This window comes from Pyrus communis, chromosome 10 (assembly GCF_963583255.1).
Source record: "Pyrus communis chromosome 10, drPyrComm1.1, whole genome shotgun sequence".
NCBI lineage: Eukaryota > Viridiplantae > Streptophyta > Magnoliopsida > Rosales > Rosaceae > Pyrus > Pyrus communis.
Window position 1 is genome coordinate 7010064 of NC_084812.1, and position 132230 is coordinate 7142293.

The 132230-nt window shown below is 36.7% G+C and overlaps 17 protein-coding genes and 2 pseudogenes across 20 annotated transcripts; 10 read left to right on the top strand and 9 right to left on the bottom strand.

Moving 5' to 3' along the window:
- The first annotated feature begins 1845 nt into the window (after window positions 1–1845).
- LOC137747771 (putative F-box protein At1g65770) lies at window positions 1846–3016 on the top strand (annotated as a pseudogene).
- Window positions 3017–5024: 2008 nt separating this feature from the next.
- Window positions 5025–7235, top strand: LOC137747380 (putative F-box protein At1g65770). Its single transcript, XM_068487481.1, has 2 exons — window positions 5025–6403; window positions 6961–7235. Exons 1-2 carry the CDS (start codon window positions 5085–5087, stop codon window positions 6980–6982), a joined length of 1341 nt encoding a protein of 446 aa, XP_068343582.1. The 5' UTR covers window positions 5025–5084; the 3' UTR covers window positions 6983–7235.
- Window positions 7236–12207: 4972 nt separating this feature from the next.
- Window positions 12208–13765, top strand: LOC137747645 (F-box protein At2g26160-like). Its single transcript, XM_068487789.1, has one exon. The coding sequence runs from the start codon at window positions 12388–12390 to the stop codon at window positions 13573–13575; it is 1188 nt and encodes a 395-aa protein (XP_068343890.1). The 5' UTR covers window positions 12208–12387; the 3' UTR covers window positions 13576–13765.
- A 5022-nt stretch (window positions 13766–18787) lies between these two features.
- LOC137747615 (uncharacterized) lies at window positions 18788–20083 on the bottom strand. Its single transcript, XM_068487756.1, has 3 exons — window positions 19842–20083; window positions 19285–19549; window positions 18788–19187 (listed from the first exon to the last, which is right to left on the bottom strand). The coding sequence occupies exons 1-3, from the start codon at window positions 19963–19965 to the stop codon at window positions 18968–18970; spliced, it is 609 nt and encodes a 202-aa protein (XP_068343857.1). The 5' UTR covers window positions 19966–20083; the 3' UTR covers window positions 18788–18967.
- Window positions 20084–21446: 1363 nt separating this feature from the next.
- LOC137747649 (thiol-disulfide oxidoreductase LTO1-like) lies at window positions 21447–24422 on the bottom strand. The gene is made up of 6 exons (XM_068487792.1): window positions 23959–24422; window positions 23529–23788; window positions 23328–23440; window positions 22651–22798; window positions 21915–22052; window positions 21447–21752 (listed from the first exon to the last, which is right to left on the bottom strand). Exons 1-6 carry the CDS (start codon window positions 24350–24352, stop codon window positions 21672–21674), a joined length of 1134 nt encoding a protein of 377 aa, XP_068343893.1. The 5' UTR covers window positions 24353–24422; the 3' UTR covers window positions 21447–21671.
- Window positions 24423–25529: 1107 nt separating this feature from the next.
- LOC137746820 (thiosulfate sulfurtransferase 16, chloroplastic-like) lies at window positions 25530–28058 on the top strand. The gene is made up of 6 exons (XM_068486833.1): window positions 25530–25905; window positions 26191–26301; window positions 26374–26447; window positions 26560–26630; window positions 26739–26792; window positions 27630–28058. The coding sequence occupies exons 1-6, from the start codon at window positions 25745–25747 to the stop codon at window positions 27702–27704; spliced, it is 546 nt and encodes a 181-aa protein (XP_068342934.1). The 5' UTR covers window positions 25530–25744; the 3' UTR covers window positions 27705–28058.
- A 126-nt stretch (window positions 28059–28184) lies between these two features.
- On the top strand, window positions 28185–29388 carry LOC137746821 (protein IQ-DOMAIN 20-like). 2 transcript variants are annotated; one of them, XM_068486835.1, is made up of 2 exons: window positions 28185–28955; window positions 29073–29388. In XM_068486835.1, exons 1-2 carry the CDS (start codon window positions 28668–28670, stop codon window positions 29256–29258), a joined length of 474 nt encoding a protein of 157 aa, XP_068342936.1. In that variant the 5' UTR covers window positions 28185–28667; the 3' UTR covers window positions 29259–29388. The 2 variants fall into 2 exon arrangements, with proteins under 2 accessions (XP_068342936.1, XP_068342935.1); XM_068486834.1 differs by having other exon boundaries at window positions 29045–29384.
- A 129-nt stretch (window positions 29389–29517) lies between these two features.
- Window positions 29518–34892, bottom strand: LOC137746819 (serine/threonine-protein kinase STY17-like). 3 transcript variants are annotated; one of them, XM_068486832.1, is made up of 16 exons: window positions 34542–34892; window positions 34119–34233; window positions 33700–33800; window positions 33452–33571; window positions 32882–32936; window positions 32316–32426; window positions 32180–32230; window positions 31751–31926; window positions 31568–31675; window positions 31403–31476; window positions 30969–31144; window positions 30704–30799; window positions 30329–30409; window positions 30138–30191; window positions 29924–30058; window positions 29518–29846 (listed from the first exon to the last, which is right to left on the bottom strand). In XM_068486832.1, exons 1-16 carry the CDS (start codon window positions 34736–34738, stop codon window positions 29775–29777), a joined length of 1722 nt encoding a protein of 573 aa, XP_068342933.1. In that variant the 5' UTR covers window positions 34739–34892; the 3' UTR covers window positions 29518–29774. The 3 variants fall into 3 exon arrangements, 2 of the variants coding, with proteins under 2 accessions (XP_068342933.1, XP_068342932.1); XM_068486831.1 differs by having other exon boundaries at window positions 31568–31669; window positions 34542–34874; XR_011069910.1 differs by lacking the exons at window positions 29518–29846; window positions 29924–30058 and having other exon boundaries at window positions 30161–30191; window positions 30329–30435; window positions 34542–34874.
- A 9394-nt stretch (window positions 34893–44286) lies between these two features.
- LOC137747772 (ammonium transporter 2 member 3-like) lies at window positions 44287–47198 on the top strand. The gene is made up of 3 exons (XM_068487921.1): window positions 44287–44895; window positions 46096–46381; window positions 46654–47198. The coding sequence occupies exons 1-3, from the start codon at window positions 44287–44289 to the stop codon at window positions 47196–47198; spliced, it is 1440 nt and encodes a 479-aa protein (XP_068344022.1).
- A 394-nt stretch (window positions 47199–47592) lies between these two features.
- Window positions 47593–50394, bottom strand: LOC137748605 (bifunctional nuclease 2-like). The gene is made up of 9 exons (XM_068488773.1): window positions 49933–50394; window positions 49457–49669; window positions 49307–49359; window positions 49161–49217; window positions 48756–48821; window positions 48595–48666; window positions 48336–48445; window positions 48155–48246; window positions 47593–47991 (listed from the first exon to the last, which is right to left on the bottom strand). The coding sequence occupies exons 1-9, from the start codon at window positions 50192–50194 to the stop codon at window positions 47939–47941; spliced, it is 978 nt and encodes a 325-aa protein (XP_068344874.1). The 5' UTR covers window positions 50195–50394; the 3' UTR covers window positions 47593–47938.
- A 7151-nt stretch (window positions 50395–57545) lies between these two features.
- LOC137747773 (ankyrin repeat domain-containing protein, chloroplastic-like) lies at window positions 57546–59105 on the bottom strand (annotated as a pseudogene).
- Window positions 59106–68513: 9408 nt separating this feature from the next.
- LOC137747233 (serine/arginine-rich splicing factor SR45a-like) lies at window positions 68514–71821 on the bottom strand. Its single transcript, XM_068487303.1, has 8 exons — window positions 71696–71821; window positions 71584–71603; window positions 70470–70607; window positions 70327–70350; window positions 70066–70165; window positions 69794–69943; window positions 69167–69236; window positions 68514–69072 (listed from the first exon to the last, which is right to left on the bottom strand). Exons 1-8 carry the CDS (start codon window positions 71696–71698, stop codon window positions 68837–68839), a joined length of 741 nt encoding a protein of 246 aa, XP_068343404.1. The 5' UTR covers window positions 71699–71821; the 3' UTR covers window positions 68514–68836.
- Window positions 71822–72506: 685 nt separating this feature from the next.
- Window positions 72507–78172, bottom strand: LOC137746898 (phospholipase D delta-like). Its single transcript, XM_068486915.1, has 10 exons — window positions 76973–78172; window positions 76538–76654; window positions 76049–76243; window positions 75483–75785; window positions 75260–75328; window positions 75014–75161; window positions 74447–74595; window positions 73922–74074; window positions 73436–73636; window positions 72507–73085 (listed from the first exon to the last, which is right to left on the bottom strand). The coding sequence occupies exons 1-10, from the start codon at window positions 77906–77908 to the stop codon at window positions 72789–72791; spliced, it is 2568 nt and encodes an 855-aa protein (XP_068343016.1). The 5' UTR covers window positions 77909–78172; the 3' UTR covers window positions 72507–72788.
- Window positions 78173–91942: 13770 nt separating this feature from the next.
- LOC137746552 (DNA-directed RNA polymerase II subunit RPB1) lies at window positions 91943–100329 on the bottom strand. The gene is made up of 15 exons (XM_068486568.1): window positions 100039–100329; window positions 99544–99807; window positions 98966–99265; window positions 98725–98883; window positions 98418–98579; window positions 98055–98275; window positions 97810–97951; window positions 97389–97724; window positions 96994–97280; window positions 96575–96833; window positions 93432–96493; window positions 93157–93228; window positions 92962–93015; window positions 92774–92845; window positions 91943–92334 (listed from the first exon to the last, which is right to left on the bottom strand). The coding sequence occupies exons 1-14, from the start codon at window positions 100120–100122 to the stop codon at window positions 92785–92787; spliced, it is 5463 nt and encodes a 1820-aa protein (XP_068342669.1). The 5' UTR covers window positions 100123–100329; the 3' UTR covers window positions 91943–92334; window positions 92774–92784.
- Window positions 100330–101691: 1362 nt separating this feature from the next.
- Window positions 101692–102414, top strand: LOC137748892 (uncharacterized). The gene has a single exon (XM_068489085.1). The coding sequence runs from the start codon at window positions 101739–101741 to the stop codon at window positions 102129–102131; it is 393 nt and encodes a 130-aa protein (XP_068345186.1). The 5' UTR covers window positions 101692–101738; the 3' UTR covers window positions 102132–102414.
- Window positions 102415–103717: 1303 nt separating this feature from the next.
- LOC137746647 (uncharacterized) lies at window positions 103718–104622 on the top strand. The gene is made up of 3 exons (XM_068486652.1): window positions 103718–103999; window positions 104199–104329; window positions 104412–104622. Exons 1-3 carry the CDS (start codon window positions 103790–103792, stop codon window positions 104515–104517), a joined length of 447 nt encoding a protein of 148 aa, XP_068342753.1. The 5' UTR covers window positions 103718–103789; the 3' UTR covers window positions 104518–104622.
- A 1837-nt stretch (window positions 104623–106459) lies between these two features.
- On the top strand, window positions 106460–109285 carry LOC137748930 (probable prolyl 4-hydroxylase 10). The gene is made up of 8 exons (XM_068489121.1): window positions 106460–106927; window positions 107014–107095; window positions 107423–107520; window positions 107655–107752; window positions 107940–108069; window positions 108174–108361; window positions 108586–108676; window positions 108884–109285. The coding sequence occupies exons 1-7, from the start codon at window positions 106719–106721 to the stop codon at window positions 108657–108659; spliced, it is 879 nt and encodes a 292-aa protein (XP_068345222.1). The 5' UTR covers window positions 106460–106718; the 3' UTR covers window positions 108660–108676; window positions 108884–109285.
- Window positions 109286–110713: 1428 nt separating this feature from the next.
- LOC137748929 (aconitate hydratase 1-like) lies at window positions 110714–116474 on the bottom strand. Its single transcript, XM_068489120.1, has 20 exons — window positions 116272–116474; window positions 116048–116152; window positions 115668–115828; window positions 115481–115573; window positions 115142–115327; window positions 114885–115046; window positions 114557–114701; window positions 114292–114434; window positions 114160–114216; window positions 113983–114062; window positions 113817–113892; window positions 113478–113663; window positions 113014–113081; window positions 112816–112934; window positions 112604–112725; window positions 112350–112448; window positions 111745–112224; window positions 111489–111587; window positions 111151–111393; window positions 110714–111055 (listed from the first exon to the last, which is right to left on the bottom strand). Exons 1-20 carry the CDS (start codon window positions 116273–116275, stop codon window positions 110987–110989), a joined length of 2697 nt encoding a protein of 898 aa, XP_068345221.1. The 5' UTR covers window positions 116276–116474; the 3' UTR covers window positions 110714–110986.
- Window positions 116475–125644: 9170 nt separating this feature from the next.
- Window positions 125645–127592, top strand: LOC137748586 (NEP1-interacting protein 1-like). Its single transcript, XM_068488753.1, has 5 exons — window positions 125645–125945; window positions 126516–126694; window positions 126871–126954; window positions 127069–127236; window positions 127341–127592. Exons 1-5 carry the CDS (start codon window positions 125792–125794, stop codon window positions 127461–127463), a joined length of 708 nt encoding a protein of 235 aa, XP_068344854.1. The 5' UTR covers window positions 125645–125791; the 3' UTR covers window positions 127464–127592.
- Window positions 127593–132230: the final 4638 nt, after the last annotated feature.

Below are 132230 nucleotides of genomic sequence, written 5' to 3' on the forward strand. Positions count from 1 at the left end.
TAAATACACACGTATGAGTATTATTTTTAGGCAAATCCGCCGTAAAAATCAAATTCTTGGTTAATATAGAGGCTGGGACGACAATGATAACATAACATCCACCTGGTTGTTCATTTTTCAGTCCTTTCCGAATTATAAGGAATCGAGAGTTACATAAAGGGAAGTTACCCAATTTGGAACTTCGGCCGGCAAACATATATATCATGGCAAAGCTTTGTGTTTCATTATTTGCTTATTTGTTTCAATTTTCTTTGGGCACATAGCCCCAGACTCAATTGGGTGAGTTAAAATTAAGTAAAAGTCCGCATTAACCTAACTACACCTCTACTGAGTTGATGTCTTTCCTGCCCATGTCAACCCAAACTCAATTCGTTTTCTGCACGTATTTGCTTGTGCATATATTACCAATCCCACTCAATACTATATAAGATATGCGTAAATTTTGGGATAACAGTGCTTGAGTTTGTTGTTAGTTTTCTTTTGTATAATGATTGACAATATTATTTTTATAATTCTTTTAAATAGGACTTTGATATTGTTTTGTAAAGTAGTTTCAACTTTAAACGGTTGAAAATGAAATGGTCCCATGCTATTTAGTTTAAGTTTTGAGTGAATGCTAATTTGTGGAATTAAATTTTAACTAGTATTGCCGTTATTTAGTTCAACTTTTGAAAAATCTTGCAAATAAGTTGTTACAAGATTGAACTTGATCAATTTGGGCAACCCAAGCCTAACCGGAACAAACCATAAGCTAATTAAAACTCGAGCTCGAATAAATAAAGTATGCACCTGAACCTAACTTAAACCCGAATTGTGAAGATTAGGTTGACCTTCCAATCTACCCAAATTACACCTTTAGTAGTAACCGATACATTGGTGGTATTTTAGGAATAATAGATAGTTGGAAATAAGAGAACAATCAGAATAGCCACACAGCCTACACTAAACATAAAAAAGGCTGGTAATTCAAATAGTTAAGGGTATTTACATCTAAAGTCTATGAGCATTTCTACCTTCCCACTATCTCTTTTTTCTTTTGGTCAAACAACTAAATTTCATTAAAGATAAAACACACTAATACAAAGTGAGGTTAGCCTGAAGACAGTCCACAACACAGTAAAAGTGCAACCTATTACAAAAGTAAAGGAAACAAACCCCAAAAGTGAGCCCAAGATAAAGCCTAAACCGAAAACCCTAGATCTGGAAACGAAAAACAGTCGCTTCCACCAAAATTGTTGCACCACCATCGCCAAGCTGCCGCCACTAGTAAGAAGAACCAATGAATTGAAGGAATGAATAGAAAATAGGGGTGGGCAAGTCACCCGCACAAAAAGCGCTCCCATAGTCCTACCAAATAATGTGAAATGCAGTTTAGTAGCCATACCTTCCCACTATCTCTTGAATTGGGGAAAAAAATGACTTGTAGTGTCATTCACTCCATATGCATGCTCCTAGTCCACTTAATTGTAATTAACGAGTTTTGATTACATACATATTATAATTAGGATGGTTTATTTTATCAATCAACAATCATCTCTTCTAAAATCCAGTGAAATATGTCAATCAGTACACACAATCTGGTAGTATTCATCTTTACTTGTAAGCGACATGTCTTAGTTTCGAATCTCGTAGATGGCGAATTTGATCCCAAATTAGGTTGCTCATTGTGTGGATTAGCTGAACTCTCCCCTTCTATTAGTGTAAAATATATTATTGTACTAAAAAAAATCCAATCAAACATGAAATTGTTTAGTCATTTATGTGTATCAAATAAAATAACGGTTCATGATAAAAATCTTAATTGTTATCAAAATTGTCGAATTATACAATACATGTGAAAAGGGAATGGAGAAGAACACAAAGGAATGGTCCCGTCTTCCAAAGGAGCTATGGCCAATGATGGGAAAATGCCTTGACAACCGCATCGACATTCTCCGATTTAACTGCTGCTGCAAGTTATGGCGTTCCTCCATCTCACCTTTTCAGCAAACCATTTTTCCTCCTCTTCTCTAAATATTCTTTTCCCGTTATGCCAAGGCTGCCGGAGCTGAACTCCTTCAAGCTACAGTATACCGCATGGAGTCAATCATCGACGATGAACCCAATTCGTCAAAACCATGGCTGGTGAAGTTTGACGATTCTAATTCGGGTCATATGCGATTACTGCGTCCCATAACTAATATATATGCCACTGAGGTTCTCCTCTGTCCCTAAGAGAACTTCAATTTATTGGATTTTAGAATTGTTGAATTGCACAAATCATTTAGTCTTAGTATTAGAAAAAATAGTCTATTTTTGCTCCTGTGAACAAAGTGGTAGTCATGGATCAAACGCATTTGGATGATTGTGGTTCTTTTCATGACACATAGTGAAGGAAGGTTGGGTTTTGTGAGATTTGGGGATGAGAAAGGGACCCATGTGGATGAACAAAACTGTTACTACGATGATATCATTGTTTATAAGGGTCAATCCTATGTTGTTGATAGATGGGGAACAATTTCAAGGTTAAATTCTGAGTTGAAGGTGATTCAACTTTCGCCTCCATTATGTGGGTTTGGTGGGCTGAAGCATTTGGTTGAGTCTTGTGGTGACCTTTACGTGGTTGATCGGTACCTCGAGAAGGAAAGGTTGGATATGGGTAGGATTCTAGGTTACCATGCTCTGAATAACATTTTTAATGCGTCATTATTTTCCAGCTCCTCCTAATCCTTTCTGTGTTCCTTGTGGTGCTGAGGCAATGGATTTTAAAGTTTTTAAGTTGGATCAAGAATCGGGTATATTGATCGATGTGAAAAACTTGGGAGATCAAGTGTTTACCTTGAGCAACGAATGGTGTTTCTCCATCGCCGCAGGAGGCCTTGCTGGAGTGGAGGGGAATTGCATTTTATTCAACGACCGTAGGCCTGCTCATAGTCGTGTGTTCAACTTAGAGGATGACGGCATTAAGAACCTAGAAGCTTTCCCTGGCTGTTCTCGGATTCTCTCACCGCCCTCAACTTGGCTCAGCTCCGAGTGATCAATGTCCATCTGCATGCTGATTTCTGTAACTGTGAGAATATCCTTACTTGTCAATGACTCTCAGTTTATAGATTGCTTACTGCTGGTTACATGCGTACACATTTTCTTTTACGATGAGATAAATGCTGCGAGAGGTTAGCTATTGTGCATTTTTTTTAACAAACGATATTATCCATATTAAGGGTGAAGAAGTGAACTAGCCTAACAATGAGCTAACAATAATATGGTTTAAATTTGTTTTTGGCGAGAATAACGTAAGACCTCTCACTCACAAGTGAAGAGGAGTCCTATCAGAACGTAGTACTAAGTGGCAGATATCATGCATTTAACGACACAATAAACAACAAGGAAAATTAAGGGTCCTTCAAAATCTGAAAAAAAAAAATCTGATTCTCATCCTGAACCCTGAAAGAAATATTCAGCTTTTAATTGATCCCCATCACCTTGTTTATATAGAAAGGTTTCTTGGATTATTGCCCTAGTAATCATTGTCAGTACACCGAAAACTTTAGAAGGTAAGCTGACTTTGCTGTGTGCTAAATAGATTTTCTAATTCCCTGAATATTTTTTTTACTAATTGTGTTATTTCACTTAGAAAAACTAGGGTTGCTTTGGGTACTAGTTATTTCTCGACACTTGACAGGGAAGTTGCTTTCTGCTAATGAAGACCCTTTCTGCATTTCTCGAAGATGGGATATCAATTTTCTGAAGGTGAAATACTATGAGGTTCTGCTAAAGAAAACCTAACTTCTTCTTTCATATGGAACCCTTTTCTGTTGAAATGGTTTTTTTTTTTTCATCTTATTCCTTTGCGCCTAATTGTTAATCATATATCATTTCTTGAACTTGCTCGGCTTCAAGGTCTTCCAAATATAATTTGTTATCTTAACAATTGCATCACTTTTGTCCAAATAAATAAATAAATAAATAAACAGTTGCATCACCAAAAAATTTGAAAAAAAATAAAACAATTGCATCACCAATAAAATCTTGGGGGTTTAGGAAAACGAATTGTTATGATTTTATTTACATTTATAAATAATAATTAAGAAAATGAATAGCTCCGATTAAGATATTAGTATAATTATATTTTTTTAATATAAAAGGTATCTCACGACATATACTCTCCTCTCCTTACAATGTGGTTACAAACTTACCTAATAGGTGATAACGTACTTTTGGTCCTATATCAAATGTTAGGCTAAAGTAGAGTTGGTGATCCAAACAAATGTGTTAATCACAATTAGGTTTTTTATTAAAGTGGGTCTACAAATTGAGTTTGGTTTCAGTTCTTGAGTTCAAATACATTAACACAAGAGTTTGATTTTCTATATTAATAATCAACTTTTTGAGAGAGTAAAAATAAAATACCGGTCGTAGAGTAGAAATTTGATAAACCTTAGAGTTAATAAAACATAATTCATCTCTATTTATCCAAATTCACATTACTGTGTTATATAAAATAAATTCAATTTGACTATATATACTAATCAAATTTACTTTGTATTTGATCAAATATCTTAGTAGATAAGTGCTAAGTTTTTACCATGTGTTTTGAGTTTAAAACTCCCAACAATATCAACAACAAAATCATCTCTCTTTAAATAAAATCGACTGTATAAATTTTAAAATATCACTGCACTTAATTTTATACCATCTTCTATTAGCATCAAGTGCCCTCCGTAAAATGCATCGAGGAGGAGGACAAAATGGAAATGGAATTATTTATTATTCCACCTTTTTCTTTTATTATTTTTTATCCATATTACCCCACCTGTTATATCAAACAATAATCCAATCAAATAAGAAAATTTTCAAGACAGGTACATAAGATGGTACATTATGTGTCATTATATAAATTGTGAGATATATATGCTAAAATGTTAATAAGTTAAAAAATAAAATTTTACACTACTCCTATTAAAATATATGATGTACCACTTGTATTCCCGTCACAATTAAAAATTTCTACTATCAAAGAGGCGCGATTGAGTGGACAGGGACCCCACCAAGATAAATAACAGCCCATTTTTCCGTTGATTCTCCACTCTGCTAAGTCGATCGAGATGGAGACGAAGAGGGTGGAGTGGTCCGATCTTCCCAAGGAGCTATGGCCGGCGATCGGAAGCCGCGTCGACAACCGCATCGACGTTCTCCGGTTCCGCAGCGTCTGCAAGACATGGCGCTCCGCCGTCCCCAATTTTCAGCAACCCATTACTCCTCCCCTGCCCCTCAGCTTCTCTTCTCCTTCCGCCGCCGCGGATGGCGGAGCTTTGCAGACTCAATCTAAAGCTCTACTCTTTCAAATCACAGTCTACCGCATGGAATTTCTAAAACCCAATTCGTCAAAACCGTGGCTGGTGAAGTTTGAGGAGTCGAATTCTGGTGATCTGCGATTGCTGCATCCAATCACTAATAAGCCACTGAGGTACTACCCTGCATCTAATACTCCAAAGGATTTCAATTTGTTGGACTTTAAGATTGTTGAATTGCGAAAATCGTATAGTCTGCAATTTAGGAATAGTATCAATGTTGTTATGGCTTGTGTGAACAAAGTGGTAGTCATGGATGCAAAAAACTTGAATGATTGTGGTGTTTTTATGATTTACAATGGCGGAAAGTTGGGTTTCGTGAGGTCTGGAGACGAGAAATGGACCCATGTGGATGAACAAAACTCTCACTATGATGATATCATTGTGTATAAGGGTCAATGCTATGTTGTTGATAGATGCGGAACAATTTCATGGGTCAATTCTGATTTGAATGTGATCCAATTTTCGCCTCCGTTATTTGGGCTTGGTGGGAGGAAGCATTTGGTTGAGTCGTGTGGCGATCTTTTCGTGGTTGATCGGTACCTTGACAAGTGTGACATGGAAAGGTTGCCCGAGCACAATGTCGAGGTTAATATTTTTGGTGCTAATTTTCAAGCGCTTCCTCATCCATTTGATGCTCCTCATCATCCTTTCGCCGCTCCTCCTAATCCATTCGTAGCTCCTCCTCATCCGCTCGCCGCTCCTTTTGATGGTGAAGCTGTGGATTTTAAAGTTTATAAGTTGGATCAAGAATGGGGTAAGTGGGTTGATGTGAAAAACTTGGGAGATCAAGTGTTTATTTTGAGCAATGATGGGTCTTTCGCTGTCTCGACTGGAGACTTTGGTAAAGTGAAGGGAAATTGCATTTTATTCACCGATCAAAAGCTTCCTCATTTACAAGGAATTGGAGGATCCAAAACAAGGTGTATTAGTCGTGTGTTCATGATGGAGAATGGCATCATTCGGAACCTAGCTGCTTCGCCCACCTATTACGAGATGCTCCAGCCACCATCCAGTTGGCTCAGCCCTGCTCTTGATGATGTCTCTCGCCATCGGCTTGCTGATCGGTTAATGTAAGTGTGATATGCTTTATTCTTCTCAAAATGTGAAATGTTTACTGATTACATGCTTACAAATTTTCTGTTTTTGCCATTCGGTAAAACTAAAGTGCTTTGTATTTAAAACTGAATTTCGTCTTCAGAATTTAATAGCTGATAAGCAATTGGAAGGAAATGGAATTTCGAGGTTGGGGTCTTGAGCGTGCAGTGTATAATGCAGGATCTTAAAACACTTAATTGATAAACAAGCTTAGCTGTTTTGAGTAGAATATATTCGTCTAGTTACAATTTGAGAGTATAGTTATTCAGATCAGACTTCTTCAAATCTTAATTAAAAGATTCTGTGTAAAGCGCATATAAGCCTCATCTTAGTTATGGAGAAGTTTATGGGGTATTGTTGTAGGAATCGTTGACACCTTCACAAGGTTATATCCGTGGTTACGAACTTAGTATGTGCCGTGTGCTTTGTGTTCAACAGTTTTCCTAGTTCCCTGAGTATTGTGTACTAATTGTGTTTCACTTGGAGAAACAAGGATTTCTTTGGTATTAATTATTTCTCAACACTTCGACAGGGAAATTGATGACAGCGAATGAAGACCCATTTCTGCATCTCTCGGAGAAGGCGGAATATCCAATCTCTCACGAAGAGTGATTTGTATATTAAACTAGTGTAAAATTATCGAATCTAGTTTTTTTCGAACTGTAGGCGTGTGGTCTATCGATGTTATTATGGCTGTGTATATACAGCGTATGCAAGCTGTTTCTCTGTAGAACTTGGATCTTTTGATGTTCTAATTGGTAATGTAATGGGTTTCTTAGATTTCAAATGGAATTCTCACTTGTTTCATATCTTTGTCAACTGCAACCCATAACGGAGACACTTACTTGAACTTGTTCTTGTCCTTAACACACGTTAGAAACCATAAAAATTGGTGGAACAGTTGGATTGAGTCTTATTGTTGGTTAAATTTCGTGTACGATTTCTTTTATTTTGCGACTTCCTATTGAGATCTTAGCACATAGGTTGTAAACTAGACATTCACGAACAAAACTCATTTGATTTTATAAAATTCGATTGATGATTTTGGATGATCGATTTGGTGTGTGAAACTCCTTGCACTACTCTTTTCTTCTTCTTCTTGTTGGCTGTTTGCCTCAGGGTAGGCTTTCCTGTAAAACTTTGGCATCTTTACCTGGATAATGCGTTGTATCCCGTTTACCAAAAAAAAAAGTAAACTTATCGAATTTGGAAATGTAGGGGTTGTTTGGTATTCTTTCCATGCGATTATTGGGCATTAACTTATGGGGGTTTTAACGAAAACCCCGTAGTACTATTCACTTTAACGAAAAACCACATTTTTACACTAAAAAGTCAATCATGGTACTATTCAGTTTATCCTTTATTTTGTTCTTATCGTTAAAACTCAAAGTTATCAAGTCATTTTCATTAGTTTTTCTTGAACTTTGGAGTTTTAACGAAAAACTCGCGGTACTGTTCACTTTAACGAAAAACCATATTTTTACACTAAAAAGTCAATCATGGTACTATAGATTCCAAATCAAGTTAAATAGTTTTCTGTGAGGTATGCTTTTGTTAAATAGTTTTCTTTTAGCCAGCCAAGTGTTGTTGCGGTATATAAATTCCAAATCTTCCTGTTTATTTCTTTTGGCCGCTCCCAACTTATTTATCATTTGGTTTATGTAATTATTTACTAACTTTTCCACACTCCGTCAGTGCTTGAGTCAATTTTAGTTGTTACAATAAACTTTCATATGCTTGTGTCACTAGGAAAAGGAAAATTTGATTATCATGGTATTGATATGACTGAATTAATTACGCCGTCTGATATAACGGTTTCGCAGTCTCACTAGAAAGTCCCTTCTTTAAGTAGCAAACAAATTGGCAAGTTTCATGAAAAAAATGTCTTGCGTAAGGCCCAACCATTTCATGGAAAAAGGTGCAGGATATAAAATTTGATACACGCAGATTTTGTAATGTGAGGTATCTCACTTGGACTTTCATCCTTGTGTTTTAATTATATTGGTTTGATAGTAATTTTAGGTTGAATTTTCATAAAGATTTTGGTCAAATTAGTATTTTAGTCAACTGTAACTAAAGTGACAAAAGAAGTTAATATTAAGATTTAGTGCACGAAATTGTAATTTAAGTGGTTAAGAATAATACCAGTTGAGATAATAGGTTTAGTTTTTGCCAAGATTCTAAAAATCGCTAGGCGCTAGTCGGGCAGCGGGCGGGCGCCTAGCGGCTAGGCGGAATCTAGGCGGGTGCCTAGGCGGCCTACGCGGATTTAGGTAAATTTCTTGTATCTCTTGATAGTAAGTGCATATTGACACTTACAAAAAATTATACTCGTACGAAATTCATGAATACAATAATAAATAAATAAATGATAAAATGCAAAACTAGTATCCAAAGTTCAAAATTTAAAAACACACATATATGCCATAGTAGACTATTAGTTAAGATTTTTTGATGATTATATCTAATTTTCATAAAAATAAAAATAAAAATCCCACGTGTGTGGTGTGAAGAGGTGCATGCATCCTCCCCAATTTTGAAAAAGCACCACGTGTGTGGTGTGACCCTTACCCTCCACCCCTAGTGCTAGTCCCCATCCCTCACATTAGTCAAGAGACTCTTTTTTTACGCCTTAAAACCCGAAAACTTTTATTCATTTTTATTCTTTTCTTTTTCTCATCGTCTTTGTCTTATTTCCTTTCCACTTCTTATTTCTTTTTCTTTCCGTTTTCCTTCTGTACATTCCTTTTTTTTTTTTTTCCTGTTTCCTCTTCTTCTATTTTGCGTTGTAAGTTCCTCTTCTTCGATGAATTTCAAAGAGAGTGAGTCGCAACGGCTAAGAAAGTCGTGGTGCATAGAGAGAGAGAGAGTCGAAGCGGTGGAATTTCTTCCCAGGAAACCTCCACTCCGCCTAGACCGCCACCTAGACAGCCGCCTAGACCGCCCAGGCCGCCTAAGAGAGCCTAGGCAAGCGCCTAACAGCTCCCCAATTTTTCTTAACGATTCGGACCTAATCGCATCAACACCACCACGCCTAGGCCGTTTTTCAGAACATTGGTTTTTACTACTCCAATATAAATTGAATAAAGCAAAACCAAATAAAAGCATAAAAAAGTGATGATTATTGGAGGAAAATTTAAGGGTATAATTTCCGGACAAGGATTGTCTGCCCTCTCACTTCCAGTGCCCTCTTGTTTTGTGTGGTCACGGTTAAGCTACGTCAACATTTTATATTGTTTTTTTTTTATAGAGATAATAGGACAAAATGAATAGTAATATAAAATATTGACGTGGTTTAACCGTGACTACACAAACAGGAAGGCAAGGACGGCACCGAAAATTGAAGGACAGACAATCCTTGTCTATAATTTCCACTACCCAAATCTTTTGCAGTCATGTGGTCCTTTTGTCTCTTGCTTAAATTTTTGACATCTGGTCCACCTATTACCAAATCTTTTGCTCTCAAAATTTTAAATAAAAGAAGGAAACAAAAAAAAGTGATAAAAAAAAATCGAAGACTACAAAAAGCAGCTCACCATAGCCTCCCCACCGCCGCCTCCCTCGGACCACAACCGCTCTCGAAAGGTTTTGGGTGTGAGAAATTATATCACACATTTTAAATTATTTTTTTCACTTTTTTATTTTTTTTACTTCTTTTTTGCTTGCAAAGACATGAGGTTGGTTTAGTATTTTTCTATCAAATGTTAGTAGTGTGTAGAAAATATTAAAATATTAAAAAATTTAAAAAAATACGGGAGAAGTAATTTAGGGTATGTGAATATAATCTCTCTATGGGTAAGAATATAGAAATAATCTTAATCTTGTGGATGTGTGTTTTATTTCAAATATGGATCTTGTAATTTTGAAGCTTTAAATTCTTGATTTTCTCCTAACCTTTTGAATTTTTTTTTTGGTATATCGATATTTTTACACTAAAAGAAGAGAGAGTTCGGCTAAGCCACACAATGGGTAGCCTAATTTGGTGTCGAATTCACTATCTATGAGATTCGAACCTACGACATCTCTACTTCCAAGTGAAGAAGAATACCACCAGATTGTAGTACCTTAGAATTAAAATGGAGAGAAAACGACACGAGAGAAGGGAGAGAAGGTTGGTACTGAAAGACGGTGGTTTTTTGTTTGGGGGTTATGCGTTCTTTTTTCTTTTTTTCTTTTTTTCTTTTTTTTTTCCCAGTGTTTTTCAAACGAGTTAGCAGTGTTTAACTCAAGTTAGTGGTAGATAGGTGTCACCATTTGAGATAGGTCACATATAGGTCACAGAGATTTTTGAGTGTAGAAGATTTAGACTTGGTTTACACAAGGTGATCGCTGCCCCCAATTTTGAAGACCATTGGTTTTGCAAAAATTGAAGACAAGGATCTGACGATCGTGGACGATCAGATTTCCAATTGGGGTGATGCGGTTGTTTGGGATGACATGACTGTTTGGAAGGGTTAGTGTTGCATCGTCATGCAATGGAGATGGTTTTTTGGATCGCATCGGGTTCGAAAGTGGTTCAATTTTCGCCATTGTTGATAGGTTTTGGTCACCGAAAACATTTGGTGGAGTGTGGTGGGGAGATTTATATGGTGGATAGGTACGTTGATCCGCTGCCTCGCGACAAAAGACTCTACATGCCTTGTCAGGGCAAGGAGGTAGAGTTTAAGGTTTATAAGTTGGATGAAGAGTGGGGAGGTGGATTGAAGTGAAGACTTTAAGGGTTGGTTTGGTATTGCTGTGCTTTGAAAAAAGCTGTTTCTGATGTGCTGTAAAAATAAGCAGCTGTGAAATAAAGCAGCAGAGTGTTTGGTAAACTTTTTTGTAAAATTGCTTTTGAAAAAAAAAGTATTATAGTGTTTGGTAAACTTTTATGTAAAACAGATGTGAAAAAAGCTGGTTTTTCAAAGCTGGGTTTTGCAGCTTCTTGTTTTTGGCTTTTTTTCATCCAAAACTGTGAAAAAAAACTGAAGCTGAATGTTTACCAAACACAAAAACAACTCCCAGCTTTTTTTGATACCAGCTTGTTTCAGAATCACTTCAGTACCAAACCAGGCTTAAATACCTTGTTAAATAAGTTCCTTTTTCCATGCACATTTTTCATGGAGTGTTAAAATTTTGACATACATTGTTGGCACATCATTGACAACACGTACTATATGGACCAATAATTTTCCTAGCTAACAACCATTAGGCCTAACCAAATTTTTAACAAACGAATATAAGTTAGGTCAGTTAGTTAAAGTGAGATTTGTGTTCCATCTTCTTCCTCATTTTTTAGACAAATACCTTATTAGGGAAAACGGAAAAAACAAAACAACTCATGGCACATCAACCCAAGAGATAAATAGTAATTTTCTCGCTCTTATTTTCCCATTATGCACTCATTGTTTGTTATGTTCCTTAATTTTCTTTAAAATGATTTAAATTTTGATCCTAAAACAAGAAAAAAAAGTACAGAGTGCACAAAGTGAAGTAGGAGATAACTTTCCAAACAACTACTAGAAATGCATTGAAACTATTATTGACACTTTAAAATTTTTATTATGCACTTAAAAGATAAAATTTAATATAAAAACATATAACGTTTGTCATTTAGTATTACGGTTTAGCAGTAATTCTTTTTACTTGTAAGTAAGAGATCTTAATTTCGATCCTTACCAAATGCGACTTTGAACTGTATTATTACTAGTCTATTGTGAGACTAAAGCTACTTCATCTCCTTTAATGTAAATAATATCATTCGTTAAAAAAAAAAAACGTATAACAACTGACGAGGACAAACGGTAGAAGGCCCAATCTGACAAAATCGTACAACGACAAACACACGACAAAGAGAAAAACACAACCCTAATCTCCAATTCTCCACGAGGAGAAGAAACTGGCGGCTGCCAAAGTCTTTTTAGAGGAAGAGAAGTCGTCCTCAAATTATTTCAGTCCAACCAAAAAGCACAAGGCCGCCATGGACGGCAGCCGAGTCGACTGGACAAACCTCCCACCCCAGCTCCCCCCACTCATCGCCTACTGCCTCCAAACCCACCTCGAACACCTCCGAATCCGCAGCGTCTGCAGCTCCTGGCGCTCCTCCATTCCACCCTTGCAAAATTCCAATGCCCCTAGATTCCCTACACCGCTCTCCCAAGGGCCCAGTGCCGTTCTCTGCCCAACCACCGTCTACCTCCTCCGCCCCGACCCCAATTCAAATCCAAATCCTTCCGCGTCATCATCTTCAACCTCTTCATCCAAGGGTTGGCTGCTGAAGCTGGAAGAGTCTTCCGGCAAACTTCGTCTCCTGAACCCCATCACCAGCTGGCGGATCGGGTCCTTAAGCGAAGGTGTTCCGGTAAACGCCATGGATTTGAATTTGCTGGACTTCAACATGGTGGAGTTGGCCAGATCATATGTGCTCAGATACATAAATGGGTCCGGATCCGTTTTTGGCATAAACAAGGTGATTAAATCCCCCATTTTCAAAGATTACTGCTCAATTTTCATTATTTACAACGGAGGAAAATTGGGTTTTGCAAAAACTGGAGATCAAAAGCTCACACTCATCAACGATCAAGTTTCTGACTACGATGACATGATCGTGTACAAGGGTCACCCTTTTGTTGTGGACAAATGGGGTCAAATTTTTTGCATCAGTTCGTCGTTAGAATTGACCCCGGTTTCACCTCCGATCGGGTTTGGTCACCGTAAGAATTTAATCGAGTGTTGTGGAGAGCTTTATGTGGTGGATAGGTACTCTCAAGAAGGAGGTGTTGGTTCTGTTTATAACAATCACTTTCTCCGCCATCCTCTCCGCAGGCGGAGGTTCTACGAGGCGGGTCAGCCGAAGGTGGTGGACTTTAGGGTTTATAAGTTGCTGGAGGATGGTGCTGAGGAGTTGGGGAGGAGATGGGTTGAAGTGAAGAGCTTGGGGGAGCAAGCTTTTTTCTTGAGCATCGATTGTTGCTTCTCTGTTTTGGCTACAGAGTTGGAGGGGTGTAAAGGTAACTGCATATACTTCACAGATTCTAATGACATTGGTCTTGCATTGAGAGAGTTGATTCGGCCAGATGGGTCTGTTTTTAGCATGGAGGATCGTACCATTGAGAGGCTTGGATCTTCCCGTCTTTATTCCAAGATGTTTTGGCCACTCCCAATTTGATTATAATTGGGATTTATGTAATTTTATACTAGTTTCTCGTCAGCACTTATGAATTAAGCATTTTTTTAATAAGCTTATGTGATTGGAATCACTAAATTCAGATGAACTGCTGAAAACAGTCGTGCGACTGTGGACTTAGATTGATGAGTTATCATTTGAATGGATGCAAGTATATACTAGCTTCTCTACACGTATCAGCATTTTTAATTAGTTCTTTTTTAGTGGTGCATGTAATTGCAATCAGTAAATTTAGATGAACGGCTCAAAATAGTCCGGGCGACATAAAATATAAAGAAAACTAATGAAAAAAGTTTAAAGACTTTGATTTTTAACGATAAGGATAAAATAAAGGGTAAAGTGAATGGTATCAGAATTGACTTTTTAGTGTAAAAATGTGATTTTTCGTTAAGGTAAACAGTACCAGAAGTTTTTTGTTAAAACTTCCTAAAATATATGGTAATAATGCATTATAGGTTATCGTGGTGAGCAAAAATGCTCCAACCTTTGGAACTTTACTTAGCATATGGATTTCAATAAAGGAAAACTAATGAAAATGACTTGAAAACTTTGAGTTTTAACGATAAAAACAAAATAAATGATAAAATGAATAGTACCATGTTAGACTTTTTAGTGTAAAAATGTGGTTTTTCATTAAAGTGAATAGTTATGCAGGTTTTTCGTTAAAATTTCATTTCAGTAAAGAGAAATCAAACCAAAAATTAAAAGCAAAATGCAATTAAATAAGAGAAATTAGAGAAAACACAACGAGCAAATACCTGTAGTCGTTTACAGAGTGTCATATAATTTTAGTACGAGAATTTGAATCCGAGGAATACCCCTTTGTAAATCAAAATCCAACTGATATGAACCGCCTTGCAATTTCAAAGAAACAGAGGTAGCAATAGCTCTTGTCAAAATCAAAATGCTCAATAACGACAACTTCTGCCTTCAGAGATGGAGGAAGAAGAAGAAGCCGAGAATCCGTCGGCGCGGCAAAAGAACAAGCTCGAAGCCGAGAAGTCGTCGCTCTCCACGAAAACAAAGTCGAGAAGAAGAAGAAGAAGCATAAAAACAAGGACGAAGAAAAGTCACCTGTCTTAGTGCAATGTTACTTTGCACTAATAACAACAACAATAAAGCGTTATTTCTCTAAGTAGGTCGGCTGTATGAATCCTAAAACGTCATTGCTTTTGATTTTGTGCCAAATCTTCTGTTAACTCCAAATACTTCATGTCTTTTCTTATTCTCTTTCCAAGTCTTCCTAGATATTCTTCTACCCATTTTTCCCTGAGTCTCTATTTCATATACGTATCTTCTAACCAGAGCATATGTAGGTCTTCAGTTCATGTGTCTAAACCACCTAACTAATTTTTTCACATCTTATCTTCAATTGCGGTTATTCCTATTTTACCTAAGATATCCTCGTTCTTAATCTTGTCCTTTCTCGTGTGCTCACACATCTAACGAAACATTATCCACTTCGCTACACTCATTTGCACGTGTTGATACTTGACCTCCTTCTAACACTATGTGCCATAAAGCTTTGTTGGCCTTATTGCCGTCCTGAAAAAATTCCCTTCTTTAGTGGGACACGATGGCTGCAAAAAACACACGATGCACTCTTCAACTTCATCCATCTAGCTTGTATTCTATGGTTCTTGTATTCTATGGTTGAGATCTCCATCTAATTCTCTGTTCTTTTGCAAGATAGATCCAAAATATCGAAAGCGTTCGCTCTTTGGTACTTCATGTCATAATCTCCAATCCTCACCTTGATCTCATTTGAACCTATGTTCCCACATAACTTGTACTCTATATACTCTGTATTTAACCTACTTAGGCAAAGACTTTAGATTTCAACACTTCTTGCCCAAGGTTAAGCTTTGCGTTTACGCACTCCTGAGTTTCATATACCAACATTATATCGTTTGCGAAAAGCATGCACCAAAAGACATCATCTTGAAATTTCCATTAACTCATCCATTACCAATGCAAAAAGATAAGATCTTAAAGTTAAACCTTGCAATCATATGATTATGCAATAACTTACGGTGCACTGATATTATAAAATGTGTCTATTTGTAAATATCAATCATGTCCTCCAATATATTACAACACTTGAATTAGTAGCATCACCTAAAAATATACCATTTAGTATGTGATTTTATGGTTCTCATCTTTTGTTATTCCGAATGACGTAGTAGGGAACAAAAATTAAGGATGTGTGACGTTGAGGAAAGAAAATTAGGCAATGATTTCTCTGAAGAAATAGAAAGACCTTATAAGAAAGAGGAAATAACATTCGATATTTTGCCGACATATATCTCAACATTGGAGGCCACTTCTAACTCCTAACAAATTTCAAATTTGGCTTCATTCATTTTTATTTCTTTAAAATCCTTAATAAAACATAAACGAATATAATATAAAGGAATTATTATTAGCATTTCAAAAACCTCATTTGACATTTCAAATTTTCTATAATTAGAAAGAAAAATACACATGTGAGGAGCGTAAAATGAGATTTTTGAAATGCTAATAACAATTTCTTAATATATATATATATATATATATATAAGTTAGGATTGGAGGACACTCATTATTGGACACGCATTTTGACATAATGTCATGAACTAAGTGTGAACGAATTGTAATCTATTTCTTAATTATCTATTATATGAAAATCAATAAATTAAATAAGAAACGAAAGTTAAGAAACAAAAAGTATGACGATAGTAGAAGATCCAGATGATGAATAGGCAATTAATTCTGGCGGTGGAGTTCATGGTGGAGGCGGCAATGGGGTTTTCTGTGCCGGCCGTGAAAAAATAGGTGATTTTGGCTGTGGAGGTGGCGCTCGTTTCGTTGAAGGGAAGGTGGTGGTGGCTTTTGGTTGAGAGAGATCCGAGCTACATGAAAGGACGCCGTTTCAATCTGGGTAAGTTCAAGGTTTACAAATTGAATGCAGATGAGAAGATAAATCAACGGTCAAGATTAACAGAGGGCACAAACAAAAAATGGAGTTGAAATCACTGGCCTTGTGTTAAGGAACAGACTTTTCAAGGAACCAGATCCTTCAAACTGAACTCACTAATTAATAAATCCGGACCATTGAAATTTGATCAAACGGCTACAATTATTATAAATTTTAGAGGAATCTCATGTTTGTCACCGTTTGATCAAATTTCAATGGTCTGGATTTATTGATTAGTGGGCTTAGTTTAAAAGGATCCGGAAGGAATCCGGTTTCATTTTTCAATATGCTTGGAACACAAACAGATACACCGTAACAAATGCTATAATATAAGTAAATGAGCATTAAAAAAAATTAGTTAAAGATTGGAGTGACTGCTTAAAAATGAAGAATTGTCCTCGCATATCCAATACAAAGAATAAGTAAGAGGAAACGTATAATGTGGTTCACTCCATCTAGTATCTACACATAATTTTTTTTTTTTTAAGAACTAGACTTCATGCACGCGCTTATGCGCATGCAGAAGATATTTTTTGAATCACGACGTGTTACACGTGATTTACATGCTTTAAATGTATTTATTAATGTAGATAGAAATGAATAATAAATACAGTTAATAAAAGCGGTATTTCAATTTTCATCTACATTTTATTGAATTTACATTAAGATTATAAAAAAATAATATTTAATAAACAACTGATTGCTAGCGTATTGTGAGGTTAATCTCACTCCCTCCCCTTAGTGTACAATTAATTTAATCACATTATTATCCGCGTGTGAAATACTTTTTTTAATAAAGAAAATAATATTTAATAAATAACTAATTGAATCACATTATTGCTAACCTATTGTAAGGTACTAATTAAAAAAAATAATATAAAAAACTTTGCTAATTTATCACTGACACTACGCGCCTCTTAAGATATGTTTTGAACACAATATTCATGATTTTTCTTCTTTTTTTTATTATATTTTTCTTTTCCCGTGCCCATCAACTTTCACTCGTCGTTTCATTTTTTTATTTTTTTTCTATCTTTCCACTTATATTTATATTATATTTTATGATGATCAAATTACCAAATTACATTTGCATTATTTGATATATTATATTGGATTGCTTTTGGATTTTTTTGGTTGAGGGGCAATTTTATCCTAATATGTTCCCTTTTTTTATTATTTTATCTATTCATACTTATATTTATATTATATTTTATGATGACCAAATTACCAAATTACCTCTCCATTATTTGATATATTATATTGAGTTGCTTTTGAATTTTTTTTGTTAAAAGGCAATTTTGTCCTAATATTTTTGTCAAGTGCTTTGTCAAATCGTGACTCCAAAGTTTTTGCCACATACGTGACCCAAAATTGAGGCTTTCACTTTCTATTATATAGATTATAGTCAAAGTTCATGGTTTTAAGTTACCTTATTATATAATTAATTATTTTATTTTCTAATAATTATAGTCAAAGTTCATTGTTTTAGCTTATCTTCATATTTCGTATTAAACAAGGTACATGCATCATGTATCTCCTAGTTCACGTATTACTGTAGCATCATGTACAATATCATCTATATATATATATATATATTTTTTTTTTAACCCCACCCCACCCCCACCAAGTTTCGAACCTGGGACCGAATTCTACCCCACTCCTCGCCCACACCCTCACCACTAGGCTATTCCTAGTGGCCTTATCGTCTAGCTATAATTAGAAAGAAAAAAAAAACAATAAATTTTTTTTAAATGGAAAATAAATGATAAACACGATATTTTTAACCAACACACTCATATTTAATTCTAGCCCTTTTTTTGTTTAATTTATTTAATTCGATTGTTAATGTTAATTAATGAGGACGAATTAGTGTTTGAAAATTCTTGGATCAGAAAAACCAGAGAAAGATATAGAAGGGGTGATGTCACCATATTTCGAAGAAACTCCTAAATTTCGGTTAAAATTAATATAGTTCGTCAATATTTCCGACATATCAGTAAAATGTCGATAAATTGTCATATGACATTCTTCAAATTTTCATTTTAAATTTTCACGTTTTTTAGCAAATTCTAACATTTCCATCAAAGGCAACATATAGCGATATCAATATATCCATCTATATTTTCACTAATTTACACATCGATATTTTCACGATATCAATATTTTAAACATTGAGCGGACCTATGTGGAGGTTGAAATTGTAAGTGTATAGACAAATACTCTACCGCCAAAGTAATATATACCAAACATTGAAATTTTAAATTTATACTACGTACAACCACATTTATCCTAATCAACTACTAAATTGTAACAAAGAGAGAAGGGAAAAAAAACCACTTCTCAATTACCGTCTACTTAAATGGAAGCCCATTCGAAAATATCGCAAGTAATTTTAACCCTAAACGGACAAGCTAGGGCCTAGGAGATGCATCTCATGGAGTACGTCGACACAGGCGAATCAACCGCGGGTGCATCGTACACCCTCGGATGATCGCTCTCCAATCCATAGTCCATCATCGGACGGTGCTCCAAGTCCTCATCATGATCGTACACGAAATCGGGCACCTCAATCTCGTTCCTCCTCACGTGCTCCCACAGATAATCCAACCTGCTCACGTACCTCAGCTTCCCATACACCCTGCGCCGCACCACAAGTGCACGTTAGTACCATCCACAAGAAAATGCTAACATGCGCTTTTTCCGTTAAGAATAAATTAATTGATTAAATTAATTACCCGCCGGTGAAAAAGAAGCGGCCGAAGGTGGCGAGGAAGAGCCGGGCCTGGAGGCCGGGATGGAGGATATACACGGCTTCGAGATTCTGGCGGACGCCGATCGGTACGGCGTCGTAGATTGATCGGACAGCTGAGATCCCGGGAAAGTTCTCGCACCTTTGAGCTCCGGTGTGCACGTACAGCACCGCGAACGGCTTTTTCTCGATCTCTGGAAATATCCTCTCCTCCAAATACTTCCGCAGAGCATCCACGCTCACAATTCGAGCTAAATAATTCAAAAATACAAAAAGAAATCAGAAAATTAAATTAAATAAAGGATACGAAGAATAATTAACGATCTGTATGGGAATAATCTTTTGAATTGCTAAAAGCGCTTTAAAATTGGCAGAAAAACTTTACACGTCATAAAAGCGCTTTTTAGAAAGGACTTCCAGGATGCCTTGAAGTTTTGATTAAAAAGAAAAGTCAAAGTACCCTTAACAAAAGCAATTCTAGCACAAGTACTTTGAAACAGAAATGCTTTTCACTAAAGCAACGTTAACCGAGGCCTAAAATACCTGGGAAGAATTTGCCGATGATGCGAAGGACGGTGCGGCCACGTTTATCTCGTCCTTTGATCTTGAAGATGTCGAGCTTTTCGATGAGTTCCTGCTGCTCGGAATCGGAGATTTGAGTATGCATTTTTTCTTTCTTTCTTTTTCAATTATTTTCTTGTTGCCCGTTTGGCTGCCGAGAAAGTGTGGGGAGTTGTGAAAGAATTTTGAAATGGGAAGGGAGAGGGGGGTCGATGGCGTTTGATGAGAGAGATTATGTAGGCGACGACAAGGGTAATTAATTATTTGGTAAGTGGCTCAGGAAATCAGGGGGCGATTAGAATATTCGGAAGCATCTTCGATTATTGGAGGGACCAGGTGGGGCCCGGGGTGTCCGAGTCGGATAACGATTTGGGTGGCTGATTGCTGACTTGGCATTTTGTTGATTGATTTATAACATTGAGGATCCTCTCTGGATCCTTCAATCACGTCTGTTAATCATACATCTTGCAATCAGTTTTGGTCAAATTCTATTTATATTTAATTTTAAATATAAAAAATTATAATAATTTTTAACTGCATGATATATGATGAACTGACGTGATTGGAGGATCCTCGGAATCTTCACAAAGAGGATCCTCTTTTGAATTAGAGAGTGGACAAAGATAGAAAGAAGCGAGAGGGGAGGAGATGAAGTCTCATGAAGGGTTGAACTAGTAAGAAGTGTTTTAGGCCATAGGCATGTGGTCAAGGCTTAATCTACTTGCTAATTAAAGAATAATGCTAATTTGGGTTGTAATTTGTCATGTGTCGAGGTTGGTATTTCCCGTTGATGCATGTGAAGCTCATAAACAATTGACTTGGGGCTAAACTTATAGGGTGTGTGCGTAGATTTGTTCTGATCGTTGATACACGTGAAACCTACTATGCATTAATAGTCATGAAGCTTATTTGGCAATTTGGGTAGTGAGTGCTAGGGTCAATAAGACAAGCGTTAGGCTAATCATGGCCATTGATGTATGTGGGCTTAATGTGTATGAATAGTCAAGATCAGCTCACGCGTATGCATAACTGATCGTGACATTCTATAAGTAATTTTTTTAAGTGCATAGCGTTGATAACACGATGCTATTGAGTATAAGTAATTTAGTTTTTTTTTTAAGCGGATAGCGTTGATAACACGAAGTTAGGAAGTATGAGTTAGGTAACTTCCAAAGCAAGCCGAGCATGATCTCATCCCTTTCGCTCGTTGATTGATAGAAGTTAAAGTTAGCTCAAAATATTGGGAAAGTCCATACCTAATCTCTTTGTCCGATTAGGTTTAGCTTTTAACCGGTAGTGATGTTTGGTTGTGATTTCATTGTTCCATCTTAAAATGGGCTTTAATTTCATGGCTCGTTTTCATTACCAAAGCCCACAACCATAACTTGACCCAAAAGAAAAGCCCATGGTAAAATTAGACGGCCTAATGATGTCATGCCTCATCTACTCCTAACCTTTTACTGTGATTCCGCCCTGTCACCTGGTGTATACACTCGGTGAAACACCAGATTTTCATGTTCTTCCGGCCAAGGGCGTTTTGGTAGCAAATAGAACGGAGGGAGACAGAAGATTTTGTGGACAAATATATTAGAAAAGAGTCTTGAATCTCGCAAGTTAGGAAAAAGTTTCCGACGTACAACTCTAACTAGCTTCTTTGGTCCACTGAATCATAATCAATACAGGCAACAACGTACAAGATATAACACCTCGAGGTGCCTAGTTTTCGTGATATATGATCGGGGTATGTAAATAGTACAAGTTTTCTATGATCTTTACGAGTGATGACATACCAAACAAACGCCGTGGCTTAATCTAGGGAGTCTGATTAAATTCCTTTAAATCAAACCCAGATTCCTGTGCAAGCTCCATCAACTCTTTTTCTCCACTCAATACCTGTAAGAAGCACCGAGCTTTCTCAGAACCAAGTTAATCGTAATAGATGGGATGAACTTACAGCTAGAGTTTCGTATTGATATTAAAACACGGTGTGCATGACAATATACAAACGAGGTGACCAAATGAAGATAGTGAATCATCCATGAGGAGATTTATCACCTGCCCGTTAATCACCCATGTAGGAAAACCTTCAATTCCGACACCAAAGCATTCCTTTTGCATTATAGTTCCCTTCCTAAATCCACCAGGGAAGCACTCAACATAGTTCAACAGTTTTGCTGCCTCACTTCCAAACATCTACATGATGCCCAAAACAAACAGGATACATCAAAAGTCTGAACATACAACAGATGAACGCTTTGTTCTTTCAAAATGTTTTTCATGAAGTCTGAAATGATTGGCTGGGAGGAAGGTTTTTAATATCGATCTTGACGGAAATATCGACGGATATTTCGAAAAGATATTTAATACATAAGACAAGATATTTTGTATTAAATTTAGGATGTATGTATATCATTATATAGCATATTTTGCAATTAAGCCTATCATACGTAAATATGAAACATTAGCTTGTATTCTTAGGCATGTGTTACTTTTTACGTTTCTAGTTTCTTCCAACAAAATAAAAGTTTCCAGTTTCCATAGAATTTTATGTAATGTTAACTTAGTCGCTAGGCATCATTTTTAGGTGAACTTGGGGCCAATTTCTATTGATAGACCATAGTTTTCTATTACTCGGGTGGGACAGCTAAAATATTGAAAACACTAGTTGGGAGTACAACTTAATGGATAACATTATTTGTTAGAAGAACAGAAAGGAAAACTTAGGAAAGATGATAGAGAGAAAAGCATCATGAGTGAATCAAATTTAATCAGGAATTGAAGATCTAAGTACCTGCTTTTGTTCGACACAATGTGAACACCAGAAAGCCCCATACATTTTAGCACCAATAGCACTCAGATGCTTTGCAAGAGCTATTGCAAACGGGCTTGATGGTGTTGTTATCTCAGTTGAAAAATATGGAAGATCAATTTCAGACGGGCTGTTAACAAAAGAAATGTAACAAGGCAAAAAATTATCAGGGCAATAAGCAACCAAAACTGACAAAAAATTAACCAACTAGCATAAGTACCACACGATCAAAGAATGATCAATTCATATCAAAGGCCACTAAACTCCAGTCACAGATAATTGCTTGAGAATAAAAGTTATAAAAGTGATGTAAAGCCACAGCTACCTTCGTAATATATGGTCGTGAATGCTTAGAGCATCAAACTCAAATCTAAACAATGTTTATGAACATTGGATTTCCCTACATCTCCTTTACATAAAAAATTGAAAATAACTAAAACACTTATGTTTATCAGTCTCCAATATTTCCCACGAATCAAACTGCAATTCTTAAAATATTTACATTTCGATTTCCTCTATCAAATTAGTTGGAAGGGCATGCTCATAATCCTAGAAGATTGAGCTTCAGAGCAAAATATAGGTCCATATCATTAAATAGCTTGCCAAACTAACATATCCATAAAACCGAAAAATATAAAGCCACGAGCGAGGTTTATCACCTTGAGGGCACAGGTGGAAGAGCACTATATGACCTGTTGAGAGTCACAACCACTAAGCTAGCTATACAAAACAGCAAACCCACTTCCTTCTGTACTTTTTCCAACCCAAAATCCTACAATTCAGAAAGACCAAATACTAAATCGCTGCCATTAACAACATCAAATCAAAGAAAATAAAAAGAACAATATCCAAAAGCTCACCTTTAAGGCGATGAAAAACAAGGTGAAAGAGAGCAGAGCAGATAACAAGCAATACGAGCAAGAAGCTCCCGAAAATTTGGTGCTAAGAATGTACAAAAAGCAAGCGCTAGCAGCTGCCATGGAAGTTGTAGTCCCGAGCAAAACTAAGCGAGCATTAGATTCATCAATTCCAAAAGGCAACTTCTTTGCAGTCAGTAGCTGCACACCCAGAGTAGCAACTAACCCATAAGCAACCATTCCAAACAGCGGAAGAGGAACACCTGGGAAATCCAAAAGGGAACTTTTGTCAAACACCTTGCGTGCAATGCAATGCAATACAATTCATTTCCAAATTCCAATCCACAAAAACCCAAATCCAAATTTTCACTTTTTCTTTTTTCGGGGTGATCAAACATTTGAATTGAGTCTGGTACGGAGTTAAAGAGAGTACCAAAAACGACAGCGTAATCGCTACTGAGGATGTCGCCGCAGCTTCCTCCGCCGCCCCCGCCGCCGGCGGTGGGGCAGAATGCATTGGAATTTGTGAGCTTGAGGTAAGTCAAGTAAGTCGTCTCGAGAAACCCAACACCTCCGAGCCCTGCGTAGAGTTTGTAGGTCAAGTCACTCGAAGACGACGGGGCCAACGACGCCGTTTTGGGTTCGGAGTCGTCGGCGTTTTGATTTGGTTCGGTAGACGAGCATGTTATGGGAAGAAGCAGAGATCTCTGACCCCATTTCGGAGTTTTATGGAGGAAGGGGATTTGGAATCTTCCGTGGGTCGACGGAGACCGGCGCGACGACGAGAACGGCGGAGATGTTACGCTCGCGAACGCCAAGGTCGCCATTTCTGCTCTCACATTCCACCTGAAAAATCAACGGAGATTCGCGGGGATTAATCTGGGCTTGCTGGGCCCAAGTGACTGCTACTACTTCCTCAATTTTGGGCCTTGTGTTTCTGAAATGATTACATAGTCCAACCCAAATTTCCTAACGGTCTTTTTTGGCGGGTGATCAATACGGTTGTGTTCGGATTTAACGTTTATAATTGTGTTGTGTTGTTTCAGTTTAGGGGATGATCTTGTTCAAAAAAAAAAAAAAAAAAAAATGGGGTTGATCAATATATAAAACGATATAGTAGTTTAACCATAACTCATATTATTTATCAGAAATATGTGAAAACTTATATAATGTTATATGAGCTGTGTTTATCACGTGCATATTGGGTTTGGGTGTTATATTCGTACAAATCTCGAATTTGTAACGTGTCTTGTTTAAAATGTAGTGTTGCCATCATATAAAAAGATTTCTCGAGATAATAAGAAATTGCTAACGTCGTTTATCCTATCCTACTGCACAGGGATTTACCATACAACTATATAAGTGGTGGTACATTTGTCTGTCTTTACGTTACTTATATATATATTTATTATATTGAACAAATTAAATGAAAACAACAAAGATAATTAAAAAAGTGTTACGGTATTTGAAATGTGTACGCAAAGAATTACGGAATCATGACACGTATATTGCTGCACTGTGAACGGGTTCATTATCTTAGCATCCAAGAATGCATTTGTAAACACATTGTTCGTCTATCAACCTGCTCTTAATCACATACTTATATTCATCTTAGATGTTTATATAAAAATTTAAATATTTCAACAAATTTAAAATTTTTATAATGCATTAATGTATGAGATGTACCGTTGTAGTGAACGACATAATTTACATTCTTGAATTTTGACTTGAATTTTGACAATTACAATCTAATCATTCAAGCATGAGTGCATATAATACAGCGGTGTATTGTAGGGTTTTTCTAATAATAGAGATTGTAATTGGTTGGATAATATCAAAGTCTCCAAAACACTGAAAAAATCTTGTCAGCAGTCGCATCCACCACGGTGTACGTACATGCAGTAGACTCACATGCATCATACGTTGGCTTTCTTTTTTTTTTTTAATAAATTTTAACTCATTAGGATTAAGACAAACGTTGAAACAGTTGAAACTTATCCATGCAAAGGTATGTGTGCCACATTTTTTGGGTTTATCCGAAAAAAACCAGAACACCAAGACTCGGCGTGGCATCATCTCTCTGCCTTCTTCTGCTGACGCACACCCATCAAATTTTTATTCACATCCTCCCTCGGACCATCTTCTACTAAAACACTGCATTTGCAATCTGAAAATCTCAGATACCAAAACACCGATCGAAAACGTAAGGAGTTAGAAATATGGTGGCGATTTCGTTTGTGTATTCTTCTTGCTTTACTGGCTCCGCTGCAATTCAACCCCCTTCGCTTTTTTCTGCCCAAAATCTCAACCACAAATCTTCGCTTTCTCTAAACGGGAAGAGACTCGGCACTGGACTCCATAACAAGAACTTCAACTTCTGGTAAGTTAAAAAAAAAGTGAAAATTCCGTTTATCCAACTATCCAAGTATAATAATATTGTTAGGCATAGTGATTTCCAGGCTCTCGTTTTCTCCGTCTGCGTTGTCCTTTATGTCTTTTGATTTTCTTTTTGATTTATTTCATCCAAAGCTAAGAAAAAAGGATGAACTAACAACTAAGTGAAAGAGGAGAAAACGGGAGTGCGAAAATCTCAAGATTACTTTCAGATCGTTATTTATTATGTTTTTCACCAACTTGGGATCTTGTTGTTTGGCAACTGGGAAAGTGTGAAAGCTGCTCAGGAGAGAAATTTGGAGGCTGTGGGAGTCCCAACTTCGGTGCCGGTTCGTGTGGCACATGAGCTTCTTCAAGCTGGACACAAATATTTGGATGTCAGGTAATCTAATTATTTTTTATTAAGTTAAGCACTTTGTTTACTTTTTGTTCAGCTGTTCTTGTTTTTGTGTAGGACTCCTGAGGAGTTCAGTGCAGGACATGCCCCTGGGGCTGTCAACATTCCCTACTTGTACAAAGTTGGATCAGGTTCATTTTTTGTTCTTCCGATCCACATCTTTTTCTTGACTATTTTTTTTTTTAATTTGGATTATTTTAGTTAATTACCATTTTTATGTAATCCTGTTGTTCTTGTATGCAGGGATGTCAAAGAACCAAGAATTTCTAGAACAAGTGTCATCACATTTCAGAAAACATGATGAGATTATAGTTGTGAGTTCAAATTACTAAGTACATTTTTTGCTGCCTTTTTCTTTTCCAATTATTTTCAGTAAATTTCTACCCCAGTTAAGTGGTTAATTTGATCTTTTGGCCCTTTAGGGATGCCAGCTTGGGAAAAGATCGATGATGGCTGCAACTGATCTTGTAGCTGCTGTAAGCACATTACCCCTTCACAGCCTTTTACTTTGTCATTAAGCAATTACTTATGGTTGAAGAAGCTGAAAAATATGGATCACATTTGGGTTGAACGTCTTTATCAAATAGTTTTCAGAACTTGTATTGCATATACAATTCCGAAAAGAATTTAGCCGAAGCCAGAATGTGTCGTTTAATCGTGTATTTAATGACAAAAATCACTTAAATTATTGGCTAGAAAAGGATGCAATGCTTTGTTTTTTGGAATACTTAATTAGCGTAGCATTCTCACAACTGTTAATGTTAGTGAGGAACACTCGAGACGAGAATCAAATTATAAATAAATAAAAATTAAAGTAAACCCTTGCCTATCAGTTGTTAATGTCGGTCAAATAATAGGCTGGTGCAATAGTAGCTCAAGAATAAAATTAGAAGATATATGCCCTTACCTATCAGTAATAATAGTGTGGCGTAATTGCAGCTCGATCTAACTGTTATTGTTACTGAGAAATAGCTCAAGAATAAAATTAGAAGAAGAAAAAAAGCCTTCAACAATCAATTATTAATGTCGGATAAACTAATAGTCGGGTGGAAGAATAGTTCGGTCTAGGTTTTTTTTTTTTTTTTTTTTTTTTTCCTCCAAGTCAGTGCTTTATCAAGTGTTTTTTTTTTTTACTATGAAATGGAGTTACGAGAGACTTAGTTGTGAAGAGCCCTTTTGGAGTTTGCTCTTTTTTTTTTTTTTTTTTTTTTGGGGTCCAAACTTGGTTGAATATCTCAATGGCTTTCCATCCTTGCAATCAAAGAATTGATAAAAGCTGACTGGAGCTTTGTTCTTTAATCTTAATTTTGCAGGGTTTCACTGGCATTACAGATATAGCTGGCGGGTATGCTGCTTGGACACAGACTGGACTTCCAACAGAGATATGAAATGGGATTCTGGGGGGAGAGAGAGAGAGAGAGAGAGACAGAGAGGTTTGGAATCAAGGTTATGGGAAGGGAAGAAATCACAAGAAAAGTGGCAGTAGAGCCCTGCAGAAACATGGAAACTTGGTTCCAAAGAATTTATGGTGAAAATGCGGCAACATAAAATGTCACAAGTAAAAGAAAATTACTAAATAAATTAGCTAGCTAGCTTTGTAAAGAAGTTATGGAAAGGAAATGCTCCACTTTTACAATTTTGTATGCTCTATGCTTGGAGTTTACAACCACAAACTTGGCATCCCATGTTAATACTCCCTCACTATTGATACTCTGCTGAATTGAAATTATTTTGATTCTTGATTTTTGTAAGTGTTAACAAATATTTAAGTAGTAAAATTTTTCCAATTCTTAGGTGTACATGTATATATAATAAAAAATATATATATATATACTGGTGTCTCGTTAAAATTTGTAATCTAATAATAAATCATGAATGATATGTTGGAGTTTATGTCTTCTTAGAAATCAAGGATACAGAGGTACGATCCTATTGTTGATCCCATTTTCATCCTCTTTTTACCTCATTAATTCATAATTTCTCTTTAATCAACTAAATAAACATGTCATAGAACTCGAACCAGTTCTCAAAAACTCGAAAAGTGGTATCGTTTTGTTAGTGAAAAGTGCTAAAACTCGAAAAAAGACATCGTTTCCAAACGAAAAGTGCACGTTGTTCTATCTTTTTAGTTTTGAGCCTTTTATTTTATGTATTTGAGACTTTGGGTTCGTTTAGTTGGTTGAGACTTCACCGTAGAATGCTTCAAACAAACCCACACGGATCTGTTGGAAGATAAATATTCATCCCTCCACGTTCTCAGTATCAGACAAGCAGAAAACAACCCTCACCCTCTGAGAAAACATGGTGGCCACATCTCTTCCCTTTACGTCACGTTTTGAATCTGCTTTTAAATGGAGAAATGCCCCAACAAAACTCGTATTCTTCTTACAACCAAACTGTACAAGATCATGGGAACTGCTCGCAAGTGGTTCAGAACAATCAGAAGAAAGTTAGTCAGATCATCCAACAGAGATATCATCGTCGTCTACACCAACACCACCCCAAGCACGCACGAAGAATCAGCCAGGTACGAAGAGCTCGAAGACATCACTTCATCATCTTCGTCGTTCGAAAAGAGAATTTTCACCAAGGAAGACATTGCAGCCATCAGGCTCCAAGCCTTGTTCAGGGGGCACCTTGTACATTACCCAAACTTGGTTCTTTTTTCAATGTCAAGTTTTGCCTTCATAATAATTGTTGAATTTGCACAAAAACTGAAAAACCTTAGGTCTGTGATGATTTGAACAATTTGACAGGCCAGGCAAGCGTTTCGAGCACTGAGGAGCCTGGTGAAGCTGCAGGCGTTGGTTCGTGGGGTGTGCGCGCGGAAACAGGCACGTATAGCTCTGCATTGCATGGAATCAATGGTCCGGTTGCAGGTCAAGGTTCGCGCACGGCAGCTACTCAGCGTGTCTAGCGATGGCAGATCCATCGCAGGTTAACCGTTGTTTGCTGAATAAGTCTAGTAATGTATGATTTTAAGAATTTGTAACAACGATTTTGGAAGTCAAGGAATTCCCTAGTAATGACTAATTTAAGTTTAAACTCAGGAAAAATTCTTCTCCTGTATACGTCGTTCACCAACTTTTCCGGCTAACCGGGAAGATAAGTGGCCTGGAAAGTTCTTGCAGTTCAATGTCGAATATAAATATTCACACTAAGAATGCATTCACTGGGAATCAATGACAATACAGTAAGGTGTGGTTCAAACAAAGATTTTATACATAACTATAGGGTAGTGAACATTACCAGTCCATGACGGGCTCATTAGTAATTACCGCTAACCAGCCGGCCTAAATTAGACAATGAAAAACTGAGTCTCTGAAGAGAAGACCACCAGGAAAACACAAACAAACTACAATAAAAACAACTGTGAGTGCTTGGAAAATCTATACAATGCAAAAAGTATGTGCAATGGAAATGGTCCACATGCAAGATCAGATTTCTCTCAACCGTGCTCAGTGATTGCCCCATCTAAGTGCCGAGAAAAAACCACCAGGTCTGCGTCGATCTTCTCCCTCATTTCCAACCTGTGTTAAGATTATAGGATTTAATCATTTAAATATGTTTAAAGGGCAAGAAGCTTTACAGCTGGGCAAGAAAGTACCTCTTTGGCCAAATTCTGCAGGATTTCTATAATATCGGAAAAGGGGGGTCTTTGAGTCGGGTCCTGTTGCCAGCATCTCTCAAGCAGTTCAGCGAATCTTGGGTGAGTGGTCTTGGGAATTGTAGGTCGTAGGCTCTGACGGTCATTCCAAATAAATGTTAATCCATAAGAATATCGTGTGGTAGAGTTATGCCAAATTGTGTAGAGTAAGTACCTTTTGCACCACACCTACTGCTGCTTGTAACGGGGTCAAGGATGAGTAGGGGATCTGGTAAATAAACCATAAAGACGACCGTGAGTTTTGAAATTAATGCCATTATCAACTGACGCACTGAATAGCAAATGCAGAAGCAAGCATAGTGCACACAATCTCATTTGTTCTTGCAAATAAAAGTAGGCACTTACTTGTCCAGTTAGAAGCTCCCACAGTACTATTCCAAAACTGAAAACGTCTGCCTTGTGATCATATGGTTTGTGTTCGATGACCTTCACAAGACCATGGTAAAAAGAAGCTGAGAGATAGGTTACGTTAAATGAAGTCAGCACAAACTACCAACCAACATAGTTATTGTTGAACCCGATGATAGCAGGCCCAAAAAGCCCCACAATAGCTCTAACTCCCCTTCGGGACAAATGTTTAGTGCGATTGAGTTGAACCGTGTGAATAATTAAAATATGAATTCTATCACTTTAAACAAATTCTGATTTAAATCACTTGGAAGTTGTTCCTCTTTCTGATATTATCACAAAATAAAAGTAGATGTCCGAGGAGATTACTACCTCAGGAGCCATCCAGCGGTATGTACCAGTTTCAGCTGTCATCACTCCAGATTGAGTCTGCACTCTGGCAACCCCAAAATCAGCAACCTTAACGACCTGTACAGGAAGGATATATGATTCTAAGCATTAAAAATCCACAAACGTGCTTAGAATAGTTAATTGACGCACAGGATTTTGGGTGAATTTTTTTCTATATAAATGCAAAGGGAAAACAGATGTGGCAGACAAATGAATCGTTGATTGAATAGTCATGAATTATACTTACTTCATGTTCATCCATAAGAAGATTGGCAGTCTTAAGATCCCTGTGGATTATATTATTTTGGTGCAAATAGTTCATTCCCTTGGAGACATCAATTGCTACTTTGAGTAGAGATGGAAGCTTAAACACACCCTTGTGCTTATGCAGAAAATCGTATACACTTCCTTTGGACATAAATTCTGATAAACAGGAACATGAGCATCAAAAGGTGGTCATCAGTGAATTCAAATCGCATTAAATTAAAATTCGTTAAGTGTTGACAATCAATATATCACTATTCTCTTCAGTTGTAACCAATTAGATGTGGTATAACAAAGATGAAAGTACGGCACCCATCCATAGCAATCATGACTACTCAATAAATAAGATACTTGTGCACATAAGAATCAATAATATATATATATATATATATATATATATATTCTCTAAAGATAAACCTGTCACAATGCATAGGTTTGGAGGTCGTGTACATGCTCCTATAAATTGCACAACATTCTTGTGCCGAATCTTCCTGCCAAATGTCATGATATCAAGAAGTTTACAAAGCTGCACGGAAAATGACAAACTGCCATCAACAAGTACACGCAGGTACATGGATGCACCTCAATATATAAACTTCCTGTGAAAAATCCCTGAGCATCTCTGCATTGACACGCTCAGGTTTGAGAAGTTTTATGGCAACTTCCTGAGTACAATAAGTGCCTCTGTACCTAAAAGAAGTTGAAAGCAGCATGTCAAACGAGAACCAGCATAAAATTCAACACAGGATTCAAAATGTAACTTACAGATCACCGAATGACCCAGATCCAACTTTGTTCTCAAATTTCAGCTGCCTTGCATCAATCTCCCAGACATCTGTTCCATCAGTTGGTATTTCTATGCAACTGGGGAAGGACTCATCCCTTGTTTGATTGTCCTCACCAATAGCAGCGATTGGATGTAGTTTTGACCAAGGTTGCTCCTAACATACGAAATCACAAGTAAATCATGTGATCAGATGGGAACAATGATCCCCAAATATTCAGCATGATGGTAGGTGGTATCCAGTTTTAATGAGATAAACAAAGATTCACCAGATTAACAGATTTTAAGAAACCATCCCGAGTATTCCCATACCACACTATTCTGATTCTATTCAAAGAACGAGACATTTTAAATTTTGTTCTACAAGATACAGCTTTATAATTAAGCAAATCAAGGAGTAAAAAACTTACCTTAAATTTTGAAATTTCCTTTTCTAGAACACTTTTGAGCTCCTCCGTTTCCTATTGTTACATGCAAGAACATTTTGTTCAATGAACGAGAAGCATGTGAACCAAATATCCAAGAAGAAACATACAAAACTCATACCTCGTATTTCCACCCATCAACCACGAAAACATCAAGAGAAAATCCATCAACAGTGGAGAAAGCATGAGCTTCTTGAATATTCAGTCCAATCTCAGCAAGTAATGAAGTTAACTGGAAAATTAATCACTAATAGATATCATTAAGTAAGTGAGTAGGCCAGGACTCCAGTGGAAAAATGACAGAAAGACAACAGAAAATTTTCCATAGAATTGTTTAATCATAAGACATTCTTGAAAACTCACAATTTAATGTTAACAACCTCGGAACTGTTCCACCAAGCATATCTCATGGAAAAAGATAAGTAACTCTTGAGTTATAGAGTTCCAAACATTTACTAGCTACAGGGTTGAAAATACAGGCTCTCCTAATATAATATTCTAGGAAAATAAAAAACCTTTTTCTATAAAAGTAAACAAATATCTATATCAATTGTCTATAGAATGAATTCCAGTTAAAGGACAAAAGCTATGAGCTCATGAACAGAATCAGATGTGTACCGCATTGAATAAAAATTGGTAGAAATTAACGATCAACAGCATACATGTGAATATACAGATGAGGACTACCTGACTAAGAAGTTTGGGCTTGTCAACTGTTGAAAACGTGATCTCATGCATAGGCCTACACAATTAACAACAATAATTAACATCAAGATTTACAAACAACCAATGCAAATAAATTACTACCAACATTGTGTCCGTATCCATGGTAAACAATAACAAACACTTTATTTTGTAGTATAGAAGCGTCTTGAGCATAAGCCTAAAGTATGTAGCCCCCAACTTCGCAAGTAAGTACAAAACACTATAAACTATGAAAAGCCGACAAGAAGATGGAGAGAGAGAAAAGCTGGAACAATCTAAACTGTAAAAGAAATTTATGGAATAGAATATTTGTAACATGATTATGTTAACTAAAAGTCCCATTGAACATATTCCACTGCGCATGGGAAACTTCTCAGATTTATCATTTAGTTAAATGGATAATCCATCGGCATCTCTCTTTCTATTTCTATGTAAAGAACAACAAAGTAGCAGATAAGTTATCAAACTAAACACCTCTATAAAATGAAGGGGGGAAGCCATTTCTCCGTGGATGAGTAACTACTTAAGATTGGGTCAAATGTCATTTCTTACCCCGAAGAGACTGGTGTTGCACTCATAGCACTACCTCCATCTTCAACATGGTATCTATTGGCTTGAAGTGCCAGTGCGTCAAGAGTAGGAGATGAACCAAAGGTGGGAGGTGCATGAATCCTGGTGACAGAACAATTCAATGATTAGCACATATAAGATTAAAATACAAAATGCAGAGTGAGGTTATTGAATGCAAAAGAAGGATGGAGAATACAAGTAACTGATATACACTATATAAAGTGACATACCCTCGTCCGTTAGAGTAACTGTAAGAACTTTGTGCATCTTCTTTCATCGAAGAATCTGAATGGACCGAGTCAACAGAATTTCCATCGAAGACAGGATAAACCTGCATCAGAAAAACGATTTTCATGATTAGCCAGTAGTCATGCATCATTGCCCAAATAAATTACATTGATTTTAATAGATAAGTCCAAGTCTTCAACTAAACACTAGAAAACTCTACTCACTATTCAGGCAACACAAGTTGGACGAACGGTTCCCACTAGAAAAGAATGCGAACCACAGTCAAACCATTATACATATGCGCATGATGCAGGGATAAGTGCAGGCATGCACCCACACACAAAGATGGATAGCATTAAGCACCAACAGAGTTACATCGAGCTAATATCCGAACTATTCCAACAAATGCATAGGTGTTCACCTGCACAGAGCGAACTTGAAAGGCAGGTTGATTAGCAGGGTCTTCTGCAAATTGCAGCAATCTCTTATGTGCTAGAACATCTTCTGCCCTCTCCACATTCACATCCAACGCGTAACTACATAGCAGCAACAACAACAATGACACAATTATACAAACATTAATAAACTGCGCCAATTTGGCATCTTTTTCTCCTACTGTCACTATTTCCAGCAATACGAATTCGAAAACTGAAAAAGTTATAAATATAAAACAAGTAATCATCTGAATTGCGAAAAAAGTTATCAGTAAAGATTCCAACTTTTTCTTTTCTTCAAGTTTCCCAAACTTTCCCGGCAACCAAACAAGCAATGCCAAAAGCCAAAAAGCTAATTACCGAACATACAAATCGAAATTACATTATTCTAGGGTTAAAAGAAGAGGTACCGAGCAGGCAACCGATTGAAATGAAGCCATAGCTGATCATCAAATCCAGGAAGATTGGCCTCCTCAAAATTGGACTCTTGGATTCGTCGGAGCACCTCGTTGTAGACCTCCAGCTTCTGCCGGTGGTGGCGAGGCTGCGCCTGAGACGACAGCACCGCTCGGCTGCCGCAGCTCTCCACGTCCTCATCGAAAGCCATTGGAAGAACTCGGGAAAAGCTTGCTGCTTCAGAGAAGTGAAATAAATCAGGTGCGGATTTATAGATTAGAGCAGAGGAATATGCTCGGAAAGAGTGAGATGCAGATTTTAGAGAGAGAAAGAGGGAGGAGAGAGAGAGCTTGAACTGGAAAAAAGAGAAGTGAGAAGGAGGAGAGAGAATCGCTTCCGTCATGGCATTTTTGGCCTTTAGCGACGGTGGCCCACCACCTGCTGAGTCATCGGAGGCTTATCCATCATGGCACTAGTTATTAAGGAATAATGACTCTTTCTTCGGATTCTCTTTGTGAAGATTTTAAGAATCATTAAATCGTGTTCGTTCATCATATATAGTACAGTTTTAAATTATTTTAAATTAAATATAAATAGTATCTGACGAAAATTGACTGCATGATATAGGATGAACGAACACGATTTGAGAATCCTCAGGATCCTCATAAAGAGGATCCAGAGAGGATCCCCCTAGGTTATTTAGTACCAAAATAAAAATTCATGGCTATCCAAATAAAAATGTTGAATTTGTTTTTGTTTTTAAATTAGTTGTCTAGACGCTAATCCAAGTCAATTCTCTAATGAATAAACGATTTACAGTCATTCACACACGTAAATGATTAATGGTAGCAAAATTTGTAGTTTTTTTTTTTTAAATAAAATAATTTCTGAGATTGGCATAACTTCTCACTTTGTCTCTAACAATGAAAATAGATAGGAGTGGTACTCGACTTCATCCATTGTAAATCATTTTGGTTATTCTGTGAAAATTGTCAATATTCTCGTTAAATGGAAGAGTTTTTTGACAAAATTATCCTTAAAAAGGTGGTCACGTGGTTCTTCACGTGATCATACAGCAAGGATATTGACAAATTTTTCACAAAATGACCAAAATAATTTACTGTGAACAAACTCAATAATCACTTTTATCAACTTTTATTGGCAGAAACTAAAATTAGAAGTTATGGCAAGATCAGAGACCTTTTTAACTAAAAAAACTAACATATAAACTCGTAATTAATAAATATCATATGTGTGAACCCTTAATGCGAAAAAGAGTTTCACAATGCATAAACGACTCACTGTCATTTGCATCGCATGAATGATAACAAAAACTGATGATAACCAAAAACTCAGGCATTGCCGTATTGGTAAGTTGTACTTGTCATGAGTGGCACAAGAAAATGAGGCTCTCATGGGGGCCAGCCTCGGGGACAAGCACTGCTAACCCATTCTGCTATATAAAGTACATATTCCATTTTATCTCTATCTGCTTGCTTAGCTCACATTCCTATATTACCTGAAGCTGGACACCTTAAAATTTCGGCCGTCGGATATAAATGGTGATGTTATTTACATTTTTTTTTTTTAACTTTTTCGACACTTCTCTTAATTTTTTGTTGCTGAATTGAATGAATTAAAGAGTACTAAAAAACATAAATTAATAAAAAAAAGTGTGTGAAGGGTAAACAGAGAGTGTGGATAACATCGTCCTATATAAATATCTATTCTTAAAGTATCTTCAAAGGAGTCATCAAAATTTTTTTCTTTAAAATTGTCATTTGCTAAATCGTTTGGCGCTTTCTTAGTCCCATCTTATATGAAAACATGCATCTGCGTAGTTATTATTGTCAATGTGTACAAAAAATATACAAGAAATAAAATACTTGGCACCCAAGGCATCCTATCTAGGAAAGGTTACATTCATTAAGGATAAATAAGTCTATAAATTATATTTTTAACTACATCTATATTAAGTAATAACTTTCATTACAGTTATAAAATTGGTTTGGTCCCAACTGTATAACATTAGAGAGGTTTTATTGTACCATCTAATTGTTTTTTAAAACTATTTGAAAAAAAAAAAAATCATTTAAAAATGTTGTTTAGCGGCACTCTTCTCACTTGTAAGTCGGAGGTTATAGATTCAATTTTCATAAATTGCAAGTTTTTTCTCACTTATAAATGAAAGTCTTAGGTTAAGTGCAATTCTCATGGGTGTCGAGTTACCAAACTATTTTAGTTAGCTTATTATGTGGCTTACTCCATTTCCTTCACTCTTAATATAAATAAATGGAGAATGTTGGCAACCTTTGCTTTGAATCTTTTGGAGGCAGATTGTCTGCCCTCCTATTTGGATGGTCTTCTCATCCCCTCCTATTTGTGCGGTCACGGTTAAACCACATTAACATTTTATATTCCTATTACTTTTTATCTTACTATCTCTATAAAAAAAATCAATATAAAATATTGACGTGACTTAACCGTGATCGCATAAAATAAGAAGGGATGGAAAGGGTATCCAAACAGAAAGACAAACAATTTGCCTCCGAATCTTTTTTCTTCTTCAAATGACACGTACCATTTTTTAACATATAAAATAAGATTTTCAATGCTTTTGGCTAATGACACATATAATGATATAACGTTTTTGTTCCTTTTAACCTACAACAAACAATGCTATTGACAATAGCCTATTGTTAATTTTCTTGTAGGATCAGCGCAAGTGGGTTAGAATACGACAGTATGGATACACTTGGAATTATTTCCAATACAATAATCATTACTAAAAAAATAAAGATATTTTCTATGTTGAGACGTTGAAATGAAACCGTCGACAAGATGACTAAAAGTGATGGTCATGACCAAATATTAGACCGTGACACGAAAGTTTTATTTTTTCCTCCGATTATTCGTCACCGTTAGCTATTGCTGGGCCTTAAAATCAATTTGGTCGAGTCCAAGCCAATAGCTCGTTTGCGAAGAAATATTTTCATATGACAATCTCATGTGCTCATTCTTCCACATATGTCAATGTCAATGGCGGTTTCTTGGATAAATCATATCTTATTTGATGTGCATCTTTTAGATCGTACAAGAATTTTGAGTACATTGATATTTTTACACTAAGAGAAGGGAAATGTCAGTTAAATCATACAATGGGCAATCTAATTTGGTATCGAATTCGCCATCCACGAGATTTGAATCTAAAACCTCTCATTTTTAAGTGAAAAAAAATACCATCAAACCGTAGTACTGAATGACAAATCATACAAGATTTAAACTATGCATGGTGATAGAAAGAAATTTAACACACTTTATCAAACTCTCACAAGGATTTTACTATATTTTGCAAGCCTAGTAGCTCCTTATCCCGCCAAACAGGTGATGTCTAGAATTTAATTAGCCCGCTTGCTAGTTGCTATGACAAAGGAGTCTTGTTTGTTGTATTCATACCGTAATCGTGTTGTATTTGTTATCTTAACAGATGATGTCATATCAAACTCATTATTTTAACAAATTTTTAACAGGTGACCTAATAAGGATCTAATTTGTTAATGGGTCGTTTCGTTTCGGGTTAACAGGTCATGCAAGAATATGTCATGTTTAATATCTAGATATGACAAACGATATCTTATTGGGTTCTAAAACAGTGACCGGATAACGACTCGAAACGTTAATGAGTAACCTGAAATCTATTATTTTCATATCATTTCGTATCAGGGTAGCAGATCGTGCAAGAACATGCCAGACATACTTGCTAGTGACAATGTTTTAGTAGTTTGAAGCAATAAACTTGAAAAATGACCATGCATGGTTGTGGATAGTTTTACGTCCATTCCCTTTCATCGCGATGACCGCTAGGTGATGTGTGATGATCTCATGTTTGTTACTACTTTCACACTTGGTTTTGTGAAGCCTTGACAATGCCACAATGCATAGCTTTGAAGCTATTTGCTAATTGACATTTTTAATTCCTTGTCGGGGATTATTGAAATGTCTTTGACAATTGAATGTGAATACAATATGTTGCTTGAAACAAAAGTTTTTTATCTAGATTCTGTACTCGAGTTTTGTTAAAATTGTTATTATAAATTTCATTATATTTAACCAAAAAAATATTATGAAATCCCAAATATGATTGTTAATAGCACTGTATTTTATTGATTGAACCACCATATATGAACGAATTAAGCTCTTATGCGATGGTTCATGGTGGGATAGAGATTAAATATTTTATATTCATTTTGTGTGTGGCTTCTTTGTGGTATGTATCATCTATTGATATGTGTTAAATTTATAACAAAGTTAAAGACGGTTAACTTTATTAACTCGTATTAATTAATAATATAAGCCACACACAAAATGTATTAGATTTGAACTCGGTGAGATGACCCTAGTCACCCTACCATATTGTCATCTGATTCTCTCTTATATCATTATTTCTTCAAAAATTTATCTAGAAATGCAAGAAAAACTCAAATATTCATCTAATTAATCCCAATGATTTTATGTACATTGTTTACTCTCTTCGGAATATAAGCAAATCGAAGATTACGAGTGCGGTTTCGTATGAATTTCAAATCTTAACTGATGTAACAATATTTTGTTTTTTCAAGTAGGGTGTAATGTCACTTACCACACATCTTGACAATATAAATTTAGTAAGTTTTGATAAATATGGTATTGTTGTTTAAGATGTGCCACTGTCTCGCCTGGAAGTGTGATATTGTTTACACTTTCGTTTATCTTACAAGCAAAAGACTGTTCCACCCAATAATTTTTTAGCAAAAAACAAATTGCAGCCATAATTTTGTTGTCTTTGTTTTTAAAAAATTAACTCTGTCAAGGTTGTCCACCCTTCCAATGGCCGGAAGACGTACAAAAGCCAACTCATTAATATGGTCAAAGTATTATAGATTAAACCAAATTAACCAATTAATTGGTGCAACTCATAATTATTAATTATCCTCGAATTCAAAAAATTAAAAATCATCCAGGAATTGTTAATTTCCAACTGAAAATAATAATAAAATAAAAAAAGAATATTATTATTCGAGAAGCATATAACATTCTTTTGCTTAAAACATCGATGGAGTGTACATGTCAACCACTCAAAACACGAAACGTGGACGACAAAACCGCTACGAATGGTCTCGATTGAATCTCCACCGTCGGATGATAAATTAACGTAACAACTGAAATATCATAAACCAATTAAAAACCTTTTGCTTCGTCAAATTATCAAAATATTCACGAAATAAATACAGAGAAGACAAATTGCAGAGTCAGAGAGGAAGAGACAAGTGTTTGACATGAAGAAAACCAGGGAGGCGTTTCTTGCTGGGTTTACATAAGTATGGCTGCTGTGGGCAAACTGGAACTTTACTCTGCTGGGTGTATAGATTTTTACAAATATATGGGAAATCTTTGCTGGGTCTACTCTGTTTTTATTTGGGGTTAAATTATATAAATTCTTCTGTACCATATATTTATAAAGCTTTTGGCTTAGCGTATGGAAAATCTTTGCTGGGTTTGCTCTGTTTTGGTTTGGGGTTAATTAGATTAAGGGGATTCTTCTGTATCATATTTCAATCTTTTTTTTTTTTTGTGTGTGGAGAATTTGGAGACAGATTATGGGCCAATGCATATCTAGGCAAGTGAAGAGAAGGGGTCTGGGTGGTGGTTCTTCAAGTTGTTCTTCTTCTGGAGGCAGCAGTGGCGGCGGAGGTGGCGGTGCTGGGTGTGCAGTGGGGAAAGGATGTTGGAGCATGATAAGAGAGAAAAGGTCCAGGTTCTATATTGCTAGGAGATGTGTGGTGATGCTACTTTGTTGGCATAAATATGGCAAGTATAAATGAAACTTCAATTCTATTTTTCTTCTTCTTTTTGTTTGATATTGTTTTAGTTTTTTTTATTTTCATGTTTAAATCAATGGAAGTTTTGCATTTGCATCAAATAGTAGATTTCATTAAGCTAGATGTCTTCCCTTTTCATGATCATGAAATTCATGGTTGGCAAGGTTTTTTCCTTCTTTTGATTATTCTTAATTTTATCTCAAAATTTGGCATATTTTTTGTTGAGAGAAATTAATTTTTTTTTTCTATAATTTAAGTTACAAGAAGGAATAGTAATTCTCATTGTTCTCATCAATATTGCTACACTAGATTTACAAATAAAAACATAATAAGTTATACGTACAAATAAATGACTGGTTAATACCGATTACCAATTAATGAAATATCTTGACTAATGAACGCCCTAACTACGAGGTAGTTAAGCCATAGGCCGATTAATGCAAAGGGTGGTGGGCTAGGGTGGGATGTTTTTGTGCGTTGCGTGGGGAACGACTTACCTATACCTTAGGGAATTTAAGACCCATGATAGGTTGTATGTTTTAATTGTCCGACATGACATTGTATTGATGGTAAGGACATCGCCACTTGACATCCTCTTTTCATGTAAGGAGGCAAATTCTTTGCCTTCTCATTTTTCGTGCCCTTTTGTTTTATATAGTTACGATTAAGTCACGTTAACATTATATATATATATATATATATTTTATAGAAATAATAAGACAAAAAGAAATAATAATATAAAATGTTAACGTGGTTTAACCATGACCATACAAACCAGAGGGCACGGAAAGTGGGAGGGCAGAGAATCTGCCTCCTTCATGTAAATCCTTAGGCAGATGTTCGACTTGACACCTAAGAATTTCTCTCTTACTTGATGTTGATAATGAATCTAACATTAACAAGTAGGAGGGACATTTAACTTATACGTAAATTGCGTTACTCCTCAAATTTACAATTGCTTTTATGGTGAAACCTCAATTTTTTTCATAGTATCAAAGCAAGTTGTCTCTCGTGTGATGCCTAACAACCACACTTATTTTACGCCATCCCCATGTTGTCCACGTGTTAACTTGAAAACTCGTCACACATGAGCACAAGGACGGAGCCAATGAAGGCTCACTAGGGGCATATTGCCCCCACTCAAGTGATTCGTTTGTTAAGTCGCAGACTACAATTATCTAATACACACGTTATTTTTGAAGAAAATATATGTACCTAGTATCTAGCATACTTTCATATTGTGTATACTCCATATCAAATATTATATAAGCAAAAGTGCTTTTGTTTTATCATTCAATCTCACTCTTGCGTAATTATGTACTAATATTTTTCTTATCACTTTGCCACTTTCCACTACTACACTGAATTTTTTGTAACATTGGAATTGTAATACATTATCATTTGAAATCATCCATATTTTCATATTAGTTATAAGCTACACTATAATAAGGTTTTCTTAATTGATTTTCAGGGTTGCCCCCACTAAAAGAAATTTCTAACTCTGTCCCTGCATGAGCAGTCGTGTTGATAATGAATCTCATATTGATGAAAAACTTATAAGTAAGTTGAAGTACTCCTCAATTATCAATTAGTTTTAAAATGAAATTAACCCCAACCTTGTTCACTTGACCTATCTTTAACTCCTAACCTATCTAATTAGCATCACTTGGTTTTCAATACACAAACAATGAACCTTGTTGTGTGGCCGTAAGAATCTTTTGTCAAGGTAAGTCCAAGAAGAATATACCATGGGCCATGGCTTTCTACGCTCCAGCTAATGAATCAACCAGAACGAGATAAAAGATGAAACAAAAATGAATATTCAAATGCAGAGACAAAATATTCACTTTAATTAATCATATAAATTTGCACCCAAAACACAAAATAATCGCATTAATTAATCATATAAAGGATGTCTTTTTAATTGTTCATTATTCTACTTCTTGGAGTTATTTGATGGAACTCTAGCTAATGTGGACTGTGGAAACAAGATAGTATCAAAAAATTTGGAGGTTTATGTACAAATGAGAAAACAAAACACGATTTTGATCACACGAATCGATTTTATAATTTTTATAACAGTTAAACCAAGACAAATGTCTTGAGGGCCGACCCATATAGAGTTGATTAGGAATCGAACTTGGATGAGTGTCGATTCCACAGCCTTGAAAACCCTCAAAATTTGTGTACATTAAAGAGGAAAGAGGCAAAACCATGATCGCTTGAACTGGCTTTACAACTTATTCACCGATACATCAAAACAAATGCCTTGAGAGCTTGCCCTTTTAGAGTTGATTGGGTACCAAAATTAGGTGGCCACCTACTCGGCACCCTCAAGTAGCCTCAAAAATTGAGCACACTAAAGAAGAAAGAGTCAAAACCTTGGTCGCACAAACCAGTTTTGTAACTTGTCCAACTGTTAATCCAAGACAAACGCCTTAAGAACTGGCTTTTTTTTAGAATTGATTGGATATCGAACTTAAGTAACTGACTACTCCACATTCTTAAGGAACTTCAAAGTTCATGTATAGTAAAGCAGAGGGAAGTAAATCTCGATTGGACGAACATACTTTACAACTTGGTCAACCATTAAATCCAAATAAGTATCTTGAGAGCCAACCCTTTTAATATGGAATACATCCTCTCTGTATCCCTTTCCATCTGGAACCTACGGACCTCCCTACCGTCATTCACCTTCTCCTCCCCCTTCCACCTCAATTTCCAATGCATATTTCTCCGACCTTTAACCCCTCCCATTTTCTTCTTCTTTTCTTTCTCAACGGTTTTGCTTCGTCGATCCCCATCGAAGAAGGTAAATATGTTGAGAAGGAGAGAGTGAGAAAGTTGAAAATGAAAAGTGATCTCAACAGCATGATTTTACATAAACGGTTGAAATTATTTGATCCACACGGTCCAAATACAAAAGATTCGGGGAAAAAAAAAAAAAAAAAAAAAAACTAATGAAAATGGCTTGAAAACTTTAAGTTCTAATGAAAATGACAAAATAAAGGGTAAATTGAATAGTATCAGGATTGACTTTTTAGTTTAAATGTAGTCTTTCGTTAAAGTGAACAGTATTGAAAGTTTTTCATTAAAGTTTCAAAAAAAAAAAAAAAAAAACTAATGAAAAGGGCTTGAAAACTTTAAGTTCTAACGAAAATGAAAAAATAAAGGGTAAATTGAATAGTATCAGGATTGACTTTTTAGTTTAAATGTAGTCTTTCGTTAAAGTGAACAGTACTGAAAGTTTTTCATTAAAGTTTCAAAAAATAAAAATAATAAAATTCATGTTCTACTTTGAGAACGAAAATCGAGTGATTATTATTGCAACACTTTTACCAACCCAACAAAAATCCTTTTCTCTTAATTCATCAAATCAGGGGATCTGTAGTATTGAAATTTGATCCAACGGCTGCAAACAAGAGTTCACTTTAAAAATTATAATAACTTCAATCGTTAGATCAAATTTCAACGGTATGAACCCCCTAATTTAATGGATTAGAAGGAAGAGATACGAAGAAAATCTTTTTCCTTCGCAGAACTCAAAAAGGCGCTTGCAGCTATCCAATCAATGTCTCATTTTTTTCAATTTCGTCCACAAGTTAAATCGCAAAGAACAAACATGAACTATCACCCAATTGGGTTAATTGAATCTAATTGCACCCAAATTATGGTACCACCTCCTTACTGCTCTAAGAATTTCAAATTGAATCTGTAACATCAGCCAGTAATGAATGTTGTGTATATTCTTTGTACACAAAAATCCAAACTTGTAGATTGTTACAAAGTACAACAACATTAAGCAAAACTCCAAAGCTCAAAACTTTATTATATATTTCCCTTCCTGGTAAGTTATTCCAAAATTTCAACAAACTCTCTATCCTCTCTTCTTCTCTTTTCGATGAACAACACCGACGGTTATGCGCTTCTTAACGGCCCAGTTAATCTCTATCCGGACCAAGCGTCGCCGGAATGGATGAACAAAGGAGACAATGGGTGGCAGCTAATAGCAACCACCATGGTAGGCATGCAAAGTGTGCCTGGCCTTGTGATACTCTACGGGAGCATGGTGAAGAAGAAATGGGCCGTGAACTCAGCGTTCATGGCCCTATACGCTTTTGCCGCGGTCCTAGTATGTTGGGTCATGTGGGCCCACAACATGTCATTTGGTACAAAATTTTGCTCAATTTTGGGAAAGCCCGGTTTTGCCCTGAGCCGAAGGTTTATCTTGCAGGAATACGCCAGGCGTTATATTCCGATGGCTGACTATGTGTACTACCAATTTGTTTTCGCCGCCATTACTGTGATTTTGCTTGGTGGTTCCCTCCTTGGGAGGATGAACTTCTATGCCTGGATGCTGTTTGTGCCAATGTGGCTCACCTTGTCTTACACCGTGGGTGCCTTTAGCATTTGGGGGGGAGGGTTTCTTGAAAAGCACATCATTGATTATGCTGGTGGCTTTGTGATCCATCTTTCTTCTGGTGTGGCTGGTTTCACTGCTGCTTATTGGGTAATTGATCTTGACACCCAACTCCATGCTTAATATGCCATATGTTATCATTAGTTATGCTTATTATGCACAAACGAAGTAGCTTGCAAATTTTATCGAGTAGACCAAGAAACACGAAATAGACAGTAAGCCGTAAATAATAAACCATAGTTTGGTGCATCTATATTGTTTGTTTGATGTGCCTTCAGTTCTCTTTTTTATTAAATGGTTATAATCAGTTAGATTCTTTAAGGGAAGAGATTCTCTTTTTTTTTTTTAAATGAAAATTAGTTGTGGGACCCATTTTACATCAAAATTCAGCGATCTAAATGTCTATTTTCTAAGTCTCGATTCATAGAAAATCTTTGCAAAAAATCAATTCAATCCGAAACAATTTGCCTATTTATTTCTCACGATGAAATTTCAATATTTCTTAGAATATAACATTTGTTAATTTCTTTGGACTTAATTAGATGCCTCAAATATTTCTGATTTGGTTAATATTTTGCTAAGATGATCTATGAGGTGCAGGGCTGGCCCTGAATATTTAGGGGCCCTGGGCAAAACTTAGATGGAGGCTCTTCATTTTTTTTAATGTTATATTTTTTTTATTATTATTTTTTCAAATTTTTCATCTATAAAACTAAAATATTACAAGTTACTGCAACAAAAATAAGTTGTTTGATTGGCCAGGTGTTTTTCCTTACCTTCGATATACATTGGATGCGTTTTTGTTATCACCTTTTTAAGTTTACAAATTTGCAAAAACTTAAAATAGCAAAACAATATCACAAGGATTCGAACCCAGCACATGGGCTATAAGTAAAAAAGAGTAAACTGCTAGCGCTAGAACCACATATAAGATTGTTTGTTGCATCTAGTCTATTTTATATGCATCTGCATACATGTAATGAAAATGTGGAGGCCCTTCTGAATCGGGGCCCTGTGCGGCGGCACCTGTTGCACACCCTCAGGGCTGGCTCTGGGTGCAACTTGAAAACTACATGATTTTGATAGATGAACTTCGATGTAAGTGAGCCCCACCACTAATCTTTGTTTTTTTTTTTTTTTTTTTTTTTTTTTTTTTTTTAAATAGGGATCCCTTCTCTCAAAGAGCATGTATAACCAATTGTATTTGTGCATATTTCACTTCTTTCTTTCGTATGTTCTTCGTGTTAGATTTTCCTGGCATGATGGAGTGATATGGAGATGATCATGTAGGTAGGACCAAGGCAAGCGCATGACAGGCAACATTTTCCACCAAACAACATAATTCACATGTTGGGAGGTGCAGGGTTTTTGTGGCTTGGATGGACAGGATTCAACGGAGGATCTCCATTTGCAGCAAACGTGATTGCATCTTTGGCCATTTTGAACACTCATATCTGCACTGCCACCAGCCTTCTGGTGTGGGTTTCCCTTGACATGCTGGTCTACCGGAAAAGCTCTGTGATCGGTGCGGTCCAGGGGATGATCACCGGCCTCGTCTGCATCACCCCTGGTGCAGGTAATCTACTCCTTGCTCAATTGACCAAACCAATGAAAACGTCCTCTCGTTGATCAAGTGGATTCTTGTTTTAAAGTCGAGCGTCAAACAATCTTACAACATAAGACGTCATATATCTAACAAAAAACATAACTTAAACAACTAAACATTGGTGTCATAAAAACAAGAACATGATGGTTAGGAATGTTTATGAACTGGGTTTTGATTTATTTAAGAAAGTAAAACAAGCAATTTTGCAGCATTCCACCAATAATATGTATATGATCGAGCAGGGATTGTGGAGCCATGGGCAGCATTAATAATGGGAGTAATGTCTGGCTCAATACCTTGGTACACCATGATGATATTGCACAGAAGGTCAGCCTTCTTCCAAAGCGTCGACGACACTTTGGGGGCCTTCCATACGCACGCAGTAGCCGGCCTCTTGGGGGGACTCCTCTCGGGCTTCTTTGCCCGACCCAACCTTCTCCGAATGATGTACCCGGACAATACATACGGTCCTGGTTTAATGTACTGCATCCATGATGGGAAAACCAAAGTTGGCCTCAAACAAATGGGCTACCAGATCGGTGGAGCACTTTTCATCATCGTATGGAACGCCGTTGTCACGAGTTTGATATGTATTTTGATCAGCCGCATTGTTGATCTTCGAATGAAGGAAGAGGACCTCGATGTTGGTGACGATGCTGCGCATGGAGAAGAAGCCTACGCTCTGTGGGGAGACGGGGAGAAGATGTCTACACAGATTCGATGGCAGAATCCTCGGATTCCTTCCATTTGCAGACGGCAGGAGCGAAGTCTTGTAGCGGAAATGTAATAAGTTCAGCAGTACCTTCCCCGTTTTTTATCGTTCAAAGAATGCATGCCGCAACTCTCGTTGCTGGCTTCCATTGCAGTTCATCTTTTGGTTCTCGTCTGCAAAGTGCACATGTTCATACTGGTGAAGAATGTAGCTACTGGAGTACATGTGACATGTAATTTACATTCACGTCACACGTCTTTCTGTAATTTGGCGAAAAATAATGAGATAAACAAATATAGTATGAATCCAAATTCAAGCGTTATGATTCAAATTACGAGCAACTTTCAGTTGGAACACAAAAGAACAGCTATCGTTGTCAAGCTTTAGAGTCGCAAGAACGTAAATTTCAGTAGAAACATCCAATATCTTTTGAAAGAAGATTCTTTCGATTCAATTCAAAAAAATTTGGGCAAACACTATTGATCCTTCTTTTCATACAACAGTTTGGTAAGATTTACAGACAGTAGAGTTATGGATATGCATCTCCAAAAGTTATTGACAGTAGATTTACAGACACTTTGGTAAGATTTACTGACCGTCTTTAGGGAACTCGATACACGATTAATATTTACATATTTTGGGAAATTTTCTAAGGCGGCTGTACATTAAATATTATAGAAGTTCCCTCGTCATCCAATAACTCGTAAAGGTCTTCCTTGCACCATAATCTTCACAATGAAAAGCTATGCCAGAGGCCTAGAAGGCATATTTGTCGAAGAAACGACTCATTAGAGCGGAATAACCTTATATAGAGATCAAGGCCCTTGAATTGACTTGCGAAGCTTGAATAGTTCGTCTCTCCATATGGCTGCAGGAACAAGCCGTTAATTTACAAATTATCTAATAACCATATAAACATGAATCAAGCAATCCAAAGCAAGTTGTTGAAATAAAAAACAATGGGAAATCGTAACGTGACTTAGTAATTGTATATGTTAGAAAAGCAGTGAGTTGAAGTCCCGATAAAATACCTGCATCTTTATATCTTTCCTCTTTGATAGCTAGATTGATATTCTTGACCAAACCAAGTTCTTGAATTAAAGAATCTGGGCCCTCTATAGCACTGAAAAGAATGTAACATATGATCAGACATACACAAAAGAATGACGAAGCAAAATAGAGGCCCCCAAAATACAATTCAGTTGGAAGTACCTGTCAAGAGATACATCATAACAAGACTTTGTCACGCGCCCTCCGCCCATCCCATAACTGATCCTCACTGCATCTGTTAAGACAATCTGTTTGTTTACATATATGGGTGCCTGCACATGGCAAGTGTCACTCGAACTTAACATCAATTTCAACGACACGATCATGCTTAAACAGAAGGTTTCTTCTTGCACATGAAGAAGCAGGAATATTTACTGACAAAGTATGAGCATTTGTGTTGAGGAAGACAAGAGATAGATACCTTGCATCTATGTGCGAAATTTATGGCGTCTGATGGGCGTGCATCAACACTAAGAAAACCATTTTCCCCTGGCTGCATAACAGGAACCTCAATGTTATAAGCTTGCTTCACTTTCTTTAAAAGATTAGGACATAACTCATCAGGGTTTTAACTTTTACCACCTTGCTAAAGTACAATCTAGCAAAGTAATTATTCCGCACTCTTTCCGTAATTCTCACCATATTCACCTGGAATTGAAGAATTGACATAAATAAGACAATGATCTGAATGGTTTTACATGCCACCTTGAACTTGGAAATTTAGTTTAGTACAATTAAAATGCAACACTACCCATTAGGGATCTGAAGACTATGGATGTCCTTTTAAGTCAGACAAATTACATACTTGCAGCCCTTTCTCAACACTCACTTCTAAAATCTATTGGTATCATCAGATTTCTTATGAACAAGCAGTAAACATAAGTGAGACTATTGAGTACTAAAGCAAGAAAAGGACAAACGACAAAAGCATTATCTTTGGCCCTTCAAAAAATAAGCTTAATGCATGGAAAAAAATTAGCTCCATACTTGATAGCCGAGTTTGTCAACGAGATTTCTCATAAAGTGAAATTGATCCGGGGAGTCCTGCAGCAAGACCGATTTTGGGATCAATACACACTTTACACAAGAAGGCATCAATGCAACCAAATGAATTACAAAGTTCATGCAGTTACCCCATTCTCATCTCCCCATTGGCCGTCTATGAGATTTTCGATCGCGAATTTGCCTGAAAACAAAAACCAGATAACGAAATTTAATGACCGAGGATGTGTAGTCCAAATTACATTCACATTCATTCATATGACACGCATAGCTTCATATACCTACAACAATTGGAAGCAAAAAGTCTCCATCACAAGAAATCTTGAGAAAAATCGTCGGACTTTGGAAACGCTGGACAAAGTTTCGGCCTAATGTATCGAAAAAATTATGTTGTCGGCTGGCTCGGACGGAAAAGGGACGCATTTTACCAGATGACTGCCATTTCGTCTCTTCTTGAAAACCTCGCCTTTGCATACGGTAGTGAGATATAGTTTCTGCAGTAATTAAACACGAATAAACAATTTCAAAAACCTAATCACACTCAATTAGCATCAAATTACTCCACTTTAGGACAAAATTGCAGAATTTAGGTAACAAAGACTTCATCTTTCGGACGAAGTAGTAAGAATTTCAACAAAATCAAATCAAAATCAATTCGATAATCACGAATGCATAGAAATGTCCGTATCCGTATATTCATATAAATATGTATATGCATGCGATGAGAGAGAGAGAGAGAGAGAGAGAGAGATGGGACCTGAGAGGAGGAGGGAAGCTTGGATGTAGTCGAAATCGTGATGATCGTCGGCTTTGCTGGATCTGGAGGGAGAGGAAGAGTTGCAGCAGGCAATGCGGAGCGATTTGAGCGAATTGCACCGTTTTGGTGATCTGATAAACCCTAACCGAACCGTGCAGACCAAGTGGCGCGAAGAGGAGGAGGAAGAAGAAGAAGTGTTTGGAATCGGACGGATGGCAGCTAAGCGATCCGGGCCGCGGCATTGAGCTCCGGCTCCGAGCATTGTACTACCAAACAAAAATATCAAGATAGAGAAAGGTAGGAGAGAGAGAGGAGAGAGAAAGTTGAGCTTAGCTTCGGTTTCAACTAGGCGCTTTCCTCTTTCATTCGCGGCTGCCTTTTTAAATCTTTTTCTAATCAATGTGATCAACGAGTTTAATTAATGATTAATTATTTTATAATTTTGTTCTAATCCTCCCTCTTAGAGACATGTCTCCCCGAATAAATTAACTCAACTCGATCGTTTTCCGTGGGCCGGTGGTGGCTTCGTCGGTTTTGACTCAGTGCTTGAACAAATATATGTGTCTGACAATGTTACCTCTCGACATGTCGACATAACATGACATTTGTTAATGCATGAAGGGTCCTTTTTTTTGACCCCCACAATAGTACAGGCCGAAAAAATGCCCGACAAATGTCCAAGAAAGGTCAAGGTCGAATAAAGGTGAAGAAGTCCAAGGCCCAATGAAATTAGAAAGGAGCATTTCTGAGCGCTATGGCCGATCACTCACCAATCTGAATGGACTAAGTAGTATAAAGTATTTTTTGACAGACACAGGCATGTGAGTAAATTGACAGTTTTATGGTACAAGGCTTTAAGAACAGGCCTACTCAGATAGCATATATGTCGGTCATCAACGAAGACAGAAGCCTTGGATGAGACGTAAAGGTTGCCAAACCATTGCTAGGAAGGAACATCGGTGACTAGTCAAGGCTGAGCTTGTGTTCGGTACACATTTTGGGCAGAAACACATGTAATCCCAACTAAGTTACCATCACCTCACCGCAACATGTCAACTAATATACGAAAGAATAGCTAGCACGCAACCTACATAGGTAGCTTATTTAATGCCAAAATAAAATGAACCCAAAACCTTTTGGACTCGCTAAGGGCCTATTTAAGGGGGGAAGTGCTTCTTATATGGGACCAAACGATTGTGAGGGAAAAGAATCTAGATTATGACTAAGCGCTTCTTGTAATCATTAAATTAATATATCCCGAGCACCATAGTGAATGTAGCCCCGTTTTGAACGATGAACAACTTAATCTTGAGTCCATTATTTCACAGCTTTAAACTTGAACCCATCAAGAGTTAATTGTTCTAATTGGTAACCTACAAATTTTGAGCCTTAACAAAGTTTAATAAATATTCAGCACAGCAATGACAGGTCAATATAACGTGACATGATTGATTAGCTCGTAATTGTAAGATGTGAGTGTCAAGGAGAATGACTTCTAGTTCTCATCAATCTTGTACCTTAGTTTAAGTTATCAAGTTGAGGAGATTTCAGACTTAATTGGCTGGGATTGAGAGTCCTAACAAACATGCAAGTTAATCAGATAACCTTATCATGTTTTGACAAGAGTTCATAATGGAATAGGACTATAACCCTAATCGATGTAGCAATCCGGGTATTAGTTGATAGGCCTAATACTTAGGATCGGTTGGCTATATATTGGGATGTCCCTGCACTCACAGCGCCATCCTTTTTTCTAAGCAAATCCTATTTTAGCTGGATATAGCTGCTGAGTGTAGAAGACTTCCGATATCCCTTGTACTGATGTCGAGCACTTCTCCAGGTAAGTCATTCATTGTATTTACGTATGCATGTCATCGTGTATATGTGATTCTATGCATGCAGTGTTTAAAACTCCAACATGTGGTATCAGAGCACACACTGTCGTGTTTAGAATCCTTTCAAGCACGAGCAAACAATGATTAATTGCACGATCCTGACATAAGACTTCCGCACATAAAGCCAATACAGTTATCAACTATTATATAACAGACATCACGTTTAGAATTATATATATATATATATATATATATGTGTACATGTTTTGCAAATTCTTCTCCAGGAGCACAAGCTGTGCCCTCAGATTTCGAAGAATCAAACTACTGTCAATACATGATATGACAGTCGAATTTTGGATCATGACCAATTTCAACTCAAAAGTGTTTGTATCATGATTCAAATTATCAGTTCAAAATTGAACAGAACGATTAAACTGATGATGAATATGTTTTAAGATAATTCCAAAGAATTCTAATATTCAATCATGTTTAATTGGTGTATAAGTGAGATACAAAATTAAAATTGATGCAATTTTATCTGCTCAAAAGTGTTAAAATTGTATCACTAAAGAGAATTTTGTATTTTGGTTATGCAAAATCTAATATAATCAGTCTTGCGATCCAAAGATGCGACTGGTATTATATGTTTTGATGCCATTAATTGTTCATATCGTGAACTTTTAATGAAGAACTTATGAGAACAAATACTAAAGCCTATGTTACTTCTCCAGCTATGACTTCTCTTAACTTCTCCAATATTGAAACGCTAACTGGATCCAACTACAAAAGATGGAAGGATGACATGGAGATAACTCTTGGTATGATGGATTTCGATTTGGCATTAAGGGAAGACAAACCTGCAGCAATAACAGCTACAAGTACAGTAGATGAAAAACTAAAGTTTGCTCAATGGGAGAAGGCAAACAGAATGGCTCTTATGATTATGAGGAGGGCCATGACAAGCAGTGTGAAAGGTGGCATACCAAAGAGTGATAGTGCAAAACAATTTTTTGATGCAGTGGGAAACAAATTTAAGGAGTCCGAGAAAGCTGAAACGGGGAATTTTCTCACAAAACTGACATCCATGAAGTTTGATGGTGTTGGTAACGTGAGAGAACACATACTAAAGATGTCAGACATTGCACAAAAGCTGAAGGAACTTGAGCATCCAATTACATATCAGTTTCTAGTGCATATGGCGTTGAATTCACTACCTGTGCAATATGGTCAGCTGAAAGTGTCATATAATACTCAAAAAGCAACCTGGGACATTGACGATCTGATTTCCATGTGTGCTCAAGATGAGTTGAGATTATCAACTGACAAGGTGGAGACTGTGAATCTTGTTCACACTACTGCAAAGGGAAAACGTGTTGCAGTTGATCAGTTATCTATGCCTGCTGGTAAGCAGAAGAAAATGTTACATTTTTCTTCTTTTAAAAATGCTAACCCCCTTAATCGATCTCAAAAGTTTAAAGCTAATTCTGAAGAACCAAAGCATTGTTATTTCTGCAAATAAGTTCTGCAAATAAGTTGGTCATCTAAGGAAAAATTGCACTGGTTTTAAAAATTGGCTTGTTAAGAAAGGTAATGAAATCAATGTTTATGTTTGTTTCGAGTCAAATTTGATTTATGTTCCTCCTTTTAGCTGGTGGTTTGATACTGGTTGCTCAATTCATATTACAAATACTTTGCAGGGATTCACAAACCTAAAGGAGAGAAAAAAATGAAGTTTACAATGTTTTTGTTGGGAATGGGAGCAAGGTTGCAGTCGAGTCTGTTGGCAGTGTCTCTTTAAAGCTTTCTTCTGGTTTTGTTTTGTTTCTAAGTCCAGTACTCTATGTACCTTCTATGAGAAGGAATTTGATTTCAGCTTCTAAGTTAGTTAAATCAGGTTATACTTTTATTGGAGACAATGAGAGTGTAAAACTTTTTCATTCGAATAAATTAGACACCTTGCTTGGTTATGCTTTACTTCGCAGTGATATGTGGCAACTGCAGTGTGAATATTTACATGAATGTTTCACAGTTTGTCACATTGGTTCCAAAAGATTCTCTTCAACTGAAAACTCTCCTATACTTTGGCACAAAAGGCTCGGACATATATCCAAAGAGAGACTTATAGTTTTAACTAAACAAAATCTCATTCCAAATCTCTATTTTCTAAGTCTGCCAAACTGCATTGATTGTTTTAAAGGTAAAATGACCAACACCATGAAACTAGGATCCACAAGAAGCAACCAGCTCTTAGAAATAATTCATACAGATGTGTGTGGCCCTTTTCCAAATAAAACAATCTGTGGGAACTCCTATTTTGTTACATTCATTAACGACTTCTCTAGATATTGTTATGTCTATCTAATATCTGAAAAATCTTCTGTTCTTGATTGTTTTAAAACATATAAAACTGAGGTAGAAAACCAACTAGAGAAAAATATAAAAATAGTGAGATCGGATAGGGGTGGTGAGTATTTTGGCAGGTTCACAGAAACTGGACAACACAAGGGAGCTTTTGCATATTATCTTGAAAGCTCGAGGATCATTGCTCAGTACACCACTCCAGGGACTCCACATCAAAATGGAGTGGCAGAAAGGAAGAACAGAACCCTCAAGGACATGATTCGATCCATGTTTTCAAGGTCTACACTTCCCATTTTCCTGTGGGGAGAAGCACTTAGAACAGCCAATTACACACTCAATAGGGTTCCAAGTAAGTCTGTCAAAGCTATACCTTTTGACGCTTGGACAGGAAGGAAGCCAAGCTTTAATCATTTCCATGTATGGGGTTGTAGAGCTGAAGCACGTTTTTATAACCCTCACGAAAGAAAGTTGGACCCAAGAACTGTTACTTGCAGGTTTATTGGGTATGCAGACAAGTCCAAGGGTTTTAAGTTCTACTGTCCTGATTCTCACACTAGAATCCAGGAGACAAACAATGCCAAGTTTATTGAAGACTTGGAAGAAGAGACAGTACATCACAGCACTTCTGAATTCGTAGAAATTGAAAATGAGGATGGTCAACTCTCTACACCATCTGATGCATCGTTACTTGGCACTCAAGCAAACTTGATCACTCTCCCAATTGTTTTACCAACTTCTTCATCCGTGAATACTATGTCCTTTTCAGAAACTGTGCATGCTTATGGTCCTGAACCTCAAGTCCCCGAAAGCCAAATTTCTGAGGCAGTAGCTTCACCATTGCAACAAGTGCAATTGCCTCTTAGGCATTCAAACAGGCAAAGAAAACCGGTGATTCGACCTGATTTCGTGTATTTACAAGAGACAGAATATGACATAGGAGATGATGATGACCCTTTAACTTTTAACCAAGCCATCAATAGCTCACAAGCAGACCTATGGCATGCAGCTATGGTTGAAGAACTTGCAGCTATGGAGAAAAACCAGGTTTGGACTTTGGTGCCGTTTTCAGGCAATGCTAAGCCCATTGGTTGTAAATGGGTGTTCAAAACCAAAAGAAATGCAAGGGGAAAGGTTGAAAGACATAAAGCTAGACTCGTAGCTAAGGGTTTCACACAAAGGGAAGGAATCGATTATAATGAAACCTTCTCACCAGTATCATCCAAAGATTCCTTGAGGGTGATCATGGCATTAACAGCCCATTTCAACTTGGAATTACATCAAATGGATGTAAAGTCGGCTTTTCTCAATGGTGTTTTAGATGAAGAAATCCTGATGGCTCAACCACCAGGTTTTGAGGAGAAAGGGAGAGAGACTATGGTTTGCAAACTCAACAAATCAATCTATGGTTTAAAGCAATCATCTAGACAGTGGTACATCAAATTCGATCAAGTGGTTTCTGCTTTTGGTTTTGAAGAAAACAAGATTGATGATTGCATATATCTCAAGGTCAGTGGCACGAAATTCATATTTTTGGTCTTGTATGTTGATGATATTCTCTTAGCAAGCTCAGATTTGAGTCTTTTGCACACAACTAAGACCATGTTAACCAAGAGCTTTGAAATGAAAGATCTTGGTGAGGCGCATTTCGTCCTTGGCATTGAAATTGAGAGAGACAGATCTAAAAGGATGCTGAGGCTGTCTCAAAAATCTTATATTGACAGAATCATGAAGAGGTTTAACATGGAAAAGTGCGCAGGTGGCGAGCTTCCCATAGCAAAGGGTGATAAGCTTAGTCTGGATCAATGCCCTAAGAATGATCTCGAGAAGAATGGAATGAACGACAAACCTTACGCATCACTTGTTGGTAGCATCATGTATGCTCAAGTATGCACAAGGCCCGATCTAGGGTTTGCAGTCAGTGTTCTAGGTCGTTTCCAGTCTAACCCTGGTACTTCTCACTGGACTGCAGCAAAGAAAGTACTAAGGTACTTAAAAAGAACAAGGAACCTTGCACTGGTGTACCAGGAGGTTGAGAAGTTGGAAATGGTGGCTTATTCAGACTCTGACCTGGCGGGCTGCATTGATGATAGAAAGTCTACGAGTGGATATGTTTTTCTCCTTGCTGATGGTGCAATTTTGTGGAAAAGCTCCAAGCAAAAGGTGATTGCCTCTTCAACCATGGAGGCTGAGTTTATTGGTTGCTACAATGCCACCAAACAAGCAATCTGGTTGAAAAATCTCATTATGGGACTGAAGGTGGTAGATTCAGTTGAAAAATCGATAACTATTCACTGTGATAACAAGGCTGCAGTTTTCTTCTCTAAAAACAACAAGAGGTCCATTGCATGCAGGTTAATGGATATCAAGTACTTGCGCGTAAGGGATGAAGTCAGAAAAGGGCTGATCAACATAGTACATATTGGAACGGATCTTATGGTAGCTGATCCAATGACTAAAGGCTTACCAGTGGGAGTGTTCAAGAAACATGTTCACAACATGGGAATGCGAGAGGATTTTGATTCTGTTAATGAGTGGGAGTAGTAAACCCACTGTGTTATGTGTATGTTTCCTTTCCGTTTAAACTGGATGCTTCCATAATGTTTTGATTCTCATGTTACGTTATAATAATGATATGAGCCATACTTTTTGTATGAGGCTCAGTTCAGGAGTTGAATTCTGATTATCAACCTGAAAACTTCGAATTTTGTCAAACAACACAGTGCTTATGGTATAGGTATTGGTAATCATAACGCGCACATGTAGAAGAAATTACATACTGCGTTTATGTTTCTATACTCGAAGCCATAAGTGACAGGTTGTTAAAGGTGTAATTGCAGCTTTTGGGGACTTGTGATCACCTCAATCTTAGCCATGTAATATCATTCTTCTTGGACACTCAAGTGGGAGAATGTAAGATGTGAGTGTCAAGGAGAATGACTTCTAGTTCTCATCAATCTTGTACCTTAGTTTAAGTTATCAAGTTGAGGAGATTTCGGACTTAATTGGCTGGGATTGAGAGTCCTAACAAACATGCAAGTTAATCAGATAACCTTATCATGTTTTGACAAGAGTTCATAATGGAATAGGACTATAACCCTAATCGATGTAGCAATCCGGGTATTAGTTGATAGGCCTAATACTTAGGATCGGTTGGCTATATATTGGGATGTCCCTGCACTCACAGCGCCATCCTTTTTTCTAAGCAAATCCTATTTTAGCTGGATATAGCTGCTGAGTGTAGAAGACTTCCGATATCCCTTGTACTGATGTCGAGCACTTCTCCAGGTAAGTCATTCATTGTATTTACGTATGCATGTCATCGTGTATATGTGATTCTATGCATGCAGTGTTTAAAACTCCAACAGTAATTACATACAATTACAAAGTAAGTGACTTTGAGATTCAAATGTTCTTTCGATATTCCGGTTGGCATTTTTGAAGTTGTAACAGTATCGGCTCGCAAATTGGACTGCTGCTGCTGAAACTTTGATGTAAAAGTTATGGCAGATCAAACCATGGTTTGCCATTATCATTTGGCCAGCTGAGGCACCGATGAGGCGGATACGCGGTTAGAGTATCAACCCGTTAATGCGGCTTCGGAAGAAGCTTCAACAGCTTAATTAGCTCGTAAGTCCTCGTGTCTTGACCAGTGTAGAGGCAAAGGTCAAGAGGGGTTAAACCATCCTGCAAGAAAGCAAACGACTTGCAATCAATTATCGTAACATACGAAGATCTTACGGTTCCACATCAAGGAGATGAGAAGCATGTACTGGAAAGTCAATAAGTTGCTTCAACTTGAACATCGTTATGTAAGAAGAGAAATCAAGGAAGACAGTTCAAGCATGTGCAGAATCCAGAAATACTATGTTTACCTTGTTCTTCAATGTCTTATCCGCTCCTTTAATCAGCAAAAGCCTCACAACATCTGTTCTTCGGCCTTGAACAGCTAGGTGTAACCACGTCCAACCATCCTATAGAGAAAGTAAATTTTTTTTTTTTTTTTCAAGTTTACTTTTCTGAATTATTATTGATTGAAGTTGCATAATAAAGTGTGAGGGGAAATTAAAATCGTATGTTGTCCTGGAGGTTTATATCAACACTATATAACAGAAGAATTTTGATTGCTTGCCTGGAAGCTGTTCCGACGGCATAATGCAACAAGGTGGCGCCATCCTGGTTTTCACCATAAACATTTAATTGGAACAATAATCTTCACACCAATACCAAACTGGATACAGCGATACACTAGGTGAATTTTATCACGAACAAATGGATTAGCTGATTCTCTCAAAAGATGGTTCGTGATGGCCTGGTTTTTACCAAGAATTGCTTTGTGAAAAGCGCTCCAACCATCCCGGAGAAGAAATGAACCAAATCTCAAATCAGTATCGAAAAGCCAAGAACAATATTCTGCATTTAACATTCTAATGTAAAAGGCGGCCATTTACATACCTTATCCACGACATTGATATCAGCATTATGTTTCAATAAAGCATCCATAAGGTAAAATTCTCACGATGCAGCAAAGAGTATGCAGGGGTAGCCATTTGCTCTGAAAGAGTTTACAAATACTTTACAGTTAACAGCTTCAAGTTCATCAAATTACAACTACGACAATGCGTCTCCGTGCAAATTTACATAGGGGGTACAACATTTAAGGTTCAATTTCACTAAGGTACAATTTCCTAACCATGTACTAATGATCATAAGAAAAAGGGACACTTACAGAGGTAGCAACAGCTATATCAGATTTTCGCTTATTAAGCAGAGCCTTTTCCTCTTTTGAAAGCAACTTACGGGGTCCTATTCATCCAAGCAACAAACAACGTCTCACAGACCATATCAAATAAACAAAACCACAAGAACCAGTTCAAATCCCACCTAAAAAAAGTTATCCACGCCGAAAAATCGGCTAAAAAGAGAGCTTGAACACTTAACTATCATCTAAAACATATAAAGAATTATACCTTCCCACATTATCCTACACCTACGAGGTGTCGGGGGGTTTAGAGAGACTGGCATGGTCGTTGCACTTGCAATGCGTGCTGTGGAATATAACGTTTTGCAAAATCGGTGGGATATATGTTGTCAAATATAAAATAAATAAGATAATATTTACGAGGTTTAGTAAGTGTGATTAAAGGTAACAACATTACTTTCTTTCATTGTGTGAAATAATAAGAATACAAAAATAACTCTTACTATTTTCTCTCTTTTCTCTAGCTCATCTCACTAGTATTTTCTTTTGTATGTCTCTTCTTCATCCCCTTTCCTTTTGTTTCTCTCTCTCTTTCTTCCTTGATTCCTTTCCTCCATAAGTTTGTCTTTCTTTCTCTCTTCATATACTTCTTTGTTTTATAGGTGAAGCTAGTGATGGTAAAACTTATGTCGAGTTTACGTAAGAGTAATGGAAGTCAAGAAATGGAATTGAATTCCGATTACGAATTACACCGGTGTTTACTAATGTGAGAGGAATAAAAAATCGTGTGGGATCCAGATGAATTCCGGAATCACACTCCGAAATTTCCCGAAGTCGGATTCTCTAGCAATAGGCGGTAATTGAATTCCTTGAATTGTTGTCCTCCAAGAATCAGACTTTTGTTCCTAAATTGCCCTCTGAATTCGTCTTCTGTAAATCCACCCAAATTGGGAGGTGGTAGGTGTGGTGGGAGGACGTGAATATGGGAGGCAGTGGGTGTATCTGTGAATATGGGAGGTTGTGGGGGCTGGGGAAGAAGAGGATATGGAGGATTGGGGGAGCATGGAGGACCTGTGAGAATGATAGGTGGTGCGAAGGGCTATGCGAGCTGGGTGAAGAAAAAGGCAGCAAGGCCTAAAGTCCTCTCTTTTTTATAACTTGAACATCTGAAAGGAGATTTTCTGAAATTCTTTATGGTGTAGAAATGTACATTTGGATGGTTTTGGTACCTAAAGCCTTTCTAGACAAAGCTGCAAGCTTTTCCTCCAATTCTTGCTTTACAGATGTAAGGGTGGCTGCCCGGGCTTGCTCCTCTGCTAATTGTTGCCTCTCTTGCCCCTCAAGTGTGACTCTTGCTACAAGAAATTTACCACTATTTAAACAAAGAGGCGTGGGAGACTGGGAGTGCTCTAGAAGTCGGTGAAGAAAGATGGGGACGAGAGGATGGGAGGGAGAAAAGATCAAGTTTGTAAAGATAAGTTTAATTTTATATAGATAAACTTAATTTTCAATAATTATAGTATAAAAATAAATTATTTTCAACAAGGACATTTTAGTAATCAAGCTAGTTTTAATTTCGATTCCAGTGAACTAGTAAACAATATATATGGAATCAATATCATTTGTATTTTGATTCCAGTTTAGCTTAGTAAACAATTTTAACAATAATATAATTTTGTTTCCTCATCAATCTAATTCCTCCTCAATTCAATTCCCTTCAAATCAACACCATACACATAAATATGTCAACACAGAAAATGCAATGATTAAGTCCTCATCTTTTGCTTTTTCTTTTTCTTGGTCTGCCATTTTCTTTTATTTCATCCCTTTTACTTTTATTATTATTTTACAATTCGAAGTCATTTTAGTTATCCAGGAAATAATACTGACACTAATTTCCAATTGGTGTTCCTCCTCTGGTGAGTTTCGAAAAAATCAAAATGGTTCCCATAATTTTTGGAGTCAAAAGTGTCTGTAACTTATGAGAAGATTAAACCGTTATATTTAGTTCAAATTTTAGTATGATATGGATAAGAGGATACCGAACAACTTTCGTGACGAAACAATTTTGATTTGAGCTACCGAAATGGAGTTTTGGTACTCATAAGATGCATGTACAATTTTCTGCGAAAATTGGAAACTGGTTTGGTATTTCAGACATCTGCGATGATCTTACCGTTGGAATTTTCTAAAAATTTGATATGTTGTAGGTATTGGGCGGATGAACAACTTTGAAGAAGAAAGTATTTCAATTCGAGGTCTACAAGTTGGAATTCCGAGGCTGTTTACATAACTGTCAGATTTTTTACGAATTTTGAGTATGTACTCTTTTATTTCTGGAAAGGGTAATATACAGTCATACAACAACATATATATATTTGCTTCAGAGAAATCAGTAGTACAAAGATTTTATGATGAAATAAAAAGATTTTCTTATCTGTGAGATTTCAGGCAACATAGGTGAATAGGATTTATGGCTTTGTGTTTTTCACTGACACGAGAGCTTCTCATGCTGATATCGTGTTGTAAAATTCACGGTGTGTGCAGTGGAATAAATAAACAAGACACAAAATTTACAAGGTTCCTCTATAATCAATGTGACTGAAGTATGTCCTCGGAGCAGCAATGATGCTTTCATTTATAATCTGATAATAAGATTACAAAGATAATTCTCTCTATTCTCTCCTCTATTTTTCTTCTCTCTGCCGTGAGCTTTGTGGCTTCTCTCTTCTTCCTCTCTTCTTCCTTCTTTCTTTTCAATTGTAAGGGTTTGTGTTTTTGTGTGTGATTTTATATGGAAAGATGAGCCAGCAAGTGGATTAGTGGACAAACATGTAGAGTTGTAGTGGGTTGACCATCCACACATTGAATGACTTATAAGATTACAACAAATTTCAATTTTTCATCTTTTTGTACTAACATTTCTTTTAATGTATGTAGAAATTTACAATTTAAACCAATAAGACGCAAACTTCTACTATTTCAATTATATAATTTTGAATTTTATTTTTTTCATTTTTCATCTTTAAGCATATAAGACTTCTTATTTTATGTGGGCATTCATACTAATTTCACAATATTACTTATTTTAAGAGTTTATATAAACTTAACATTCATTTTTTCCTCAACATTTATGTTGCAATTTCATGTATTATTTAATTAAGGATTTTTGTCAAGTGCTTTTGCAATGGTGCAAGTGTTTCTACATTCTTCTTATTCAAATGAAAGTCTTTCTACGCCATTATTACTCAAGTGTTATTACAAGTAAATTAAGTGTTATTGTAACTATTTAAGGTCAAAGTTTAGTTAAAAAAAATTTAGGTTTTCTAAGATATGAGATTCTATAGTGATGCACGTGTATTAAGAAGTAACATAAATGAATAAGTTGTAATATATTGTAAATAATGAGTATGTATGCCCCCATGCATACAGTAAACATTTTATATGCTTAATAGTGTAATTTGTTTGTTTCTAAGATAGTTGCTCTATAAATAGAGCATTACAAGTGTTCAAAAACAAGAACAATAAGATAAAAAAAAAAAAAAAAAGTTAGAATATTTTCAGTATCATCTTATTTCTCTTTTATCTGTAATCATTTTGTGTAATATTTTGTAATAGCCTCGCTTTTATCCTTAACAAAGGTTATTTCTTTAACTTTTGCCTTTTTATATAACACGTTATTAGTACGACTCTCTAAACCTAAAATATTTTCTCATTTCTCTCTGCTGAAAGAAAAAAAAATGTTTACTCTAAGGTTTTTATTGCTCTTCTTCTTCCTCAATTGCTAGATATACCATCGCGAAGAACTGTTTGCACCATATTTACTTTTAGTTCTCAACCTATCAGTTACTTATATTTTTGATTTCTTGTTTGATGTAACTCTTGACTACTAACCCAATGTTTTTTTATGCAATCCAAAATGGTGCGGTATCATTGCATATCTTGGACTGTAGATTTAATTTTACTGCAAATTTTAGGTGGAGCGGTATAATCGCTCACCCTATCCTGCATATTTAAATTTGTCTGCTATTTAATTTTATTGCAATTTCAGGTGGTGTGAAATAATCACCCACCCTGTTCTACATATTTAAATTTTATTGCAATTTTAGGTGATGTGGAATAATCACACATTCTGCTATGCATATTTAAATTTTATTGCAATTTTAGGTGGTGCGGTATAATCATCCACCCTGCTCTACATATTTAAATTTTTCTGTTGTTTAAAGTGGTGCGAAATAATAGCTCATCCTATATTTGTTTAGATGAGAATGGTGCGGTACAATCGTCATTCTCATTAATCATATAAATCTCAAGCTTGAAATTTCGAGTACTTATCATTTTGGTCTAAAGATCAAAATTTGTAAGAACCAGAAGTTCTAACAATATATTTCTTTAGAATACATATTATTACAAGTTCTTACACACCTCATTTTTCTTTCAGAAAAGAAAATGACGAACTTGGCAAAACTTGATTTTGTTGCCCTGGATATTACTGGAAAGAACTATCTTACCTGGGTCATGGATGCCAAGATCCATCTGGAGGCAGGAAATCTTGGGAATATCATCAAGGAGGATACCAGTGCATCCTCTCAAGATTGGGCGAAGGCTATGATCTTTATTCGTCACCACCTTGATGAGGGACTGAAGAGCGAATACCTTATATTTGAAGATCCATTAACCCTGTGGAAGGCACTGAAAAATAGATATAATTACCAGAAAACGGTGATTCTTGCAATGGCTCGTTATGAGCGGGCTCACCTAAGGATTCAAGATTTCAAGACAGTGACTGAATACAATTCTGCAATGTTCAGAATTAGTTCCTAGTTGAAGTTCTATGGAGAAACAATAATTGAGGAAGATATGCTTGAAAAGACTTTCAGCACATTTCATGTCTCCAACGTGCTCCTACAGTAGCAGTATAGAGAAAGAGGTTTTATTGAGTACAACCAACTGATATCTGTACTCCTTGTAGCCGAGCAAAACAATGAGCTTCTGATGAAGAATCATCAGTCATACCCTACTAGATTTGCACCATTCCCAGAAATGAATACTGTTTCTCTTGAAAAAAATACCACATCCTCTCATGGCAATAATTATAAACGAGGACATGGCCATAAACGAGGCCAGTGGAATGGGAAAGGTAAGAACCATGGTGTCCAGTTTCACAACCAGGTTCTAATGCATAATATATGTCCAAGCTTTAAGAATGCAAATCGCCAGAAAGACAAAGCTCATATGAACACTTCTAGAAATCCTGAAAGAGCTTGTCATAGGTGTGGTGGCAATGGGCATTGGGTGCGTACCTGTCGTACCCCAAAACATCTGGTGGATCTATATCAAACCTCTCTCAAGGAGAAGGGTGTCGAGACCAATTTCTCCGACCAGGCTCAACCAATGGAAATACCTGATCCAGTGTCTAATTTATCAGGACAGCAACCCACCTGGATGTTCCAGACTTTATTACTGAAAGAGGAAATGAAGTTTAGGGTCCGATTGAATCATTTATGTTTAATGTACTCTTGTACTTGTGGTTTAATGCTCGCATTTTCAATTTAATGAAAGTAGTATTCCAGTATGAATAAACTGTTTTTTAACTATAATTTCTTTACTCAGAGAACATAGATAAAAATTATGGTTATTCTCAAAACAAGAGCAATGGCGGAGATTTTTGTCTTGCAGACTGCGCAACCACGCATTCAATCAAAAGTATTTCTCGAACTTGGTACTTGCAAAAGTAAAAGTAACAATAATATCAAGGCAATCAGATGTAATTGAAGGCTCAGGAAAAACCCAGATTATGTTATCAAATGGAACAATATTGTTCATACCATTATGCGTTGTACGCTACTCAATCCACTCGAAATTTGTTGAGTTTTAAAGACATACTTCTAAATGGATACCACATTGAAACGAAAAGTGCAGAAAATGTGGAATATTTATGCATTACCTTTAATGATACCCAGAAGCGTATATTTGAGAAGTTGCATGATTTATCGAGTGAATTGTATTATACATACATAAAGACAATTGAGGTACATGCTTTCATGAACTAGAAGTTCATAAATTCAAAAGTTTACATACTTTGGCATGACCATCTGGGTCATCCGGGATCCACCATGATGCGTAGAATCATTACCAATTCTAATGGACATCCATTATTGAGCAGATACATCACTACCTCAAATGATATCCCTTGCAAGGCTTGTCCTCGAGGGAAGTTAGTAACTAGACCATCACAACTAAAGGTTGATGTTGAATCCCATTATTTTTGCAAAGAATTCAAGGGATATCTGTAGGCCTATTCAACCACATTGTCGACCATTTCGATATTTTATGGTTCTGGTTGATGCATCTAATCGATGGTCACATGTTTGCCTATTGTCTACTCGAAATGTAGTTTTTGCGAGACTTCTTACTCAAATAATTAAGTTGCGAGTACAGTTCTCAGATCATCCTATTAAGTCAATCCAACTTGATAACGCTGGTGAATTTACGTCTCAAACCTTTGATGATTACTGGATGGCAGTGGGCATTGATGTTGAACACCATGTTCCTTTTGTCCATACTCAAAATGGTTTTGCAGAGGCATTTATCAAGCGGCTTCAATTAATAGCCCGCACTCTGCTCATGAAAACGAAATTGTCAGTCTCTGCATGGGAACATGTCATCTTACATGCTACATCATTGGTTAGATTAAGACCCATAGCCAACCACCAATATTCATCAATACAATTTGTGTTTGGACATCAACCAAACATTTCACATCAACTAGTTTTTGGTTGTGTTGTTTATATGTCTGTTGCACAACCACAACGTACTAAAATGGGACTTCAGCGTAGACTGGGAATTTATGTGGGTTTTGATTCACCATCTATCATTAGATATTTGGAACCCTGGACAGGCGATATGTTTACAGCTCGTTTTGCTGATTGTTATTTTTATGAAACAGTTTTCCTGTTGTTAGGGAGAAAAAAGACCGTTCCAGAAGAACGGCAAGAGCTGACATAGATTGTTCCCACTTTGTCTCTTTTTGATCCGCGAAGCATTCAATGTGAAAATGAAGTGAAAATGATCGTTCATATTCAAACAGAGACAAGATTGGCCTAAGTGGAAAGATGCAATCCAGGCAGAATTAAATTCCTTGGAAATGCGAAGTGTTTTTGGACTGGTAATCCAAACCCCGCTTGGTGTAAACCCCGTGGGTTACAAATGGGTATTCACAAGGAAATGCAACGAGAAAAGCGAGATTGCAATATATAAAGCACGACTCGTTGCACAAGGTTTTTCACAAAGACCTGGAATTGATTATGAAGATACATACTCTCCTGTAATCGACGCAATTACGTTCCGTTACTTAATAATTTTGGTGGTTTCAAAAAAACTTGACATGCGACTTATGAATGTCATCTCTGCGTATCTATATAGAGAATTAGATACTGGCATATATATGAAAGTCCCAGAAGGACTTAAGTTGCTTGAAGCAACTAACAAACCACGAGGTATATTGTCAATCAAATTAAGGCGATCATTATATGGGCTGAAACAATTTAGACGAATGTGGTATAATCGTCTCAGTGAGTATTTGATTAAAGAAGGATATTCTAACGATGTCATCTACCTTTGTGTGTTCATTAAGAAATCAAATACTGAATTTGCTATAGTAGCAGTATATGTCGATGATATGAACCTCGTTGAAACCCCTGAAAAGCTCAATAAAACTGTTGAATATCTGAAAAGCGAATTTGAAATGAAAGACATTGGGAAAACAAAATATTGTCTTGGCCTGCAGATCCAGCATTGTGTTAATGGAATTTTGGTCCATCAATCCGATTTCATTGAAAAAATAATGAAACAATTTGGTATGGACAAAGCTTATCCACTTAGCACCCCAATGGTCGTTCATTCTTTGGACATTAAGAAATATCCATTTCGTCCAAAGGAAGATGATGAATTGGTCATTGGTCCAGAAGTACCATATTTGAGTGCAATAAGTACTTTATTGTATTTAGCATAATGTACTAGACCAAATATGGCATTATCAGTCAACTTGTTAGTAAGGTATAGCTCTGCTCCAACAATTCTTCATTGGAAGGGAATCAAAGATGTATTGCGATACCTTCGTGGAACAACAGACATGAGTCTCTTCTACTCAGAGAAATCCACAAATGATCATATTCTTGTTGGATATGCAGATGCTGGTTTCCTCTCTGATCCGCATAAAGCATGCTCACAAAATGGATATGTGTTCACTAATGGAGATACTGCAATTTCATGACGATCAACAAAACAAACATTAGTTGCTACATCTTCCAATCACACGGAAATAATTTCTTTACATGAAGTAAGTCGTGAATGTTCTTGGTTAAGATCAATGATCCATCACATCCGGAATTCATGTGGTCTACCTTTAAAGACAGACAATCCAACTGTCATCCATGAAGATAATGCAGCCCGTGTTGCCCAAATTAAGGAAGGATTTATCAATAGTGATAAAACTAAACACATATCTCTAAGATTTTTCAGTGCACATGAGCTTCAGAAGGCCAAAGTGATTGAGGTCAGACAAATCCGTTCCAATGAAAATTTGGTAGACTTGTTTACCAAATCTCTACCAAAGTGCACATTTCAGAAGTTAGTGCAGGGAATTGGATTACGTTGGCTTACAAATTTGAAGAATGCAGAATCAAGGGCAAATACAATTCAGGGGGAGCATCCATAATACATACAAGTTGTACTCTTTTTCCTTCGATTATGATTTTTCCTACTAGGTTTTTCCTATCAAGGTTTTAACAAGGCAACATAAGCATGCTTAACACCATATCAACAATCCGGGTAAAAGTGTATACTTTTTCCTTCGTTATGGTTTTTTCCCACTGGGTTTTTCCAAGCAAGGTTTTAACGAGGCAACTGATGATTGATATATGAGCATCCAAGGGGGAGTGTTGTAAATAGTGGGTATGTATGCTCACATGCATACAGTAAACATTTCATATGCTTAATAGTGTAATATGTTTGTTTCCAAGATAGTTGCTCTATAAATAGAGCATTACAAGTGTTCAACAAACAAGAACAACAATATAATAACAACAAGATAAAGAAAGAAAAGTTAGAATATTTTCAATATCCTCTTATTTCTCTCTTATCTGCAATCATTTTGTGTAATATTTTGTAATATCCTTAGTAAAAGTTATTTCTCTAACTTTTGTCTTTTTATATAACATAATAAAAATTGTGAGGATGATTGAATGCTCACATGGGAATAGTAGGAAATAGTTTGTTGTGTTGTGCTTTTTCAAAAGTGGTTTATTACGGATAATTGTTTGGTTTGTCATGGATGTGATTTTCATTCTTTGTAAACCTACGGATGTGGCTCTATAAATAGAGCACTTTGTGAGTGATCAATGCACAACTAAAAGAGAAAAGAACTGGAAGTAATAATATCAGTATCCATCTCTTCCCCTTTTTATCTACAATCATTTTGGTTATAATTACAACAAAACAATGTAATATTTTGCACTTGCTTTGTTCACGTCCTTAGCAAAGATTATTTCTAATTTTTACCTATTTATAACACAAGTTTATTTATTTATTTATTTGAGTTGCTGAGGGCCAAAGTTCGTATGAATACATTACTTCATTGTTCCATAGGGCGTTGCACTAAATACGTACTCAAAAGCCCCGACCACTATTCTAAATATAGCACATATCCTCATTTTCACAACATTATTCACAACCTTTAAATGTAAGAACTAAAAGATTAACAAATCATTAATTTTGTTGGAGTATCTGCGAGTGCGGTGTGATTTATCACTCAAAATCGACGAATACAAGCCACATATTATTTCAATCCCATATCCAAAGTAAAGAACCAGCAATCCTACAACTCGGTAAAAAAACACGGGAAAACGAAACAAGACAAACATCAGACTCCAAGACACAGATCAATACAATGCTACATCATGTTTCCAGATTAGTCACTCTTGACGGACGGGAGATACAGCACATGTACTCATCTGGAGCCGCGGGCATACTTCCTCTCCGGGCTGCCATATGGAGAATAAGACCTCTCTCTTCTTGATCTTCCGCCATAAGGTGAGCCGCCCCTAGGAGAATAATCGCGGCCACCTCTATAGGGTGAGCGCCTTGGTGACCTCCGATATCCATAGTCATCACGACCTGAGCCCCCACGGTACCTACCGCGATCACGTTCACGTTCACGATCTCGACCACGGTCACCTCGGTAGCCTTTCAAACATGCAGGTATTCAAAAATGAGAGAAGGGCAAACAAATCACAGAAAGGGAACAGATACCTTATTATGAAAGGCATATCAAACATACCATGGTCTCTAGTATTTTTCAGCCCAAGATAATGCCCAGGTGTTGGCGTTCTTGGTCGCTTCCTCCGAGACTGAAATAATTATAAATCCTCAATTACTGAAACATCCAGTACAGAATCTCAAAATGAAAAAAGAGAATCATAAACAAAGTTAGAAAAACAACAGAAATAATAATCCACAAAGAAACCTCATTTTTTATCGAAATGAAGTGATCAATCTGGATGCAGAAACAATCACAAAATATCCAGGCACACATGTGATACGATTAGCGTCCATAAAACAAATGCCAGTTATGAAATACCATAAAAGCCTGATTAGAAAGTTGTTCGTAATGTCCGTGGATTAGTTGAGGGTTGAGGGTTGAAAATTGAAAGTGAATGCTGAAGTTGTATAGTTGTTGGAATATAGTTGCTATGTTTAGTTGATCAGGCGCATTTGAAATGCTGTTTAAGCTTGCCATTGATCAAGCTGTTTCACTAAAGTTGACGTGGATAAACTCATCATCTGTGATTGCTGCCAACATAGCTGACGCAATGACTTCTGAATATAACCAGAAAACTTCCAAGTCAAGAAAAAGAAAAACCAACCAAATGGTTTAAAGTTTATCACCATATTAAAATCACATTACCCTCTCAACAGTTATGTATCGACCTTCCAGAACTGACTGGTTGAGATGTTTAATGCAGCGTTCAGCATCTTCAAAAGAGTCCATTGTAACAAAGGCAAAACCACGAGAAATCCGAGTCCTAGGTTCCATAACAAGAAAGCATGAAGCCACCTGAGAATGAAAAACAAAAACGAATTATAAATGAAAACAATTTGTCATTAAACCAAGTTTTAGTAAAATGTTTTAAAACAAGTAAATTTAAAATAAATAAATAAACAATAAAATAGAAGCACCTTTCCCTCCTTTGAAAAGTGCCTTTCAACATCCTTCTCTGAGACCCTTGTAGATAGGCCAGTAACATACAGTGTATTTCCAGGATTTATAGCAGCAGACCTACCACACAAAAAAACAACTGAGTTGAGCACTAGCAGCACCTTCAGACCATGTGGCCAGCACAGAAAAATATCATTGCCATAAATTGAAAGAAGGTATGACAAGATTCAACTTTAAAAACATGTATACTACTCAAAACCAAAACCAAAACGTACACCAACCTGCCAGGACTTCTGGACCTTGATCTGCACCAAAAGATGTCAACCATGTATCAGAAATATAAGTCGCACATGGAAGTTAAAAGTTATTAAATTCAATCAGTAATATAGTGAAAAATTCATTTAAGCCAAAGATGAACATCAACCTGCCACGACTTCTAGAGCGAGACCTCTGCCTTGGTGGCCTAGACCATGATCTCGACCTTGATCGAGGCCTAGACCAAGACCTAGACCTAGACCTGGACCTGGACTGAGCTCTCCATGGAGAAGGGGATCGAGAATACCTGATTTATCCATAAGCATGACATAAAATATATGAGAATCATCAAATAAATAAAAACTAACCATTGATAATCTGATTTGAACCCCTCTGCAGTCTGCATAGTGAATCTACATAATGAAGACCACAAACTCAAAGCCAATATACCATACAAAAAAACGTTTGCCTATAGTGTGGTTTTAACAGACCCTAGAATGTTCCAAGCAAGAAAAGCAAGCCACGTGGATCGTACAACAAACTAATCGAAATGGAATCATATGAGCCCCTGCATAACTAGAGCTTCCCTGATTCAATAGTGTAACAATTCATAATTGGGCATTTCGCCCCACTATACGGGCCATATTTATAATATTCTGGTGAACAAAACGGAAAAAGTAACTAATCATCAAAGAGCATAAAACTCTCAGGTCACTTCATTCTATAAATCAATATAATTCAAAAGTCAAAACTTCCAAGTCTAGTAGCGAATTACAAACAACTATGCTAAAATTACAGCACCTAGACGGTGAACACAAACGCTCTTGTGTAAGAACGGTTGGGCCATTAGATGATATCCGAAACAAACCCTCAAATTTCCCATAGAAATATCTTTCATAGACTAAAGCACAGCCATATGATTTTCTAACATGCGCCACATTCGCTCCCGCATATCTATCAACTGTATTTCTAAAACTTTCAGGTAAGATTGAAGCTCCTAAAACATGGAATTTGTGTGTTTCCTTTCTTATATGTACCTAGGAAGGGGCCTTAAAGCATCAAATTCGACACAAAATTCACGAAAATGAAAGGCAACCGGTCAAACGGACAAACATATCAAAAAATTGTTCCCATCACCCAAAAAACAGTAAACATAAATTCCAACAGATCGAAAGCCTCAATGCATCTATCATGTTAAAGTGCAATTCTTTCTGTCAAAAAACATGTCAGGGTGCAATTCGGAACCAGAAATCGAAAAGAGGAATTGGGATTTTAGGGCTTACTTTTTGCGTGGAGAATCCGCCTGCACAAAAATATTAAAAAATAAAAATCGCGTTAAAATTTTGAACTTTTATCGAGCATGCAACAGCTGCAGAAAATGTTTAGAGAGATTACCATTTTCAGAGGGCAAAGGCGAAGAGATCTAGAGAGAGAAAGAAGAGAGAGAGAAGAATCGAGGGAATTAGGGTTTGGGGTCAATGAGCTTTCTTGGAAGGGAAAGCGCTGGACCGGAAATTACATTTATATCTGTTCGAGACACGATCCCACACGGCGAGGCACATGTTTATTGGGTGTGATTTTTCTTTATATTAAAGAAACATAACGAGTTTTTGAGACCAAAACATAATGATTTTTTTTTTTAATACATCGATATTTTTATATTAGAAGGGGGAGAAATTCGATTAAGACATACAATGGGCAACCTAATTTGGTATCAAATTCGTCATCCACAAGATTCAAACATAAAACCTTTCACTTCCAAGCGAAGATGAATACCACCAGATCATAATCCTCATGAAAACCTTATATTCTTGAGGAGGTTCTACCCTGTGAAAACGCTTTTTAATGAAACTTTAACTATAGCCGATCGTGACAAAAAAGCCACCGGTTTCATCTGATGAGTCGAGAATGCCCAACTTATCAATTATCCTACAAATTAATAGTTTTCATGAATTGGGTAAATCGAAAACATGATTGAAGGATAAATTTTTGGATTGTGGAATAAACGTTCGGTATGAGTTAGGTCAATTGGTCAACGAATGCAACACAATGTCTTATAATCGTTAGGAATATCGTTAAAAATATAATTTGAAAATTTTTATTTTCAAATTTTAAAATTCAAATTAATTCATTTTCAACTTCAGAAATTAGTACTGATATAAGTGAATATAATTATACAACAAAAAAGTAAATAAAAAATAACTGCTACAGAAAAAAGAAAATTAATGCTCCTTCACCAGTCACACCGTCGAAATTCCGTACACAGATACGATAGATTGAAGTAAAATCCCCTTCCTAATATGTAGTCCAAGCCAACATTCATTTGACACAAATTCACAAAGCGTCATCATTTCACAGTACGAATTTACAAAACCTAATCAACAACAAAGAACACCCACTATTTTCATCTGTTAACTCAAAGACGAAGCGACGTTTCGCTTCGAATTTTATTGCGCGAATCACGTATGAACATAAGAGTGTCTAGAGATTATGTCGTGAGCATATCAGGAATTTTGACGGAATGAGATCCAAGTACCTTACCACCAACATCAGGGAAGTTTTCATGTCCCGGCAGGGGGCCGACCGTCCCATCAACATCTACGTGGATAGGATACTTCATAAGGTGACCCTGCAGTAGTGTAAACTCTGGAGATGTGAATCTCTTCCAGTTATTGTCTGCAACCTCATTTACTTTCCTCATACATTCCAAACTCTCAGGCTCTTCGAAGCATGGATACAACGCATCAAGATGCTCGGCCCAAAGTGACATTCGATATCCATATATCTGCATGAACGGAAGATTGGAAGTCCTCATTAAAGCATGTATTTCACTATTTCCTTCCGTTATATGCCATCAGAATATTTGGAGACAAGAAGAAGTTCTGAACTTGTAAGATAATTAGCTTAAAATGCAATTTAACTCGTTCTTTGAAAATAATGGAATAAAGGGGCAAGAAGGAACCGCTACTCTACGCCAAAACAACAACAATTACGACATCTAGTGCTAGTTGAGTCTCATGGACGCTAAAGGTAGTGGGCCATTGTTCGATAAGTATCCTCCTCAGACTCAGCCAAGAAAGAATCCTAAAATTATAAGTTGCAAAAAGCAAGAGAGAAGTACAGAAAGCTACAGACCTGACCGAGCGGATGTTTCTTCCTCGCAGCCCATGTGTAATGGGGTTGATACGCACCCATAGCTATCTCAGTGTCCTTTGTACCAGCCATTGATCTTTGGTTGATATTGGCAGATCCCAATATTACGTACTCGTCATCTACGACCATACCCTTGGCATGAACATAAATCATAAACCGCCGATTTTTGTGTGAATCGGAAACCTGAGAGTAAAATTCATTATGAAGAACATCTAAAGAGTTTGTCGCAGATAATAAATTAAAGTAAATATCTAACTGAAGAAGATATCTTATCCATTCCAAAATACAATGTACAGGTGACAGATTTTGACAATAACCTTCGAACCCATTTAGTAACCATTTCGTTTTTTTGTTATTAGCCATAGGGATCAAGGTACCACAATTTAACTTGGATCAACCAAAGAAGCTAGAATTCAGTGAGTTAGACTGTTAAAGTGGTGCAGATGACAACTATTTTCGAATAATTACCGAAGACGCATCGTCATTTGCAGTATCCTCAGGAAGTGCTTCCCGGTTACCAAGGCAATAGAAACTTAGGTAATCTTGAGGATGTGAGCCCTGAATCTGTGCCGATTTCAGTGCCTCTGCAACAGTACTATACATTGCTTGCATTGTCTGCCTCTGCAAAATGCAAACATAGACAAGTCAGAAAGAAACTTTCATGTATCCTTTCGGTTCTTATTTCTTATGCACTTCTCAAGTCCCTTATCATAGACATCTAAGATTAGATACCAACACTGTTGTGAACAACATTACATAAATAATTCTGAGCCAATAATTTCCATGAACAAATTCTCATTGATTCTCAACAAGGCAACATAGAGCGGCGTATATTCAAGCTGCTAGCAAATAGAATCAATGACATTGAAGCAAAAAGTCCATCGTTCTTTATCATATTCATTAAAAGATCATAACATCCAATTTAGTATTCCTGTTTAACAAATAACAACCATGTGTTTTCCGTGTATATTTATATAATAGATATTCACATACCTGCCAGAAGAGAATTTCTTGCATTGCGAGAGTTTTTGGATCACCTTCAGGCCACAAAGGTAAAACGACATACACCGTGAATCTCTCATTAGCTTTAATTTTGCTAACAATTTTTAATGCCAACTCCATTGGGATAAGATTATCAGCTCCTGCAGAGAAAATATTCAGATAAATTTGAATCACAAGAAAAGAGATATTTACCATCAATTAATCACTATGTTTTCTTAAATGTTGGCAAATAGAAGAAGGTGAATTTGACATAAGCGAAGTGGTTACTGGTTAGGTGGCAGGTGCAACAATATTGGGTCACTGTGGCTATATTTCATGTAAAACCACCATGAAACAAAATGGAGATGCAAAATTTCAATATTTCTAGTCAATTATGGATAATATGACAGCAAATTGAGCTGCTTCTCATGTACAAAATGCTTGAATTATAAATTCCTAGTGCAACTATGCACACATGAAATAACCAGCTACTGTACTGTTTTACAAAACTACAAATTTTTCTCCCAAAAATATAAACAATAATTCCTAGAAATCAAGCATTACACACTGTCATCTTACCTGCATTTTTATAATCTGGCCATGCATATGATGAACCAAGAAAATACTGATTTTCGATATATATAAAGTGTTGGGCGGATCTGATTGCCTGGATGTAAGCTGTTTGAATGCTTTTATCTATTACCAGATTCTTTGAGCAAATAAGATGCTGCAGTTACAATCAAGAGATATGATCAGATGTAGTCCGTACATTTAAAAGTATAAAAAGGAAGACAGGGCGGACAAGAGGGGGAATCAAATAAAAACCTTGGCCTCAGCAGCACGGCCAGCTTTGGGAAATCCTTTCAGTGATCCTGAGTCAATGGACCGGAAAATCTACAAAATAAAGAAGAAAATAACAAACTTGATTTTCCTTTTTATTACAGAAACAATAGAACATCTGTGTGTGTACTGTGTATGCACACCTATGTAAAATTATTAAAAGAAACAGAAAACAACAGAAAGGAGGGCAAGAAAGTTGCATCTCCACCTGAACATGCCAATTTTCAGGATCTTTTTCATCGCTAACCCACAACGAAGGCTCGTCTTCTGGAATAATTGTACTATCCTTTGAACCAGATGGGGGAGGACTTAGTATCCAGGAGATGCGGTCAATTTTTATCAATGCATCGTCATGCCAATGTGAAACCTTCTTACTCAGTAGTGCAAACTCCTTCCACCGCGTTGCTTTCCTCCAACGTTGCTCAAAGTTTATAAGAACATCATATGCAGCAGGCCCATCAACTCTACAGTGCAAGTCATGCCATGGTTGTCTTGGAGCCTTGGTTCCAGCCTATCACAAGAATAAAACACAAAAATGCAGAAAGATATGCATTACAGCAGTCTCATTTTATTATCGTTGTAATTGCACAATAGAATTTTCAGTTACGGATTTTGAGTGGTCGTTGAAAAAACATAATATCATATACAAAGGATGCTTGTAAATGAACTGCAAGAAAGAAAAGTATAAGAAATTCATGACAGGTGCTGAAATAATATACAAAAAACAGAGGATGAAGCAATGCAGAAAATAAAACCCCATCACAAATCACTTACAGGAAAAGTAGGTTGATGAACATCACCCTTAAATACAGTGTCAAGATTACGAAACAGTCTGTGCTCGGGTGTGTCATAACGACCATCACAAAGATCAAGACCTCCTAAAAATGCGGTTATCTTCCGATTATTACCATCAGCCTGTGTGTCCACAAGAACACATTTTTGATGGTGGGTGAAAAGGGTTCCAACAACCTGTACAAACCCATGCAATGTTTGTTAAATTCAGCAAGTTGATCACCTCAGATAAAAGAACGTAAGTAGACCATAAACTATTCTGAAATAAAATAAATCTCCTATAAAAGCAGTAAGTGGCTTCCAATGAAAAAGTTATTCTCAAACCAAAGAAGCTTATAACCAATTATACCCGAATGGTCAGTAAACAGGAGATATCCATAACGTGGAGATTCCATTAAACAAATGAGCACATAGCAAAATAAAAAAAAAATGTCGATAAACAAAACTACAAAATGTCATAATGAAACCTGCCTGTTGTTTTATAATGCTAAGCTTACTGCTAGCATAGCGAGTTGACAGCACACAATTTACAGATGAATGCTTGAAAAACTTCCGGGTTTCTTCATCATGCGTCCCCATCATTCCTGCCTGCATCCAATCCAACTTCACATTAAGACCCAATTTCCATACCATCGTATTCAAACTAACACAAGCATTCCACAACTACACAATGCACTTTAAACGTTCAGAGATGATGGCAACCTTCCTAGGCAAGTTTTGAAGGTGTGAAACCTCCCGATTTAACTAATTAAATACCACTTCTAACACCCCGTTACCCGAAATCAAATTAAATAATCCAATTTGCACATGAATATCACAATCAAAGACATAACGTATAGATTAACATATCAGTTATATAAGCAGAAAAAGGCAATTCACAACTACAATGCAGGTTAGAAATGTGACCGTTTTGAAGCCGAACTTGTCGTGCGAGGACTTATCGTCCCACACCAACAGCAACACCCTCACGCCCTCCTCCGACTTGTACTTGAGCAAATCGCCGAGCATCAGGTCGCCGCCGCGCGGCAGCGGCCGGCTCGGCTCCCGAATCAGCCGCACCTTGTGAAACACCGACCAACCCACAATGTAAACCAAGTGATGCGCCTCCGTAATCGCATAGCAAATGTCCTCCCATGTATTCTCCGCCTTGTACACCTTCCCACCGTCCAACCGAATCTCCCGCAGCCCTCCAGGGCAGTGCGCGTCTTGGTACAACCTCACGGAGCTTCCCTTCCGGAGCGGGAAGTACGTGTTACGCACGCCCTTGTGCTCCGGATCCCCCGCTATGCCTTGCTTGTACACTGGGTTTTTCTCGAACGGCGTGAACTGCAATTCGAGCCGGATCGCCGAGTCGGGTTTCGGGGGCTTCCCGGAGGATCCGTAAATGGGGAACCACCCGGAGATGAGCTCTCCGGTGGCGATTCTCTCCGCCGGGATCTTGGCGGTTCCGATGATCTCAGCGCCAAAGACGTCGTCATCTTTGACGTGAAACTCGAGGTTAATTGCAGGGTGCGCCAGCGGGACAAAGAAGTGCTCCTTCCACTGCGGGTTCTGGGAGTTCTTCATGACACGTGTCCGGGCGACGGTGGTCTGGGGGACCGTAACGGTGACGTATGAGTCGCTGGTGATGATCTTTCGGTGGGGAACGTGATGCTTGCGTTCTCCGCCGTCGTCTTCGGCGGAGGGGGTGGAGGAGATATTGATGGTGTCGCAGGCGGTGAAGCAGCGGCGGAAGCGCTCGGAGAACATGTCCATGTTGGGGAGGCGGCGGGCTTCGAAGATTGTGAGGTCGAGGTCGCCGTGCAGGTAGATCATCCGCTCCTCCGACTCCGTTTCGGCCATTTCGTGGGCGGGCAGTGTACAAAAGTGAGATTTGCTGGGTTTGCGGTGTGTGTGAATAGTGAGAAGAAGCTGGGTTTGGGAGGTTTGGCGTCGGCGTTGGCGTTGGTTGTAGGCAGAGGAGACGGGAGTTGCAGAGGGAACTCGTGGCGCCTCGGAGGGAAGGATTTGGGGGGATTTTAAATCCCGTGAAGAAAAAGATGAAATAAAAATTGAGAGACGGAGGATAAGAGGGAGGGATGAGAGTGAGTGAGCGGGATGAATGGGTTGGTGTCCGTTAACGGTCCAATTCTTTCCGTTTATCCTTTTTTTTTTTTTTTACTTCACAATTTGGACTTTTGTTTTTTGCTCAAATCACATTTTTTTTTAAATGAAATAAAAATAATAAGGATTAATTACCTATAACTCCCAACCTTTTAACGTCATTTTAAATTATTCTTAGCATTTTTAAACGTTTAAACAAGTACTGAATATATTGAAAATGTCATCTTTGTTAAGCCCAATTAAATTATGTTAAATTAAGTAAGGCTTTTTTTTTTTCTAAGTACATCAATATTTTTACAATAAGGAGATGAGGAGTTCGGCTAAGCTACACAATGAGCAGCCTAATTTAGTATCGAATTAAGCATAAGAAAATAAAGAATGAGAATCAAATCAACTAATCCCTTAATAAGTGATCAAATTTCTTATTTTGAGACTATTTGATTATGAATATGAAGACCTGACTTGTATATTCTTTTATGTGTTAGTAAACACGGGAAGGTTAAGAATTTGAATAACTATATTTACTACTCTTGTAGTGACTTATACTATGTAAAATATTAATTTGACGGAAAAAATTGACGTGTCTGATTATAGTAAGTAAATTGCTACATTTTATATTAGGAGCCCATAATAATCAAATTGAAAGTCTATCTAAACTAAATAACTAAATTAAAAATCTATAAGACAAATCAGAATAAGTTTAGAAATTAGTAAAAACGAGTGGGGGTGTGCAATAATTGGGTTGGATTTGGAAACATGGAGTGTGAGACCCATGAATATGATTGAGCATGTTCACAATAACTTCATATGGGATTTATGAATCCACGTCATCGTATCTCCTCCCCTAATTTTGGTGAGTTGTGGATCCAATAGTCCAACTACTCGATCAATACCTACCTATTTTAATATTAGGCATCAATTCATTCAAAATATCGAATGATAAATCAGGTAATTCCCAATGGGAGGTAATTAACTTCATTGGATTTTTCATGTTTTTGCTTAAATTACTTGTTTCTTCGATGTGCATGAGCTCGGTTGAAAGTATTTTTAAAACGACCGAAAGTTTTTTTTGGTGAAAATATTTTTGAAACTAATTCTTAATAAAAATCTAATGTTTTAGGAAGTACTAAGTGCATCCTAGAAAAACATTTTAAGTGCACATATATAGTGCTTTTGGAATTTAAAATTAATTTTACCAAAATCACTTCTAGTTATTTTAATGTACTTCTAAACAAGTCTATGTTACTTTGGAGACTACTAAATGCATAGAATCTATATACTCAACAAACAACGTTTGCAAATTATGCGTGTTACCTAATTCCAACACACACAATAAAAATTAGGGTTTTAGAATTGGGAGGCGGAGAGATTGTCTTATGTAAGTGTTCCATGATTCCGTCTGTTAAATGACAGAGATAGAGAAAAGAATATAGTGAAATGATTACACTCAAAATTTTATCCTGAGAATAATAATTCTAATGCGCATTGTATAATTAGTTGTGTCGTATGCAATGACGGAACTAGCAAGTACTAATAGAGGTACTAGGTTTTTTTTTTTTACTGGGTACTACATTTTTAGAGTTGAGCAAAAATATTGAACATGCCAGTATATACGTACTTTTTAAGCTACCTAAATTATAGGCCATGGTTTTTTTTTTTTTTTTTTTTTTTTGGCAGGTGGTCACATAACTCGACATAACAAAATCGCTTATTAATCTTACAATCGGTAAGGATTCTTACATATGTGAAAAGAATAAAAAAGGTAAATATTTTTACTTAAACGTAGAAATCTCTCTCTTATCACGAGACAAGTTTTATGACCCTGGTGCATGTTAGATTCTCTCCAAGGGGATACAGCCATATATGTTGGGAGCAGCCGTTCCAAGCTAGCTAAGCTTAAGCTTTCCTTTTACCAGTAAGAATCAGAATGCAGTCGGCATACCCTTGGAATAGTTTCACGTGCGATCTTTTAGCAACTTGTCCCTCCAAAAGCAAAAGCAGAAAGTTGATTGGGTGCTTACTCCTTTTGTGCTTAATCCAATTTTCTCAATATCCAAACGTGAAAGCATCATTGAAAAGTAGGAAAAAACAGCTTATTTTGCTTACAGCTTACCCTACCGACCCACATATCACAATCAGCCTGGTTGGGAAGTTGTCCCAACCTCACTCTCGTTATCACAAACATAATCTTGATACCCAAACAACCCCAATTTTTGACTTCCATCACCGTGGCTTTGGTATACTGTCATTATGACTTTTCACATTAATAATACAATATTATCGATGTAGTGTTTCGTGTCAATGATACGATATCATGGTAAAGTAAACTTACACGTCGTATGTTTGGCAGGAAACTTGACGGTGTGTTTTGGTGTCCAAAATATCAATGGTTCCATCATGTTTTCCAAATTTAAGTTTCCCAATGGAGGAATCCCCGCATGATTGCGAAGGATGGCTTGCGGATGGTGGCAAAGGCTATCCAGCAGAGGATTATTGTGGAAGTTTTGGTATCTTATAAAGAATTAGAGCCTTACTCTCCTGTGCTTCGCAGAAAAGAAAAGCTGAGATTTAAGTACACGTCATTAAATTTAATTTCAACCGTTCACTCGTGAAAAAAAATGTGCAAATAAGAATTTTCATAAATGAAGCAGTGATTATAACGTCTAGGGATGGATATGGTTCGGCCAATCTCGATTTTGGGCCCAAATAAACCACTGAACCAGTCCTACAACGACCCAACCTAGCCTACCACATGATTTTCAAATGGTAGTGAATTGGCTCTTATTAACCAATTGAATATGGATGTGCTTGAAATACCATTAGAAGCGTTTTCAGATAACCAAAATTAATTCCAACAATGTATGACTAAAATGTCAGTGTTTTGGAGTTGTAAAGTACTTGGAAGCGTTTTTGTGGTTCAAAAAACGCTTATAAGATGCATTTAACTTTTAACGAAAAATTCAATATGCTTTTAATAAAAGTAAGTCTGAAATTAGCGGTTGTGCTTAAAAGTTTTTTATGGAGCAGCAGACAACTTATTTGAAGTATCAATCATTTCAGACATCTAGTTGTTGGTTGGTCAAGGAAAAAACTACTACTAATAATTTAATAGTATTGTCAAGTTTAATGGAGGGGGATCATCTCCGGATTCCTTCCATCAAGTTCATAAAGTCCACTTATCCGAGATTTTAAAATTTGATCCAATGACTAAAGTTATTATAACTTTTAAAGTGGCTCTCTGTTTGTAGTTGTTAGATCAAATTTCAATGGTTCGGATGAATGAACTTGGTGGAAGGGATCCGGAGAGGATCCCTTTCCAAGTTTAATAGTACTTCTTATAATTAAGTATACTAATATTAATAATTTAGTAGGATCCCTTTCCTTTTTTTTTTTTTTTTTTTTTTTATATTTGCAGTTGACCTGTAATGTTGAAAATCTTTTTACAAAGCGGTATGCCGAGTGAAATAGCGACCTTCATCACCATTATGAGAATTTTTCAAATGGAGACCGCTTTAGCAAAAGGCTACCCTAAGATCATCTCCAATGGTTGGGCTAAAAACCAAATGTTTTAGCTCGAAAAATTTAGCTTTTAGCCCAGAAACAGTTTTTCTACTCCAACTGTTCTAGCCTAAAATTTTAGTCCGGGATCATTAAAGAATGAACTTAGGCTATTTTTTTGTTAAATTAATTTTTTTTTTAATAAAATAAATATGTAGACTATCGTAAATTAATTTTATGAACATTTTAATCTAAAAAAATTTAAATTCCGATAAATATTGGGTGAAGTCCACTCCGATTTCTGGGCTAAATTTTGGGGGAAAATTTTGGCCTTGGTTTAGCATTTAGCATTTAACCCAAATTTTCCCCTTGTGTTGGAGTGGGTTTGGGGGAAAATTTTGCGAGGTATTGGCTTTTAGCCCACCATTGAAGTTGGTCTAAGGGATTGGTGGAGCACCCAGAGGAATGGGCGTGAGGTAAAAGTATATTATTTCTAAAATTTAATATATATTGATTTTTATTAGGATTAATAACAAATTACTTAACAATTTTTTTCTTCTTGAGGATTCTAAGTTTCCGGAGATCAACATGTTTGAAGAAGTTTACTTTTAACCCAGGGATGAGACGGCTGAACAACTCCATGTAAGTTTATCTAATTGTTACTTTTCTATCATTTATAAATATTGAAAATATTATTATGTATTTTCTCATTAATATTGAAAAAGAAATATTAATTGCTCTTCCCCAAGAGGTGGTATCGCATCTTCCCTCGATATCTCTTTCGAGTAATTGACTCTAATTGAGGATGCAGGTCTTCAAGTCATGGTGAGATGCTAGATCAGACCCTTGGTCGTAGGTCTGGTAGGATTTACTGGGAGATGGGAATGCAAGACACCTTGACATCAATGATTCATCTTCTTCCAAAGATAGCTCGGGCCAGGTCCCCATATTGACCTAGGCCCAGAGCGGGTAGAGCAACCGTCCAAGGCCCAAAAAAATTGGGGGTACCAAAATTATTAGGGTGATATATTTATATATGTTTTTATAAGAGTATAAATTAATTAAATTTGGTTTAGTGACAAAGAAATTTAACTAGAACTAATGATTTTATTGTTTAAAATGAATGAGGAGGTATTAGGTTCAAAACACCATGTGTGCTTATTTACATTCCAATTTTTACAAATTTCTTTTCATAACAATATAAATTTATAAAATTTAGCTACATGATCAAGAAGTTTAATTAGAAGCAATGGTTTTTGTTGTTTAAAATTAACGAGAGGTCCTAAGTTCGAAATGCTATGTGCATGTTCATTGTTTTCAATTTTTACAAAATTTTGTTTGGTTGTTAATTTATTTAGGGGCTTTTGGATCTAGGTCCAAAAACTTGGATAGTTTTTGGGACCAAGTCCAGTTATCCAATTACATATTTTGATATCAATTTTGCCCCTTCAGATAAAAATACTTAAATTCTTTAATTTTTTTTTATCATTTATTCAGTTTTTAAATTTTGAATTTTTAAATACTCAAACTAAAATATTATCTAGTAACTACCTAATATTTATGAAGAAAACAAGACCGATATAATCTAGTAACTACCTACCTATTGTATAGGAAGAAAATGGTTTATACCTACAAAGCAGATATAATCTACCCGCAAAACAAAAATAAACTACCTATTGTATTGGAAGAAAAATGCTGGGAACCTACATGGCGGAACATAAAAATATAAATATGATATAATATACCTCCATTAAAGGAACGAATTTGGAGGGAAGAACACAAAAATATCACCCATGAAAAGAAGAGACAAAAAAGAAGAGGATTGATAGAGGGAATTGTTTGGAAGAAGGAAAAAAGGAGGGATGAAACGGACTGGGGGTTGAGGTGATTATATGGCTATAACTAATCCTACAATTAAGGGATTAGTTAAACCACAAATTATCTCATAATTAAGAAATTTTGTGTATTTACTACGATTTGAAAGTCTAAGGGGTAAATATGGTACAAACCACAAATAAATATACATGGAATCTCAATTATTGGACATATTTCAATGAACTGGACTAATTCTACTAATGCCTCACAAAATTGGATCTATATCAAGTTATCCCATTTATTTATTAGCTAGTAGTTATGTGGGTTGCTATTTTTAAATATTTGTTCCAATTCAAGTCTAATCTTCAGCAAAGAGTAATGCGTAGACTAAATTTGCAAATAATATTACGTGTCATCAAAAGGTTTAATTTAGTGTTCATTCATTACTTATACATATTGACACACCCCGACCGAGATCAAGGTATGCTGGCCGTCATCCGCACCGGGCCGGGATGTGACACATATCCTTAAAGACTCAAAAACATTAATATTTTTTTAGTGTTATATTGATGAGGTTAGTAAATAAGAAAAAATAACTCACGATTTATACAAAAACACTTCAAAAGTTCACATGGAAAACAAAACTCATAATCTATCTACTTGTAAGCACGAAGTTTTTTAGTTTCCTTCTCTTGATACAAAACAAATTAATTATTCCGTGTTTCTAAATTATTGAGTTTGAAGTATTTTTCTAAATATAATTTTATCGATGTCTTACGTGTGAAAATAAATATTTTTTTTATATGAAATGAGGGCACATTTTTTGACGTCGTCCCAGATCTCAAAAATCTTTGGACCGGCCCTACATTGACCGTGGATTCAATGAAGAATGATTCAATGCATTTACCTAAGACTATTGTACTCGAGCTTCCATTTTCTGAGTTTGTAGGTTATGTTTCTGTTTAATAACTCGATATTTCCTAATTGAAGCTGGTAGGAGAAACTGTTACTATGTGGATATTGGAAGTTAAAACGAACCTTGGGATTTTGAGTATAGGAGAGACTTCCATACCCCAGTTTCATAGATCCTATATCCTGTCTCTCTCTTCACACGATAGAGAGATAGAAGGATGTCAGGAGATAGATAGAAAGAGAGGGTGAAGATTGAAATGTAAAAGGTGTCATGTCGAAAAAGAAATCTGTTCCTATCTCTCTCCTAACACGATATAGAGATTATAGATGTCAGGAGATAGATAATAAGAGAGTGACAATTGAAATGTCGAGGGTGTCATGTCGAATAGAAAGCCGAGTCATTTTCCGTGATTATTTGGACTTAGTCATTAAGTTAATTGATTTCTTTTCTGAGATCGGATGACTATTATTTGATAAAGCAAGAATGATTTGGAGCGCCAAGAAGTGTCGCAAGTCACTCCAGTGCTCATGACCTAGCTAATCCATTGGTTCACATAAAGTGCAGATAAGTGAAACCCCTAAACTGCATTGTCTACTATGACAACACGGAACTTTTTGTATCGATTTTGTGTCGGAGTCTTTACGTGGGACGTTAGTTCTTTCAGTTTTGTGTCAATATTGTTGAAAATGTATTGATAATTTGTTGATACATTTGGTTGGCAATGAAAATGATGATATAAACACATTACTAATGACATCTTGATATTACGTTTTTTTAATAAAGAATAAACGTTTGTTCCATAGTGATAATCATTTGATCTTTTCCATTTGTTTAGATGGTTTCCTCTTTGAGTTAATTGTTGTGATTCCTGTGTACTTATTTATTAATAGCATTCAACCAAAAATCAAAGAAAATAGTATTACCCTTCCATGCATAATTGAAAGAAAATATTAGAAAAAAAAATTATAGAAATTAAAGTAATTTTACATACCAAAAATTTGTCATCGCATCACGTCTTTAATTTAAAAAATAAAAACTTCCGTGCTCTCTCTCCCTTTTTCGCATTTCTCTCTAACTTCTCTCTTTCATTTGTACTAGCCTCTCTGCACGTACTAACGTGCGTGCGAGAGGCATTTTTGCATCACGGGCGCTACGCACCCCAAAGATGTGTTGTTTTAGATATTCTTATATTTCTTAAGTGATTATTTTATAAATTGTGTTTGTGTCCATCACAACAATTTCTTATTATTTTCAATTTTTTATTATGTTCAATCATCTAACTTAGTCTTTTTGCACCTGCCCATTGTACCCAAAAATGAAATTTATGAATTGTACACTAACCAATCCACCTTTTTTTTCTTTTTCTTTTTTTGCTTGCTAATTATTATGGTGTCTTTTTTTTTTTTTTTTTTGGCCGATAGAATTTGATTTCACGAAATGAGCTATGCTTGATCATTATTATGACTTTGGTAATTAAGTTACTCAGTCTAGTTAGAATTTTGTTGTCTCCATCAGTACCATTTTACCCTTATATATTGTACAGAAGAAGATCAAGAGTTAGGTTCCTTAAACTCTCATATAAAAAATAAAAAAATATGCTTAATTATTTAATGTTGTATAGAAAATATGAAATGATCAATATATTTTGTAACATGAGGATTAGTGGCTATATTAAAAGGGTGCACAACAACATTTTTTTTATTATGGTGGACAAAAAGGTATTATGGGCAATATTTGGCGTCATTCGAGCAGGTTGGCAGATCATTTGTTCAATGGTTGTGTGAATGGGATAGTTGATGCAGTTAGAGGAGTGAGTACATAATTATGAGTGTGCCATTTTGGGTTGGGACTGAGATGTTCAACATTAGAGCATGGGCCAGACTACGTAGTTCCAATTGCTTGAGTTGAAGAAAGGTTGATGAGATAATGGTGTTACCGTACAATCATCCCATCATTCCAAAATGATAATGGTGTTATCGCATGCTATATTGTCATATTGCCACATTTGTTGAATAATTTAGGAGCATATATTTCATCCAATTTGCACATATGTGAGTAATCTCTCATACATTTTTTACTATTTTTTCTTTAAAACAACAACGAAGATAAAATGGGAAACATATACTATTTATAAATAAAAAAATATGAAAATATGACATGTAATTTGATTTCTAAATACATATTGACAACACTTAATGTCCTTAAATCAAAATGTTTCAGATTCATAAGTTTTCAATCAAAGTTATAGTCTAGCTAGGGATGAACTCCTAATATATGAAGCAAAGCAAAATATGGACAACATATACATATGTAAACATAGCGCCTACGTGTGAAATCAAAGCCATGCTTGCCACCCATTTGCTTGCACTTGATGCTTTAGATTTTCATGGTTAATCTGCAAGCAATGATGATAAAATAAGAAGTCTAACTATAATGCACAATCCCAACTATAAAGATTGTAAGCAACTTAACCTAAATACCTTTAAGTTTGACAATTTTCTCATGGCAATACTTTTACTCCAGTTACTTGTAGAATACTGAAAGATAAATATATTTGTCAAGTTTGAGGTAACAAATTGTAACAATATTTACAAAATTAAATAATAATAAATATTACCTTAATCTTGTACTTCAACCTTTGTACTTTGAGACGGGTGTGATGCTTGTAAAACTGACAAAAAATGCAATTTTATTTATATTTGAAAATTGAATGCAATTTGAATTTATAGTATACTTTTGTATGAAAATAAGAGAAGACTTACCGTATTTAGAAAAGTTGTTTGGCCACTGTTAATCTTTTTTCTGCACCTATAAATTGTTTTATTTTATTTTATAATTTGAGATAATTAATTTGTAGAATGATATAGAGAATGCCATTAAAAATAAATACGTAAGAAATGGTGTTGTACCTTATTTGTTGGACTTTATTCCAAATACGTATGATCTGAGGAGTTGTTGAAGGTTTTAATTCTTCCATAGCCTTTTTCATGTGCCACCTATATATTGAAGGTATATATAATGTTAGATTTCTTGTAACAAATTTGTATATAATTTAGGATACATACTGCTCATGCTTCTTCTTTTTCCACTTTTTGAGAATCAGTTGGCTTAGATCAGTAGTTTTTACTCCGACAGATATCTCCCAACTACGTGTAAAAATAGAGACACGTCTGTTTGAGATCTTATCAATAGGTTCCTTCTTCATTTTTTGTGGGTATTCTTGTAAATATCCTAAGAATGAAAACAAATAATTTTTAAAATTACCATAGCACACGTATAGCACATTAAGATAATCAAAAGTGAAACTCATAATCTGATTGAAATTTTTAAAAACACACAATGAAGATTTCAAAGGAAGAAGTTAAAAGAACCCACATAACACCAGATCACATTTATCTCCACCGCCAACACCGAATACAGATAATAACTTACTTAAATATTACGATCGGGAGAGAGATGAGCAACGGCCAGGAGACTGGGCTCCTGAAAGTGGGCGTCCGGGATCCAATGTGTGAAGAAGGATGGGTTCCAAGCGCGTCCCGGAGTCTGCTTTCAAAAATTGGCCTCTTTTCGATTATTAATTTGTATGCAGTGGTGGTATGTGGGTAGTTATTGTGTAACCTTCAACTGAACTCAGATCGTGGGAATCATAAACTGCTCTCTAGTTTTGAACATCCTTTTCATTTTACGCTTAGAAATTTTTTCATTGGCTGAGCATATGAAAGGTATTGAAGTGAAATTTGTAAACTGCAAATAACTGAATATGGGGAGTTACTGCTTGGTAGTGGGTGGAAATTTTGATCTAACGGAAGTTGAAATTGATTAAATAAAAGAAATTCAAGGAGAGAAGAATGATAGGATAAGTAGGATTCTCCCACGTTGGTTGGTTTCTTAATTTTTAATATATTTTTGTGAGATATTAATATCTCTCCCTCCTAAAATAGAGGAGGCACGGGGCTTTATTTTTTTCCAAATAAAACAAAATTTGAATTTATTTGAATGAGGTATCTGGAGAGGATCCTCAACCTTATAAACATGGTGTTTTTAATTATTTTAATGTTTTTTATTGATTGTTTTTATTATTAAGGGAGAAAATCATCCGGAATTATAGGTGGCAAGTGCAACGTGCAAATGGAGTGGAGTGAAATTCATCCGGTTTTAACCGTTTGTATTTACCATTTGTCTCTTTTTCCACAAAACTTCTTCTCTTTACAGCTTAACCCACGTGGTTTTAATCCATTCTTTTTTTTTATTATTTCAGTTTTTTATGACAAAATTACCCTTGCGAATTTGTTTCTACTATTTTCAGCCAGTTTTGATTTTTTTGGTTCGGGGGGCTTTTTTGTCCAAAACTTTTTGGTGAAGCCTTGGACACCAAACTCTCATTCTTGCTTTCTAACTGCTCTCCATAATTGCTAACTTTTAGAGGATAATTATCATGATTTTTTTAATTACCATATTTTGTTTCCAATACAGTTTCTGATAATTTAAATTCTTTTTTACATTTTTGTCCTCGATTTTGGGATTTTTTGGACTTTGATTGTGAAGGAAGCAAAGGGACTTTTTTGGTATTTCTAAATGCTTCACCAAACTGGCCTTCTCCCTTTATATATATAGATTATTATTTTTTTAATTTTTATATTTACACACAATGTGTGGCCTTCATCTAGTGTGTGTGTGTGTATTTATTTATTTATAGGTCCTTTATGCAAAGGGATCCCTATTTTTTTTAAAATGGGAATTAGGTGTGGGACCCACTTCATATCGAACTTCAACGATTTGAACCGTTTATTTTGTAAGTCTCGATTCATATATTATCCTTACTAAAATCATTTCAATCCGAAACCATTTGCCTATTTAATTATCAAGATTAAATTTCATTGTTTCTTATATAAGAAAGTATTCGTTAATTTCTTTGAACCCAATTAGATGTCTTAAATATTTCCGATTTGGCTAATATTTTGCAAGGATGATCTATGGGGTGCAACTTAAAAAATAGACAATTCAGATCATTAAAGTTCGATATGATGTGGACTCCACAACTAATTCCCATTTTTATAAAAAAAAAAAAATAGAGATCCCTTCTCTCAAAGCCCCTAAAGACATTTATATACGCAGAAATGTCTTTAGGGGCTTTGGGGAAGCCGGAAAGGGAATGAGAATGTTGACTTCACAATAACAGATTGTGTGAAGTGGAACGGAAAAGGTTTTTGCCAACAAAAATTAAAAAAATGGACACTTTAGATGCGGTTCTTAACTACCAATGTTCTTTGACTGAAACTTTTGTGGTTTTTAGTTTTTGATCGAAGTCTCTGACATTAATGTAATAATGTCTTTCTATGTAGGTTATTATATTTTTAAATTAAAAATGAAATTTGTAGTTATTTATATAATGAGATTTTAAATAAAACCCATATGAGATTAAAAATATTAAAGATGAATATTATACTCTCCAATATATTCTGTGGGTACGTTCATGAAAACTAACCAAAAAATTATTGTACCAAAACATGAGTACATTCTTCAAAAACACAAAAAAAGAAAAAAAAAAGATATTAAGCTTAATAATATTATTAAACTTCTTTCATTAAACTTGACATAAATACATTTTCAGATCAACGAAATAGAATGTACCAATATAAGTTTAAAAATTAGATTAAAGAAAAGATTGAATGAATTTTATATAAAAAAAATGGGTACATTTTATATTAAAAAAAGGGTACATTTTTCATATAACAAATTGGTATATTTAAGAATGGGTATATATAAGATTAAAAAATTGAAAATTTTTTTTTGGTCAAAAAAATTTAATTTAATGGGTACAAAACTTATTATAATTTTATTTTTTATATTTTGGAAATGTTTGAATTGAAAATTAATTAGGAGTTTAATAAGGATGTGAGTATTAAAACTCTATATCAATTACTAATTTTTATTATAGAAATTATGTAACTTACATGTAATTCATTAATATATTAATGTTAGGGACTTTGATCGAAATCTCAAAACTGATAAGATCTTAGTTAATGAACATTAGAAACTAAGAACCGGATACTAATTTTTCCTTAAAAAAACTTGGAATGCATTGCCCCCTCCACGTGGCATCAGGGCAATATCCAAAGTCGGATGTGATTTTTAATTGTTGTTTAATTTTCGAAAATTACAAACTTGTTCCAAGTTCAGAACCAAGCTTGTTATCATATGCTACTTTCTCCACGCCGTCAAGCACGCGATCACCAACACTTGTGCCGCAAAGCAATGTACGAAATGACGGCTCAAGTTTAATTTGCAGATGGAGGACTGTAGGTTGGAGAGTAGCCCGGGAAGGACCTGGATTGTCTGCCCTCCCTATCCAATACCTTTCTCATCCCTTCCAATATACTGTAATCAATCAATCAGCTTACGCAAAAAGAAACCCTAGGGTATGTGATTTTTCAGATTTTTGTTCAGATTTTGTTATTTTTTGGTTTGTTCTTCGATCAGCATCTGCAATTTTCTGGTTCGAATTTTCGATTTGAATTCTTTGATTTCTACGCCAACGAGAGATCGATTTCGCCCTCGCGAGTCGCGTACCTCCGAAAAATGAGGAATCTTGACTTGGTGAGGGCAAGAGGGGGTATTTATATCTTGGGGTTTGCCGACTTTGTCAAAGCACGAAATTGCCCTCGAGTACCGACTTATGAGATTAACTGAAAGTACGATAATATAAGGCCTAGGCCCAACGAGACAAAACGCGAGTGAGCGATACAAAGCGAGTCCATAATGTTTATGGTAATAACAGTTGGTGACCCGAGAAGATGACGCTTTATCGTAGTTGCGGAAAGTAATCAATATGTAGCTTGGTGTTGATGTGTGTTCAAGTCTACCGATTGTTTTTCCCTTTAACAACTAACAATTTAACTTACCAACGATATTGTTTGTGAAAAAATACAAGAAGTAGTGATCACATTGAAGAGAAAACACCTTCTTTTTCATTATTACAAGAAGGAAAATCATTTTTTTTCTCTCATGCTAACTTCGAAATGGGAAATTCATGATTCAAGAATGTAAGAAATAATCAAGAGAAGGAATGAGTATGCGATGAACTACACCTCTAATCAATTTAATTCATGATTTTTTATGTCTCAGTAACGAAGAGAATACTAAAATATGCGAACGTAGCATCATCGATCTAATAGACAACAAAGAGCAATTCCCATTCTAACTAAATAGGCGTAGGAGAAGTCAGGAATCGCAATAATATTACCATTCATTCTATGTTAGTTGTGTCAATTGACTAAAGTAGTGTGTATGTCATCTTGCATCTAAATTCAATAAATATAGTTATTTAAAAATATTCCTTCTAGGAAAGCAAGAAGTAAATAAAGCCACATAATTTTTTAGGTTAAGTACTAATGTGCCACAGATTAAGCAATCATTCACCGTCAATTTCAATGCTTGGTACTTTAACCTTTTATGAGATTGGCCTCTTCAAACCCATAGATTGTGTAATGAAATGGTGGAAGCGTTCATTGTGTGATAAGCAGCGGCAAGGGGGTTTAAAACAGTTTGTGATAGCAACGTGTGCAATTTTATAAATCTATGAACTGGTTATAAGTTCAGAACCAGAACTCTCAACATACTCGTCATCCTCGCACTAACAAAGACACAAAAATACCCGACCGAGAATGTATAACTTTTTACAGTTTCAACTCATCTCGACAGGAAAATATCCGACACATACGAAGTTTTGGGCACCGAAAACACAAAGTGTTACAAAGTTAAGATACATTCTCCCGGGATATCTGAACCGATGCTGGTAAAAACTAGTCCTGGAGATATCCTCCACTGTTTACGGGATTATAATATGTACGGCAAGCTCACAAACCGCCATGAAGCGGCCAACTTGTACGCGACTTCTCGGTTCCAATTAGTCTGCTCCTCGATGGTAGCAGGCGAGCTGTAGATTTAGACAAAACAACCATGAATAAAAGCCAATGAAGTATCATTTTATATCATTTTCATTCCCTAGCTACTGGCGTGCATTTTGGGAGCCTACTCTGAAATTTTCCTCCGACCAAAACATCGTTTCATTTTCCATTCCGACTTGCTTACAAGCAATTTCCTTTTTCCAGAATGAAAACAACCGGGACCACACACAATTTAACTACAAAACTGTATGGTGCAACTATAAAACTTTACGCGTATAAATGAATGAGATATACAAGTGCTCGAGTCAAAAGCTTGAGGAGGCATTTTATGTTTGAGAGACGTGAAAATGAACATAACTGGTGACGTAGATCAATCCTAATAACCCAAAGATGAAGGCTTGAAGAAGAAACTGAAATCTCCATTTGGATAAATAGACATCCACAAGATGATGGATTCAAGAAATATACCTCCGTATCATCTACTGGCTAGTAGATGATGGCGAGTAACCTGGTTGACTAGGTGAGTATCCAGCACTTGGACTGCACAGAAATAAAAGCGACGAGAGGAAAATTCACAAGCATTAGGACACATCTAGGTGCAATGAAGATCAAAATAGAAATATTCAGAGGAAAACAAAGTTTGTTTCACAGTTTACCTAAACTGAGGGGAACTCGGGCTATAGTCTGGGCTCACTCCAGAAGTCAAAGGGCTGAACATGAATAAATATTAGAACAAGATATCATTTTTCAACAAACTTACACAAGAATAAAACCAAATAAACTCCAAAAGTACGAAATTGGACAGGAAAATCTAGGAAGGTGCGGTATAGAGGCGACCAAAGTAAGTTTACCTGCCCGGACTGTATGTGGGGCTTGAGGGAGAGTACGATGGAGATGTGGGTGAATATGATGGTGAGGTTGGGCTGCAAATAAAAGAAGACATAATTAGTAGATAACATGAGATTTCCTCAACTCAATAAATATGATTACTGGAAAAGAGAGGCAGCAAGACAGAGGGTTAGAACTGAAGAGATCAACTGTGAGAGTACTAATTCTAATCATCAGCACTGATCAGCCAGCATGCAGCAATTCTAATACCATAAGTGCAGTTCAAAAGACAGCTCACCTGTAGTTCGGAGAGGTAGGACTGTATGGACTAGATGGTGACAATCTTGGACTGCTTGGAGAGTAAGCTGATGATGGACTGTACTTGGCAGACTGAGGATTATAGCTTGGAGATGTGGGGCTGTAACTGGGCGAGGTTGGACTATAACTGGGCGAGGTTGGGCTGTAACCAGGAGAAGTTGGGCTGTAGGCTGGCGAGGTAGGGCTGTAGGATGGAGATGTGGGGCTGTAGGAGGGAGAAGTTGGGCTGTAGGAGGGTGAAGTTGGGCTGTAGGAAGGCGAAGTTGGGCTGTATGAAGGAGACGTGGGACTGTACGATGGGGAAGTGGGGCTATATGCGGGGGAAGTGGGGCTGTAAGCGGGGGAAGTGGGGCTGTAAGCAGGGGAAGTGGGGCTGTAGCTTGGTGAGGTGGGACTGTAGCTTGGTGAGGTGGGGCTGTAGCTGGGAGAGGTTGGCGAGTATGATGGGCTCGTAGGAGAGTAAGCTGGACTGGTGGGACTATAGCCGGGAGAACTAGGACTATATGTCGGAGAGGTGGGACTGTACCCAGGAGAAGTGGGGCTATACCCTGGTGAGGTGGGACTGTACCCAGGAGAAGTGGGGCTGTATCCGGGCGAGGAAGGGCTGTATCCAGGGGATGATGGGCTGTAGCCTGGAGAGGAAGTAGGAGAGAATGCCATTCCTCCAACATATGGAGAAAACTGAGCATCTGAAATTGGCGACAACCGAAGATTCGGGCTCAACAAATAATTAGGGGACATCATGCCCTCGTGATATGGTGTTCCTGACACTGGAGAACGAGACGGTGTCATACCAAAATCAAGACCATCCATGTAACTGGGCAGCTGCAGCTCAATGGCATTCTTCAGCATCTCATCATTGAGATACAGGGCACAATCTCCTGTTCCAATTGGTGCAAGTTGTCCTAACATTATATTTTCTGTCACACCTCTTAAATAATCCGTCTCTGCGAACACTGCAGCATCAAGAAGAATATCAACAGTCTCTTCAAAGGAGCACCTCATCATAGGACCAGTGTCATTTCTATTAATGCCATGACGGGTTATTGCCATTAAGTGCCCACGGTAGGTCATCGTGTCACAAAGGATAGCGAGATGCCGATAATTAACATAGGACCCATCAAACGATATAACAACCCTCAGCTCATCCAACAATGACCGACGAACTGCCTCAATTCCGAGAATTTCCAGAATTTCAATCAAATGATTACTAGTTGTGCGCCTAGCATCAACATCATCATGGCACAGAACAGCTAAGAGATTAACCCCTTCGGTATCCAGCATCCACTCTTGCTCCGCTTTAAATCCTTCATTCTGATCGAACTTGTTAACTTTACCGTGTTTAATGAACACTTTGTTAATATCTGGAATACCACGAAGAGCCATCTCTGTCAGCATGTTACTCTCAATCTTCTTCAGAAAAACATCATCTTCAGCAGATTCATCAACCATCTCCCCTTTTGGAGCTTCAGCATTCATGATACGGATACGAAGGATCAATTTTTCAGCATTGTCGTCATTGAAGATACAAGTCAAATCATCGTCAAATTCAAGGTTAATCTTCTCAGCAATGTCAGCCATGCTCAACTTCTTATCCACCATCATTTCGCGATTCAACTCAATGCGAAGCAACCAAGGTGAAATTTTATCAGGATTAACCTCTTCATCTGGCATTTCATAATAAGCTTTCACAAAATCTATATCCTCTTCAATTACTGTGCTTGTGGGGTCTGGATCGTACCATACTTCTGTAGCTTGAGTTACACTTCGCAGAGTGGTGTATTCCAAAGCACACTGCACATTCTTGGCCCGCTCCTTTGTTTTATTAGCTTCAGCCTTTAAGTAGACAGACAGGGATGGCGTTTTGATTCTCTTGGCAACATTAATAATTTCCCTTAACCTGGGGACACCTAGGGTAACATTCTTTGCACTCACACCAGCGTAGTGGAAAGTATTCAGTGTCATCTGAGTGGCAGGCTCTCCAATAGACTGTGCAGCAACACAACCAATCATTTCCCCTGGTGCTACAAGCGATTGCAGGAAGCGTGATTCTATCTCCCCAATAACCCACTCAAATGCTTCACGAGTAAGCCTGTACTCATCCAACACCCGTTTGCTTGCGAAAGTGCTGCGAAGTAAAATGTTGAAAAACAACGTTGCGTTCTTCTGCGCTTCGACACTCAACTGGTCATCACCAGGAACAACTTTCAGTCTCTCCTGGAGCTTGTCAATAGCTTCCACAATTTCCATTGGATGCATATCAGAAGTCCTTCGGAAGTCAATCTTAAAGGTTTTTTGTGCATTCCAAATAAGCCTCTTCAAGTTAACAGGCAGTGGCCAAGAATTATCCCCTGTGACTGCAATCTCTGTTCCCAGTTGTAATCTATCTGTTTCAAGTTTCTGAACTTCTGCATCAAACACATTACGGAACTCTCTAATCGTTTTGAGATCCTCAACATGTTCATGCAACATGTAGTCGGGATTCCAATTTTCATCATCCAACTCATAAGTAAAAGTCCTATCAAATTCTGTTTTTTTCATTTTCAAAGAATCCAGCTTTTGCGATTCTATCCAAACAGCATCCATCCCATCTTCCCCATATAGAAACTGAATGACATCGCCTAAAGAATTACGTACTGTGCCATCATATTTCACCATAATATCCTCCATAGCCTTCACCAGTCTCCTTTGGATGTACCCAGTCTCAGATGTCTTAACAGCAGTATCTATAAGACCTTCCCTACCACCCATAGCATGAAAAAAGAACTCCTGTGGAGTTAGTCCACGCAGATATGAATTTTCTACAAATCCACGACTTTCTGGTCCGTAATCATCTTTAGTAAAGTGGGGCAACGTCCGGTCTATGAACCCATACGGGATTCGCTTACCCTCAACATTCTGCTGTCCCACACAAGCAGTCATCTGTGATATGTTGATAAAACTCCCTTTGGACCCTGCTGTAACCATGGCCTTAAGATTGTTGCTCTCATCTAAACTCTTTTGAGCACTACTTCCAGCGTCATCACGAGCCCTATTCAACACCTGGAAAAATCAAATACATTATTACTCAACAAGATGCAGGCAAACAAGAATAAACTGCAGGCAAAAAGCCAAGTAGCACACCTGGTTCACTTTGTTTTCAAACGAATCCATCATGGTTCGTCCAGGTTCAGCCTCCAGCTGCTTGGATTGGGCTTTACTTATAAGATCCTTCACCTCATTTTTTGCCTTGGAAATTGTTTCATTGATTTTCTCCATTGTGGCTGCATCAGCAATAGTATCTCCAATTCCGATGCTAAAAGCATTCTGCAGCAGCCAGTAATTCACAAGCCATTGGGTATGACCCAGAAACTTGCGGGCTGCATCTGGACCAACCTCTTCCCTGCACACCAAGCCAAAGTGGTCAAATTATATGTTTGATGGAAGCAAAGGCCCTATTGTATGGTGCATCATAAACTGAGGGTATGAACTTCACCAAGACCATACACACAAATGTATTTCTTAACTTAATAGAGTGAACTAACAAGAGAAAATTTGCATACCATATAACATGGATAAGACTTCCTGTAGAAGTTCCAAGGGCCTTCTTGCAGAGAGTTCCAGAAAGCAATTCACCCTTTTCTATTCTAACAAGAGTATCCCCTGGAGTTATGTTCCCACTCTCTGATTCTGAGTGCCATGCAGAAGTTCTTTGGAGATTTATTTGTTTTGGTATTATAAGATTAAACACCTGTTTTCCAGTCCATAGTGGCCGGGGCTTCAAAATCGCAGGAGCAGGAACCTTTCCATCAAAATCCTCCCACCACATCAAGATATTCATGAAAACATCCTGAAAAGAATTAGTGAGGGTAAGACTCCTTTTGCATAAAATAAAAAATAAAAAAAAATATTAACAAAACACGATATTCAAAGGGTAAAATAGGGGTGAATCAGTTACCTTCTCTATGAAGGTGTCCCTCTTAGTGATCTTACGACAACCTAAAAGTGTGTCCTGCACAATTCCCATGACAGGTCGATTAGCCTGAGGTGAGACGATGCATTTTGGCACCATCATGAGCTCCAAAACTTCGGCCCTGGTTTCAAAGGACTGGGGCACGTGCATATTCATTTCATCCCCGTCAAAGTCAGCATTATATGGCGAGGTCACAGACAAATTCAATCGGAATGTCGAGTATGGCATGATCTTGATTCTGTGGCCCATGATAGACATTTTATGGAGACTAGGTTGTCGATTAAAGAGGACAAAGTCTCCATCATTCAAATGACGTTCCACCTGAAGCCACAATAGTAGAAGTTCAAAATTTACTCTCAAACAGAAAAGACCCAAATCAAAACTTATCAGAATGAAAGAGCAATGCCTTATATCCAAGCTCCAAATGATGATCACTGCTTTTCTTCAAATAACGAAGATCAAGCCTTTGCCCATCATCTCTTATTATATACTTCGCACCAGTTTTACCGGGCGGAGGATGGGGGCCATACTCAACAAGCTCCTTCAACCTGTTTGTTATTGAATAATATTCCATCAATACTGAATAAACTAGGAAGATGAAAAATGTAGAAAAGAACAAAGATGGGAAAATTAAAAAAGATAAAAGTTTACCTTTCAATGTTATATGGAGTCACAGTCTCAGGGTATGTGAGATTCAAAGCAATACTCCACGGCACTCCTAATTGATCAATGTTTATGTTTGGATCGGGAGTAATCACTGTCCGAGCTGAAAAATCAACACGTTTCCCCATTAAGTTGCCTCTTATACGCCCTTCCTTTGCCTTCAGTCTACTACAAATTGATTTAATAGGCCTCCCTGATCTCTGCGTAGCCTGTTTCAGTGAGGCATTTCAGAGTACGCATGAAATGAAGTTGTACTACTTAACATAAATTTATGTGTATCTACACTCAAAGAAAGACACAACATAAATGAATATAGTTACCATGCAGAAATATATTTTAATGTATACATACCCTTGGTAGTCCTGGCAACTCATTGTCAAAATAAGTGGCAATGTGGAATTGCAGAAGTTGTGCAAACTCTGAAATGATATGAGCAGGAGAACCATTTCGTTCCTGCCGCCTGAGATTGTCATTATGACGAATTATCATTGCCAATTGATGAGTCAAATCATCCTGGAGACAGAAAATACATGAAGTCAGTTATCAACTTATCACCAACAACAATAAATACTAGACTTTCTCTTTAGCTACTAAAATTATCAGCTTGCCACTTGTTCTCTAAACAGAAAGGAAAAAACACAGCAAAAAAGAAGCTTACCTCACTCCTGGATGAGGTGTCCATCATAACAGAGGGTCTCACAGGTTGTGGAGGAATAGGCAGAACTTGTAGAATCATCCAATCTGGCCGAGCGTACTTTGGGTTTAATCCCAATATTTGGGAGTCTTCATCACTTATTCTCTTTAAAACACTAAGAACCTGATACAAATCTAACAATGTTTTAGCATCATGAAAAGCTGGCCTGACACAAGGAAAATCTGTCTATTTAAAGTATACCAACCCTTTCTGCAGTGAGGGTCTGTTTCCTTTCCACGGGTTCAGGAAGCTGTTCCGGGTCATCGTTTTTCTTCCTTTGGGCTTTGTACTCTGCATTCATTTTCATACCCTCAATAGAGAGCTTGGGCTGCTGAGCACCACAGCCACCCCGACTTTTCTTTACAGGCTCTTCAGTATCTTGGCCTTGGACATCAATTTCGTCACCACCTTCACATTTGGTTTTGTTTTTGCAGGCATCCAAAATTTTTTTCAGCCTGCTTTTCGGATTCTTTATTCTCATAGCTTGCTTAAACTTGTGGTCGTCCTGCAAAATGAAGTCACATAAACTTTGCTGGGGTTAACAATTGTCGGCATACTTAAGTATAAGATCCTTTTTTTAAACAAAAATTATGTTTTCGGATTCCATGAGGCAACACTCATTTTATGCACCGCATTCATTCAAGCCATCCCAAAACATAACCCAACAAATTTACAATGAGGTATACAACAGGCTAGGGACATCCAAATGACCTTTCAATCTATCTTACAAAGTTACAAGACTAACAAGCTTATCAATGTTAGTCAATATCAAGAAAGCAGTACCTCATCGACTAGAATTTTCGAGCAATTGAAGCAAACGCATCGCATCACGGACAACACAATCTTCATGAAACCGATGTGAAACATTGGTTTTGCAAGCTCAAGGTGCCCAAAATGGCCAGGGCACTCAGCCATGTTGGCTGTACAAGTCTCACATTTCAACTTCCGGTCAATTGTACCAAGCCGAGGATCACTCAAACCAGCCGTCTTCGGTTTGCCTCCCAACATAGTCTCACTGTGCTCAATCTCCACCACAGACATTTGCCTCTGCAAACAAAACACACCACAAAAAAAAATTGTTTCAGACCACTCCGACTCACCTGAATACAGCATTCAATAAACCCTAGCAATCATCCAATCACTACCAAATCGATCAAACTCAGTAAACAGCTCGAAATCTCGCAACAGAATTCACGTTTCTTAATCTTTTTCGGCAAACAAACAGGCGATAACCGAATGAACGCAAAAACGAAGAACAAAGAGGGAGCGGAAAATTACAATTTCGTCGGGGCTGAGGATGCCGAACTGCACGCATTTCACCTTCGCCACCTCGGCTGGCGAGTAGGGAAACCGGATATCCATGGCGGCGGCGGCGACGAGGACAAACCCTAGGGTTTTTTCCGAGTAGAATTCTCACTGTAACTGGAATTTAGTCAGCTCGTGGTGTTCGTCAATCAAATAGTATTCTGATTTCTTTGTTTTTCTGATTTTTTTTTTGGGTTTAATTTGGTTTTTCTGTTTGCGGCGAATACGAGAGATCGATTTCGCTCTCGACTCTTGGGGGAGAAGCTCTCCGACCAAACCAAAGGAGAAATGAGACCCTAAGGCTCTATTTATAGGCAAAGTGGGTGGAGGATTGTGGGTACCGACTTGTCTGAAAGACGAAATTGCCCTCTAAGGTAGACAGCTTTTGCCGCCTCCATGTGGGCCGTGGGCTGTGGCAAAGCCATGGGCTTTTTGATCGGAAGTGTTCTGCCAGCGGCTAAAAGTGCATTATGATGATAAAGGAAGTTTTTTTTTTTTTTTTTTTTTTTTTTTTTTTTTTTAAAAGTGATTTTAGAGAAAATGGTTTGGGTTCAAAAGTACTTGAAATGTTTTTTTTAACAAGAGTCGTTAGTTATGTGCTTTTTAAAGAAAGTACTTTAAATGTTTTTTCATGATTAACTACTAAAGATTGGTTTCAAAAATATTTTCTCAAAAATAACTTTAGTCATTTAAAACACATCTCAAACGTTCATTAAAAGATTTTTTTGTGCGCTTGACAAAAGTAATTAGAGATCTTTTCTTGAGCGTGAGAAATTATTTGATTGCGATTTTGAATACGTGTTTAATGAAGTGCTTTTACAATAAGCATAAAAGTTGTTTAGGAATGCTTATAAAAAAGGTATAAAACTATTCAAGTTTATTAGTGTTAATCAGCATGGTAAGTCCCGTTGCGCGTCCCAAGTCTTGTTGTTTTGTTTCTTCTTGTTTTAGGTTGATAACCAAGTTCAGGTCTTGTTGTTGTTGTCGTTCTCTTTTTCTTTATTTGCTTCGCATGCAACTCCAAGTTGACGGTGAGTTGAAAATGTTACTACCAACCCTTGTAAATGGCTCGTCTGGGAAATTTTTTTAAATGATTGAAAGTATTTATAGAGAAAATGTTTCTGAGTTTCAAAAACATTTGAAATGCTTTTTGTAAGAAGCACCAATTATGTGTTTTTTGCATGAAGCATTTTAAGTGTTTTTTCCAAGATTAACTTTACATTTTTACTAAGATTGGTTTCAAAAACATTTCATCTAAAAATATTTTCAGTTATTTAAAAACACATTTCAAATCAACCCATAATATTTGAGCGGCTTGTGCAAGCCCGTAATAAAGCTTTATTTGCTTGTGAAAACGCATGATAGGGAAGTACATACTTCAATTTATCTAAAACCAAGATTTACTAATTTTTGCTCAAAGATCCAAATATTTGCTAATCAAATTTTAGAAAATTCGCTGTAATATGATGCCTCCAACTTTTATTTACCTGCAATAGCGGGTCGGGTTGTATTTTCCAATTGGATCACCCATTGCGTATTTGGCTGGGGCCCACCTGATTTTCCACAATTCTGAAATTTCCTTGCCGGCTAAACGCGGTTTTGGAAGCTTCCAGACAAAACGAAACCATATAAACGCCAAAACGCAGCAAAAACATCATTTCCCAATTCCGCCAATGGCTTATTCCGATTCGACGATCTACACCTGTACGGAGTGCGGAGCCAACCTGAACCTTTCCGCAGCGAACCTCTACCCTCCGGACTTCTTCTTCGAGGCCGGAAACAAGGGAACGGTGTCGTTTGCGGCGGTCGACACCACCAAGTTCCGGTTCGAGAAGGAGGACAAGATCAGGCCGTTCTTCGAGACCAGAAACTACTGGGGGATCCAACGGACGAGGACGAAGATCAAGTGCAACGGCTGCGGGCGGCTCGTCGGCCACGTCTACGACGATGGGCCCCCCATGACTGACAGTCCCGGCCAGTTTCACATGGGGCCCAGCCAGGTGATCCCTCGAGCTGCTCGGTATAGGTTCAAGACGAAAGCCCTTCGCGTTTCGTCTGGGACTTAGCTGGAATTGTGGCGATTGTTTTTGTGTAATTTTGGGATTTTCTTTGTATACTGAAAAATGATATGGGTTGCGACCATAATTTCTTGATTGTATACTTTTTGTTGTGATTGAAGATTTTATAGAATTTGTGATTAAATAAGTGAAAATTGAGGTGGGTTTTTCTGGGAATTTTGGAAAAAAAATCCCATGAGCTCTGGAATTTGATCTGGATTAAAGAACATAAATTCAATTATTAAGTTAAACAGATCATTAGGAATAGATTAATCATAATATTCCTTGTACGTTGAAGTTAAATGCAGTTGCGAATGAAATATTACGGTTAAATGCCCTTGCGGATGACATATTAGTAACACATAAATTATGTATTTACAACGGTAAGTTCAGAACATTAACGATATCGACAATATGCCATTGATACCGACTATACCATTGTTATTGACCACATCAACGACATCTACAATACCATAGTTATCGACCACATCAACGATATCTACAATATACTATTGATACCGACTATACTATTGTTATTGATCACATATTAACGGTATAACAATTTTTTTTTAAAACAAATGATATTATCTACATTAAGAGAGAGAATATTGGTTTAACCTCACAATAAGCTCACAATAATGCGATTTAAATTTGTATTTGACGAGAATCAAACCTAAGAACTATCACTTACAAGTGGAGAAATACCTAAGAACTATCACTTACAAGTGGAGAAATACCATTAAATCTTAGGTAGCAACAAAATTAACACCTGTTAATTAGTTAGTGGAGGCTTTTGGGTAGCCGGCTTGTTATGGTTGTTCAATTTTTAACTGATGCACGACTTGTGGGGCTTTGCTGTTCAAACTTCAACGGAAGTAAATTTTCGGTGTGACGACATCATTCTGTAGGGTATGGTGTTAGATTCATGACAAGTCATCACTCTTGAAAAATATTCGTATTTAGATTTATTTTATTTTTTATGTTTGGTTTTTTGAACCTGATTTGTTAGAATTAGAGTTTTGTTTCTTTGCCTAATAGGATTGATTTAGTTTTCTGTATATGTGCTACTTTGTAACTATATGGATAACAAGTCAGTCAAAATATAGCCTACAATTTGTAATCGTCCTGACATTCTTGTTTCATTATTTTTCTTTTAATGAAATAGTCTCCGCAGTTTTTTCGTTAGCATACTCTGATTTTGAACAATGTCATCCAATTTATAAAATAATAACACAGCTAAGAGTTGTGACCGTCGCACTTAAACGTTTCTGTTTGGAACCAATTCCACGTCTCGAGTCTTCACTAAAGAAAGTCACTTTTTGGATGCATGGATTTAAGAACATTCTACCAAATATTTCTGTTGGGAATCGCTGCAATCCAAGTTGTCGAATCTTACTCGAAATTTCAAGGTGCAACTACCACTCAATTTTCCTTTGTATTAGAAAGCAGAACTGGGAAATGTGCCTGGAAAACCAAATCCATCAGTCGCATTTAATTTGCAAGTTAGGTTGGAGGAGTAGCTACCTCTAGAGGGTTGCGATGGTACTTGAAAGTTCCATGTCCAAGAATTTCGATCGTATTATTTCTTCCACCACTTTGCAATCTTAATGTTATACTGTTACAACTTTGAAAGGAAAAATCAGCAATTCGATTAGCCGAAAAGATTGATGAAGATGAAGCAAATCGAGCAGGGGAATTCACTCTCGCCGCCACCTCCACCACCGCCACTTCCAAGGTTCTGGGATAAGAAGGCTGTTCCGGAGAGCGTGACAAAGCAAGAAATCGCGAGGTTCTGGTGTCAGAAGCGCATTAACGAAGAGGAGCATCTCCTTGCCGCTATCAAGGCCGCAGCATGTATTCGAGCCCTCAATCTCTCGGTAACATTCTTTAAAATTACTTGTTAAGAGAAAAATGTTCAGTGTAACCGAGGATATATCTCCTTTCTCTCAGTCTTACTCATCACGTGATCATGTGTCAAGAGCTATCGAGCTGAGACATATGGATCAGAAACATATGCAAAAGAGTAGTTCGTAGCATTTTCATTTGCTTAACTTTTTGAAGGTGTATGGTGTATAGGAGGAAGATTACAGACGTTTCAAGGAGTCCTTGAACAACGATGGCAAAGACGATAAGGACAGCTCTTCTGCTGCCAACGACAGTAACAAGAAGGCGAGTGACAACGAAATTCGTGTTGGAATCAAGGATTGGTTAGTTAATTTTCTCAACTAGTCAAGCACTTTTAAGTTTTCAATTTTTCTTAACAGAGATATTGAACAAATATTTGTGCAGGTGGACGAAAAGCAAGCACGCATACTTCAACCAACCCGCCATAGAGTCCTCCGTGGATCCTCCGAAAAGGATGACTTCCACATTTGTTCCGAATTGTTTCGCTTAGACGCCTGCGCGGCTCTACCCTACTTCTGTTGGTGTGTTTTAGACCAGTTGATGATCATCAGATGGTTCAGTTCAAATGAAGGTTTACAGCCTCTGCAAGTATATTTATTTTCTGAGTAAAATGTTTGTATTTATGAATATTTGGTAAGTTAATTGGACAGTGAAATATACTTTTGGTGTGGAGCTGTGATTGCAAAGCTTTGGCCAATCTTCTATGTTTCAGAACACAAATTACACTTCAATTCAAAAGTCCAAACCAGATTGGTTTTTTTTTTTTTTTTTTGGTCAAAAAATTAGATTGGTAGCTCAAGAATAAATTTTTTTCTCCCAAGAGGCTTATAGTTCAAGTCGTTAAAAGCATTTATTTCCTCGTTCTTCTTGCCCTCGGCATCCTCTCCGTCCCCCAGCGTCTCCTCCGGCAACTCCCCCAAAGCCAACCTCTAATTAGGTAGAAATGAAACCATGAGTACAAAAATAAAAAAGGGGTGAAGAAAATCACTTGATAATCTAAAAGTGCACAGTATTTCAAGTTAATTGCGTATTTTGTACGTTTTAAATGCAAGATTGGTTTGACAAATGGACATAGTAGCATCATGTTGCATTGCATCGTGTTTGTGCCACGAGATGAAAAAATGAGCCCGTCGTTAAAAAAAAGATCAATCACTGTCGATGAAATGAAGTTGCCACGAAAGTTTCTCTCCACATTTAAAGATAGTAAGTAAAAAAATGATAAAAATCACTTTTGAAGTGAAGTTGCCAGAAAAGTTCATCTTCTTCAAACCAACCACATTCACATTGAAAGATAGTAGTGCGTGGCAAGAAAACACGAGTAGTGATATAACAAGAGAGAGTCCATTTACCATACCATACTGCATATTCCACTTCTTTGAGAGGCTGTTTTCTTCAGTTTATCTGGCTTTAATTCTCCTATGGCCGATCAACTTGTCTCTTCTTCTTCATTTAGCAGCACTCCTTCGTGGAGATACGACGTCTTTTCGAGCTTTGGAGGAGAGGATGCGCGAACCAATTTGACAGATCATTTACACAAGGCTTTGGTCAAGAAGGGAATCGACAGGTTCATTGATCACCAACTTATACGAGGAGAAGAAATATCACCAGCGCTCCTCCAAGCAAAGCAACAAATAGTTCGGGGACGCATTTACAGAACTTGAGTGCGAATTCAAGGACAACGAGGATCAATATATACAGGATTGAACTTTAGCCGAGACATTCTCCCGCTTACTTCCGCTGCAAACAGGATTGATACATGCAGTCATATTCTCGTGGTTTAACATAAGACAATCTGGTGTGAACGTATTTGTGTAGTATCCCATTCCCGCTGCGTTTATGCATGATTTGTTTTTCCTGTGCTCTTTCAGTGAGTGTTTTACAAGCAATCTGTTTAATTTCTTGATTGTTCATTAATTAATTTTTTAGATTTCATTAAAAATCAATTTGCAATAGGTTTCAGTATAATGGAAAAGGATCCCCGTCTAAGGATCATAAGGATTCTGTGATCGTAACCGTTTATCGTACATCGTGCGATCAGAAATCATTTTAAAATTTAAATTTTAAAATTAAATATAAATAGTACCTAACGAAAACTAACCGTACGATATACAATGAACGGCCACGATCACAGAATCACTAGGATCTCCAGAAAAAATATCAAACGAAGATCATTTTCCCAATATAATTATGCTAGCATCGTTTGTGCACAATAAAATATATCGTCTTACCTCAAATGACTAAAACAAATTAGCTTACCAATGATGCAAATTGACCGACATACACCATTTACCACAATTAGCACCAATGTCCCTGCAAGTGTGACTTTGAAACGTTGGTGCTAACGTCAACCCTTTATGTTTCCATCAACTATTCACAACCATATCTTCGTGTTGATGTCGCTTATATTAATGTTGCTCGATGTAATGAACATATCAGACTATCCAACCACGTTAAAATGTCAAACATTTTATTTTATTTTTTGATAGACATGCAACACTACATGTTGATAATCTTTTAAAAAAAACAAATCAAAAACAAAAGCGCGTTTAATATTAGAAAATTGTAGAGACTATTCGATGCTCTGATCCAATCTCTCCACACAGAGACACAGAGCTTCAGATCTTGCTGTTCCGATTCCCAAATCCAATCCGATCGATCTCAAATCCCCAATTCCTTGTCCCAGAGGCAACAATGGCTGTCAAGCATCGGCACTCGCGCCTTCCGGCTCGCAAAACGTCGACGGCCTCGTCCACGACGCTGGTCCTCACCTTGCTGGTGATGTTCACCTTCGTCATCCTCATTCTCCTCGCCCTCGGCATCCTCTCCGTCCCCAGCGGCTCCTCCGGCAGCTCCCCCAAAGCCAACGATCTCAGCTCGATCTTGCGGCAGAGCGTCGAGAGGTGAGCGACGAGTCTGTTTGCATTCTTTGCTTTGATTGATTCGGTTGGTAATTTGGTAATTATATTGAATTTTGTGGGTTTGTTAGGAATGAAGAAAATGAGGCAGGGGAGCAGTGGGTCGAAGCCATCTCTTGGGAGCCAAGAGCTTTTGTGTATCACAATTTCTTGGTGAGCTGAGTTGAGCTGAGCTGCCTTTAATTCTCCCACTCATTGAAAATTTATGATTTTTCTGAAATTTTTGGATTGCATTTTTGTAATTACTGTTCAAGTTGCTGAATTGAGCAATCCATGAGAGTCCTGGATTTTTTTTTTAATAATTGTGCCAATGTATCTTGCATTGTATATAGAGTGAGTAAATAATTGTGTGTAATTTCTTATTTGTAATGGGTAATTGCATTGCATTTACTTTTGGAAGAAATTAATGCTTAATAAGTGCCGGGATTCGATGGAATCTAAAGCCGGCGGAATCTGACCCTGGTTGGCTAATGTTGGCAGACCAAGGAGGAATGTGAATACCTAATCGATCTTGCCAAACCGACTATGCACAAGTCATCGGTAGTTGATAGTGAAACCGGAAAGAGCAGAGATAGCAGGTCTTTATTTCGCACGTAGTTATCTCGTTTCATTTCAGTTATAAGATGTAGTAGGGAAAATCTGTTGTTTTTCTTTTCATTCCCTTGCTTTACGCCTTAATGTGCGGTACAATTGTTTTACCTGTTGTATGCAGGGTTCGTACGAGCTCTGGAACATTTTTGGCAAGAGGGCGCGATAAAATTATCAGGAACATTGAGAAAAAAATCGCTAATTTCACCTTTTTACCTGTAGGTATGCTGTTGAGCACATATCCGCCTTCTTATTGATTTTTTTCTTGTGCTTTTTAATGCTTTCTTTTGCCTTCGAAGTTGGAGGTACTACCTTTCTGTGGGATGCAATCTTTAGGATATTCATCTATTAATAGTGTAGCTATGTGTGTTTCGTAAAAGTCACAAGCTAGTTTTTAAACCAAATACAGAACAGGGGGAGGGGCTTCAGGTTCTCCACTATGAAGTTGGACAGAAGTATGAACCTCACTTTGACTATTTTCAAGATGACTTTAACACCAAGAATGGAGGCCAACGTATAGCTACGGTTCTTATGTACCTGTAAGTTTCCTCGCGTAGCTGCCTAAATACTCACATTTCTGATGCACTACATCATAGACCCACTTACATCCTTCGCAAATGTTTTCTCCTCCCGTTTGGCGCAGCTCAGATGTTGAAGAAGGGGGTGAGACTGTGTTCCCCGCTGCCAAAGGGAATATTAGCTCTGTGCCTTGGTGGAATGAGCTATCTGAATGCGGTAAAAAAGGACTTTCAGTTAAACCTAAGATGGGCGATGCACTGCTTTTCTGGAGCATGAGGCCTGACGCAAGTCTAGATCCTTCAAGTTTACATGGTTAGTAGCTTCTTGATATTTAGCTTTGTGAAGCATCAATTCCAGATTTACGTCATCCTAAAATGTCTCCTATGGAAAATGTCATTTGTTTATTTGCGCTTCCTTTTTGAATTTTGTTCATATTTAAAACCTTTCTGCTTACAATTTTGTAACTTTTATTACTTGTTCACAAGTATGCTGACTTGTAGTACCTCTGAGTTAACTTCGACTCATGTTTATTTCAGGCGGATGCCCTGTGATTAAGGGGAATAAGTGGTCATCTACTAAATGGATCCGTGTCAGCGAGTACTCTATTTGAACTATATTATACAAAAGGTAACTATCTTTACCCAAAATAGATAACTAACAGTACTTACGGTTTCTGCATTCTATGAAGCTACAAAATTCCGTTTCGCAAATTCCCAAAATCTGCCACTGACTTGCTCCATGCTCTTGTTCTTATATATGGCTTGGTTCGGGTTATGCTGTTATATGCTATTTCTGCACTTAGATTATATGTATCATTTTCTCAATGATGGGCAGGTTATACAAGTTCTTACGTCGGTGTAGTACTTGTCATTATCTCAAGCCAGAGCTTTTGTACTTGTGCTTCAAGTCTCATTTGTAACGAAGTATACGGATCGGCGCCTGCATGCCTTGGATTTTGATTACTACAGTCGACAGCTGTTCTACTACTAATTCAATTTTTGTTCAAGAGCTTCTATATTCTTGTTATTATCGCAACGCCTCGATGAAATAAGTTCGAATTTTTTTTCTTTTTTGATGGAAACTCCCACTGTAAGAACCCAGAAGGTTTAGAACGTTGAATTGGTGAAAAGAAACAGCAAGAGATGTTCAGGGAAAATTAAAAAAATTACATGTACTAATTATATGTTTTTGAACATTCGTGTTTACTAATTCATTCACGTTATGACATCTTTTAGATGGTTCATTGTACATCTTTTATTCCTCGGAGAGCAAGACTCTCTCCTTATTGCTGCAAATAAAGACGGGATGATAAATCATACCGCAGAATCCTCAAATTATCTCTGGCACTCTCTGCCGCCGGCCCTCTTCCTTAGCCCTACAACATGAATATTAATTAATTTAGGATTTTTTTATTTTTAAGTACAAAGATAAGAGGAGGGGGAGTTCGACTAAGTCACACAATGGGCAACCTAATTTGATATCGAATTCGTCGTCCACGAGATTCGAACTTAACACATTTCACTCACAAGTGAAGTGGAATATTATCAGACCGTGAGTGGTAATTAATTTAGGATATTGAATTGAAAAGTTTTCCGATTCTCGCTAGGACACGAGGATATAAAAGTTGAGCTTTCACCACGATGGGCAAAAACCCTGGACCACAAGTACACTGCTCCTTTTCCTCCTCCAAGAAAACACCAAGACGTACAATACAAGCATCCTTGACATGGCGAGTAGTGCAGATAATATCCCACACGAACTGTTAGCGAACATCGGAAACCGCCTGAACACTACCAGATTCCGTGCGGTCTGTAAGTCATGGCGGTCCTCTATTCCTCCCTTCAAGAACCTGCTCCAGTTACCCTTAGAACTGTCGGTTGCGTTCGGAAAGGACGGCGAATATACTAATTCCGAAGGCTTTACCCTTGTGGAGAGCGTAGTCTATCATCTCGCACCTCCCACCGTAGCCAATTGCCCGCTCTCTTTTGTTTGAAATAATACTCGACTAGACTAGCTTTAATCACCAGATTTCACGGGGAATCAAGGGAGAACATGGACGTTGTAAACGCTAAGATGGATTTTTCGTAAGAGGTTGGTGTCTGAACTTTCAATCCCCGACCCTCCCCCGACAAAACCCTAATTGAAATTTCAGGCGCCACTGGCCCTTGCTCCGGCTTGGCGGTGGTGTGTCAGATATGGCAGGTCCGCTGCGTTGAGCTTCAAGTTGGTTGTGACGATGTTGCAGGTAGTTGTGGCTTGATGAGCTGACTAGCGGGTCCCTTCTCATTGTAGGTTAGTTTTGTTGTCTCGCCCAGCTAGTGTTGTGGTCGCGCTACATGGATGGCTGGATGTGATTTTTATCTTGAGCAACGAGTTATGCGGCCTTGTCTTCCAATGATGACTTCATGTGGTTTTGCTCCTTCGCAATGACTTTATGTGACCTCGCTATTCGATGACCTGTAGTCGCAAATACGTATCTGTTGTCTCAATCGTGTTGTAACAGATTAGTATGAACGGCACTAGTAGTCTAGTTCTCTACGTAACAAGCATGACCTAATACGACGGCGGATAATTCCATGATATAGACCGACAGTAGTTCATGTAACCCTACATACTAGTAACAAAAACTGGGAAATTTGAAATTTGTGTGCATGCGTAGCAAGCTGAAAACAAAGTGGCATTGACAGTCCACACCTCCAATAAAAACCAAATTTCACAACGTCGAATTGTTGCCAAAACATGATTCTTTTTCTAAGACAACAGATATTCCCACCAATATTCCTTTATTTATAATGTAGCTGGGGCCTGGGGTCGTCAGCGCTGGGATTTGAAACAACTTCGTATTGTTGCTGAAACACGTTGATTATTTTGAGCGGAAAAATTGGTACAATGTTGACCTGCACCGGCATTGTCGATGCCCGTCAAGTGGATGTTGATCTAGCTTTTGATCAGATTCCTGATGACATACTGCAAAATGCCTCCGTGATCGAAATATGCCAGCTCAACCTGCACGAAAGACGGAACAAGCCAAATTTTAAGCAACCCGAGCTTGATAGGGCAATGAACATACGAAAGAAGCGAAGGGTGATGGAGTGTGTTACCTCTGTATCGAAACGTAGTGTACATACGAAGGACTTGCCATTATCTGTCACTACTGTGACATCCTGACCAGGTCTAATTTCACTGACAGTGCTGGGAAGATTGATGGTATAGCGTTCCTCGCCGGTTAAACCAAGAGAGTCAGCATCCTCCCCAGTCTTGAAACATAGCGGAATGATGCCCATGCCAACGAGATTACTACGGTGAATGCGCTCAAAGCTCTTTGCTATAACTGCCTTCACACCCTGAAAATTATTATGTTTAAAACAGACTTCGTTAGATATAAGGCAAACATATACTGAAAGCGTACGCATAATTAAGATACTGCTAGAGGGCATACCAATAACATTGGACCCTTTGCAGCCCAATCACGAGAACTTCCACTTCCATACTCAGCACCAGCCAAAATAATCGTATCATGTCCTTCGCCTTTGTACCTCTGTCAATAAAAGTAAAGGAGTCAACATTGCAATTTGCACGTTTAGGTCAGGGTCGAAAGCATCAACATTAAACATCCAATACGAAGGAAAACCTTCCTGAGGAATTAAAATGATTCTTCGATAACCTAAGTAAAAGTTGAAATTGAAGGGCATTACCATAGCAGCATCAAACACAGACAGTTTCTCTCCAGTGGGAATGTGGATTGTTTTGGGACCAACTTCTCCTTTCAAAAACTTATTGACCAGCCGAATATTAGCAAAAGTCCCTCTTGCCATAATCTCGTCATTACCACGGCGACTTCCATAAGAGTTGAAGTCTCTTCTATCAACACCACGTTCCAGAAGGTATTTAGCTGCTGGGCTGTCTTTATGGATGCTACCAGCTGGTGAGATGTGGTCGGTTGTAATACTATCTCCAAAGTTGAGCAAGCAGTAAGCATTCTTCACACCATGAGCACCCGGAGGAGACATGGTCATATCCTTAAAGTATGGCGGTTCATGTATATATGTTGATTTTGGGTCCCAGGCATAAAGAGTGCCAGATGGTACAGATAACTGATTCCACATTGGATTTCCCTTGGTGATTGCTTCATATGTAGCCATAAACATATGAGGAAGCACATTTGATTGCACAACCTGAAAACAGCACGACAAGACCAATATGAATTTCCGATCCCTGGACTTAAATAGTAGAAACTATTCTTGTGCACATCTTTTCAAAATCTTATAGAATTATATAGCGAGATAGTAGAGCAAATTACCGTTGCCACTTCTTCATTGGATGGCCAGATGTCCCTGAAAAATATCTTCTTTCCATCTTTTCCCACCCCAATTGGTTCTGTTTCAAAATCAATATCTACCTGCAGCATTGCAAACAAAATGAGATACTGCACTAAATCTAAAAGTCAAATTTTTACGAGCATAAATCAGCTGATGAGTGCCATAAAAGATGCATACAACATAACTTGATACAAAGAGTAACAACTGTCTGTGCAAGAATCTATGAGTTCCATACCTTTCCAGCAAGAGCATAGGCAACAACAAGGGGAGGAGAAGCAAGATAATTAGCCCTTGTTAAGGGATGCACACGACCCTCAAAATTCCTATTTCCAGATAATACAGCCGCAGCTACAAGATCTGTACATGTGCAGAAAATCAACAACTTAGTCACCATGTAAGACTCCACAAAGTAGTATCTGTATGAGCACAAACCGTAGAGAATATTACCATTTTCTGTAATAGCAGCCGCTACTGCATCATCAATATCTCCTGAATTCCCAATGCATGTCGTGCATCCATACCCAACAATATGAAACCCTAACTGATTCAAATACTTCTGCAACCCACTGCAGAAAAATACATGACTTTAAGTATACATCACCAACGTAGCGTATCTTTCCAAAAAATAGAGATTCCAAAAATTACCTCTTTTGCAAGTATTTGGTTACAACCCCAGAACCGGGAGCAAGACTTGTCTTAATCCATGGCTTCACCTAATAAAAGGCACAAAAATAATGCAAGGATAGTTAATAAAAATAATCACTATATTTGCCAATGTTATATAATGTAGAGATAAAACTAATCTTTCAGTTATGTGATATCAAAAGTAATCAGTAGACTAACAAACAGGGGCAGCAAGTAATCTTGCGCAATGCAGGCACTTATTTTGTTAATCACACGCAGGCAAAGTGGAAATGGAGTCATTCTGTCTGAATATTCCACCTCAACTGTATGGTAATGCATTTTATATGACACGAAATTCATTGTCCACAACATTCTGTTCACAATCCTAGTATATCTTCTGGTAAATTTATTTCATTTTATTTATTATTATTCCTATAAATGATTACACAGACATGAGAAATGAGCCATAATTAGAGACATCTAACCTCCAATCCTAATTCACAAGCTTTCTTGGCCACCAAAGCAGCTCCAAGCATTACACTAGGATTTGAGGTGTTTGTGCAACTGGTGATAGCTGCAATAACAACATCCCCATGCCTAAGCTGTGCTGGAGTTCCGTGAAAATCGAATTCTACAACTTTACTTTGAGATTCCTTTGGCACAGCAAAACCCTGCAACACATTGCAAGAAACATAAGCTTTTCGGGAAAAGGTTTCCTTAAGTGAACATTAATCTATAAAGTAATCAAATTCTGGAACATCAATGAGCCACAGTTTGCAAGCAGTTCTGAAAGAAAATTTGAGTTAAATTATTGCACTTCTCACCTTAAATCCAACTCTATTGTCAAGGCATGCATGCCAATCCCCTTTCATTTCTTTCAAAGTAACACGATCGTGTGGCCTAGAAAGCATTATTATTCTCAGTGTCATGTCACAAAAGATTGAATCCAATGAAGTGTGCATGTTAGCTTGAGTTACAAAGAAATCCTACCTCTTTGGACCGGATATGCATGGTTCCACATCATTAAGATTTAGCTCAAGATAGGAGGAGTACACTCTCTCAATCTGGGGCTGTGTTGAGAAAAATATTCAGAAGTTCAGAATCGACATTACAGAAGATGTTAAATAGAAAGGTCCCAAACGTAGTGGGTGGGTGCTTATATTTTACCTCATTATAGTCGACAAACATCTTATTAGCCCGTAAATAGGATTCTATCAGAGCGATCTGCACGGTGACTTTCATTTCAGCATACAAACAAATGGACAAGATAAATGAAACAGTGTTTAAACAAGCAGTTACCTTGTCATCACTTCTGCCTGTGAGTTTTAGGTATTGCAGGGTGACATGATCCACAGGGAAGAAGCCCATGGTTGCACCATACTCGGGAGACATGTTGGCAATAGTCGCACGGTCTGCTAGTGACAATTCACTCATGCCTTCCCCTGCAAAAGAAAGCAATGGCCAACTTCTGAGGTGAGAAGAAACGCAAACCAAGCAGCAGCTGGAGCATCTATCATTGAAACACCAGTACAACTAGATAATATGATTAAGTGTACTGGTTTACCATAGAACTCCACAAATTTGCCAACAACTCCATGCTTCCTCAGCATTTGAGTTACTGTCAGAACCAAGTCAGTAGCTGTCACACCATCTCTCAGTTTTCCTAGTAATTTAAACCCAACAACACCAGGCAGGACCATGCTCATGGGCTGTATAGAAGAAACGAGAGATACGAACAAAAAGAGTAAATGTATAGTTCTGGATAAGAAAGTGAGAAATGTGCCACAATAAAACTCAAGTTGTACTGTAAATACTAGGGTCAGCAAAATCAAAAGAACACATCAAGTTATTCATGAAAAAGCAGGCAAGGATCCATGGATGCACTTCTTTACCTGGCCAAGCATAGTGGCTTCTGCTTCGATACCACCCACTCCCCAGCCAGCGACACCTAATCCATCTATCATAGTCGTGTGTGAATCTGTCCCGACAACACTATCAGGATAAAGCAAGCCATCCGTGTTGAACACAACTCGACCAAGGTATTCCAAATTAACCTGTAATCAGCATTTCAATTTATTTATCTTAGGTTAGCATCCTGGAATAATATATTAGAGATTAAAATTTGTGTTCCCCAAAGTGATCGAATTACCTGGTGAACAATCCCTGATCCAGGAGGAACAACAAGCATGTTATGGAACGCATTTGATCCCCATTTCAGAAAACCAAACCGTTCTTTGTTTCGCTGGAACTCAAATTCCATATTTGCCTGCACGGCATTTTCTGATCTTGCAACATCTACTTGAACCGAGTGATCAATGACAAGATCTACTGGGACCTATATTCATTAGAAGCCAACATTGATACCCTTTGAAACGGTTAAAAGAAAAAATAAAATGGTATGCGTGTAATGCAACCGGAAAGACAGTCAAGTTATTATAAACAAGAAATGCCAATGTTAAGCAACAATGCACGCATTTATGTAGCTCACCAATGGGTTAATCTTGTTAGAATCCCCCTTCAGATTGTTCATGGCATCACGCATACAAGCTAGATCAACGACAGCTGGTACTCCAGTAAAGTCCTGAGAACCAGATGAACAACACATTGATAATCCACGTAACGCTAAACTGCGATAACTTCAAATTTAAAGACTGACAATCCACACACTGATTTACCTGAAGCAGGACTCTAGCAGGTTTGAATGGTATCTCAACCTGCTTGGGAGAAGTGTTCTCCCAATCAATAATTTTCTCAACATCATTACTCTTCACTTGAAACTCATCACAGTTACGAATTGCGGATTCAAGAAGGATCTTAATCGAGAATGGCAGCTTCTCTGCAACATATAACACCAATACCCAAGTAAATTTCACCACAAATTTTCACACTTCCAAGTGAAATAAACAAAATTAACACTCTGTTTCCCTGCAGTAATCCAAAAGCAACTACTTTCCACAAACAAAAACCACAAAGATTCAAACTTTCTACTCATTACCCACACTTTCTCGGCAACCAAACAGAAAATACAGAAAACCAACCAGAGAAACAAACAAACCGATTCTTGGATCGTTGAGAGCCGGCAAGCTGTAGTATTTGCCGAATTCGCCGCCGTCCGGCTTCTCAAGCGCCGTCAGTATCTTCTGAAACGGATTCGCCGACGCTGAAACCACCCCAAAGCATAAAAAATTAAAACTAAAAACCAATAAATAAATAAATAAAAAGCTCCGATCAAGAAAAAAAAACAAATTAAAAGATCGAGCTGGTGGATAGTGACTGTACCCATTTAGCGATAAAGATCCGAGCTTTCGGTTTCGATTCAATTCGAACTCGGGCCGACGATTCGAGAGAGTGAAGTGAAGGAGGAAGGGGAAAACACTTGCAACGTTATCTGGAGTTCTTTTTTTGTTATTGATATTGTCGTGTGTTCTTGGTCCGATGAATATCCTGATAGTGGAGGGTCAATGATTCGGCATTTTTTCTTTTTTTTTGCGTGATTTATGATAGATTACAAATAGTTGAATATGTGTGTTAAAAAATTAATAATTAAAAAAAAAATTATCGTTCGTGTTCTTGTCATAATAAAAAATTTCTTCTGTTGAACTGTTGGTTGGGTGACTTTTGGGTCAGTGATGATAAGGCAAAAAGATGGGCCTTTGGATCCTTTGGAAGTGAACGACCTTCAAGACTCTGGATGCCTTTTGCTATGTTAGAACAAATTGGGTTGGGGTTGGGTGGGATATTAATCTCTCTTTTTGTGAGGTCTTAATTTTTTGAAACATCCAAAACAAATGTTGGGGTTGGGAAATTCCTATACCACAAAAGGAATATAGTTCGAAATTGCTTAAGCTTTTTATTTATTTTATTTTATGATATGAATGGAATATACTGGCGTATCAGAAAAATCACAATTGGACATTGGAATCAGTGAGTTATTGCATTTACAAAGCGTAGGAATAGCTCTTGCAGATAAGGGAGGCAAACAATGTCAGAATAAACTACTTTTGAGCAAAATATGGTCATAGAGTATTGTAACATCCTACATCGTCCAAGGAAGTAAGCTTTATATGTATATTCTTATCCTTACCTAGCACGAGACCTTTTGGAAGCTCACTGGCTTCGGGTTCCGTAGGAACTTTGAAGTTAAGTGAGAAGGAGGCTAGAGCAATCCCATAATGGATGACCCACTGGGAAGTTGCTCATGAGTTCCCAGAAACAAAACCTTGAGGGAATGGTAAGCCCAAAGCGGACAATATCGTGCTACGGTGGTGGAGCGGGCCGAGGAAGTGATACGCCCCGGGCCGGGATGTGACAATTTGGTATCAAAGCCTAACCCTGACCGCGTGTGTGCCGACAAGGACGTCGGGCCCCTAAGGGAGGTGGATTGTAACATCCCACATCACCCAGGAGAGTGAGCTTTATATGTATATTCTCATCCCTACTTAGCACGAGGCCTTTTGGGAGCTCACTAGCTTCGGGTTCCGTAGGAACTCTAAAGTCAAGCGAGAAGGGGGTTAGAGCAATCCCATGATGGATGACCCACTGGGAAGTTGCTCGTGAGTTCCTAGAAACAAAACCGTGAGGGAATGGTAAGCCCAAAGCGGACAATATCGTGCTACGATGGTGAAGCGGGCCTAGAAAGTGATCCGCCCCTAGGCGGGGATGTGACAGTATACTGGCTCCTTATGTATCAGAAAAGAAAAAAAAATCACAATTTGACACGTGAATCAATGAGTAATTTTGCATTAACAGAATGTAGGAATAACTCTTGTAGATGAAGGAGGCAAACAATGTCAAAATAAACTAATTTTGAGCAAAGTATGGTTATAGGTATATTAGCTCCTGATGTATTAGAAAAATCACAATTTAACACGTGAATCAATGAGTTATTTTGCATTTACAAAAAGTAAGAATAGCTTCTTACAGATAAGAAGGCAAATAATGTCGAAGTAAACTAATTTTGAGCAAAAGATGGTTAATACAGTGGCTACTAATTGCCATATTGTTTTCCACCTCTTTAATTGTTTAATTCCTTATAGAAAGCAAGTACAACCAAATTAAAGAAACTTGCATTAGAACCATTAATGACAAGTTACCTCAATCATCACCGTCTTTCTCTAATCTGAAAGTGATTATACTGTGTAATCGTGACTATCTTTTTCAAATATACATTTCTTATTACGTGCAACCATCGTACTTTTAAAAAATGTAGACACAACGCAAATATCTCCGAAGTTAGAAGACACTGCAAAAATAAGGGTTGTTAAAACTTGAAAATGGCAAGGTTCACGCTAGCGGTGGACGGTTAAAGTCTTCAATTTCATAATTTCATCATATTATCTCTCAAGTTTAAACCGTCCCACTCACTTTTAATTACAAATTAGTGTATAGTATTGCTTCTACTTAAAAAAAATTGAGATAGTGACAGAAAATTAAAGAGTTATAGCCATTGATACTCACATCATGGAGATCAACCCCCTTTTCACGAGACAGAGACCCCTTTTCACGAGACAGAGAGTGGGCAATAGGACATTGTTTGGACTTGGCAAGGGAAGCATGAATTTGTAACTTGTGAGAATGTTTTACGACTGTAAAAGTGGCGATTCCAAGCCAACGAGATTTCTTGCTTTGCGAAAGTCTGTCGGGAGAAAGAGTGGGGGCGAAAAGAATGTCTATCATACACAGTCTTATCTTTGCTTTTAAGACTGTACGAACAATAATTCTTACTACAAAAAGAAATAAGAATATTTATTGTATTTCCAATGTGAAAATATCTGATACATATTAAGTTGAGTAAAGAATTTCTCAATTTAACTTTGGACGGTAAAAGATATGGTAGATTTTCACAGTGATATGAAGGTCGTTTAACTATTTTTTACTTGTACCTAATTACTACATGCATGGATTAGATTACGTTATTAACCAACCATATCTCTCTGATGAGGATTCACATTAGAAATAGTGGATTATTTCACAAGTTGTAATAAAAGTAGGCAACATGATATGCATGTCCTATTTTTAAAGTAAATTAATAAAAAAATAAAGAACAATTAACATTTATGATTTAAGTAAAATAATAACGTCACATGATTTTATGTCAAATAAATTGGAAATTTGCTTCAAATTTTGGCCTTGAAAGATAACCAACAATTAAGTGTCCTTGAATATTAATATATATATATATATATATTCTTTATTATTGAGGTTTGGACCTGATTATAATGCAATTAACAATTTATTGACTAATTGTGTCACAAATTCTTGGACGATCATTGTCATGATCAAGGGTCAGTGTTTAGCTTAACCACCAATTCATCAAGCGGAAGAAATAAAATTAAGAAATCGTGAGAGAGCATTGACATTTATACATGCACGTATGACTTTCCCTCCAGCTAATTAAGCGCACGCGGTGTAGATCACAAAATCTATTGGCCAAGGGAAAAAAATTCGTAGGGTGGTGAAGTTGCAGGTGGTCTTGCCTGTATAGAGTGTCTTAGTCTTTCTTTAAGATCGGTGGATTCTATTTTTGGATTAGCGTAGATTTTGTTTGTGCTGCGTTTGGCGGATGATGTGGTTTCATTTTTGAGCGACAGTTTGATGTGGTCTCGTCTTCACGCAATGATTATGTGATCTTGTCTTTCAACAATGACTTTATATGGTTTCGCTCTCTAGCAATGACATTGTGTGGCCTTACTGACACATTTGTATTGCTGCATCTGTGCTTGTGGTAGTCATGTAGAGGTTTTTAATTAATCGCTTGTTTGTGCAAATTCATTCCAAATCAATGTGTTGGTCACTAAAACAATATACCCAATTGGCACCCTTGTATTTATTTGTAATGATCAATGAAATGCCACTATAGTTTCTTGTAAAAAAAAAAAAAAAAAAAAAAAAAAAAGAAGGATCACAACATGTGTATGAACATTGGTATATATTTTCCTGCAGACATTTGTTTTCGAATTCACAACCCTTGAATTTAAATAAATATAATGTAAATTATCCTATTGTTTACAAAGAAAATAAAAATATCAGTTCATATTTTATAAATCACACAGTTTGACACACACAAAAATATACGAAACGAAAAGTTTATGTACGTGTTCTTTGTGGGTAGAAATATTTATTACTTCCAAAGGGAAAATGCATATACTTTCCAATCTTGGTAAATATATATTTGATGCAACACAAACCAATCAAAAAGGCTACCAACGTAATCCTTTGAAGAATAAGGTCTGGAGTCCACTAGAATTTGAGAGAAATCCCAAAGAGTTGAAATTGTTTAATGATTGAATGAATACAATTGTTACATCCAACAACTTATAAATAAAAAATTACAACTGCTTGGAACAACGCAAAGGACTATAGGAATTAAAACGACATTAATTAAACATAATCGGACGAAAACCAGGTCCGATTTTTATTACGAAACTTTAAACAGCGTTTTGGAAGCCAAAACGGCCTCAGACAGCCAAAATTTGTCATACTTAATTGCATGGCAGCGTGTTTGACCCATGACGTCGTTTTCTTTTCAAAAATGTACCACGGGTCCAAACTAGAACTCATACTCCAAATTTGTAAATTTCTGTTACGTCCCTTCGCTTTGTCAATTTTAAAATGCTTCTTTTTCTTTGCCTTTCCTCGTAGATATTTACCCCATTTTGTACTACATCAATATTAAGTCGTATGGACTTTCTTTTGAGAATGATATAAGAACCAACTAGTATAGTATACGTATTGCATCAGCTTATATGCATCTTCAGTAATAAATTAATAATTGAGTGCTCTGATGAAGCTAGAACATACGAACTTATGGATCTTAATAATTTATTCGTGGTGAAGGCAATGTAAATGAAAGGCAAAGAAGAAAAGAAAGTTCTAGCTTCATCAAGTACTTTAAACTTTCTTGACTGCAACTTCAAAATGATTACAAGATCTTTTATGTATATATGCGCGCATGTAATACATATTATTATATAATTATATTCACTTCCCTTGGATGAAAGTATACAAGATTACAGTATCCAGAACTCTCTTGGTGTCATCATGTAGCATCTACAACTTTCGGCATTGACACTTGACAGAGCCACCCCAACTTCCTCAATCTTTTCGCCGACTTGCAAAATCTCTTTCTGGATCGATTTAATTTCTAGAGGTATGTATTATTGTTGTTGTTGCCATTGCAAATCTACAAAAGTGAACATGACACATGACTTTTGAATAGTAGTATTCATCTTCCTTGAAAATTATAATGGATGTGTCATAAGTAGTCAAATTCGTTTAAATACTAAGTACAATCGTTCACATCTATAAGTCACAACGTTAAATATTGATGCAATGTATAAAATGCATAATTATAATATTAAGAGTTAAAAGTCACTCACACAAACATAAGCCACACACACTCAAGGTCCAATATATAGCTAGCTTTAAGTTGAACAGGGAGCCTAGAAGGGTGTGGGATGGTCAGCATGGGAAAAACCATGCGTGCCTCGAAGAGCAAGAAGAAGCAGTCGCCTTAATTAATTCAATTGTATACTTATTCAGAAAATTGGGTTTTCTTCTTCCAACCGCTTAATTTGATCAGAAGGTTCTCAGAAGTTCTTTTTTGGTCAAGTAGATATTTTATATTTACAAAATCTTATAACCACGTTGTCAAATAAGACTGCTATGCATGCATGCATTTCTAGTATATAAAAGTCAATAAATGACGTAATAAAATTGCAAAAGTAGAATGTTCATACTTCTTGTTTAGGTACACTACTACAATGTAAGTTAGGCGAATTGAGAGAGAAACAATCCGAGCTTCTGGTTTGCTTCTCTTTCACATAAGTTCTTGGCGAGAGGCTGTTAGCAATTTTTTTTGTTTTGGCTACTCGAACAATGGTTCAGTTACTTATGAGATATTTTAAAAGACTTTCGACACTCAATTAGGTTTAATTAAACTTTACGCAAGCTCAATTTATAAGCTAGCTAGTATTTATTTGCATGCGTGAGACTCTTTACTACACGTAGCACATATAGACGATTCAAGTTTTGACAGACACCAAATTTCAAGTTTTGAACTGAGTTCGAGAGGTAGCTTGGTTTGAACCCATCAGAGCCACACCGCTTATCATTTGCTTGTCCAAAGTTGAACATTTTGAATGACTCGTTGGACTCTTACATACAAATTGCATCACTCTTTTCTTTGAGCTAAATCTAATATAAATTTTTTTGTCTTGTAGTTGACACCCTTTTTATTTCCTTGTTGCTTTTCTTATTTTTATCTAGCTATTGAAGTGAATAAATAAATAAAAATAATTAAGAGGTAGATACAAGTAAATGAGAAAAAAAAATGATAACATGAGTGTTGAAGGAGAAAACAGGTATATAAACATAATTTCATTAAAAGTTTTTTTATACAATTGATATTAAAAAATAGGACAAATCTACGTTCGCTTTGCGAAGGTTGAGGAGAGCGTCTATTGTATTCAGCTTCACTTTTGTTTTGCAAAGATATTGTTTTCACAACTCGAACTTGTAACTTTTCAGTCACAAAAGAGCAACTTTTCCATTGCACCAAAACTTACTCTCATACAAGTGATATTAGAAAAATGTAAATCCTAACATAAAATCTCGGATGCTAAGATGAATACTTTTTAACCAATTAAATTATAGCTTTTTAGCCAAAATGGTCCTTGAGATTTGTATAACTCATCACTTTGGTCCCTGAGATTTCAAATCAATAGAAGTGGTCCCTGAGATTGTCTACCATCCATCATTTTGGTCATTCCGTTAAAAACTCAGTTAAGTGTCCCGGAGCTCTTGGCCGGAAGTTTGGGCAATTTTCAAAGCTTCATAACTCAATCGTTTCTTAACCAAATTCGACCCATAATATATCAAAATGAAGATAGGAAAGTGTAGAATAAGATTATACCTATTTGGAAGCCCAATGGTTGCCGGAGATGGTCGGAAAATAGCCTCAAAGTTGACTAGTCCGAGGGAAAACTGGAAAACTCGCCAGAAACTAGACAAACTTTAAATGTTCATAACTTCTTCAATACTCAACGAAATCAAGTGATTCAAAAACAAAAATCATACTTCTCGACGAGACAAAGAAACGTATGATTTTCGATTTTTAATCACTTGATTTCGTTCAGTATTGAAGAAGTTATGAACTTTTAAAGTTTGTCCAGTTTCCAGCGAGATTTCCAGTTTTCCCTCGGACCAGTCAACTTTAAGGCTATTTTCCGACCATCTCCGGCAACCATTGGACTTCCAAATAGGTATAATCTTATTCTGCACTTTCATATCTTCATTTTGATATATTATGGGTTGAATTTGGTTAGGGCCGGCCCTGAGAATTTGGGGGCCCTAGGCAAGCCTTCGAAGCGGGGCCCTAAAATTCTCTGATCTCCGGTTCTTTGTGTATTGATTTGTATAAAACAAAATTGCTAAATACATAAAAAGTTCTATTTTCACATCAAATATCATTAAAAATTAATATAAAAAAAAAGATAAATATACAAACAATATTCAAACATTACACGATTCATGTTTTTAGACACAAATGAACTAAATGTTTGCAGTCAAGAGTTTAAGATTGAGAGTGAAGAACAATAAAACTTGATGATCAAGAGAGTAAATAACAATAAAACTTGATTGACGAGTATAATAAATTCAACGCCAATTGTTTCTCTTGTGTTTTTTTTTTCCTTCTAAAATAAACATCACACTAACGAATTGAATATTAAAATAATCCATTGAATAAAAAGTTATTGAAAAGAAAAATACAAAATTCAAAGTTTTGATTACCTTAAAGTACAATCTTTAAGATCATATGATAGTTGTTTTAAACATTCAATAGAAATAGAGAAAATAGGAAGTTAGTTTAAACATTTGATAAAAATAAAGAAAATGAGAAGTTGAAAGAAAAAAGATTGCAAAGAGACTTGAATTTGGACAGATGGATTGTCAGTAAATTTGAAAAACAAGAAAAATCTAGTGACTAAAAGACAACTTTGTGTTTCAAACTCAACACTCCAAAGAAAAATGAAGCCAACATTTCCAATGCACTAACAAATGAATTATGATATTTCTTACTTTTTTTTATATTTATATGTTAATTACAGGATATAATATTTTTTTGGAGCCCTTCCGAAGTGGGGGCCCTAGGCGGGCGCCTACTTGGGTTACCCTTAGGGCCGGCCCTGAATTTTAAGAAATGATTGAGTTACAAAGCTTTGAAAATTGCTCAAACTTCCGGTCAAGAGCTCCGGGACACTTAACGGAGTTTTTAACGGAATGACCAAAATGATAGATGGTGAACAATCTCAGTGACCACTTCTATTGATTTGAAATCTCAAGGATCAAAGTAAGAAGTTATGCAAATCTCATGATCATTTTGGCTAAAAAGCCTTAAATTATAAACATCTCGGCATTTTCTTACAGTTTTATTTGTTTGAACATTAATTTATCCGGTATATCCAATAGCAGAAATCACTCTTCCCACTTGTATAAAACAAATATAATACATTTTGTATGAACATTCCTCAATCTGCCACGTTTTTGGTCTATTCAATTGAATCTAAATATTAAGTTAAAACGTACCTATCTGTTGTTTGGTTCGTTTTGGTTGAACACCTAGTTACTCCACTCAAACCAACATTGTAATGGTACTTCCATTTTGAGGTGGCAGGCAGGAATTCTTGGCAACATACCATATTTGGGAAAACCTACTAACCAAAGCAACCCTGATCAAACCTAAACTTTCAATAACATTTAAAAAACCAAAATTAAAATTAAAAAAGAATAGATTTGTGGCATCATTTTTTTTTTATACAACTTTGACACATATTTATATGAGGCTTTTTAGAACATAATTTATAAATCATCTTTATAAAAAATTAGCCAAATCCAGCGATTATAAGGTTTCATAGTTGAGTGATTTTGACAAAAATGATATTTAAGAGAAAATCTAAATGGCAGACGGTTCAAGCCTTTGAAACAAATTATATAATAAATTTTACAAAAGCATGTGTAAAAAATTATATATAAAAAGTGGTGTCACAAATTCGTCTTCTATAAAAATATTGCAAGAAGAAGAAGAAGATATTTTTGTTGCCTTTTGCTTACCCTGTGGATTTATTAAAACAAAATTTCAGCAGTGACCAATCAATTTGGCACCAAATCTCACAAAAAACCAACCCCACATCCTTGACTCTTTCTTTCTCTCGCCTTCCTTCGTCTGTTCTGGTTGAAAAACGGGTGATGGAAAATTAAAAATCAATTTGCAGTGACGAGTTTTGTGGGACGATTTTACAACCTGAACAGCTTGATCATTTGTCAAAGGAGAAGCTTCTTGAAGTTAATATCTCTCTCTCTCTCTATCTCTCTCTCACATGCATTTTCTGAAACCAAAATTACCGTTCTTTTTCTACCAAGCCTATATTTTCTTTGATCCACGAGCAAATATAGTTGTGATGGAAGAAAAACAGAGCTTAATGACCTAGAGAGAGAAAGCGATAGAGAGAGAAACAAAGAGAGATTTATGTCAAACGAGAAAAAAAAATAAGAGAGCTTTAAATGCGAGTTGGTTGATGTGGTTTTCATTTTCCCTTCTTCTCTTACGGACTAAGCAATACACCTTTCCATCCATCTTCCCTTTATATACAAATCTCTATATATACACATATTTATATAGAGGGAGATATTCAAAGCTTTGAAAAGGGTTTTAAATTCATTCATATTTTTGCTTTAAACTCAACAAACATTTAGCTACAAATCCAAAAGCCTTGTTTTTCTTCTATAAACGCAAACAGCAATGGATTTTATTGCGCACCCATCTCGTTTGCCTCCTTCCTATTCGTTTTCGTTGGGGAATTTCGTCGAACGGGTCAAGGATTTCTGCAACTTCGCCGTCTCTGCGGTTCTCGGGAACGTTTTCTCTGCGATCTTCACCTTCTTCTTTGCATTAGGTTCGTTTTATTTTATTTTTTCTGAATTGGGTTCTGCTTGTTTGTCGAAAGTTTCTGTCTTTCTTTTGTTAATGCATTAAAGGGTGTTGATTTTTTGATCTGTTTCTGTGTTTTTTGATGTGGGTATATCGCAAATTTTGCAATGAGTTGGATTTTGGCTCTTGGGATTGTTAATTTCTGCAGGAAAGATCAATTGGGTCGCTGTTTCTGTGACAGAGGAAATTATCTCAATGATTGCATGCATTTGGATTCCTGAATTTTGTTGGAGAATTGAATTGAATTTCGTATGCCATTGTTTTGTTAAATTCTAGCTCCAATCAAAGTTTAAAACTTTACTTGTTGACAAAAGGGGTTCTTTTGGGAAAGCTTGTTCATCAATTTTTTTTATATTTATTTATTTATTTATTTTGTTGGTGTCTGGATCCTTGGAACATAGCGTGTTTTGAAATTAAGAACCGTATGTTACGTTGTCCCTTCCGGGACATCCGATAAAATTGAAACGATACAGAGAAGGAAAGCTGTAAGTTATGTTAGATTTTGACTAATGGAAATGGCAATTTTTGTGTGCAGTGGGCACCACGTTAGGAGCAATGACTGGAGCTTTGATAGGGCAGGAAACTGAGAGTGGATTTGTGAGAGGAGCTGCAGTTGGTGCAATATCAGGAGCTGTTTTTTCAATTGAAGTGTTTGAATCTTCCCTTGTTCTTTGGCAATCAGATGAATCAGGAATTGGGTGTCTTCTGTATTTGGTGAGCAATTAAGATTTTGGGGACCCCTATATTTATATGGTCAGGTGGTCACTGCCCCAAATGCCTCAAATGTTTGGTTCTTTAGAATTCCTGAGTTGGTGTATTTGATCTCCAAAGGTTTAATTAAGTAGCAAATGCCAGTATGCCTAATTCGTGTTTTCGTGTAATCTATGCAGATTGATGTCATTGCTAGTCTCCTAAGCGGTAGATTAGTCCGCGAGCGGATTGGCCCGGCCATGTTAAGTGCAGTGCAAAGTCAGGTAATTTCAATGCTTAGATGCCAGTTTTTATGTTAGGCAACATAAACTCCATGAGATTCATTCATGTGCTTGCTAATTACTAATTAACTATTTGTTTCGTTGTTCTTTATCCAGATGGGTGCTGTGGAATCAACCTTTGATGAGATCCCCAACATCTTCGACACCGGTGGCTCCAAAGGGTTGCCCGGAGATTCAGTTGAAAAGATCCCGAAGATCAAAATTACCTGCCACAACAATGTGGATGCTTCTGGGGAGAAAGTCTCCTGTTCAGTTTGTCTTCAGGTAAAAAATCTTAAAGAAACCATCTTTTTTCGCTCATAAGCGATATAATCAGTCTCAATTTCGAACTTAGTGATTGACATCGTGAATTTTGTTTACATGATCAGGATTTTCAGATTGGAGAGACAGTAAGAAGCTTGCCACACTGCCATCACATGTTTCACCTGCCTTGTATAGATAAGTGGCTCCTAAGGCATGGCTCATGCCCTCTCTGCAGAAGGGATCTGTGAATCTGCTGATCTTCTTGTAAATTACCATATTAGTAAAATGTTCTTTTATTGACTACACAAATTTTGTACCCTTTTCATCTGTATTATTATTCACCAGGCTGCTCCAGTAGTTTCATGCTACACTATGAGTTCATGTATAAATTTTTTATTTTGGTAGTTTTAAGTTTTTATTGCACAATATCCCCTACTTTTTACTGTTTTACAGCACCCTTTTGGAATTTGGATCCTCTTGGACCTTAGCGTCAAGAGCCTAAGGATCAGAAAATCTAGATCCTTGGCTTGTGTGAAAGAGAAATTAAAGCTCCTGATTTATGTGAGGTGAGTCAACAGAATGAGTTAATGAGAACTACTAAATTTAATTTGAGTAGTATAAATTGACTAGTAGATACTCGAGATTTTGTAAACGTAAGATCTTGGAAAATGCTAGGAGAACCATCGAATTTTTGCACATTTATAACGGTCTATCTGAGTTCGAGCTGAAACATAAATTTAATTCGAATGCCAGATTTTGTCTGCAAAAGTAAAGATGTCAATAACTCTTTTAGCATGGTCTCAACTGTAGTGCATGCCACCATGCCCCCCTTACAAGGGTAAGTCTTTTCAGGTCCACCGATACCAGACGATGGGGGATTTGAATACAGGATCTTCAGTAATAAACGCTTTTATTTATTTAAGTTACGAATTATGTGCGTTATGAAGATCAGTTAAAACGATCTTTAATCTTATCCCTAACCCCACTTTAACCCACAGCAATTGGGCTTAGCTTTCCATTAACATAATGCTTACTCCAATAACTTCTCTTCTGGTGCAAGTGATTTGAGAATAAGTTGGCTCCAACAGTTGAGATATTTTGGTATAAATTTTGCTGACAAAGTTATCTCATCAGGTCGGTAGGAACTTCATACCACACTAGAAAACACTTTTCTTTTGGTTATGGTGTGTTTTGTTTCCACGCATATATTTTTTTTGTTTTGCTTCCAAGCCACTTTTTCTAAGTACAAAATAAAAAAGCCATTTGTGTGGATACCTTATCATTATAGCAAAGTGATTTCCGCACATATTTTTTTGTGTTCTGCACATAAAAATTAAAGACGGACGAAAGAAAACTCATGTAAGCATGAGAATAAAACTTTGACAAATCATTTTTCGTCGTTTTATCATAAGACATAACGCGATATGGACACAAATTAAATTTTCTTAGTGCATGTTGTTTACTGTGTTTGCGGCCGGATCATACACCCTGCCGCCCAATTAAGCGTCAAGCGATTTTGATCTTACTTCCTCATTACTACATAATCCACAAGAATATATGATGTTTCATTTATGAAATTCGTATTTGGTGACTTTTTACCCTGTGCAATGCAACAAGCAATGACAAACTTTCTAACCAGAAAAGTAGATGAAATCTTTTCCTGTTTTTATACAGAATATCAGATTTTAATCCTATTCTTGCAAGACTGGAATAAACTCTGACTCAAGTCAGTTGTGAAGAATAATCTATCGTACCTGTAAATTATTAAACAAGTAGGCCAAATCTTAAAAGTAACCTCGTCATCTACCACTAATAAGATGAGGAAAATAAGAAAAGCAGATTCCTGGGATTGTTTAAATAAAGAACAATAATACTAATAATTCAGGCAATGCTCAGTGTAGATGCTTGTTTTATTGATTGATTTATTTATTTGAGAGTACTACGGACATTAAGTAAGATCTTTCATAATAGTTTGAGTGGGTGTGATACTTATATATAGAAATAAGGCAATCTGAGTTTGATTCCTTAAAATGATTTAGTAGATAGGAATTAAGTTTTATTTGTAGAATTACAAAATCTTATCAATATAACATTAAAGCTACCTCGTCACCTACACTAAGTCAGATTAGATATACATTGCAATTTCTTATTTATGTGAGTCAAAGATTTTTTACAACTACTTTGAGATACTATTGACATGTTTGCCTAACATGAATGAAAGAAGTAATGAATTGGGGAAGTAAAGAAACATCGTATCAACTAGTCCACTCTAGTTGATTTGATTATAATTTGTTAGGTATTAGATTACAAATTTTAAAAGAGAACTCATGTTTTTTCAATTATATGTGTGTTAACACATAAAAGGTTAAGAATTAAAATGATTCATAATAAATGCATGAAACTGAAGAAGCAAATCATTCTAATTTTGTTTCCATGTAAAAGAATGTCATAAAAGTTTATCAAAGTACTAGCCACTAGGAGAGCAAATTTTAAACTAAATTTGAAGATCAAATAGTCTATCACCGATTAGAAATAAAGACGTTAATTAACATTTAAATAATAATCTAATCATTAATAACCATATCATCTATTTACAAAAATTAGTTCAAAAATTTAGTTTTTCTACCATTACATTGTGATCTTAATATTCTTGATATACAGCTTGTTTATATTTTATTGTGGATACATGCTTTTGGCTTTTTCAAGTAAACTTTTCTTTTGTTTTACCTTCTGAAATGAATGCGACTAGCTAGCTAGCTACCTCACCTGCATGTACTTTGGTTCAATCTCGAGAGAGAGAGAGAGAGAGATCTGCCATCTCAAGTGAGAAGTCACACTCGCACATGTATGATGCATGCAGATCACCTTCAACATATCTCAACTCAAATCATGTGATCTTCTCACATGCTGCCCTTTTTACAGCTTTTTGCAAAATCATGATCACCTGCAAAGAGCCATGGTCTCAAAGTAATTCACGTGACTTTTGAGGCATATAATTCCAAATGGTCGATCGTAGGACTTGATGCATGCATGCATGCAGGGAAAGGGAATTAATCCACTTTCATTTGACAAACTGCTCGGACTGTTAATTTAACGAATAACGAAGAAAACATCGCCACTCATTCACTCTCGTCAACTAGGTTTTCTTCAAATAGACCTCGAATGCATGCAATTATAACTTTCCTTGGAGCAGCATCAAGTGGGGTGCCTGATACATTTGAAGGCACAAGAAAGTCTAAGGCCTTGTTCGGTGTCCAAGATTTAATTTAAGTGTTTAAGGTATATTGAAATATACAAATTTGTGTCAAACTCAAACGTAGACTCATTAAAGAAAGTTATTCATTTCAACTTCACAAAAAGTAGTAGTATTAAAGACATAGTAAGTTTCCTTCATATCATATATCTTTCTAATATTTTTAGAATAAAAAACCGTTCTCATATATCTTCAGTATACCTTGAATTTTATTTGGTACCCAATCCATTCCACATTCCAAATCCTAGACGTCATATGAACCCTCTCCAAAGCAAGAGACGAAGAGAGAGCACTGAGTTCGCCAAAGTGACAAAAGAGGTAGGGGTGAGCATTGTGTCTAAAGTTAAAAGGAAGAGATGATTGATTCTTGGCTGCGTGATATGCATGAACAAGACTCTTGATTTATCACATGATCGATCAAACCTCCAATATTTTCATAGAATACGATCCAAATAAATCATCTCTCTAGTATTACAGACACTTGTTAATTTTCTCTAGCAATTAAAAACACAATTTATGGGGATAAGCTTAAATGTACCAATAGCTGGATTGTTTTAATGGAACTTGTCCTTGGTTGTGAGGCTAAATTTGCTGTGAGTTTTGAAGAGTGATATTCACATACTTATTTTTATTTCTTATATATCGTTGTTAATTTTTTGTATTGATCTTCTTCAGTTCATTCGATCCGACAATAAAGATTTAAAAAGGTATGTGGAAAAGTAAAAAATTGAGTGTGCGGACTGCTAAATTTTCTAGGAAGTTCAAGTTTTGTAATGTGACAAAATGTCAAACTCCCTTATTTGTTACAACCAATCGCTACAACAGTATAATACAAGTGTAGTAATTATAAATTCCATTCCCAAAAGAATCTTAATGCAAACCAAACACCAGGGACAGGACATTGGTGTCTAAAGCATCCAAAGCTAAGGTCATGTTTTCCATTTTTTTAATTTTCTAAATTGATAATCAGGTCAATATACAAAACAAAAAGCACGTGACGACATCGTATCGTTTCATATCTAGGATTTAGAATAATAATTAATTTCTGACATTTAGCTGTCCATCACTCGTATACATAAATAACAAATTAAATAGCATTACGTCAATTCTCTTGGAATTAATTATAAGAAAATTAATAAAAATGATTTGAGGACTTTGAGTTTTAACAATAAGGACAAAATAAAGGGTAAAATGAATAGTACTAAGATTGATTTTTTAGTATAAAAATATGATTTTTCGTTAAATTGAACAGTACCAAGAGCTTTTCGTTAAAATTCTCTTAATTATATAGGTGAATCAATCGTTTTGTATGCATACTCTACCAATAAAAACAGGTAATGCTATGTATAATAAATTTGTAAATTATATAATTTGTCACCAATAAGAAATAAGTACATTAATTAACACTTAAGTGATAATCCAATCATCAACTATTATGTCATTTTATTTACAAAATTTAGTCTACATATTAGTATTCCTATCATTACCAATAAAAACAGTCCCTTTTCATTTTATTTCTACCCTGACCACCATAACTATAGTGTATGCTTACTATATACCTAATCATTTATCATGTGCATTTACCTAACTCTAGTTAACTTTTACACTAAATGTTACATTTTCAATTTTGAAAAGATAGACACGTGTCAGTTATTAAGTTTATAGTGAGCATACACCAAAGTTTAGAATGGTGAGCAAAAATGCTCCTCAAGATTATATTAGTTTATATCTAAAGACTTGAAATATTTGACAACTTAATAAA

What these genes read in the sequence shown, in the direction of transcription:
- LOC137748929 (XM_068489120.1), bottom strand. An exon ending in ACAATAGAGTTGGATTTAAG is followed by an intron (nt 113,664 to 113,816) that starts GTGAGAAGTGCA and finishes AATGTGTTGCAG; the next exon opens with GGTTTTGCTGTGCCAAAGGA. An exon ending in CACTACGTTTCGATACAGAG is followed by an intron (nt 111,056 to 111,150) that starts GTAACACACTCC and finishes TCTTTCGTGCAG; the next exon opens with GTTGAGCTGGCATATTTCGA.
- LOC137747649 (XM_068487792.1), bottom strand. Translation starts at nt 24,352, where the DNA reads ATGGCGACCTTGGCGTTCGCGAGCGTAACATCTCCGCCGTTCTCGTCG. An exon ending in TGTTTTTCATCGCCTTAAAG is followed by an intron (nt 23,441 to 23,528) that starts GTGAGCTTTTGG and finishes TCTGAATTGTAG; the next exon opens with GATTTTGGGTTGGAAAAAGT. An exon ending in CATGGGTGATTAACGGGCAG is followed by an intron (nt 21,753 to 21,914) that starts GTGATAAATCTC and finishes TGCTTCTTACAG; the next exon opens with GTATTGAGTGGAGAAAAAGA.
- LOC137747772 (XM_068487921.1), top strand. Translation starts at nt 44,287, where the DNA reads ATGAACAACACCGACGGTTATGCGCTTCTTAACGGCCCAGTTAATCTC. An exon ending in GTTTCACTGCTGCTTATTGG is followed by an intron (nt 44,896 to 46,095) that starts GTAATTGATCTT and finishes ATGATCATGTAG; the next exon opens with GTAGGACCAAGGCAAGCGCA. An exon ending in CTGCATCACCCCTGGTGCAG is followed by an intron (nt 46,382 to 46,653) that starts GTAATCTACTCC and finishes ATGATCGAGCAG; the next exon opens with GGATTGTGGAGCCATGGGCA.
- LOC137746552 (XM_068486568.1), bottom strand. Translation starts at nt 100,122, where the DNA reads ATGGATATCCGGTTTCCCTACTCGCCAGCCGAGGTGGCGAAGGTGAAA. An exon ending in TCCTCAGCCCCGACGAAATT is followed by an intron (nt 99,808 to 100,038) that starts GTAATTTTCCGC and finishes TTTTGTTTGCAG; the next exon opens with AGGCAAATGTCTGTGGTGGA. An exon ending in ACTCCATATAACATTGAAAG is followed by an intron (nt 97,952 to 98,054) that starts GTAAACTTTTAT and finishes AATAACAAACAG; the next exon opens with GTTGAAGGAGCTTGTTGAGT.
- LOC137747380 (XM_068487481.1), top strand. Translation starts at nt 5,085, where the DNA reads ATGGAGACGAAGAGGGTGGAGTGGTCCGATCTTCCCAAGGAGCTATGG. An exon ending in CGGCTTGCTGATCGGTTAAT is followed by an intron (nt 6,404 to 6,960) that starts GTAAGTGTGATA and finishes ACACTTCGACAG; the next exon opens with GGAAATTGATGACAGCGAAT.
- LOC137748892 (XM_068489085.1), top strand. Translation starts at nt 101,739, where the DNA reads ATGGCTTATTCCGATTCGACGATCTACACCTGTACGGAGTGCGGAGCC.
- LOC137746819 (XM_068486832.1), bottom strand. Translation starts at nt 34,738, where the DNA reads ATGGCTTTCGATGAGGACGTGGAGAGCTGCGGCAGCCGAGCGGTGCTG. An exon ending in AGGAAATTTCAAAATTTAAG is followed by an intron (nt 31,927 to 32,179) that starts GTAAGTTTTTTA and finishes TTCGTATGTTAG; the next exon opens with GAGCAACCTTGGTCAAAACT. An exon ending in TTCTTATGGATGAACATGAA is followed by an intron (nt 30,800 to 30,968) that starts GTAAGTATAATT and finishes CTTCCTGTACAG; the next exon opens with GTCGTTAAGGTTGCTGATTT.
- LOC137746820 (XM_068486833.1), top strand. Translation starts at nt 25,745, where the DNA reads ATGGTGGCGATTTCGTTTGTGTATTCTTCTTGCTTTACTGGCTCCGCT. An exon ending in AACAAGAACTTCAACTTCTG is followed by an intron (nt 25,906 to 26,190) that starts GTAAGTTAAAAA and finishes CAACTGGGAAAG; the next exon opens with TGTGAAAGCTGCTCAGGAGA. An exon ending in CAACTGATCTTGTAGCTGCT is followed by an intron (nt 26,793 to 27,629) that starts GTAAGCACATTA and finishes TTAATTTTGCAG; the next exon opens with GGTTTCACTGGCATTACAGA.
- LOC137748586 (XM_068488753.1), top strand. Translation starts at nt 125,792, where the DNA reads ATGGATTTTATTGCGCACCCATCTCGTTTGCCTCCTTCCTATTCGTTT. An exon ending in CACCTTCTTCTTTGCATTAG is followed by an intron (nt 125,946 to 126,515) that starts GTTCGTTTTATT and finishes TTTTGTGTGCAG; the next exon opens with TGGGCACCACGTTAGGAGCA. An exon ending in TAAGTGCAGTGCAAAGTCAG is followed by an intron (nt 126,955 to 127,068) that starts GTAATTTCAATG and finishes TTCTTTATCCAG; the next exon opens with ATGGGTGCTGTGGAATCAAC.
- LOC137746821 (XM_068486834.1), top strand. Translation starts at nt 28,668, where the DNA reads ATGGAGAAATGCCCCAACAAAACTCGTATTCTTCTTACAACCAAACTG. An exon ending in CCTTGTTCAGGGGGCACCTT is followed by an intron (nt 28,956 to 29,044) that starts GTACATTACCCA and finishes GAAAAACCTTAG; the next exon opens with GTCTGTGATGATTTGAACAA.
- LOC137748605 (XM_068488773.1), bottom strand. Translation starts at nt 50,194, where the DNA reads ATGCTCGGAGCCGGAGCTCAATGCCGCGGCCCGGATCGCTTAGCTGCC. An exon ending in TTGACAAACTCGGCTATCAA is followed by an intron (nt 48,822 to 49,160) that starts GTATGGAGCTAA and finishes CTTCAATTCCAG; the next exon opens with GTGAATATGGTGAGAATTAC. An exon ending in CTAGATTGTACTTTAGCAAG is followed by an intron (nt 48,667 to 48,755) that starts GTGGTAAAAGTT and finishes CCTGTTATGCAG; the next exon opens with CCAGGGGAAAATGGTTTTCT.
- LOC137746647 (XM_068486652.1), top strand. Translation starts at nt 103,790, where the DNA reads ATGAAGATGAAGCAAATCGAGCAGGGGAATTCACTCTCGCCGCCACCT. An exon ending in TTCGAGCCCTCAATCTCTCG is followed by an intron (nt 104,000 to 104,198) that starts GTAACATTCTTT and finishes TATGGTGTATAG; the next exon opens with GAGGAAGATTACAGACGTTT. An exon ending in CGTGTTGGAATCAAGGATTG is followed by an intron (nt 104,330 to 104,411) that starts GTTAGTTAATTT and finishes ATATTTGTGCAG; the next exon opens with GTGGACGAAAAGCAAGCACG.
- LOC137747233 (XM_068487303.1), bottom strand. An exon ending in CGCTCTAGAAGTCGTGGCAG is followed by an intron (nt 70,351 to 70,469) that starts GTTGATGTTCAT and finishes CTTTTGGTGCAG; the next exon opens with ATCAAGGTCCAGAAGTCCTG. An exon ending in AGGTCCAGAAGTCCTGGCAG is followed by an intron (nt 70,166 to 70,326) that starts GTTGGTGTACGT and finishes TTTGTGTGGTAG; the next exon opens with GTCTGCTGCTATAAATCCTG.
- LOC137748930 (XM_068489121.1), top strand. Translation starts at nt 106,719, where the DNA reads ATGGCTGTCAAGCATCGGCACTCGCGCCTTCCGGCTCGCAAAACGTCG. An exon ending in TTTCACCTTTTTACCTGTAG is followed by an intron (nt 107,753 to 107,939) that starts GTATGCTGTTGA and finishes AACCAAATACAG; the next exon opens with AACAGGGGGAGGGGCTTCAG. An exon ending in AGATCCTTCAAGTTTACATG is followed by an intron (nt 108,362 to 108,585) that starts GTTAGTAGCTTC and finishes TGTTTATTTCAG; the next exon opens with GCGGATGCCCTGTGATTAAG.
- LOC137747615 (XM_068487756.1), bottom strand. Translation starts at nt 19,965, where the DNA reads ATGCATACTCAAATCTCCGATTCCGAGCAGCAGGAACTCATCGAAAAG. An exon ending in CATCGGCAAATTCTTCCCAG is followed by an intron (nt 19,550 to 19,841) that starts GTATTTTAGGCC and finishes TGAATTATTTAG; the next exon opens with CTCGAATTGTGAGCGTGGAT. An exon ending in CGCTTCTTTTTCACCGGCGG is followed by an intron (nt 19,188 to 19,284) that starts GTAATTAATTTA and finishes GGTGCGGCGCAG; the next exon opens with GGTGTATGGGAAGCTGAGGT.
- LOC137747645 (XM_068487789.1), top strand. Translation starts at nt 12,388, where the DNA reads ATGGACGGCAGCCGAGTCGACTGGACAAACCTCCCACCCCAGCTCCCC.
- LOC137746898 (XM_068486915.1), bottom strand. Translation starts at nt 77,908, where the DNA reads ATGGCCGAAACGGAGTCGGAGGAGCGGATGATCTACCTGCACGGCGAC. An exon ending in GCCAGATTATAAAAATGCAG is followed by an intron (nt 74,596 to 75,013) that starts GTAAGATGACAG and finishes TTTTCTCTGCAG; the next exon opens with GAGCTGATAATCTTATCCCA. An exon ending in AGAAACATCCGCTCGGTCAG is followed by an intron (nt 73,086 to 73,435) that starts GTCTGTAGCTTT and finishes CCGTTCATGCAG; the next exon opens with ATATATGGATATCGAATGTC.